A 144,179-nucleotide genomic window follows, 5' to 3' on the forward strand; every position below is an offset into this window, starting at 1 on the left:
CGCTTGAGGTGGAAAAAAATGAAACTTTGATTTTAGGTTTGGCTGATTAGGTAGATTTATAGAAACGGCTACTATATAGTATTATGTAAAAGTAAAAAGTCAAGGTTTTGTGTTATTACCTTATTCTACTGTGCCAAAAAGGAGTTGGAGGTCAACCCTTCTTTTTCCTCCTTTACCCAACCCTTTTTTTCTTTCCCCCTTTTCCTCCCCTATTTTCACATTATTTTCATTTTCTTTGTATTTCTGTATTTTATATTTTGATTAACTAATAAAATTTGCAATCCCTTTGATCTATTCATACTGCCAGGAAGGAACATTGCCTCCTCTGTATGTGATTGGTTTTTGAGGGTAGAAGTGAAGGTAAATTAAGACCCGCCGGTGAAAGTCAACTTGAGAGTTTGACATCTGTTTTTCAGAAATAACAAGAGGATGTTTACAGCTGCAATATACAGTATGCTGCTGAAATAAAGAAGGATGTGATGTTTATTCAGTTCCAGTACTCAAAATGACATTTATGGCTTCCAAATTTTCATCTACTGTGTTTCCCCGAAAATAAGACCCTGTCTTATATTTTTTGAACCCCAAAATAAGTGCTTGGCCTTATTTTCGGGGAGGTCTTATTATTTTGGGGTGCGTGGAGCAAGATGGGGCTCCTCTTGCCATCTTACCTGATTTCCAGCTCTGTGTTTAAATATTTAAATATTTTTGGGGAGGACTTATTTTCTGGGGGGAGGCTTATTTTAGCGCATGCGCTCAAAAGCCTGATTGGGCTTATTATCAGGGGATGTCTTATTTTCAGGGAAACAGGGTAGTGCTGGTACACACTAACACACAAACCCACAAAATTACAGAAGGTGCAAGTCTTTGTCCTTACTCTATTTTCTGCAGAACAATATGATTAAGCTTTCATATTAGATACATTTTGGATGGAAGTTTGCATTTTAGAAATAATGGTTTTTATTATGTTTAGAATAATAAATCCAGAACTGGTGTTAAATCTTAGTTGCTTTTTTAAATTGTCTTTCATTGTTTCTTACAATTGTTCATTCTGTTCTGTTCTGTTCTGTTCTGTTCTGTTCTGTTCTGTTCTGTTCTGTTCTGTTCTGTTCTGAAGATGAAACATGAAGATCCAGCCCAAGGACACTTTACCACCGACATAGCCTCATATAGTCCTTGACTTATGACCACAATTGAGCCCAACAGTTCTGTTGCTAAGCAAGACATTTGCTAAGTGAGTTTTGCCCCATTTTACAACCTTTCTTGCCACAGTTGTTAAGTAAATCGCTGCATCTGTTAAGTTAGTAACACAGTTGTTAAGTGAACCTGGCTTCTCCATTGAATTTGCTTATCAGAAGTCACGAAAGGTGATCACCTGACCCTGGGACACTGCAACCATCATAAATATGAGTCAGTTGCGAAGTGTATGAATTTTGATCACTTGTCCATGGAGATGCTGCAATGGTCGTAAGTATAAAAACGGTTGTAAGTTATTTTTTTCAGTGCCGTTGTAAGTTCGAACGGTCACTAAACAAACTGCTGTAAATCAAGGACTACCTGTATTCCCATCCACCATCTTTCACCTCATTCTGAGGGGCTGATGGGTTTCCTGAATGACGGTGGGAAGAACAGCTGAATTCCAGGCATCAAATGAAACCTGATCCATTGACCCTTTGTGATCACCATCTGCAAAAAGATCAGTGCTGAGATTTAAGTGTAGTAACTAATCTGAAATTGGACAGAATTTCAAACTGTCAGCTTAACTTCTAAGGTTGACTTTGAGGGACCCTTGAGATGACTTATGCTGGCTAGGTGTGCCAACATTAATCCAATGCAGAGTCAAATAATAGATGAGAGGAAGGGAAACAAAGAAGAATTTCATGTTTGGAAGACAAGATTTAATAATTAAAAAAAACTCCCTTGTGTTGAGATGCACACCTGATGACTTCACGACTGTCCCTACTGTTGGTCACATGATTCACTCACTCAGACACTCCCCTTCCCCTAAAAACTATTTAAGTATTATTTTACTTCTGTTCTGTTTACACTGCTTCCATTTTTGTTCCTTTTTATTATTATAAGATGCCTAGAGCAGCCCCACGGCGAGATGTGGCAAATAAATTTAACAAATAGCTAAAAATAAATAATCTATGGAAGTGAGTTGCTGTTGTTTTTCTCCCATAGCGCTTTTTTTTTTTTAAAACCAACTCATCTGCTTTGCAGGGCAGCGCACTGGCTCAGTGGTTAAGATGCTGAGATTGTTGGCTGGAAGGCAGACAGCCTGGGTTCGAGACCTGAGCACTGCGCAACAAGATGAGTGCCCGTCTTCACTTAGTTCCTGTCCACCTAGCAGTTCGAAAGCATGTAAATGAGAGTAGATAAATAGGTACCACTTCAGCAGGGAGGAAACAGTGCTCTGTGACGTCATGCTGGCCACAAAAACGTCTTCGGACAGGGTTGGCTCACAGCCTTGAAACAGAGCTGAGTGCCATCACCTTTAGTCAGCAATGATTAGTGGAATAAAATCTGCAGGGACTTCTTTCCTTTCCATCTGCTTTGCAGCCCTGGGATTTCTTAATGATCCCCCATTCAAATATTAACCAAGTTGTGCTTGCTTTTGGAGATCAGCAGGACTTCATTCATTTATTTATTTATTTATTTTGTCGCATTTCTATGCCGCCCAACTCCCAAGGGACTCTGGGCGGCTTACAACAATGCGAACAATCCCATAAAAAATGCTAAAAGAAAAATATTAAAACATTAAAAACTTTAAAAACATTAAGACACATGCACTCCAATTTGTGGCCGGGTCTCGCAAGATCATTATAACGAGATCAACGGCCCCAGGCCTGCTGGAAGAGCCAGGTCTTCACCGCTTTGCGGAAGGCCAATAGGGTGGGGGCGGTCCTGACCTCAGGAGGTAATTGGTTCCAGAGAGCCGGGGCAGCCACAGAGAAGGCCCTCCCCCATGGGCCCGCCATCCGACATTGTTTAGCTGACAGGACCCAGAGGAGACCGACTCTGTGGGATCTTACCGGTCGCTGGGAGCTATGTGGTAGAAGGCGGTCTTGAAGATAGCCTGGCCCTGAGCCATAGATTCAAAATATCTAAATGCCAAACTTTGGATGCGTTCAAAATTAATGTTTGAATACAAGCAAACATAAAGCCCTTCATCCTTACAGTATGTTTAACGATATGCAAAGTAAAGGAAAATTGTTAAGAAATAATATACTAATTCTTTTAAAAAAATATTATTTTAATTTTAAAAACTTACATCATTCCTCCTCATCTCTGACATCGTGGTATTTGGGCTTATAGCTTCTACCATTGTCAGCCAACATGAGCTTTGGCAAGACCAGGCTGGGGAAGAAACGATTGTAATAATTTATAGTTCATAGGAACTGTTGCGGTTGCACTGCCACTTACCAAGGATCAATAGTCAGACAATCCACACACACCTCTACATTTTCATTTTGGAATGCATTTATCTTACATAAAATTTATACCCTCTTGCACTGATGCTGAGGGTATCAAAGAGTTGTGGTCACTCATGGAGAGGAGAGATCCCCAACTGTGTTAAATTCTTAATGCCTCCCATTCCTACTGCTTCCTTTCCAGGTTCAAGACTTTTGCATCCCCCTTTCTGTGCAGACAGGAAACTGGGAAGAGGGAGCTGATGTGGACCTTCCCGTCAGGTTTGATGGCCAGGGATTCATCTTCAGATCCAACTCCCTGCTCAGTGGCCATTCCTGATACATATTTAAAAACAGGTCTGAGGCATTCACATGTGCCCTTCTTAGGTATTTTTTTTTTAATTTTTTAATTTGATTTCTATACCGCCCTACTCCCGAAGGACTCAGGGCGGTGCACAGCCAAACAATAAAATACATACATACAAAATTTAAAAGTGGAATTAAAATCAAATTAAATAGTTTTGGCCCAGACAAATTAAAACCCCAATCAATTTAAAACCAATTTTAAAATTTGAATATATAAAATACTAAAAAATATTAAAAAATTAAAAATCTTTTATAAAAGAGGGAGAGTATGTGTTAAAGATGCAATTTGTTTGTTAAACTGGCTTTGCATTACCACTCGCCTTGCTTGGTGTGAACAAGCTTGGCTGATGCTTATCTGCCAGACAGACTGCTGTAATTCCTGCATCGGTGTTTCCCAGATTCGAGGGCTGTAATGCACTTTTTATGGAGCTGCTGCTAAAGGCAGTTCAGGAACTTCATCTAGGGTAGAGCATGTCAGGCTAATGGAAGCCATTTAATGGTCTTGCCCATAATCCATTTGAGAAGTCTGCATAAATTGCTGATTAGTTTCTCAGCTCAGTTCAATATTGGATCCTCCCTCTTAACTCAGTAATTGTTAGAGTTCAAATGGTCCATGGAAAAAATTTCTTCTGCAAGAAAATAATTTCCCCTCCCACCCCAGCCTGCCTCTTCAGATCCTACAAAGTGGCTTGATTCACTTCCAGTAGAAGTAAATGTTTTTTCATTGGAAGGTCAGTTTTATGAGAAACTCTTTAGATGGCGCAACTAGATTTTCTCCCAAATACAGGTGAAACCCGAAAAATTAGAATATCGTGCAAAAGTTCATTTATTTCAGTAATGCAACTTAAAAGGTGAAACTAATATATGAGATAGACTCATTACATGCAAAGCGAGATAGTTCAAGCCTTGATTTGTCATACTTTTGATGATTATGGCTTACAGCTCATGAAAACCCCAAATTCACAATCTCAGAAAATTAGAATATTACATGAAATCAATAAAACAAGGATTGTACATAGAACAATATCGGACCTCTGAAAAGTATAAGCATGCATATGTACTCAGTACTTGGTTTGGGCCCCTTTTGCATCAATTACTGCCTCACTGCGGCGTGGCATGGATGCTATCAGCCTGTGGCACTGCTGAGGTGTTATGGAAGACCAGGATGCTTCAATAGCAGCCTTCAGCTCTTCTGCATTGTTCGGTCTCATGTCTCTCATCTTTCTCTTGGCAATGCCCCATAGATTCTCTATGGGGTTCAGGTCAGGCGAGTTTGCTGGCCAATCAAGCACAGTAATCCCATGGTCATTGATCCAGGTTTTGGTACTTTTGGCAGTGTGGGCAGGTGCCAAGTCCTGCTGGAAAATGAAGTCAGCATCCCCATTAAGCTCGTCTGCAGAAAGAAGCATGGAGTGCTCCAAAATCTCCTGGTAGACGGCTGCGTTGACCCTGGACTTAATGAAGCACAATGGACCAACACCAGCAGATGACATGGCTCCCCAAATCAACACAGACTGTGGAAACTTCACACTGGACTTCAAGCCTCTTGCAGTGTGTGCCTCTCCATTCTTCCTCCAGACTCTGGGTCCTTGGTTTCCAAATGAGATGCAAAAGTTGCTCTCATCAGAAAAGAGGACTTTGGACCACTGAGCAACAGACCAGTTCTTTTTTTCTTTAGCCCAGGTAAGACGCTTCTGACGTTGTTTGTTGTTCAGGAGTGGCTTGACGAAGAATACGACATTTGAAGCCCATGTCCAGGATCCGTCTGTGTGTGGTGGCTCTTGATGCACTGACTCCAGTCTCTGTCCACTTTTTGTGAAAGCCCCCAACACTTTTGAATGGCCTGACAATCCTCTCCAGGATGCGGTCATCCCTGCTGCTTGTGCACCTTTTTCTTCCACACTTTTCCCTTCCACATAACTTTCTATTAATGTGCTTTGATACAGCACTTTGGGAACATCCAACTTCTTTTGCAATTACCTTTTGAGGCTTTCCCTCCTTATGGAGGGTGTCAATGATGGTTTTCTGCACAACTGTCAGGTCAGCAGTCTTTCCCATGATTGTGATTCCTACTGAACCAGACTGAGAGACCATTTAAAGGCTCAGGAACCCTTTGCAGGTGTTATGGCTTAATTAGCTGATTAGAGTGGGACACTTTGAGCCTAGAATATTGAACCTTTTCACAATATTCTAATTTTCTGAGATTGTGAATTTGGGGTTTTCATGAGCTGTAAGCCATAATCATCAAAAGTATGACAAATCAAGGCTTGAACTATCTCGCTTTGCATGTAATGAGTCTATCTCATATATTAGTTTCACCTTTTAAGTTGCATTACTGAAATAAATGAACTTTTGCACGATATTCTAATTTTTCGAGTTTCACCTGTACCTTTTCAAAAGTGAGTTAAGACTTTGCACAAAAGATGCTCATTATGGCATCTTTATTTTTGTTAGCCCTATTCTTGACACGATTGACAATTTTCTATCTTTATACCTACCTGTTATTTCATTATTGGCATTTTGTTTTTAAAATAGTAAAACCATCTGAAGTTTTATAAACACTTTTAGGCAGCTATTATTAAATAAATAAATATAAACATGATGTAATTGTTGGGATATTTCTTACAAGAACTGCCAGACATCAAGCTTAAAGCACCAAAACTGATTCTTATCTGACATAAAATAGTTAACTGTAAATCAAGATTAGGAGCTATGATTCATATGTGGAAGTTCAACAATACATAATTGTTCATAAATTGTGTCTTCATTCAGTAATTCAAGATAATACTCACCCAGTCTATAAGCATATTCATAGTCTAAGGGATAAATGAGACATCAGTTCACCTTTCGGTGGAAATTTACTTTCAAACCAAAATATGAAGAAAAACTTAGTTGTTTGTAAAAATTTTGCCATTGTACAGTTTTAGAGATTATGTCAAAATGTATAAATAAAAGGAAAGAGTTCATAAAATGATACAGATGAAAATGATATAGAAAAATATATTATGCAAGAAAAGGATTCCTTAAAAAAGTATGCCTAAGGCAAAATTGTGTTCAAAAAAGTGCACATTAGAAAAAAAAGTCTATGCCTCTTCAGGTTTTTCTACATTCAAAGTGGTGTAGAAATGGGACACAAATAAAGAATTGAAAATGAGAAGCAAACAGGAATAAAAATGGATGGATGTAGCCATCCTTGCCAAATCTACTTAGCTCGAGTACTGTATAATTATTGCCTTGTAAATCTACTGCAGAACATATTAATTCAAAAGAGATGAACTCATTGAGTCAAATGACCAACAATGCAAAACATCTGGAATCTGGTACATTTTTTCTGACTAAAAATTGTATTAAGGGGTATAAGCTTCATCCAAAATTTAGAATTTTTTTTAATCCCACCTTTATTATTCTTTCTTATAAGTAACTCAAGGTGGTGAACTGTCAAGTATTTGCAAGCCATTGGCACATATATCATACAGACACTAGTGGAGGCAGAAAGTGCCCCCACCCCTATGTGGAGAGGAGGGGCTTACACTGAGTATAAAACCCCCTCTAACCTTTCCACCATGCTCTCTTTTACGTTTGTTCTCCATGAGACATGATCTTTGATAGGGGTAGTCACACACGCTGTGTGCCCCCTATCCTAATGGATATTAAGACAGCCTTTGTATATAGTTAATATGTTTTGTTATATGAATAAATACATTTATCACATTTATTCATGCATCTGCCTTTGGACTCTTCTATGCTCCTGGGTGTTTCTACGATCCCAATTTCCACAGAATGGTAGCAGAGGGAATGGTAGCAGAACTCCACTCCAGGAGCTGTTGAAAAGGCGAGATGCCCTCCAAAATAACCTGTGAGAGAAGCTCCCCTGTTGTGACCAGAGGCCTTCAACGGAGGAGAACTTCACAGCAGCCCCAGACTGAATCAACGATGGAAAACATTGAAGGGGGTTTCCATCCAGCTACACCCTGGCAGCCAGAGGCCACCCAGATGCAGCAAGAGATCCCAGGGGCTGAGCCAGGCAATGTTGGAGAAGGCTTCTTCAGCACTGACGAAGAGGGGGCAGAAGGTCCAGATGAAAGCCTGGACAGGCAAGTGGCTGAGATGTCAGAAGAGGAGTGCCGAGCAGCGCTCGCCTGCCTCCTGAAGACAAGGGCAGCAGCCAGAAAGAGGCCTGAGGAGGCAGCACCAGAGATGCCTGCCATCCCGGTAAGGACTCCCCTGCCTGATCTCTCCAAGATGGCGCCTGCCGCCAGAGAGACTCCCCCCCCATCCAGTTTCCCGCCAAACAAAATGGCCACCAGGCCACTTCCGGAGGCAACTTCCTCCAAGATGGCTGCTCCCCTGGGCACTTTGCCAGAACCACGAGCCAGGCCATCCCCAGCTCCACAGCCCAGGCCTACAACGCCAGCCAGTCAGTTCAGCATTCCAGCGGCCCAGAGGACCACTCTGAACCCACAAGCCCCTTGCCAGGCCCCGCCTGCCATGGCAAACATCAAAGAGGCCATAGAGGCCCTGGTCGCTGCCCTGCAACTTATGGAGCAACCACCCACTGGCCCCCCCGAGGCCCCAGACCCAGCTGCCCACTCAAGGAGGGCCCCAAATCCAACCTCCCACCCCCGGAGAAACCCAGATGGACCTGCAGCCTCCCACCCCCCCACTGCAGAGGCGCTCACCATTCACTGAATGCTCCAGGGAGGCCCAGGCTGAGGCCTCCGCACCTTTCCGGCCCTGCTGGGATGATCCGGAGCTGCAATCCTGCTCCTCTGATGGAGAAGAGGAGATCCAGAGACATTTCCAGGCCTACCCAGCCCATGGACCTCATCTGATGGGCCTCCAGTCTCCAGAAAGATCTCCAGGCCTTCTTCCCACTCCTCCAAGGCTTCCCCGCCACCCAGATGATGTTCGGGCCTACCCTGAAGCTCCAGCCAGACCTGACTTCAGAGCTCAGAGAGGGAGATCGGAGCTCCAACAAGAAAAGGCTTTGGAGCATGCTCCATTTCCTGCACGTGCCCAGTTGCTTCAAACTACAGAAGGACTACAAAAAGGAGCCAGACCTAAGCAATCGATCCCAGGCTTAGGGATCCCAATGCCATTCACAACAGGCTCTTTTCAGCCATTTGAACAACTCCCCATGCAGTTTAATGGCAATAATTTTGTAACTTTGCCAAATAATTTTGAAAAATTACATTTAAGTGGTCAGAATTTTAAAAAATGGTGTAAAGAGATTCAGATAATTCTCTTAAGAGAAAATACTCTGGACATAATCAAAAGACCACCCCCTTTACCTTGGAGCCCTGAAATTGAGTTCCTGCATAAAAGAGCTTACACAACCCTGTTAAGTTCTATAGACACAGCTCTGTATGCCAGTCTTTCAGACGGCCTCACAGCTCAGGAAGTTTGGACTGCCCTATATAATTTGTTCCATAGTGACAATATGGCTGCAACCAGCAGATTGTCAAGAATTTTCCATAACTATAAACTCAAACCTGGTGTCAAAATGGGGGAACATTTGGCAACGCTTAAAGCCATGAGGGATGAGCTTATACAGAGGGGGGAGCCTGTTTCTGAATCCACTTTAATTAGTGTGATGTTGAACTCCCTAGACAAATCCTGGAGTCCCTTTATTATTTCTCTAGAAGGGGTTTCTAGGGAACAAAGAAATATAGAATACTTTTCTGGCCGCTTTATTGAGGAAGATTTAAGGCGCAGAGATGAGGAACAACAAGAAATGAAGGAGGCATATCACAGACCTAGGCCTCAGAGGAGGCGCCAGGACACATGTGAAAGGATTAATACCCTTCCCACCTGCTTTGACTGTGGCATACAAGGTCACTTTAAAAGGGAGTGCCCTCGCTCTAGGGCCAACACGGCTGGACTTAAGCACAATAAAAATAAAAGAGGCCGTGGAAGAGGGGGAGGTGGTCATAAAGGATACCAATTCTGTAGTATCACTAGTGACAATCACACCTCCCAGGTAAAGGATGCTGAGGGGCTGTGGCTTCTTGATTCAGGTGCATCAACGCATATAGCCAACACGAAGCCACGATTTAAGGTTTTACACCCACTCAAGTCCTCAGTAAAAGTTGCCACTGGGGACAAGGCAGAGGTAACTGGGGAAGGCGTGATCAATGTGCCTGGTATAGGAGATGTCACAGGGGCACTGTATGTTCCCTCAATCAAGAACAACCTTTTAAGCATCTTAAAATTGACTGAGGATAAAAATGTAAAACTGGTTTTTGAGAAGGGTGGAGGTTATGTTTCCGAAAATGGGGGTGTTGTTGGCGATATTGTAAAAATCAACAATTTGCCTTATTTTTCCCCAAAATCACAGGTCAAAAGGCACAAGAAATCTAACAAGAGGGCTCAGGGAGCTAACACCCAGATAGAGCAGAAAGCTTCTGTGCCAGCCCCCAGGTTGTCCAAACTCAAGGACCCTGGACCTAAAACCAATGAAGCTTTTAAACCAGCTCCTAGGACATCCAAAGCCATTAAGGCTGAGCCCATTAAGGTCACAACTCCTCAGCCAACCCTGAGGAACTCTAAGGTGACCATTAATCCAGTGCCTACTCTCATTACTGAACAGACCAAGACTTGTAATAGTAAGATACATAAGGTTGACAAAGTATGCATGGGTAAACCTTTACATTTGGATTGTGCTCATATATTACACTGCAGGCTTGGCCATGCCAGCTTCCCGGTTATCAAGAAAATGCAAGATTTTTCTGATGGGCTTAAGATAAAGAATTGTAATACCTATTTGGAATGTGCCATCTGTAAGGCAGCAAAATCTAAAACCGCTGCTATACCTAAGGTCTCTTCCCGTCGTGCAAGGTACCCTTATCAGCTGGTACACATGGATTTGGTTGGTCCTTTTAGACCCTCCCTTGGTAGGGGGCGTTATTTTTTAACGGTAGTAGATGATTACTCTCGTTATGGCCATGTATTTATTTTAAAGGACAAAACTGAAGTCTTTACCAACTTCAAATATCTTTACAACCAGATCCAAACGCAACACAAGGTGTGCATCGCTCAGGTGCAGAGTGATAGGGGGACTGAGTTTACATCCAAGATTTTTGAAAAGTGGATGAAGGAGAGAGGTATCCTCCATTTTAAATCATCCCCTCGAACTCCGTCCGAGAATGGTATTGTAGAAAGGAGAAATGGCGTGCTGCAGAATGTCATGAACTGCCTACTTGCAGATGCTGACATGAGCCAAGTTTTTTGGGCAGAAGCGGTCAAAATGGCTAATTATCTAGTCAACAGGACGTGGAGTAGTGCCATTAACCAAACCCCATACTTCCTGGTCCATGGAAGGAAACCTAGCCTCTCACACCTGAGAATTTTTGGTTCCTATGCCTGGGTCCATATTCCCAAGCACCTCAGAAGAAAGGGGGGCAAGGCATCAAGGAGGCTCAGATTTATAGGTTATGCAACCGGCAGCAAGGCCTCCAGGTTTGTAGACAAAAATAACCTTGTCATTGTCTCTAGATCAGCTTCCTTTGAGGAGGGGTCAAATTGGTCAAAAATTCATTTCAATGAACCCGGTTATTCCCCTATTAGAAGCGACACTGAACAACCAGCACCACCTGAAGAGGATGAACCAACAAACTCCAAACAACTGGCCAGCGAAGATCCGGATGGTGATGAATCCCTACCTGACTCTGACGACTCAGACAAGGAATCCCTGGGTGACTTCACACCTCCTGCCTCACCTAAACGACCATATCTTCGCAGCGCCTGGGACAGAGGCCCGCCCCATTTTGATTGGAAAGATACTTCTGGCAGCTCCAATTCTGACACCGATGCTCCGGATGACAATGATGATGGTGAGTGGCAATTTCCCAGACGGTCAAAACGCTCCAATAAAGGGGTGCCACCCAAAAGGTTGGATATTGGCTGTGTTGCCTCGGTCAACAGCGTTACCATGGCCCCTAAAACGTACTCAGATGTCCTCCAGCTTCCCGAGGAAGAACAGCGCAGGTGGAGGGTGGCAATGGAGCGGGAAATGGACAGTCTCAAAAAAAGTCTTCATCCCCATGGAAGTCCCCAAAAAGAGGAAAGCAATTGGCACCCGTTGGGTCTACAAGGTCAAGCCAATGCCCAACAACAAACTCCTCTATAAGGCCCGGCTGGTAGCACAAGGCTACGCACAGCACTACTTGCAGGACTTTGATGAAACATACTCCCCCACCGTGAGAGCGGAAAGTGTGAGGGCTGCTTTGGTCACCGCAGCAGCACATGGGGAACACATTTTTCAATTTGATGTGCAAACTGCTTATTTACACGCACATCTAAAACAAGAAATTTACGTCAGAGGTGCCCCCGGATTTCAACGGCAGGAAGGCCACACCTGGCTTCTGAAGAAAAGTTTGTACGGCCTCAAACAATCAGGCAGACTGTGGTACAAATGCCTGACTAAAACTCTCAAATCACTGGGTTTCCATCCATCTCCAGCTGATAAATGTACCTTCACAAGGGATACCAAAGGGGGGCTGGAGAAAGTCCTAGTGTATGTCGATGACCTTTTATATATAGGGCCTGACAAGGGGGGAAGTATTATATTTGCCAGGACCCTACAAAAAAAGTTCACTCTAAAGTCTTTAGGATATGTGGACAAGTACCTAGGCGTACAAATCATCACTACACCAAAAGGTTTTGCTCTCTCCCAAAAGGAAAAGATAGAGGAACTCTTGGTGAAATGTAAAATGGAAGATAGCAAGCCAACGGCTATCCCAATGCAGACCGACTATTATGGATTGGCACACAAGGATAGCCCAGAGTTCCAAAATAATACTCTATTTAGGTCAGTGATCGGCTCATTACTATATATAAGTAACTGGAGCCGTCCAGATATTGCCCTGGCCGTAAACCTGCTATCTAGACAAGTGGAACATCCTACCCAGTTCCACTGGTTGGCCATTAAAAAGCTATTAAGGTATCTCAAGACCACAGCAGATTACGTGCTTCGCTTGGAACCTGAGAATAGAGACAAGGCCCAATTAAAATGCTTCGCGGATGCGGACTGGGCCGGAGATACCAAGACACGTAGGAGTACTTCGGGCTTCTTGGTACTATTAAATGAGGCACCCATCCATTGGCATGTGGGGCAACAGAAATTTGTTTCGTGCTCCACCGCTGAGGCCGAATATGCATGCTTATCAGAGGCAGGGAACGATCTGATATGGTTTGATGCCTTAATTTCTAGCATCTGGACACCACCGACTTTGCCCATCCAAATTATAGAAGACAACACCGGGGCCATAGGCATTGCCAAAGCCTATGCGGTGGGAAAAAGGTCCAGACATATTGATATCCGCTATCAAAATGTTAGGCAACTAGTAGAGATGGGGTTTATATCTTTATCACATTGTCAGACCAAATATCAAACAGCTGATATTTTCACAAAACCTCTATCAGCAGATAGGCACAAAGATCTGTGTAAAAAGTTATGTCTCACAGGGTAAAATCTGTTGTGCATTGCATTTGTATGTTTGCATGCCATTGGCTCACAAGGAGGGGAACTGTCAAGTATTTGCAAGCCATTGGCACATATATCATACAGACACTAGTGGAGGCAGAAAGTGCCCCCACCCCTATGTGGAGAGGAGGGGCTTACACTGAGTATAAAACCCCCTCTAACCTTTCCACCATGCTCTCTTTTTACGTTTGTTCTCCATGAGACATGATCTTTGATAGGGGTAGTCACACACGCTGTGTGCCCCCTATCCTAATGGATATTAAGACAGCCTTTGTATATAGTTAATATGTTTTGTTATATGAATAAATACATTTATCACATTTATTCATGCATCTGCCTTTGGACTCTTCTATGCTCCTGGGTGTTTCTACGATCCCAATTTCCACATGAACATATCTAATACTCCTTCCTCCTCCTACTTTCTCCACAACCACCACCCTGTGAGGTGGGTAGGGCTGAAAAAGAGTGACTGGCCCAAAGTCACCCAGCCGGCTTTCATGCCTAAGGTGGAACTAGAACTCTCAGTCTCTGGTGATTGGCCCAATGTCATCCAGTCAGCTTTTGCGCATAAGGTAGGAGTAGAACTCACTATCTCCCAGTTTCTAGCCAGGTGCCTTAACCACTAGAGCAAGCTGGCTCTTTTATTATTTATTTATTTAGCCTTTTAATATGTTTGTTAATTGAAAAAGCTACTACCGGATTCCAATTTTTTTGCCACCACAACTCTTCCTTCAAGATCCATAATAGGCAGTGTAGCAAAGATTGACTCAGATAATCAGGAATTATAAAGGGCAGTTTACATCTATCAAAACAGAGAGGGAAACCACCATGTTACAGAGCCACAGCTCGGCAAGAGATGAGCAGCACAAAATCAGATGTTGATCCAATACAGAATGCATGAACTGCAAGTTAACAGTGAATTCTGGAGTAGGCAGAAGGGTGAGGTCGTTTCAGACTGCTATTCATGTCATCCTTAAATTATCTTAAACTCAGAATCTAGTTTGTATACTAGACTGAGCTAGGTTTGGTTAACCATGGCTTATTACATTGTCTAGGTTTGCACAAGACGCTAAGTCATAAATAGTGCCTTGCAAATCACAATTGCTCATTAACAAAATACATTCCACAAAATAAAGCATTCTATGGCTTAATGCAGCATGTGACCCAAGTGATGTTTAAGCTAATGTGAGATAATTTCTAACACATCCTGTTCAATCCTTCCTGATGCCAAAAAAATTCCACCTGGAAATTCTGAATGCTGCAGCCTGAACACATCTAGAGGATGCCAAGATAGGGAAAGGGCTGTATACACACCTACCTATCTTCCAGAACTCAGTCAGGCTTATTTCTGAATTCAACATTAGAAAAATAATCTTGTCAATGAGTATGTGCTCCTGTACTTACAATGTGGTATTTTATACTTTATCTCTGTATGCATACACACATACATACACACACACACACACACACACACAGTCTTTTATAAACAGGCTAAAAAAATAACCAGTATTGCTACAAGTAATTGTACGTCTCCAGATGGCACACTCTAGCTTTTTTCTGACATGCTATATAATTATATGTATAATTAACATACAATCACCAACTTCTGATGCTGGCACATGAATGCCATAACTGATTCTCTGATGGACACAATTCTCCCTTAGAGAAAACCTTCAGATAGGGAAATCCCCTGTGCATAAAAAGGCATACGAACATACTGATCATCTTATTAGCAGTGTTGCCAGCACACACAAAACAACCCGTTATTTATTTTGTATTAATTAGTTGGCACACATTAGCGGCACATGGCCTGGTAGTACAACTGTCTCTTTTCCTTACTTACACACATTCATATAAAAGAAACACCTGACTTGTTCCTCTAAACTTTTTGACTGCTTATCGAATGGCAAAAGGGTAATCTCAAGAAAAAAACCCTTGCCAATGCCTCCATCTTTGTCTGACAACACTACCTGGGGAATTCTGGGAGTTGAAATCCACGTATCTTAAAAGTTGCTGAGGTTGAGAAGCACTACAGGATAAAAGGCATGCCCAGCCCCAGATCTTGGTATTTTCAACCATCTTCTCTCCTTTAATCAGATGCAGTTCTATATATTTTGAATCCATCTGTTTTATTCTCTGAGGCAGCCATAACTCAAGCTTGCAATGAGATTAGTAACAATAAAGCCACATTATTTCATAGAAAGGATTAAAAGTGGATGACATTTCAGCAGGTCTCTCTTGCACAAGGAATATTTATTTATTTATTTTATTTATTTATTTATTTATTTATTTAAAATTTATATACCGCCCTTCTCCCTGAGGACTCAGGGCAGTGTACAGCCAGAATTAAAAAACATAAAATACAAATATTAAAGAACAATTAAAATATATATAAATTTAATATAATATATATAATATATAATATAATATATATATATAATATATAAAATATATATAAATTTATAAATAGAAAATGTTTGAGTATTAAGTTATGCACGTTTTCTAAAACCAGATTAATTTTTATCATCTGGGATGGAGAACAGGTGCCAGAGTCATTTAGCACAGAAAAAGCACAATTCTACATTGGAACAGTTTCTCCTTATTTTAAAAAAACACCTGATGACAAAGGTAGGACTTGTGATCCTCAGTATCCTCCCCCACACCTCCCATTCTCTCTTTTGGCTGGGTTGGTTGGGGCTGGTGTGAGTCCAACCTGTGTACATGCTTTCCATCCTAAGCAGATGCCTGTTTCTCTACTTCTCCAGTGACTGGAAGCCTTCTTGTCTAAAGAAGATTGAATGGCTTGTATTGATTCCCTTCCCTTTATGGATATATTCCCTATAGCCACATCGATTTTCTCTTTCCTCTGTCCTGACCTCTGTCTTTTCTCCCAAACAGTCCCATAACCATTGCCTGGGCATCATACATATCTCAGATCGCTCAACATCATCCAAGCACCCAAATCTCTTGAACCGGCTATTTCCCTTCTCCCCCACACTCCCCGTCTACTCTTGAGGGTGAACTCACTTCCACAAACCCTTTGCTTTCACGCCTTTCTTCTCCGTCATTCAACCCTCTCCCAGATCTGGCTTCTACCATGGACAGCTCCTTAGGAGCCTCTCTTATTTTCCGCCGCCGCCGCCCCGCCCCGCTCCCTCTTCTCTCCTTTCTGATTTACCTCATGGCTACTCGCTCTCTCCACCAAGTTGATCCCTCGCTCTCTCCTCCGTTCTACAGGCCATTCACTATCCTCCCCACTTTGCTGCCTTCAGAAAAGCCCTGATGTCACCCTGCCCCGCTCTGCTTTACACACGCGACTAAGTGCGCATAGGATCCTTGCCTTACTCCGCGCCCCAACCTTTGCTTTCTCCCTTTTCAAGGTAGGGTACGTTATCTGGAAGACCCCTAACTCGGTCAAAAGCCTTCATTACCGAGCCCTCCATCTGTTTCCAACTTCCTCGCACACCATCTTCCCCAGTTCACACCCATCTTGAAGCAGAGCCACCCACCGCCCAGCCATTTCGCCGGGTGGCGCGCGCGCGCGCGCACACACACACACACACACACGCAGCCGAATCGACTCTCGTCGCCGATGTCTCCTCGCCTCCACCAACCCGCCACTTTCCTCTTTCAGCTCCTTCCTCCTCCCACGCACTCCCCCCCCCCCACCTCGCCCTTATACCTGCTGCTCAGTCTTCCTGGTCTCCAGAGGGAACCTCAGCCAAGGATGGGATCCACGCCCACCCAGCATTCCTGACTGCCCCCGCCCTCATTTCGCATCCCGACACATTCCCGCAGTCTGATGCCCCAAGGACGCCCCTGCACCTACCACCGAGCGCCACACTCCTCTCGCCCACACCCAGCTCACTTCGGTCTCCCCCGCCCGCTTGCCGCAGCAACAACCGACCTCCTGTTATAAGGATGAGAGAGGTTTGGGTCGGTGGGAAGAAAGACTGGACCCAAGCAAGGTCTCCCGTTCTCCTACCTGCGCTTCTGACTATGTCCGGTTAGAGAAGGTTTTGAGGTGGGGTGGACAGAGAGAGCTGGAAGGATGGAACCCCCACCTTTACTCACACATTACACCCCTCCCTCTTGCTGCTGTAACCCTCCTTTCTCCCCTTCCATGTACAAGAGGCTACTGTAGATGGAGAAAAAATGCAGCCTCCGCCCCCCTTCCCCACCACACCCACTCCTCTTACTTGCTCACTCACACGCAGCTTTGTCTGCAAGGACGCCCCTTCCCCTCCCTTTGCACTGATGCGTGTCAAATGGTCTCATCGACCCTGCTTCTTCAATGCAAGCTGTGGGGGGAGTAGTTGTGGTTTGAGTTTTATGAAGAATCAGCTGATCTGGCAGGGGCAAGAGATTAGCAGAGATGGTGCTGTTGCTGGAAAGTCCCATATATTCCCGGATTTTTTCCCCATCTGTCTTTCCTTGCCAATGATAAAAACTTCACATTGACAAGCTACAAGTGCAGAGAGTATTAAAGAACTAAAGAGTCCCACAACAATTGACACCATTTCCTCTGGGACTGCCCAGTGCAAATCAAAACCTGGCCAAATTAGAAAGAACTGAAAGCCCCATCAAGGGTGCAAAACTGAGATACCAGCCTAAGAAAGATGGGAGAAAACAGACTAATTATGTTTTGGATCCAAATGAGCTCAGCAAGCTGATGCGGGAATTTGATGCAGAAAATGTTTTTGGGGAATCCTGCTTCCTCAGGAGAAAATTATATAAAATCTCTCAGTTCCAGTTTTTCATCAATTATTTATAAGATGCCCAGGCTGCTGCAGGCGGGAGGACAAAGAGCACCCACAAATTAACTCTAACCACAGCAGAGCTCCAGTGCAGCATTTAATAGCTTGCCAGGGCACAGCAACTGCATCACACCATGATTTTTGGCTCCAAAACATTCAGAATTGCTCTTTCTCCTATAAAGAAGGCTATACCCACTAAGCCATGACACAGAAAGCAGTCCCATGAGTAATTGGAAGAAGCAAGGAAGTGGTTTAGGAACTCACTTAGAATGGAAATATGCAACCTGATGTTTGATCCATTACACATTTTAAATAGATATGAAAGGTCCCAAGATAATATGATAAAAGGAGATGCAAAAGGAGCCAGGAACCGGGATACTTTTTTTCCCCACAAAGTGATACCAAAATAATTTGACAATAAATAGACACAAGTGTGGATTTTTCCCTTCAATTGTTTTACTAAAATCTTTTGCTGCTGACACACAGATCCAGAAAGGGCTCACAGAAGAGGAAAGGAGGGGCTTACGAAAGAAGGAACAGGGAGAGTGGATATAGATGGACACAGCTTCATTACATTTGTGTTAACAACAAAAAAACCACAAAGGAGGGTTATTTTAAATGTCAGGGGATTTTTTTAATATATATAATACAAAAAAGCAAGAGGCTCTAACCCCGAAATGTGGGGGTTGCATGCAACAAGGGAGGTGTTCAGCAGGTGGGGCATCAATGCTTGGTGCAAAGGGCTGATGCGCTTGGAACATGAAGCATGAGAGAAGCTGAGGAAATGGAGCATTAAAAGACACCATGGAAGAATGAGGTGCTGAGCAAGGAGGGGAATTCAGAGCAGATTCTCAGCACGGAAATGGAGAACACTCCACACTGAAGCCATGGAGAAAGAAATACAGCCCTTCTCCATCTCATCTCACTGCAGCCCCCACCACCTCAGCACCAGGCACCCAATGATGCCGCAAAATCCTAACCTGTACCCCCTTATAACTTCTATGTAGGTTCCCCAAGTTTTGTCAACCCCTCAACCAACCCATTATTTCTAACTCTGTACTCCTTCTCCTGCAACATTGCTTATACTACGTCCCACAACTATTCCAGTCTTCAATCCCCCTTGGTCTGTGAGCTGAGCTTACTAAGTCATTCTGTCTCATTATCTCTTTTAGTGAAGTTCATTTGGGGGCAACAGGGGGCACTGCTGGAATAAGCAAGATCTACTGTGATAAAAGATTATCGTTATTTGGCTTAGACCATGGACTACAGAAATGAATGTATTTCCAGGACTGTTCTGAGGGCCACAAGTTAATAGTAAGGGAGTCAATAAAATGAGGGTGCTCTCAAAATGCACAAAGTCTTTTTGTGGCCCTCTGAACAAGAGTTGCTTCATTGGCTGAGCAGATGCTTTCCCAGCTCCACTATTTTATGAGCACAGGCAGGGGGAGAGAATGAATGAAACTGCCATTACATTAGAAAACCATATATGGCCACTGAATATCCATCTGGGCTTGAAGGCTCCAGCTGCCAGTGAGGGAGAGGGATGGGAATGGAAGGATTGGCTTCTGTCTCCCCACTCCCAGAAATCACCAGGGCTGTGTGGGGAGGGCTTGGCTCACAACTGAAGCTCCCTCCATGGGCAGCACCGTGACGGCGGCTGGAGGTGGAGCTGAGACGGTTGCAGCGAGGGGGCAGACCTCACCCGTACCTGTGGAGGAAGAGAAATAGAAAGTCAGAATGTTCATACCCCAAACCAGTGGTGAAATCCAAAATTTTTTTACTACCGGTTCTGTGGGCATGGCTTGGTGGGCATGGTGTGGCTTGGTGGGCATGGCAGGGGAAGGATACTGCAAAATCTCCATTCCCACCCCACTCCAGGGGAAGGATACTGCAAAATCCCCATTCCCACCCCACTCTGGGGCCAGCCAAAGGTGGTATTTGCCGGTTCTCTGAGCTACTCAAAATTTCCACTACCAGTTCTCCAGAACCTGCTGGATTTCACCCCTGCCCCAAACTCTTACTGTTATTAGCCCAAGTGTTCAACTGGCTTCCTACATCCTCTTATTACCTTACACTAGTTCAGGTTTAATAATCTGGTTTAATGAGGTAAAGAAGAGATGCAGCTATCTCTTCTCCAAAATACCGTATTTATCCACAGCCTGGTAGAATTTCTCTCTAAAAAGCTGAACAGATTAAGTATGTTAAGTCTGCATATGCTAATTAAATAAGGTCAGGCTGGCACTGTTAATTCTCCTCCTGAAGACAATACGGAAACTCAGTTTATCACTTAAATGCCTGGATTAGGAAACTGTAGAGTACAATGTAAAATAAAATGGATCTGTCCAGGATGCATAATGCAAGCAACCATCTGTAAAGGCAAAAAGAAACTAAAACACTTACCAATGGATTTGTATCTGTTGATAACATAAAGGTATTTGTTGATATCCCCAACCCTCCTGGTTTTAACATTAAAAACACACCATAAACCCGTAGAAAAATATTCAGATAAATACAACACTCAATGGATTGTGTATGGCTTTTTAAAAATTACAGCTCAAATCCTGAAGTTGAACCTGCAGGAAGATCAGTCAAATCAAACTAGTCAGATACTGCTATACGCAGCACTTTAAACTGGCAAAAAGATGCTAAGTTAGGATGCAGCTGCCCCAGGGAGCTGGGATTCTCCCTTTTCTCACTGAAAATATAAGGGTGCCTAAAAAACCCTAGGGGAAAAATGGGCCTCCCCTCCCCCTTCCCAGGACAGAAGGAAGCAGCTCTTGCCTGGTGGCCCGGCCAGTGTTTCACCGCAGCGGTTGGCCCTCAGTGGCCGCAGCCCCTTTTCCTGCGTGCGTCTGCAGATGCCCGTTGAGCTGAGCTGGGGTCTTGCAGTGCACACCACACAGCTTGCAAAGGAAACGCTCCAGCCGTGGGGCGGCTAGTCCATGGTCCTTGACCGCGTGGACCCTGAGGTAGGCCGCTGTGGTGAACCCTACGGGAGGGGGAGAAGGACAAAAACCAGCCAGGTCAGTGTCCGGCTTAATGAAAGCGTTAACCCCGTGTCCTGCAATGCTTGGCTGTGCTTCATCTTAGAGGTGGCTGTGTCTTGAAATTTAGTGAAGGATCTGTTGCAGCAAGCTTCTCTAATTTCAGAGACAGCATCTCAGCCCAAAGATAGCTGTTTCTTGCCACCAAGCAAGTTATCACTGTACAAACAGCACATCCCACCCTACGGGCAGCTGCATCTTGTTACTAAGGAAATCAATATAGTACAAATAACCTAAATCTCTTAACATAAAATCACCAAACCTTCAACAGAAACATTTTGGTAAGAGAATGTCAGTAGAATCCCCCTACAAGAGATTTATAACGTTATATTTCTATTATTTAATTCGCTACAAACTTCACAGTCAAAATTGAACAAAAATAAACAAATGGCTATTTTATGTTTCCAGAGATATATGAGCATGTATTATTAATATATGGATAACACACATTAATCAAAAATGTAGTCCAGGAGATATACTGTATTAAAAGCACTGTTAAAATTTAAAAATTCCACCAATTTTTAATTTACATGTCTAATAATTTTAATTAATTTATTAAGGCTGTTGCATTGTCAAGATCATGTGGAATACTGAGCTATCAGATGGATAGGGTTGGAACAGACATATCCACTGCAGATATTAGGGAATCGCCTTTCAACCATTCTTAAAATTATTTCTTGTACACATCTATTAATTCATTGGACTATATCCATAGAAATAAGAAGCATTATCTTTCACTTATACTACATAATATAAATCTCTTCAGTGTCTTACAAAATGAAACTAAGGAAATGCTTTGACATATAAATGGGAGAAAGAAATATTGGGAACTACTTGTATTGCCAAGCAGTTTGCTTATTGCAAACAAATATAAATTGGCAGCCTGATTAACACTTGCGTATCAGTTTCAGTAATTCACACTGTATTTCCAAGATATATTATGTATAATCTTAACAGGCCTCATCTGCATTTTTGCAGAATTGCTCATAGACAGCAAATTTGGTTCCATGTTTAAAGGTTTTTAATTGTATTTAAATCCAGCTTTTTTCCACACAGCATTTGCCAGAACTCACCCCTTCCATAAGGCCTCAGTCATTATACAAGGCTATTTAGCTGTGTTCTAGTTGATGGAAATTATGCAGCTTACTTTAATTTTTAGGGAAAAGTAGTAATATTCAAATAGGTTAGAAACGGGGAAACTATTAGGTGACTTAGGCCAGCCATTCTCCCTCAGCTCTAGGAAGAAGACAACGGCAACCCACTAACTGAAATGACTTGTTCAGGCAGTTGCCAGAGTTTGAAACTGACTTGAAGATACCCCCCTCCCCCCCAAAAAGGAAAAGTAATATCTAGAACAGATAGGGGGCTAAGGCTAGGAATAGTACCTAGAAACCAAGATTTGCAACAAGTTAAAAATTATAGACCAATTTCATTGCTGAACGCAGACTGTAAAATATTTGCTTCAATAATGGCGAATAGATTAAAAAGGTTGTTAAATGAATTTATACATATGGATCAAAATGGTTTTTTTACCCAAAAGACAAATTAGAGACAATATGAGGATAATTCTGAACACTTTGGAATACTATGAAGCTCATTCAGAAAAACAAATGGCAATGATATTCTTGGATGCACAGAAAGCGTTTGATAATGTGAATTGGCAATTTATGATAAAGCAACTACAGGTTATGGACTTTGGGGGGAGATTTATAAATATGATAAAAACGATCTATAATAAACAATCAGCATGGAGACATGACAGAAAAGGTCAATATAATGAAAGGAACAAGGCAAGGATGCCCTTTATCTCCATTATTATTTGTGTTGACATTAGAGGTATTAAACAGAAACATAAGACAAAATGAAGAAATAAAGGGAATGAAAATTAAAAAAGAAGAATACAAACTCCAAACCTTTGCAGATGACTTAGTGTTTATCTTGGAGGATCCCCAATTAACAGGACCCAAATTAATAGAACAAATAGAATATGGAGAGGTGGCAGGATTGAAAATAAAGAAAAGACAAAAATATTGGTGAAAAACATTACAGAAAAGCGACTTAATGGGACTTAAGATATGCAGATTGTGAAGAAAGTAAAGTACTTAGGAATCCAATTAACTTCAAGATGTGTAACGATTAAAGAGGACAACTACTACAAATTGAAAAAACAAATTGAGGAGGACTTGGAGAAATGGAAAAATTTACAGCTATCACTAATGGGAAGGATTGCGATAATCAAGATGAATATATTACCGAGATTGCTATTTTTATTTCAGACAATACTGATAAAAGTGGAAAAGAAATATTTTGAACATTTTAATAAAATAGTAATGAAATTTATATGGCAAGGAGAAAAAGCGAGAATTAATATAAGAATGTTACAAGATGCGAGAATTCGAGGAGGATTTGGACTACCCAACTGGGAACTATATTATCAGGCAGCAGTGTTGACATGGATGAGAGAATGGATTGAATTAAGAAATACAAGATTATTAACTTTGGAGGGATATGATTTACAATTGGGATGGCATGCCTTTTTTTTTGCAATTTTTTTTATTTTTAAACAAACAAAACATAAAAAAATCCTTCATCCATTACAATTTCAAGCAGTGTGTCAATCGGTTAAAAATCCCTTGTGCTTCTTCCCCATAATTATATTTTACTAATTATCTAATTTCTCATATTATCAACCTGATATATATCTTTATATCATTATTCTCATTTGTCATTTATTTAACAATGGCATTATCATTCCAAAAAAAATTTATTTTCACATATTATATTCTAACATTCATTTTATATTTCATATTTCATTTCTATGTTTTATTATCTAGCCATTGGTAAAATAAATCCCATATCTTATAATATTGTTTATCTTCTTGTTCTCTAATTTCAAATGTCAATTTACTCATTTCAGCACATTCCATGATTTTCCTAATAACTTCATCTTGCATTGGCATTTTCTCATTTTTCCAGTTTTTAGCAAACACAATTCTAGCCGCAGTCAATACATTCACAATCAAATATCTCAATTCTCTATTGTATGTTTCTGGTATAATTCCTAATAAAAAAATCTCTGGTTCAAAGTCTATGTTTTTTTATCATTTTTTCCAACCATGTGTGGATTTTAGTCCAGTATCTTTTAGCTTTTACGCATGTCCACCACATATGGTAATATGAGCCCGGTATCTGATGACATTTCCAACACTTTTCAGATTTGTTCTTGAACATTCTGGCTATTCTCGTCAGGGGTAAATGCCACCTGTAAAACATCTTATACAAGTTTTCCTTATATGCTGTTGACATTGTCATTTTATAATTTTGCAACCACAACTTTTGCCATTTCTCTAAATCAATTCCAAAACCAAAATTTTTCCCCCATGCAATCATTGTTTCTTTAACTTGTTCTTCTTTCAATTTTACCTCTAATAAATAACCATACAATTTTTTAATTACATAGTCATCAGAGCCTATTAAGATTTTATCTAAATTAGTCAAAGTGTTGTAAAGACCTTCTGTCTTACAATCTTCATCATATCTAGAACATATTTGCAGATAAGAAAACCAATTCATCTTTAAACCTTGTTCTTCCAGTTCTTGCTTCAATTTAAGTTCACCCTTTTCATCCAATAATTCACTATATCTAACAATTTGTTCCCTTCTAAATGTTGTTAAATGTGAAAATGCTTCAGTCGTTGATACCCAGACTGGAATTTTCAAATAATGTTGTTTTTTAATCTTCTCCCAATTTAATAACAAAGCCTCTCGTATGTAGTGTCTTCTAAAGTACCCCTGTGCTTTTGTTCCCTTAAAGGCATGCCACCCCAACAACAAATCATGTCCTTCTAAAGTCAATAATCTGGTATTCCTTAACATTATCCATTCTTTAATCCACATCAAACTTGTCGCTTGATAATAAAGTTCCCAATTAGGTAAACCAAAACCCTCTCTCATTTTAGCATCTTGTAACAACTTTATTTATTTATTATTTATTTATTTTGTCGCATTTCTATGCCGCCCAACTCCCAAGGGACTCTGGGCGGTTTACAACTTTAATTTTATCCTTGCCTTTTTTTCCCTGCCAAATATATTTTAACACTATTTTGTTCAATTCTTCAAAATAATTTTTTCCCAATCTAATTGGAATCATCTGGAACAAATATAAAATTCTAGGCAATATATTCATCTTAATAGTTGATATCCTCCCTATCAGTGATAATTGTAAATTTTCCCATTTCGCCAAGTCTGTTTCAATCTGTTGCTTGAGTTTATTATAGTTATACTCTTTAAGTGTGCTACATCTTGCTGTCAAGTATATCCCCAAGTACTTAACCTTATTTGTGACCTGCACAATGGATGGCATGCCTTTTTATGGTATGGCAAAAATAAGATGCATAGCTATTTTCAACGACATTATGTAAGAAATGCATTACTTTTAGTATGGGAGAAGGTTAGAGATAAATACTATTTGAAAATACCAACATGGTTATCAACAATGGAAGTGTTAATACATCCAAATATTATTAATATGGGAAATATTGTTAGATATAAAGATATATTATCAGATAAGGGGGAATTGAAAACGAAACAAGAAATAGAAGAACAAGGGATTGAAATGGATTGGTACACACAATTGCAAATACAAACAAGATATGAAAAAGATGCTAAATTATATGGTTTTTATTTGGAAATGACAGAACTGGATGAGATACTCACAGGAACAGATGAAAAAATGATTAAAAAATGATATAATTATTTACTCAGTATTAAGTTAGAAGAAGACCAGGTAAAAGAAACAATGATAGCTTGGGCTAAAATTTTTAAATATACAATTGAGTTAGATAAATGGCAACAATTATGGGAAAGAAACTATAAATTAACAACGTCTACAGCATATAAGGAGAATCAATATAAAATGTTTTACAGATGGCATATGGCACCTGAAAAATTGGCAAAAATGTTTAAAGATAAATCAGCTAAATGTTGGAAATGCCATCAGATACCAGGATCGTACTATCATATGTGGTGGACATGCCCAGAAGTGAGAAATTATTGGGTTAAAATTTGAACATGGTTAAGAGGAAATGATACAACAGCATATTGACTTAAAACCTGAACTGTTCCTATTGGGTATCTTACCAGAGAAATATGAAAATATATACTTGATTATACATGTTGTAACTGCAGCAAGGATTGTATTTGCACAAAACTGGAAAGCAGAGAAAATCCCTATAGAGGGAGAAGTAATTAAGAAAATATTGGAATGTGCAGAAATGAATAAATTAACATTGGCAATTAAAGAAAAGGAAGAATCGAAGTATTTCAAGGTATGGGGCAATTTTATCAATGGTTAGAGAAGAGATATATATGAAAATTAATATAATTAAAAATTTTGGGGGAAAATGTAGACATAAAATGAATTAACATAAAAGTAAGAACTTGGAAAGAATATTGTAACAAATTAAATGAAAATATAAAGATATGAAGAGAATGATGGAGGCGGAAGTAGAGGACACAAAACATGTACTCTGATGAAACACTGAATGATTAATGATGCATGTTTGTTTAAAAAAATAAAAAACTTTTTACAAAAAAAAAAGAAAAAGAAACCAAGTTGAATTTAATTTTACCTTCAAACAGGTTAGTCAAGAATGAAGAGATTTATGACTGAGAGATTCCTGAAGGAAAGAGTGTAAGAGAAAAACTTGAAAAACTAAATTAATTTATTGGAATTAAATTCCAGTGAAACTGAATGAAACCTAGGAAAACCTGCACACATTTGCATACAGGGCTTCTTAGCACATTTTAAAAGCAAGAGTTATATTTATATTTACAGTTAAATTCAAATGTTACCCGTCTAAGCCCTATTCTCTTACCTTTGTTGCACAGTTCACAGACATGATTCGGCCCTTGACTGTGTACTTTCATGTGGTCTGTGATATAGGCAGCACTCAGCATCTTTCCACACACGTGACATGGCACCTTTTCCTCATGACGGACTGTGTGAGCACGTAGTCGATCCTTAGTGGCAAAAGCTGCTTCACAAGTCTGCAAAAGAATCATACAGGTGAAACTCGAAAAATTAGAATATCATGCAAAAGTTCATTTATTTCAGTAATGCAACTTAAAAGGTGAAACTAATATATGAGATAGACTCATTACATGCAAAGCGAGATAGTTCAAGCCTTGATTTGTCATACTTTTGATGATTATGGCTTACAGCTCATGAAAACCCCAAATTCAGCTGAGGAATCAGCTGACGTCGGGGCAACACGTTCGGGGATTTCTGAGCTCCAGAAACCCCCGCCAATAGCCCCGATCCTAGACGGTTCCTTTGGGACCCCCGCAGTCTAGTTTTGACTGCGGTAGTGTAGAGCACATCCCTGTGATCTCAGGGGTACCGCAAATCCACTGATTGATCCAGGGAAAGCTCTTTTTCTGGTGTCGGGGTAGCAGCCATTAATGGCTGCCAAGGCTGGGGCAGCTTGACAAAAGAGCGAGAGAAAGTGACAGCGTATTGGATCGGTGAGAGCTTTCTATTACTAAATGATACAGAGAACACCCTGAGGGTAAATGGTTTTGAAGATTGCATCTAAAATGAGATAAGCGGCGAAGTTAAAGAAAGGGGAAAAAAAATATTTTTACCCTATTCGGCTACTTAGCTAAAGGACTTAATTGTTTAATTGCTCCACTTTTACTATTGACTGAGACCGGGACTGGATTGAAAGAGAGAAGTTTAGCAGGATTGGTAATCTTTTCCTGTTTTTTTTTTCTTTAAGAGAAGTACTGGTGAATATTGGCTGGAGTATTTAATTGGATTTGAAGATTTTCTTTTCTTTTTCTATTCCTTTTAAAACTTTTAAAATTTTTTCCTTTTTTTAGGTAATTTTTGTAGTAGAAAGACAGGAGAGTGTACTGCCATCTGCTGGAGAAACTTATTTTTATGTTTATTCAAATTGATAGCTAAGAGCTACAGTGCACACAAAACAAAGAGTCTGCATGTGAAGTTGATAAGACCAGTGAATAGTTGGAGAATGTGGTTTATTTGCACTGTTTAAACAGGTGCTTTGGCTGGTTCTTATGGAAACAGAAGCCTTGAAATAAGATACAAGATCACTGTGCTCTGTAGAGCTGTTACTTGTTATTTTTTTTTTTCTCTGAACTATTGCTCTTAATATTGTGGCTTGACTAAGGTATCACTCTCTGAATGCTTTCTCTTTTTTCCCTTTGATTCTCATATTTTTGAGCTTTCTCTCTTTTTTCTTTTTTTTTCCGCCCCTTCTCACATTTTTTTTTTTTTTGCTTTAATTTATATGCCGCCCTTCTCCGGAGACTCAGGGCGGCTTACAATGCATTAAGCAATAGCCTTCTGTTGTGGCTCCGTTACCTGAGCCTGTGTCATCGGCAGGAGAGGACTCCGAGAGTGAAGGAGAGGAGTTGGCAAGGCCTCCCTCTCCAGGACCCTCCTCTCTGGCAATGCCTTCGGTGTCCGCCGAAGGTCAAGAGATAGGCCCGGGGCCAAGCACGTCCACGCAGCCACAGGTGGACAGTAATGAGGGAGATGAGTCTTGGCTGGATCCTCGGTAGCATCGCAGAGATAAGCACGCGCAACAGAAGAAGAGGCGTGCCAGAGATTAAGCTGAGTCACTGGACCACACCCCACAGGGTATAAAAGGGGGTGAGGTGGCCATTCAGACTCTGTGACGGACAAAACTAACTACTATCGAGTCACATTGCATCTTTGGAAACATCATTATCTGCCTTGGATTTAATTACGGACTGGACTTGACAATTCTTGAACTGTGTATATTTTGTTTATGAGTAAAGTCTTGGCAAGCAGCTACTGGGTTGCTACCAATCCTCTTATCGAAAGAATTGGTTGTCTGCCAGTTTATTTAACTCCCAGCTGTCTGTCTGTGTGCGTGTGTGAGATGGGGACAGAACACCTTCATACTTTTGTATATTTATACAAAGTCATCTTATTGCCCCCACAATCTGGGTCCTCATTTCACCTACCTTTGAAAGGATGGAAGGCTGAGTCAACCTTGAGCCTGGTGAGATTTGAACTTGCAGTAATTGCAAGCAGCAGTTGTTAATAACAGTGCTTTAGTCCACTGTACTACAGGCTCATATTCATACAGGCTCAATTTGGATAGAACTGTATTGGATTAAGGTAATCAAGTGCCTGAAGAACTCCTGGTTTTTATTTTTGGTTTTGGTAATTGATACCCTATTTTTACTTTTTATTTTTTTATTTTTTTGGCTTTTTATGGTTTATTTTTCTTTTTTACCTCTTTTTGCTGGATCCCTTTTTTTTTTTTTTGCTTTTTCTATTTTTCTCTTTTTCTCTTTTCCTTTTTAATATTGAAAGGATTACGGTTTGGAAGAACCAGAAGAGTTTGATTTGACCAATTTTTTGTTTTTCTTTTTTTGTCGATTTTTACTCCTTTATTTTTTCTCCCCCTTTTGGGGATTTTTTTTATTCCTTTTGTTTTTTTTTTCTTGTTCTTTTTCTTCCCTTGATTGGATTACAAAATGAGCAGAAAAGTAGCAACAGTGGGATCTGCTGCAACTACGACTGCATCATCACCATCCGGTGGGCAAAGATCTATCCAGACAATGTTGCAACAAGAAAAAGATAAAGATAAAGAATCGCCAATACAAACAATTTTACAAACAGTACAAAGAATGGAACAACAACTGACTAAAGTGGAACAACAACTATCCAAGACAGATGAAAAAGTTCAAAGGACAGAACAACAGCTACTTAAGATAGATGAAAAAGTTCAAAGGATGGAACAACAGCTACTTAAGACAGATGAAAAAGTGGATAATATTCAGCAAACAATGGTGAATTATGAAGAGACTGACAAAATTAGAGAAGAGGGAAGACCAAAAGGAAGAGAAAATAAAAGAAATTGAGAATAGACTGGGAGACGTGGAACTAGAAGCAAGTGGATTAATCGGATGGGAAATAGAAAAAGCAGAATTTTATGTAAGATTCCAAAATGTGGAAGAAGAAAAGGGAGAAAACCTCCCAGATGTGATGATTGGGTTGCTGTCTGAAGCCTTAGAAACTACTAAAGAGAAGGTGATGGAAGGAGTTGACGAGATTTACCGAGTATACACCAGATATGCAATACGTAATAAACTCCCAAGAGAGATACATATAAGATTTACTAGGAAATCGATTAAAGCACAAATTCTTCAAGCAGCAAGAGAAAAAACCTTGAAATACAAAGAAAAAGAAGTGGTGGTCTTGAGACAAATACCAAGGAAAGTAAGAGAGTTGAGAAGAGAGTACCAGTTTTTGTCGAAAATATTGATGCAAAAGGGAATTAACTACAGATGGTTGACCCCAGAAGGATTAACTTTTGTATGGCAACTTCAAAGATACCGGCTGAATACAATTGATAAAGCAAGAGCTTTCTATGACCAATTTCTTAGAGAAAAAGAAAAGGAAATGCAATTTGAAATTCAACCTGTAGTCCCAATAAAACTTACAGAGGAAGAATTGGCAATACTCGAGTCGACAGAGGGAGCAGTTGGGGGAGCTATTCAACAAAAGGAACAATGTGAAGTAAGATCTACTAGAGCAATAAAACCCACATATAAAGTATGAATATGGAAGAAAGGAAATTAATTTCAATAAATATAAATGGACTTAATTCGGCTATTAAAAGAAAGTATTCCACAAATTAGAGAAATTAAAAGCTGATATAATTTGCTTACAAGAAGTACATATTAAAAAACAACACAAATACTTATTGACACAACCAAAACTTGGGAAAACCTTTTCATCCCTATCGCAAAGCAAAAAAAGAGGAGTAGTATTATATATTAAAAATGCAATAGTGGCGGAACAAAAATATTCAGATTTAGAAGGTAGAATTTTGATGGTTGAAATAATTGATAATAATATGAAAATTCTTTTAATAGCAATATATGCTCCAAATGAAAATAAAAATGACTTTTATAGAAGATTACATAATAAAATAATTGAAATGGAATACGATAATATATGTATGATGGGGGACTTCAATGGAATTGTGGATGAAAATTTGGATTACAAAACGAATAAGGCAACAAAACATACTAGAAAGTTACTACCAAGATCCTTCTTTAAGATGATGGAGGAAATAAATATGAAAGATACATGGAGAGAAAGAAACAGAGAAAATAAACAATATACTTTCTACTCTGACAGACATTCATCTTGGTCTAGATTAGATATGACCATAATCCGGTGATAATAACTTGGAAAGGACGAACAAGAAGATCTAGATGGACTTTAAATAATACAATATTAAAAGAGCAAGATTTTGTGCAGAAAATGGAAAGAGGCTTGGCTTTCTTTTTTAAAGAAAATAAGAAAGAAGAGACATTGATACAAAACCGATGGGATACAATGAAGGCATATGCTAGAGGAATAATTATAGATTACACAAGGAAAAGGAATGCAAAAAAAAAGGCTAACGGCGAAATTATTAACCAATTACAAAAGGTTTGAAAAGGAATTCCAGAAAGATCCACACAAGAAGGATATTAAAATCAAAATGGATACAATAAAGCATAAATGGATCTACTGGAGAAAGAAGAATTAGCCCAAAAAATAAGAAGTGCCAAACAAAACTACTTTGAAAATGCGAATAAACCAGGCAGATGGTTATAAATTGAAAAAGGAAAGAGAATCGAGGAAAATAACACATCAAGTCGATCCACAAGGGCAAAGTAAATTTGGAAATAAAGAGATGGGGAAGATAATACAAGAGTTTTATAGACAACTATATAAAAGAGAGACAATAGAGGAGGAAAAAGTGCTAAAGTATCTACAAGTAGCAAAACTACCTCGGATTTGTAAAGATGTGGAGGAGACGTTGGAAAGAAACATAACGATGATGGAGTTAACAGAAGCAATTAAGAAACAAAAGAATGGGAAGGCACCAGGGCCTGATGGTCTACCAGTTGAATATTACAGGACACTACAAGAATCCTTGACCTTTCCACTATTGGAGGTGATGAATGAAGTGATGACAAAGAAGCAAATACCTAAATCATGGACTGAGGCGTATATTACATTGATTCACAAAGAAGACACAGACCCACAACAAATCAAAAATTACAGGCCTATATCCTTGCTAAATTCGGACTATAAAATTTTTGCTTCAATATTGGCGGAGAGACTTAAGAGATATTTGAACAATTTTATACATGCGGATCAAAATGGATTCCTACCAAAAAGACAAATTAGAGATAATATAAGAATAATTTTGGATACTTTAGAGTATTATGAAGCACATCCTGAAAAACAGATGGCTTTGGTATTTTTAGATGCACAAAAAGCTTTTGACAATGTTAATTGGCGATTTATGATACTCCAAATGGAAAAGATGGGCTTTGGTAGGAAATTTATACAGGCAATTGAAGCTATTTATTTTAAACAGACGGCAAAAGTGACGATAAATGGAGAACTGACCGATCCCATTGAAATAGAAAAAGGCACTAGACAAGGATGCCCGCTGTCCCCATTGTTGTTTATATTGACTTTAGAAGTTTTAAATAGACGCATCAGAGAAGAAAAAGAGATAAAAGGCATGAAAATTCGAAAAGAAGAATATAAATGTCAAGCCTTTGCAGATGATTTGGTCTTTATATTGAAGAACCATTAATAACAATAATAATTGGACTTCCGGTTTGCCTCCCGACGCCGAAAGACGGTCCCGTTTTTGGACCGCCAGCCCCGCTGCCTGTTAGAGCCGCTTCAATCAAGAGAAGCGGCTCGGAAGTTCCAGAATCCTGCAGGAATCTTGGAAGAGAGTGGGTGAGAAGCAGGTTGAGCCCCTGTGAGCTCCCAGATAGCTATCGTTTGCTTCTGGGGAGGAAACAGGCGCGGCTCCCTTCCAGCTTGCCGAGACTCCGGACAGCGTGGGATGAGTCTGCCTAGCGCAGAACAAGGCGTCAGGAGCAACCTTTCTTTACTGAAAATAAAGCAATTCAAATCGCCAGGGTGGTAGAACAACCTGAACCTTAAAAACTGCAAGTATTAACAGCCCTGTGACTTATTTTAAAAACGGAAGAGTGAGTGAGTGAAAGTCCCTTGAAAATGGCGCCTGGCTTCAGCGTTAACGAGCTGAAAGCGAGAGTGGATTTCAACTAGTTACAAAGTTGCATTGTCTGTAACAAGTGGAGGAAGAGAAAAGAAAACTCTCTTTAAAATAAGTCTGATTTTGCTTCAACTTCACCCTTACTCTGATTAAACCTGGGGGAATTTTTAGAGGACTTTGTGGTGGAGGAAAGGGAAAAAGAATTTCTTTTTTTGGAAAAGCCAGCTTACGTGGCAGGATGGCTTCTAAGCAGACCAAACAGGAAGGAAAGGCGGCGGGGGGGGGGATCCCCCACACGTAAGCCTGAACAGCAGCCTCCCAGCCAGCAGAGCCAGAAAAAAGAGTTTGATTTTGAAAGCTTAAAGGATTTTATTACCCAGGTTTTGGATGAAAAATTTAAAGAATCACAACAGGGAATTAAACAGGAGATTAAAGAAATTAAAGAGGTGGTGCAAGAAAAGTATGATAAGGTGACTAACAAATTAATGACAGTGGTGACTGGATTATCAGAAGCAATTATTAAAACGGATGCTAAGGTGGAAGAATTTAAATCAGAAATGGATGTCAAAATGAAGGAGACTGATTATAAAATTTATGATGTTGACAATAAAATGCAGAGATTTGAAAATGAAATTACAATGATGCAGTTTAGGTCAATGGAATTTGCTATAAGGCTGAGAGGCATAAAAGAGAATGATAGACAAGATTTGAGACAGATTTGTTCTGATGCTCTTGCTGTGTTTTTAAAGATTAGCCCTGAAGAGATTTTTTGCAAAATTGATAAAATTTACAGAGTGAATTCGTGGGTGGCCAGACAAAGACAATTGCCTAGAGATGTGGTAATATATTTTACAGACAGAAGAATGAGAAATGATATTTTGCAAAAGTCTTTTCTCTCTACTGTCCAAGTGGAGGGAAGAGAGATAGGAGTTTATAAAGAACTACCACCTAAGATGTTAAAAGATAGAAAGGACTTTGGATTTTTGGTGAATGAACTAAAAAAACAACAAATTCCATTTCGGTGGGATGCTCCAACTGGTATAATCCTGAGGTATAATGGAGAAAGATATCGATTAAACACTGTTGAAAAGGCGGAAGAATTTTACTCTAATGTTTTTAAAAGGAGCTCGCCATCCCCACGTACATCTACTGTGTTGGAGATAAAGGAGAGTGATAAGGAGAAACAACTCCAGCAAGAGATGGAAGAGCAGCTTAAACAGGTGGAACCAGAGGTAATGGAAATGCAGGGAGCTACAGGAGGTTTTCTGGAGGAGCCCCTGCTAGACCTTCCTTCGAAAATTGTGATTGAACCACCTAAGACTACAAGACATGTGGCTTTGGACCTAGCCCGGATGGCTGAAGCTAAAGATCAGCGTGTAACTCGAGCAATCTCTAAGCAACTTAAAGAAAAACAACAACAGGAAAGGCCCAAGCCACAACAATATAAGAAAGGAGCCAAGAGCAACATACAAGAATGTGAAGCCATGGGGGGAGCAAAGCCGAAGACTACCGATTCGGAAGATCTTCGGCAATTTTGCTCATCGCTTCAAAAAAGTGTACATGACGATTAAGATTTTATCTTGGAATGTGAATGGACTGAACTCACCACAGAAAAGGAAGAAATTATTTACATATCTGAGACAATTTAATAATGATATAATTTGTTTACAAGAAACTCATGTTAGAACAAAAGATCAAAAATATCTGATAAATTCAAGATTAGGAATACATTTTATAGCCTCAAGTGTGGAAAAAAAGAATGGTGTGGCTATTTATATAAATAAAAGATTGTCAGCTAAAATTATAGAAGCAGATGAAGGTGGTAGGTTTATAGCAATTGAACTATACACAGCAAGTGCTCCAATTTTAGTGATTGGAATTTATGCTCCTAACCAACAACAGGATAATTTTTACAAAACTTTGCATTCTAAAATATTGCAATGGGACTATAGATCTATTTTAATCATGGGAGATTGGAATGGAGTAATTGATTCAAAAATAGATTAAAAGAGTTTGGCGAAGTCAAGGATTAAACTGCCACAGACTTTTTTTGATATGAAAGAAGATTTGGAATTAAAAGATATTTGGAGAATACATAATCCAAAAGAATTGGACTTTACTTTCTTCTCAGATAGACAGATCTTTCTCTAGGATTGATTTTATTTTACTATCAACCGATTTACTTGTAAAAACAAAAAGAACAAAGATTTTTCCAAGGACTTTAACTGACCATAGCCCGGTATGGATAGAAATTGAGCTGGAAAAGAGTGAGAGAAGATCATGGAGACTAAATGAAAATTTGTTTAGATATGAAAAAAATATAATAGAACTCAAAAAGCAGATGAAAGAATTTTTTGAAATGAATTTGAATAAGGGTACCCCTATTGAAATCGTGTGGGATGCGAGTAAAGCGTATATGAGAGGGGTACTCATTCATATGAACTCTAAACACAAACTGAATAGACAAAAGAAAAGATCTGAAATGGAAGTAGAAATAAAGAATAAAGAACAGCTACTTATAAAAAATCCAACAGATGAAAGAATACGAGGAGCTATAAAACTTCTGAAAGATCAATTTCAAATGCTTATGGCGGAACAAACAGCAACAAATTTACAATTTGCGAAACATAACACATTTTGTAACGCTAACAAACCGGGCAGATGGTTGGCTTATACACTAAGGAAGAAGCAGAGTACACGGATTATTGATAGTATTGATATTGGAGGGAAGGAAATTTCTCAACAAAAATTAATTAAAGAAGTTTTTGTAGATTATTATACTAAATTATATGCCAAAGATGACACACAGAATGGACTTATAGAAGAATATTTAGAAAATAAAAGAGTTACAAAAATTACCAATCAACAAAAGGAGAGAATGAATTATCCTATAACAGCCGAGGAGATTACTGCCGCAATTAAACAATTGAAAACAGCTAAAGCTCCTGGGACGGATGGTTTAACTGCGGTGTACTATAAAACTTTACAAGCAGAAATGATTGAGCATCTTAAAGATTTATTTTGTAGTATACAACAAGGGGGTAAAATACCCCCATCATGGAAAACAGCTTATATTTCATTGATACCGAAAGAGCAAACAGGTCCTAAAAAACCTGAGAATTTTAGACCAATATCTCTTCTGAATAATGACTATAAAATATTTGCAAAAGTATTAACCAACAGGTTGATGCCAGTTATTCAAGAGGTGATTCATTGTGACCAAGCGGGATTTATAGACGGCAGATACATGAAGGACAACATAAGGCAAGTTATAGATTTATTGGAATATCTTGAGAAGAACAAACAGATCCCTGCAGTGCTGGTTTTCTTGGATGCGGAGAAGGCCTTTGATAGAGTGGATTGGAATTTTCTATTAAAGACTTTAAAAAAGATGGACTTTGGGGAGCAATTTATACAGGCGGTTTCAACAATTTATCAAGAACAAAAGGCACAGATTATTATTAATGGAAGTTTGACAACAGATTTTAATATTGAAAAAGGAACAAGACAAGGTTGTCCGTTATCCCCATTATTATTTATTTTAACATTAGAAGTCTTGTTGAATACAATACAGGACTCGAGTATCTTGAAAGGAATAGTGATAAGGCAAGAGGATTACAGAATAAGGGCATTTGCAGATGATCTGGTTGTTACCCTAACACAGCCAATGGAATCAATAATCCAGATGAAAGACATTATAAAAGATTATGGTACAGTATCAGGATTTAGATTGAACCAGAAAAAAACTAAGATGATAGTTAAAAATATGACACAAGATCGAAAACACGAACTTGAAAGCAAGGCAGGTTTTGAGATAGTACCAAAGGTTAAATATCTAGGAGTTCAGGTTGCAGAATCTAATACGAAATTGTTTCAAAATAATTATGTGTTGTGGCGAGACGTACAGAAAGATATGGAGACTTGGAAAAAACTGCAACTGTCTTTACTTGGAAGAATAGCAGCAGTTAAGATGAACATTTTGCCAAGATTTCTTTTTTTGTTTCAAATGATTCCGGTGCTTAAAAGTGATAAACAATTGAAAGAATGGCAAAGTGGATTGAATAAGTTTGTCTGGAACGGAAAAAAACCGAGAGTGAAACTGAAAATTATGCAAGATGTTCCAGAAAGGGGAGGTCTTAAACTTCCAAACCTACAATTATATTATGAAGCAGCAGCTTTGACCCAAGCAAGTGATTGGTTTGGAAGGAAAAAGACTGGAATATTGAATATAGAAAGCTTTGATCTTGAATTTGGTTGGCACGTTTACTTATTTTATGAAAACAAAGTGGATAAAGTATTTAAAAGCCATATACTTAGAGACTCTTTAATGAGAGTTTGGAAGAAGCACCGATTCAAATGGGATTACAAAATACCGCTATGGCTGGATCTTGGTCATATCATGTGGAATACAAATATAATGTCACTCGGGGGGGTTTTATATAAAGAAGTTCTTTTTGCAGATGCGGGCAGATGGCAACTGAAGACTTTAGAAACGCTGTTGGAAGAAGGGATTAATTTAACTTGGTTACAGTATAATCAACTTCAATTGAGATGGAAAGAGGACCAAAAAATTGGTATAATGATGCATGAGGAAGAATTGGTTAGACATATAAAAGAGAAAGGTCCAATGCATATTAAAAGGCTTTATAATGTTTTGTTAGAAAGGGATTCAGAAACTGAATTGGTTAAAGATTGCATGATTAAGTGGGCACAAAATTTTGCAGAACCAGTGATGTTGGAAACATGGGAAAAAATATGGGTTCAGAATGTTAAATTTACACAGTCGCAGAATTTGAGGGAAAATTTTTATAAAATGTTTTATAGATGGCATTTAGATCCTAAGAAATTGTCGTGCATGTACCCCAATGTTCAACCAAAATGCTGGAGATGTGATTGCCTAGATGCCACATATTATCATGTGTGGTGGACTTGTAAGAAAGTGAAGGCTTTTTGGATAAAAATCTGGTGAGCTATGCAGAATGTTTTGAAGAAAAAAATTCAGTTTTCTCCACAACTGTTTCTACTGGGTATAGTTAAGGGTTTTACATTGGGTGAAACAAAGTTGATATTGTATATGATAACAGCAGTGAGATTACTGATAGGTCAATATTGGAAAAATGAAGCTACGCCTACTATTGAGGAATGGACTTTGAAGATGGCCAGCTTTGCAGAGATGGTGAAGATTTCAGCATATTTAAAAGATCGCTCACAAGAGACTTATGAATGGGAGTGGAAAAAGTGGATAGATTATGTGCAGAATAAATATCACACTAGTAAATATCAGATAGCTTTTAACTGAAAGTATTATATAAAAATAGAATATTTGAATTTTGTGAAGATGTGAAAAATATGCAGGGGGTGGAGGGGTTCAAGTTTTATAACAAGGGGATTTTGATTTGGATTATATTCTGTGGAAGTCCGGGGGGGAGGGGTGGGCTAGGGGGGGCTAGGGAGGGTTAGGGAGGGGGAAATTGGGGGAAAAATGTAATTGTAAAACTTTTTCAATAAAAAAGAACCATTAATAACAATAAATAAATTGATAGAAACTGTTGAGAGAATTTGGCAAAGTAGCTGGCTTGAAAATCAATAAAGATAAAACGAAGATAATGACTAAAAATATGTTGAAAAAGCAAAAAGAATTGATGGAGGTTTCAAAAATGCAGGTTACAAACAAAGTAAAATATTTGGGGATTTACTTAACACCAAGGTGTAGTGCACTCAAAGAAAATAACTATAATAAGCTTAAACAACAGATAGGGCAAGACTTGGCGAAATGGGGTAATTTGCAGTTATCTTTGATTGGTAGGATCTCAACTATTAAGATGAATATTCTGCCTAGAATTTTGTACCTATTTCAGACAATTCCAATCAAGTTGGGTAAGGAATTTTTTGTAGATTTAAATAAAATGATATTGAAATATATTTGGCAAGGAAAAAAGGCGAGAATAAAATTAAAACTGTTACAAGATGTTAAAGCCAGGGGTGGTTTTGGTTTGCCTAATTTTGAATTGTATTATCAAGCAGCAAGTTTAATGTGGACTAAAGAATGGATAACTTTGATAACTTTCATATATGCAAATATTTTCCAGATATCGAGAAGATCTCAAACAAGAAGGTTTTTATAATGTCTTGACTAATTTAGATAAGATTTTGATGGGTTCTGATGATCATATAATTAAAAAGTTGTATGGATATTTGTTAGAAGTAAAACTGGAAGAAGAACAAGTTAAAGAAACAATGATAGCATGGGGGAAAAATTTTGGTTACGGGATTGATTTAGAGAAATGGCAAAACTTGTGGTCACATAATTATAAAATGACAATGTCTACAGCTTATAAGGAGAATTTGTATAAGATGTTTTACAGGTGGCATTTACCCCCGACGAGGATAGCCAGAATGTTCCAGAATAAATCGGAGAAGTGTTGGAAGTGTCATCAGACTCCAGGATCCTATTACCACATGTGGTGGACATGTGGAGATGCAAAGAGATATTGGACTAAGATACACACGTGGTTGGAAAAAATGACTAAGAGACATATTGATCTTAAACCAGAGATATTTTTATTAGGGATTTTACCAGAGACATATAATAAAGAATTGCAATATTTAATTGTGAACCTTTTAACAGCAGCTAGAATTGTATTTGCAAAAAAAATGGAAAGGAGAAAGGACACCTATTGATGAAGAAATTATTAAGAAAATGATGGACTGTGCTGAAATGAGTAAATTGACATTTGAAATAAGAGAGCAGGAATATAAACAATATTATTTGATATGGGATTTATTTTATCAATGGATGGACAATAAAAAATGGAGATAAACATGAAATATGTGGATGCTGAGATAAATTAAGTGAATTTCTTTTTTTTATATGAAAAAAATCTTAAAATAGTGATATGTTGAAGAGAGGAGGGAGCACAAAAGGATACAAACTGATCGATATACTGTTTGTAATTGTATGGAATGATGATGTTTTTATGTTTTATTTTGTTTAAAAATAAAAAAAAATATTTGGGAAAAAAAAAAGAAAACCCCAAATTCACAATCTCAGAAAATTAGAATATTACATGAAATCAATAAAACAAGGATTGTACATAGAACAATATTGGACCTCTGAAAAGTATAAGCATGCATATGTACTCAGTACTTGGTTTGGGCCCCTTTTGCATCAATTACTGCCTCACTGCGGCGTGGCATGGATGCTATCAGCCTGTGGCACTGCTGAGGTGTTATGGAAGACCAGGATGCTTCAATAGCGGCCTTCAGCTCTTCTGCATTGTTCGGTCTCATGTCTCTCATCTTTCTCTTGGCAATGCCCCATAGATTCTCTATGGGGTTCAGGTCAGGCGAGTTTGCTGGCCAATCAAGCACAGTAATCCCATGGTCATTGATCCAGGTTTTGGTACTTTTGGCAGTGTGGGCAGGTGCCAAGTCCTGCTGGAAAATGAAGTCAGCATCCCCATAAAGCTCGTCTGTGGAAGGAAGCATGAAGTGCTCCAAAATCTCCTGGTAGACGGCTGCGTTGACCCTGGACTTAATGAAGCACAGTGGACCAACACCAGCAGATGACATGGCTCCCCAAATCAACACAGACTGTGGAAACTTCACACTGGACTTCAAGCCTCTTGCAGTGTGTGCCTCTCCATTCTTCCTCCAGACTCTGGGTCCTTGGTTTCCAAATGAGATGCAAAAGTTGCTCTCATCAGAAAAGAGGACTTTGGACCACTGAGCAACAGACCAGTTCTTTTTGTCTTTAGCCCAGGTAAAACGCTTCTGACGTTGTTTGTTGTTCAGGAGCGGCTTGAGAAGAGGAATACGACATTTGAAGCCCATGTCCAGGATCCGTCTGTGTGTGGTGGCTCTTGATGCACTGACTCCAGCCTCTGTCCACTCCTTGTGAAAGTCCCCAACACTTTTGAATGGCCTTTTCCTGACAATCCTCTCCAGGCTGCGGTCATCCCTGCTGCTTGTGCACCTTTTTCTTCCACGCTTTTCCCTTCCACATAACTTTCTATTAATGTGCTTTGATACAGCACTTTGGGAACATCCAACTTCTTTTGCAATTACCTTTTGAGGCTTTCCCTCCTTATGGAGGGTGTCAATGATGGTTTTCTGCACAACTTCCGAACACAGCTAAGAACCTATATTAGGTGTTATCTTGTGGCAATGGAAGCGGCAAAGCACCAATATTTTGCCGCTCTCATTGCATCTGCAGAAAATCGCCCAGCCGCTCTGTTTAGAGTGACCCGCTCTCTTCTCAATCATGGAGCGAGGGAGGACCCCTTGCAGGGTACAGCTGAGGATTTTGTACAGTTTCTGGAAGATAAAATCACTCAGATTCGGACTGGGTTGGACTCCGACTGGGCAGAGTCTGACGAGCTGACAGGGGCCTGTCCTGAACAAAACATCTGGGTTGAGTTTGAGCCTGTTTCATTGGATGAAGTGGACAGGATCATGGGTCGACTGGGTGCCTCCACATCTTTATTGGACCCTTGTCCCTCCTGGCTTGTTTCTGCAGCCAGGGAGGTGACTGAAGCCTGGATTCAAGCGGTAGTTAACGCTTCTCTGAGGGAGGGGGCCTTCCCCGCCACACTCAAGGAGGCGGTGGTCCATCCCCTCCTCAAGAAGCCCACCCTTGATCCAGACTCCCTTAATAACTATCGTCCAGTCTCCAACCTTCGCTTTATAGCGAAGGTTGTTGAGTCTGTGGTGGCACAGCAGCTCCCCCAGTTCCTGGAGGAAACGGACTACCTAGACCCGTACCAATCGGGTTTCAGGCGTGGTTATAGCACAGAAACGGCATTGATCACCCTAGTAAATGATCTCTGGCGGGCCAGGGATGGGGGCTGTTCCTCCATCCTGGTCCTTCTTGACCTCTCAGCAGCTTTCAATACCATCGACCATGGTATCTTACTGCAGCAACTCGGGGGGTTGGGGGTGGGAGGCACCGTTTTATGGTGGTTCTCCTCCTACCTCTCGGGCCGCTCGCGGTTTGTGTGGACAGGGGGAGAGAGATCCACCCCGAGGCCCCTCACTTGTGGGGTGCCTCAGGGGTCGGTTCTCTCCCCTCTGCTCTTTAACATCTACATCAGTGGTTCTCAACCTTCCTAATGTCGCGACCCTTTAATACAGTCCCTCATGTTGTGGTGAACCCCAACCAGGGGTGGGTTCTAAATTTTTTTTACTACCGGTTCTGTGGGCGTGGCTTATTTTGTGGGCGTGGCTTGGAGGTCATGTGACTGGGTGGGCGTGGCTAGTTGGTCATGTGACCAGGTGGCCATGGCTATGTGTGTAGGGACTACTCAGGGGACTGAAAAAAGTCATTTCTGACAGGTCCTCGCACTTTTGACTGGTCCTCACACTTATGACCATCCTCACATTTATGCCCGTGCAGCATTCTTAACAACCATGTTACTCATTTCACAACTGCTTCTTTTCACCATGGTGACAAGATAGGGCAAAAAACGTAAAATGTTGAGGACAGTCGTAAATTGGAGAACTGGTCAAAAGTGCGAGGACCAGTCAAAAATAACTTTTTCAGCCCTCTGAGTAGTCCATATGCATAAAAGGATACAGCAATAGAGAGGGATGAAGGAAGGGAAGGGAAATTAGAGTAGGAGTGAGGGTAAGAGAGGGAGGAAGACAGGAGGAGGAGAAAGGAAGAGGAAGTAGGGAGGAGAAGAGGGGGGAAAGAGAAAGTAAGAAGGAAAGAAAATAGAGAGGTGGTAGGTTTGAGGAGAAAGATTGCTGTACAATAAAAAAGATGAAATGGAAGAAAGGCAACCCCAAACAAATATGAAGATATTAAGATAAAGAATGAATTGTTAAACTTTAAAAGAATAAAAGAGAACAAATATGAATAAATAACAATAATTAGAAACACACATACAAACATACAATGTATTTTCTTTGAACAGAGTATTTGGCCGGTTCACAAATTTAAACAGTGTTTAGTCATTTCAATTAAATTTACAATTTATATATTTCCTTTTTGCCATATTTATTCATCTATTTTTGTAAAAAACCAATATTACCCTTCATCCTCATCTCTAATCTAATCTCTAATCGGTGCCTGGAGGCCGTACGGATCTGGATGGGGAGGAACAGGCTCAGGCTCAACCCATCCAAGACTGAGTGGCTGTGGTTTCCGACGTCCCGATATAGTCAGTTGACGCCATCACTGACTATTGGGGGTGAATCATTGGCCCCCACGGAGAGGGCTCGCAACTTGGGCGTCCTCCTGGATTCACGGCTGTCTTTAGAAGAGCACTTGACAGCCGTGACCGGGAGGATTTTTCATCAGGTTCGCCTGATTCGCCAGTTGCGTCCCTTTCTGGATCGGGACTCTTTACGCACGGTCACTCATGCCCTTGTCACCTCCCGCCTGGACTATTGCAACGCTCTCTACATGGGGCTCCCCTTGAGGAGCACCCGGAGGCTCCAACTGGCGCAGAGTGCGGCCGCGCGGGTGGTAATGGGAGCGACATGGCGTTCCCATGTAACACCTCTCCTGCGCGAGCTGCACTGGCTCCCGGTGGTCTTCCGGGTGCGCTTCAAGGTTTTGGTTACCACCTTTAAAGCGCTCCATGGCTTAGGACCCGGGTACTTGCGGGACCGCCTACTACCACCAATAGCCTCCCACCGGCCGGTACGCTCCCATAGAGAGGGGCTCCTCCGGGTGCCGTCAGCCAAACAATGCCGACTGGCGGCCCCCAGGGGGAGAGCCTTCTCTGTGGGGGCACCTACTATCTGGAACGAGCTCCCCCCAGAGATACGGAGGATCCCGGATCTGCGCACCTTCCGCCGCGCCTTAAAGACCTTACTATTTCACCAGGCCGGCCTGGCCTAATTTTCCCCCTCTTTTATAAAAGATTTTTAAAATTTTAAATATCTTTTAGTATTTATATATTCAATTTTAAATTGGTTTTAAAAGTTTGGGGTTTTAAATTTGTCGGGGCCAAAATTATTTAATTTGATTTTATTCTATTTTTTAAATTTTGTATTGTATGTGTTTTTATTGTCTGGCTGTGCACCGCCCTGAGTCCTTCGGGAGTAGGGCGGTATAGAAATCTAATAAATAAATAAATAAATAAATAAATAATCTTAATCAAATTCAATTTTCCCCTTCTATTCTATATTATACCCCTTCCCATTGTCATCTATTTTTATATCCATCCTCACATTGGTTAATTATGTAATATTACAGTTGTTTAATATAAATTCAACATTTTAATATAAATCAATTAGTTATATTACTACCTTTTTTGTATATTAATCAATATGAACATGAATATTCCAATTATTTCGATGCAATCCAATTTCTTACAAATCAATTAATTATATTTACCAATAATAATAAACCAAATAATTTCCCCCATATATTCCTCCAAACCACAACTTAACCATTTCTGCTTTCAACACAATATACAATTAATAGTATCTCAATTATTACAATTCCCTAGTTAAATAGAGCTTTTTTTCTTTTGTGTTTTAAAATCTTGGACCTCCTTTTTTGCCCTAAATTTCCCATTGTTTGCAGTTTTGCACCTACCTTTTTTTGGTGAGGAAAAAGAAAAAGTAATCTCTCTCTTCCTCATTTTGTCACGTTGCTGCAAAGACCCTGCTTTACTTTCATTTTTGTTTTTTCAGCATAGGTAGGGGGAAAAAAATCTGCTCCAGATTTTTTTGCATCAGCAACAGAGCCCTCCGCAAAACAGCTGAGGGCAAATCAGCTGAGAGTGGAGGCTGATCTAATCAACTTGTGCTAATTAACGTATCCTGAAGCTGAAAGGGGCTGTTTTTTCTATTTTTGCAGGCACCGTCTACTCATTTGTTTTCTTTTAACACTGATCAGCTGTAGGACGGCCCTTTGAAGCCCCACGGCAAGAATTTAAAGCAGTGGTTCTCAACCTGTGGGTCGGGACCCCTTTGGGGGTCGAATGACCCTTTCACAGGGGTCGCCTAAGACCATCGGAAAACAAATATTTTCAATGGTCTTAGGAATAATTTTATTGTTGGTCACCACAACATGAGGAACTGTATTAAAGGGACACAGCATTAGGAAGGTTGAGAACCACTGATTTAAAGAGTTTTTTTTCCCTCTAGCCATCAGAGGGACTCAGGACGCAGTAATAGATTGGGAGTGGGCGGGGTAAGCGAACGGCCGGCGATCCAACAGAGCAGAGAGTGAGGGTGAGTGAAGGCGTGGGGGGGGGGCGAGAGAGGGCTTTGGCGACCCCTGTGAAATGGCCGTTCGACCCCCAAAGGGGTTGCGACCCCCAGGTTGAGAACCGCTGATCTACATGAAGCCACTGGGTGAGATCATTCGTGGTTTTGGGGTGAGCTATCATCAATATGCTGATGATACTCAGCTTTACATCTCCACCCCGGACCAACCTGGGGATGCCCTTTCTGTGATGTCCCGCTGCCTGGAAGCGGTTCGGGCCTGGATGGGAAGAAACAGACTCAGACTCAACCCATCCAAGACTGAGTGGCTGTGGATACCGGCATCCTTGGATCTAGTGGCCCCGTCACTTGTGATGGGAGGGGAGGTCCTTACTCCCTCAGAAAGGGTCCGCAATCTGGGGGTCCTCCTGGACTCACGGCTATCCTTAGAAGATCATCTGATGGCTGTGACCAGGGGGGCCTTCGCACAGGTACGTCTTGTGTGCCAGTTGCGCCCTTTCCTAGACCGGGATGTCCTTGCCACGGTCACTCATGCTCTTGTCACATCTCGGCTAGACTACTGCAATGCCCTCTACATGGGGCTGCCCTTGAGATGCACCCGGAGACTACAGTTAGTACAGAATGTGGCCGCGCGGGTTGTTACGGGGGCTTCTCGATACTCCCGTGTGACACCTCTCCTGCGCGAGCTGCACTGGCTGCCTGTGGCTCTCCGGGTTCGTTTCAAGGTGCTGGTGCTAACCTATAAAGCCCTACATGGCTTAGGCCCAGGGTATTTGCAGGATCATCTCCTGCCTTCCTCCCACCGTCCGGTGCGCTCGCACAGAGCGGGCCTCCTCAGGGTGCTGTCAGCCAGATAGTGTCGGCTGGTGGCCCGCAGGGGGAGGGCATTCTCTGTTGGAGCGCCAACCCTCTGGAATGAGCTGCCCACCGGCCTCAGGATAGCCCCGGACCTCTCCTTCCGCCGCGAATTAAAGACGTGGCTTTTTCGCCATATGGGCTGAATCCGTAGGGGGATTCTAAATATTTCATAATTTTAATTTGATTTTAATTAATGTTAAATTGATTTTAACTGCTTATGTAATTCTCTGTCATTTTTGTAAGCTGCCCTGAGTCCTACGGGAGAAGGGCGGCATATAAATTACATAAATAAATAAATAAAATAAATAAAACTGTCAGTTCAGCAGTCTTTCCCATGATCGTGATTCCTACTGAACCAGACTGAGAGGCCATTTAAAGGCTCAGGAACCCTTTGCAGGTGTTATGGCTTAATTAGCTGATTAGAGTGGGACACTTTGAGCCTGATCTGTCCCCGTCTACACACACACACAAACACAGCCAGCCGAGGGTTAAGAAAGTACTTGGCACGCACACAGGTCGTTATCTCAAACTTGGCAACAATATAAGCACCGTCTGCCAAGAGCTTTACTGCAACAGATAACATGAAATTACATACGCATTGCAAATAGTCCAGCAAAACAATATCCCTTCGGCAGCTTCAGATGTTGTTCAAGTGACTAGCCAGAGTTAGTTTTTGTTCGTCACAGAGTTTTACCAGCCACCACCCTCTCTTATATAGTCTCTGGGGTGTGGTCCAGTGACTCAGTTCTAATCCCTAGCACGCCTCCTTAACTGCTGCAACCGTTTATCACGCCTTCGTTGGCGTGCATCCAGGAACGACGGCTCTCCTTCCTCGCTCTCATCCGAGACATCTGGCTCCTCGCTAATCTCCTCTCCCTCGGCCGGCACCTGAGACAGTGCCAGAGGGGAGGGGCCTGGAGAGGGAGGCCTGGCTGACTCCTCTCCCTCATGTTCGGAGCCTTCTTCCTCCGATGAGATAGGCTCAGAGGGCGGGGCCACAACAGAGCCTAGAATATTGAACCTTTTCACAATATTCTAATTTTCTGAGATTGTGAATTTGGGGTTTTCATGAGCTGTAAGCCATAATCATCAAAAGTATGACAAATCAAGGCTTGAACTATCTTGCTTTGCATGTAATGAGTCTATCTCATATATTAGTTTCACCTTTTAAGTTGCATTACTGAAATAAATGAACTTTTGCACGATATTCTAATTTTTCGAGTTTCACCTGTAAATGAATGTTATATCCATTGGTCCATTGCCCAATGCATTTAACAGCTAAAGACTAAAGTGTGCATAAGATTCCCTTAATGTACAGGTCATCTTTGTTCCCTCTTGCATCAGGAAGACTGCCCAGAACACTTGAGTATAAATAAGTACAACAATGTTATCAATGGGAAAAAATACCTCACATTTGAAGGGTCTCTCTGTTGAGTGGACTTGTCGAACATGGCTGTTCAAATGGTCTGGCCTGTGAAAGGAAAGCAAAAAAGATGAAATGTGGTTTTCTTATTCTCTAAATGGGGTTGGGGTGATTCTACTTATCCACCAAAAAAAACCCTTGCATTGAGGAATCTGACATCTTATATTTGGGGGAAGACTAGAATAACAGAGTGATAAATTTCTTTCACAGGATTATATTTTTTAAAACTGGGAAGAATCATGTATACTCAAGAGCTGCAAAAGCAGCAGATATATAATAGGAACAGCCTTCAGAACTTTAGTTCCACTCTGGAAATTCTCATATGCACAATACATACTACTAGTGATGGAAAATATATATTTGACACTTTAAAAAATTAACTAATGAGAATTTAGATGATTATATGCTGAACAATTCATAAGGAATCAATCCATTAAATGATTAATCTGTAATGGATGTGTGGCAAATAGATATTAAATAAGTCTCATAAGACAACAGAGCAGAATAAATCTGTTGGATTTATGGAGGACGCATATGGAGCAAGCTAAATCTGGAAATTATAATCCTGGAAGTGAGAGACATTATGGTTTTCATGTGTCAGAACATTTACTATTAAAAAAGAGACTGTTTAACTACACCTAGTTAAATTTGAACTAATTTCTATAAGGCAATTTTGCTTTTAGCATTCATAATAATGGGAACAATTTGTAAATAGATTCAAGTGGTGTCTACTATAAGTATTAAATAAAAATAGACAAAAGGGATTCATTGCAGACAGTGGTACATCCTCTGTGTCTTATGCAATTCCTTTTGCTTCAGACTATACTTATATTTTGAATTCCATGACTGTCTTATTTAGCGACCATTTGCAATTATCACAGTAATGAAAAAATACTTTTACAACCAGTTCTCACATTTATAGCCTTCACAGGTTTGTGAAGCAAAGGAAAACTGAAATAAGATCATAGGCACAGTTGCAGTTTCATAGTGACTCCTTCAAGTACCAAACGTATCAGACTTTTTCTAATAAAAGTTTTTTATTATAAATTGGATGTTTAAAAATAGTGAAGATCTAATGTATTTTTGAATCCAGAAGAACCAATTCCTTTTATAAAACAAACTATAGGTACGTTAATTATTCTTTTTGTAAGGAGCTTTTCTTAGGGATTTCAAAGTAAAATGTAATAATTGACCACCCAGGCAATTTATTTGGGATGCAAAATTACAAATGCTTGGCATTTGCAGAATAGGAATATACTGTAAACATTAACTTATATTTAAAAAGCGAGGACATGGCTTCCATGGGGGGGGGGGGGGGAATGGAGAGTGAGGGTAGCAAATAAAAACCAAGGGAGTTTCTTGAGTACCAGAGCAAACTTTTTGATTGCTATTATCCATTTTTCCCTTGCCTTCCACATAACAAGGTGCAACTTTTATTCAGAATTCTTTTTCCAAAACAGCCAGAGAAATTTAATATCCCTATCATTATGCAAATAAAAGCAACACAACTCTTAATTTTATTTGCTAATATTTGTATCAGCTGGAACAAATTTGTAGGAATGTCTGAAAAACAGCAACCTGGCTAAGATTTTTGCATTTCTAAAGCAAAACACAAATCCTTATTCTTTGGAACTTGCCTTTAGGGCAAGTATGTAAAAAAGTGTAGTTCATGAGCCAGATGCATCTCATCTGTATCTGTTTGGTATGCAGGATCAAAACTGACTTCTTTGGTATATTTTAGAGTGATTTTAACAACCAAACACTTTAGAAGCAAAATCTTAGACCTGTTCAAAATCCCAATTTCCCTTTCCCTGCTTGTGTCCGTTTTGAATCCTGGGTCTTTCCTGCTTTTTCAGTTCAAATTTTGAACTGAAGAAATTGTGCACTGACTCTCGGTCTAACTACTATTTGAGATTTGTTTCTCACTTCTGTTCATGCCAGTGTTAAATAATTTATTTTTCTTATACTCTTATGTCCTAAATTAAGCAGTTTCAGTATTTTAGTCCACGGTATTCCAGACTCTTGCTATTTTATGGTTCTATTTCTTCTGTGCAGGTATTTGTTGAAATAGCCTGGAGTGCCAAAGTGTTTTGCAGTAATTAAAACTTTTAACCATAGTACATTGACAAATTTATAAGCTTGTTCCCAAAACAGTACCACAATGTCATTACTTGATATCCTTGCAAGGTTTTTTAGTTCTGAAAATATGCTATTTCCTTTTCCCACAAGCTGACCTCATGGTTTGCTGCTTGATCCAAGAATATTTTCTAATATGTAAAAATCACAGCCTGGAATCTTTTCAGACTCTCATTTTGAGGAAAATGTAAAACATTCCATGTTAACATGGAATTCAGAGCTAAAAACAAAGGTCTCCCAAATGTAGTATGCTAGCAATGACAAATTTTAAATTGTCGTCTCCCCTCCCTGCCCCCACTAATATTGTCTTAGTGTAGGCTTCTTCTTTATATGGAGAAATTCTAAGTCATCTACTCTTTTTTTTTTTAAATTTGATTTATATGCCGCCCTTCTCCGGAGACTCAGGGCGGCTTACAATGCGTTAAGCAATAGCCTTCATACTTTTGTATATTTATACAAAGTCAGCTTATTGCCCCCACAAACTGGGTCCTCAATTTACCTACCTTAGAAAGGATGGAAGGCTGAGTCAACCTTGAGCCTGGGGAGATTCGAACTTACAGTAATTGCAGACAGCTGGTGTTAATAACAGTGCTATCAGTCTGCTGAGCCACCAGGCCCTTAAGTAGTAGCCCTACTACTTAAAGGGCATCTTTTTTTAGAATGTCTTTGAAGAATTGTTTCAAATGATCAATCTGATGAGGTAATTTCACAGGTAATATCAAAATGAGTGTGCAATGGAATGGGTTTTAAATGGTTTTCCCATTTATTTTTCAATTCAATAGATCTTTTTATGTTTTCTGAGGTTCCAAACTTAATTCTTAGTCTGCCAAGATATCTCAATTCATTTTTGGTGCCTGGTGCACATAATGATCAGAAAACTGCCTCATAGATTCAATTTTAGAATCCACCAGAACTATGGCAATAATTGGGAAGCTTTCAAGGTTGCACTATCATTTGATAGCCACACCAAGGAGAAATGTGTTCTCACATTTGTTCACTATTCTTCTCTCAGCTGGAATTTATGTAGAATAAGGAAATTGTTGCTAAGGTTAATAATGAAAAGAAACCATAGATTTCCTAAGGAGTTGACTATTATGGGGACCCATAGAACTAAGTGTCTACCAGTGTCTCTTAGAATGTTATGTCAACGTATTAGAGAGATCTGGGGAAGTTAATAGAGGAAGGCTTGATCTGGCCCACAAACTTTCCTAGATGATTTGGGAATTTGCAGTCTTATATTATTATACCTTCCTAAGTCAGTTTGGCATGTATGTGTATCTTAGTCTTTACCAAAAAGGGGAAATATTTTTCTCAAATTTCTCATGCAACCACTTCAAAAATTCCTGTATGAAGTGCATCCTCCCTGAACCCTCAACTCCCTCATACCGAGAGAAACTCTTCCCACAGTGGCTGCAGATGTACGGCTTGTGCACAGCACCGTCATGTGAACGGACATGATAGCTCATGCGGTCCTTCCGTTTGAACCGTTGCTGGCAGACAGGACATTGGTAGGGCTTCTCATCTGAATGTGACAACTTATGCCGATTGAGATGGTACACATCCCGGAAGGCTTTCCCACACATCTCACAAGCATGGTTCTTCCGGATACGTTTGCCTGATGCTGTTGTGGTCACTAGGCCTGCACCTGACCCTGCAGTGTTTCCAGTACCCTCAGCAGGGGCAGGTGTTGCTGGGGCTGTACCACCGATGGCAGAAACGCTAAGCAAGCTGAGGGGAACCATAGTGGGCATCTTCATGGTTGTGGGTCCAGCGCGAGAAGCTTTTGCTCCTGTGTGTATAGCTTCATGGCGCCGCAGGTTGTAGCCATTCTTGAATTCTTTAGCACACAGGGAGCAGATGTAGGGCCCTTTACTCTTCGGTTTCTTCTGGGCCTCAGCTGCCTGGAGGTTGGCAGAAGCTGCCTGTGCTGTAGGAGCTTGCGTGGTCTGAGTGGGTGGCACTACCTGCCCACTCCCACCTTCAGAGGCAGAAGGCTGCTGCTGTTTCAAGGCAGCTGTATCTACTGTGGAAGCAGCTGGTGCAGAAGCAGTGGCAGCAGCAACCACAGCTGCTGCAGCTGCTGTTTCTTGTGCTGCAGCCAAAACAGGCAGGAGGTCCACTTGGAGGGACTCAGCAGGGGTAGCTGTCTGTTGGGGAGGAGCAGTTGTGGTGGCAGTCTGAAGAAAGAGAGATTGTATAATTGAGTAACATAGTGATGAACAATCAAGACTGAAACCCTACAGTAATCTAGCAACTTAAATACAAAGGTAAGTAAATTCTTACTTCAAAAGTAACCATAGTTTTTACTAGCAGAAAGAGCTGGATTAATCAATATGCATCATATGTTACTAAACAGAATAAAAGCAAATTCTTTGTTTTTAATATACTAATATTTGAGGGTATGTGGAGAATTTCCCTTTTCCACTCCCAGAATGTATTACATTGTCCCACTACTGAGACTAAAATAGTTTCCTTATTGCATAACAGGTAAGTGACACGGTATGTGTATTTAAAATTGATTGTTTATAAATACAAGGAACAAAATCAGGATGTGTGCAATATCCTTGGAATAAGAGTGGAAGAAAAGTAGCGGGCTTTTGTCTATGACAGCACAGAAGAGGAAGTAATTCCACAGTTCAGCAGAAAGATATTGTAGTATGTTGAGTACTATCCTGTTTGTTTTCCAGAGAATGTCTTTCTCTACACTAAACTGAGGCAATCAGTTTTAAAGTGTGTACAAACAGGAAATAAGTAGGAAAATTATCTCTACATTATTGATTCTGCTCTAGGTTCAGCTAGAGAAATAATCCATATGTGCCACAAGGCCTTAACTGTCATCTAGACTTAAGGGTATGTAGCTGTGCAGATGCCCAAATGATGCATTTATGCTTTAATACCTGCAAGGCAGAACAATCTTATTTTTCTTATGGTTTTCTCCACCAGGAGGAGCGATTCAGACACTATGTATTAGAGATTAAGTTCATGTAGTAGTACTCTCTAGATCAGGGGTGTCAAACTCAATTTCATTGAGGGCCGCATCAGGGTTGTTTGATCTTGGGGGGTGCCGGGGGTGGGGAGGGCATGGCCAGTGTGGGTATGGCCAGGTTGACGTCACTTGTGTCGGGGGCACCTGTGGCCCAAGCTCTCTGCCAGCGAAAATGGGCTCCCCCCCGAGCTGCTTTCGCTGGCAGAGGGCTGGAGGCCATTGTGGCTGAAAACAGAGCTCACGAGGGCCGTGCGCAGCCCTCCCGAGCTTCATTTTTGCTGGCAGAGGCACTGCGGGCCGGGCTTTCGCTGTTTTCAAGGTGGCCCCATGGCCCAGATCTAAGCACCCTTGAGTTTGACATCCCTTCTCTAGTTAATTAATGCTTTTTGACTAGGTTGAACTTACCTATTATACTTTTTACCAAATGGTTGGGAATTTCTATGTACTGCACTGCAAAGTGAAAATGCAGGCATCCTGCATTATGAAAAAAAACCACTGTAGTTTATAATTATTTTTCTATTTAAATAATGCCTACTAGTTTTAGTTCAGCATTCAATACCATCATTCCAGACACTCTTCTAACTAAGCTAAACCAGCTAGAGGTACCTGAACACACTTGTAAGTGGATCATAAGCTTCCTAACAAACAGGAAGCAGCAGGTGAAGCTAAGCAGAATCACATCAGATACCTGTACAATTAGCACAGGGGCCCCCCAAGGCTGTGTGCTCTCCCCACTTCTCTCTGTATACCAATGACTGCATCTCTAATGATCCATCTGTTAAACTACTGAAGTTCGCAGATGACACAACAGTGATCAGTCTCATTCGAGACAACGATGAATCCGCATACAGACGGGAGGTTGAACAACTAGCCTCGTGGTGCGACCGGAACAATCTGGAACTGAACACACTCAAAACCGTAGAAATGGTGGTAGACTTTAGGAGAAACCCTTCCATACTTCCACCTCTCACAATACTAGACAACACAGTATCAACAGCAGAGACCTTCAAATTTCTAGGTTCTACCATATCGCAAGATCTAAAATGGACAGCTAACATCAAAAACGTCATCAAAAAAGCACAACAAAGAATGTTCTTTCTGCACCAACTCAAAAAGCTCAAACTGCCCAAGGAGCTGCTGATCTAGTTCTACAGAGGAATTATTGAGTCTGTCATCTGCACTTCTATAATGCCTGGTTTGGTTCTGCAACCCAACAAGACAAGACACCGACTTCAGAGGATAATTAGAACTGCAGAAAAAACAATTACTACCAACCTGCCTTCCATTGAGGACCTGTATACTGCATGAGTCAAAAAGAGGGTTGTGAAAATATTTACAGACCCCTCCCATCCTGGACATAACACCTCTCCTGCGCGAGCTGCATTGGCTCCCGGTGGTCTTCCGGGTGCGCTTTAAGGTGTTGGTTCTCATCTTTAAAGCGCTCCATGGCTTAGGGCCAGGGTATTTGCGAGACCGCCTGCTGCTACCGATAACCTCCCACCGGCCAATACGCTCTCACAGACAGGGCCTCCTCGGGGTGCCGTCGGTCAGGCAATGTCGGCTGGCGGCCCCCAGGGGGCGAGCCTTCTCTGTGGGGGCACCCGCCCTGTGGAATGAGCTGCCTCCTGGAATACGATTGATCCCGGACCTCCGGACCTTCCGTAAAGCCCTGAAGACGTTTTTATTTCATCAAGCCGGCCTAGCCTAAATGGTTTTTTAATTGGGATTTAAATTTTTTGGATTTGGGGTTTTAAATTTGGGTAGCCAATGATTTAATTCTTTTAATTATCTTAACTTTTGCATTTGTATGTTTTTTAATTTTGGCTGTTCACCGCCCTGAGTCCCTTCTGGGAGAAGGGCGGTATACAAATTAAATAAATAAATAAATAAATAAATAAATAAACTGTTTCAACTCCTACCCTTAAAACAACGCTATAGAGCACTGCACACCAGAACAACTAGACACAAGAACAGTTTTTTCCCGAATGCCATCACTCTGTTAAAGAAATAATTCCCTCAACACTGTCAAACTATTTAATAAGTCTGCACTACTATTAATCTTCTCATCGTTCCCACCACCCATCTCCTCCCACTTATGACTGTATGACTCTAACTTTGTTGCTTGTATCCTTACGACTTATATTGTTTCCTGATTGCTTATTTGTACCCTATGACTATCATTAAGTGTTGTACCTTATAGATTCTTGATGAATGTATCTTTTCTTTTATGTACACTGAGGTCATATGCACCAAGGCAAATTCTTTGTGTGTCCAATCACACTTCGCCAATAAACTATTCTATTCTATTATTCTATTCTATTCTATTCTATTCTATTCTATTCTATTCTATTCTATTCTATTCTATTCTATTCTATTCTATTCTATTCTATTCTATTCTATTCTATTCTATTCTATTCTATTCTATTCTATTCTATTCTATTCTATTCTATTCTATTCTATTCTATAATAGGGGGTGGCGGTTATTATAAAGGAAGGTCTGGATCCAAGGTAGACCACTGTTCCACAGATAGCCGGATGTGAGTCCCTTTTTGTGAAGTGGGGTCGTGGAGTACAGATGGGCTTGTTGATCACATACCTGGCTCCCTGCCACGTGGCAACGGCCCTGCCCGAGCTGCTCAACGTCATAGCCGAGGTGGCGGTTGATACCCCCCGACTTGCAGTCATGGGGGATTTCAACCTGCCATCTATCGATGAAACGTCTGAGGTGGCTCGAGAGTTCATGGCTTCCATGACGGCCATGGACCTTACTCAGTTAATTCATGACCCCACTCACACAGGTAGACACACTCTGGACTTAGTTTTTGTCTCTGGTCAGTGGTTGAGTGGCCTTAATATAGGGGATATAGCCATCGAACCCTTGTCATGGTCTGACCACTTGTTCCTTCGACTGGACTTTCTAACCGCTGCACCCCGCTGCAGGGAGGCGGGACCGACCAGGTGGTTCCGCCCCAGGCGCCTGATGGATCCTGATAGGTTCCAGATGGAGCTTGGGCCATTCCCTGAGACTCTGGCTCATGACTCGGCTGAAGACCTGGTGGCCGCCTGGGATAGTGCGGCCGCCGGGGCCTTGGACCGTGTCGTGCCTTTGTGGCCTCTGACCCGGCACCGAACTCACCTAGCTCCTTGGTTCTCCGAGGAGCTGAGGGAGATGAAGCGCCGGAAAAGACGCCTGGAGAGTAGTTGGAGGACCAGCCGCTCCAAATCCGACCAAACACTGGTGAGGTCTCATATTAAGACCTACCTAGTGGCGATAAAAGCAGCGAAATCTAGCCATTTTGCCGCTCTTATTGCATCATCAGATAATCGCCGAGCCCCCCTGTTTAGGGTGACCCGCTCCCTCCTCCATCTGGAAGCGCGGGATGACCCCTTGCAGGGTCGAGCTGAGGATTTTGTGCAGTATCTGTATGACAAGATCGCTCAGATTTGGGAAGGGCTGGCCTCTGACTGGGTATGTCCGGACGGGATGACTGAGGCAGGTCTTGAGAGCGTTATCTGGGAGGAGTTCGATCCTGTGGCTCCCGAGGACATGGACAGGATCCTGGGACGGCTGAACGCGACCACATGTTTATTGGACCCGTGTCCCTCCTAGTTGGTACTGGCTTCCCGGGAGGTTACACGAGGCTGGCTCCAGAGGATTGTTAACGCTTCTCTGAGTGAGGGGGTCCTGCCGACCGCTTTGAAAGAAGCGGTGGTGAGGCCCCTCCTCAAGAAGCCCTCTCTGGATCCGGCTGTTTTGGCTAACTATCGTCCAGTCTCCAACCTTCGCTTTGTTGCGAAGGTTGTTGAGAGTGTGGTGGCGCAGCAGCTTCCCCGGTACCTGGATGAAGCTGTCTATCTAGACCCGCTCCAGTCCGGCTTCCGGCCTGGGCACAGCACGGAAACGGCATTGGTCGTGTTGGTGGATGATCTCTGGAGGGCTCGGGATAGGGGTTGCTCCTCTATCCTGGTCCTGTTAGATCTCTCAGCGGCTTTTGTTACCATCGACCATGGTATCATGTTGCACCGGTTGGAGGGGCTGGGGGGCACCGTTCTGCGGTGGTTCTCCTCCTACCTCTCTGACCGGTCGCAATCTGTGTTGACAGGGGGGCAGCGGTCGACCCCGAGGCACCTTGCTTGTGGGGTGCCACAAGGGTCGGTCCTCTCGCCCCTTCTGTTCAACATTTATGTAAAGCCGCTGGGTGAGATCATCCGTGGCTTCGGGGTGGAGTTCCATCAGTATGCTGACGACACTCAGCTGTACATCTCCACCCCAGGCCACCCCAACGATGCCCTTGAAGTGATGTCCCAGTGCCTGGAGGCCGTGCGGGCCTGGATGGGGAGAAACAGGCTCCGACTCAACCCTTCCAAGACCGAGTGGCTGTGGCTTCCGGCGTCCCAATATAGCCAGCTGGTGCCATCGCTGGCTATTGGGGGCGAATCACTCACCCCCACGGAGAGGGCTCGCAACTTGGGAGTCCTCCTGGATGCATGGCTGTCTTTAGAAGACCATTTGACGGCCGTGGCCAGGGGGGCTTTTTATCAGGTTCGCCTGATACGCCAGTTGCGCCCCTTTCTAGATTGGGACTCCCTACGCACGGTCACTCAGGCACTCGTCACCTCCCGCCTGGACTATTGCAACGCTCTCTACATGGGGCTCCCCCTGGGGTGCACCTGGAGGCTCCAGCTGGTCCAGAATGCAGCCGCGCGGGGGATTATGGGAGCGACGGGGCGCTCCCATGTGACACCTCTCCTGCGCGAGCTGCACTGGCTCCCGGTGGTCTTCTGGGTGCGCTTCAAGGTGTTGGTGACCACCTTTAAAGCGCTCCATGGCTTAGGGCCGGGGTATTTACGAGACCGCCTTCTGCCACCAATAGCCTCCCACCGGCCAGTACGCTCGCACAGAGTGGGCCTCCTCAGGGTGCCGTCCGCCAGACAGTATCGGCTGGCGACCCCCAGGGGGAGAGCCTTCTCTGTGGCGGCGCCCGCCCTCTGGAACAACCTCCCCCCAGAGATACGTATAATATCAGACCTCCGGATTTTTCGTCGGGCCCTGAAAACTTATTTATTTCAACTATCCGGGCTGGCTTGATCCCACAGTTTTGGGTTAAATTTTAATTGATTTTAAATTGGGTTTGTTTTAAATTGCGGCCAAAAATATTTAATTATTTTAAACTGTTTTTAAATTTTGTATGTTTTGTTTTTATTTTGGCTGTTCACCGCCCTGAGTCCTATTGGAGAAGGGCGGTATACAAATTGAAATAAATAAATAAATAAATAAATAAATAAATAAATAAATAAATAAATAAATAAATAAATTCTATTCTTCTGTTCTGTTCTGTTCTGTTCTGTTTTAGTTTCCTGGAGAAACACTTTTAATTCTACCTTGACGTTCTCAGTGCTGCAGAACTGATAGGGAGCTTATTTTCAATCTTCTAAGATAGATCTGTTTATAATTTATCCTGAAGAATTTTAGTAATAAAAATTTAACTTAAAAATATTTATTTTTACCAGGCACCGCTCATCACCTGCCCAATTTCATCCCAAAAGTGAAGCACGGTGGTGGCAGCATCATGCTGTAGGGGTGTTTTTCAGCAGCAGGGACTGGGAGACTGGTCAGGGTTGAGGGAAAGCTGAATGGAGCAAAGTACAGGGATATCCTCCATGAAAACCTGCTCCACAGTGCTTAGGACCTCAGACTGGGCCTAAGGTTCATTTCCAACATGACAACGATCCTAAGAACACAGCCAAGACAACACAGGAGTGGCTTACAGACAACCCTGTGAATGTCCTAAAGTGGTCCAGCCAGAGCCCTGACTTGAACCCTATTGACCATCTCTGGAGGGACTTGAAAAATGGCTGTCCGCTGACCGTCGCCATTCAACCTGACTGAGCTTGAGAGGATTTGCAAGGAAGAATGGCAGAAAATTTCCCAATCCAGGTGTGCAAAACTTGTCGTGTCATACCCCAAAAGACTTGAGGCTGTAATTGCTGCCAAAGCTGCTTCAACAAAGTACTGAGTGAAGGGTATGAATACTTATGCCAATGTGATATTTCATTTTTTCCTTTTAATAAATTTACAGACATTTCTAAAATTCTGTTTTCACTTTCATTATGGGATACTGAGTATAGATTAATGAGAAAAAATGAATTTCAACAACTGTAGAATCAGGCTGCAGCATAACAAAATTGATAAAAGTGAAAGGGTCTGAATACTTTCTGAATGCAATGTAAGTGTCCAGATCAGACATTTGTTCGTAACTTTGAACAAATCCTCTAACTTTAATTGGAAATAAATCCCAGTGAGTTCAAGAAGATATAGTCAAAAAACGGACTTCCGGTTGGCATCGCAGGCTTCGTGGACGGTCTCCTTAGACCACCAGCCCCGTGACTTTGTAAAAGCCGCTTTGACAGCGCAAATCGGCTGTCTGGCGGCTGAAAAACCTCCCCTTCGGGAAAAGAAGAAGAGGAGAGCCAGTGGGTGAGAGTAGAGCTCCCCGAAAGTCCTCTGGAATAATTCCAGAGGCTTGGAGGGTGAGAGCTCCCCAGTCAGCCCGCCAAGAAGCTCCGAATCTGGGACGACTCTGTGTAAGCAAAGCTAGAAGCCGCGTCCGATCCTGCTGTCAAAAAGTAAGTTTGATTGATTACAAGTGCAGGCAGAGCGGAAACAGGAGAACAAGCCTTAAAAGTAACAGAGCTTAACTCCGGACTTACTTCGTTTCAAACTGAATTTCTTTGAGCTGGAGGCTGAAGATGGCGTCTTTGTTATGGTTTTGAAAGTGGAAGTCAGAAACGAAAGTGCTTATTGAGAACTTTGTACTGGGAGAGTGGATTAAAGCTGCTGGGAAGTGAGAGCTTGTGGAGAAAAGACTATTTTGCCTGATAAATTAGAGACTATAAATTACAAGCATTTTAAAGTTGCTCAAGGGACTTTGTGGCTTTGAAAAAAAGATCTTTTTAAAAGAAAAAAAAAGATGGCTTCTAAACAAGTTAAGCCAGGAGTTGTTAAAGGAGGGGGAGGTTCTCCAGTTGTGTCAGTGGTGACACAGAAAGCACAACTTCCGGCTGATTCACAGAGTCAGGAGGCTGCTCTTAATGTCTTCAAAGAATTTATGAAAGAAGCCATGAATAATCAAGCAACAGCAATGAAAGAAGCTATGAATAATCAAGCCACAGCAATGAATAACCTAACAGTACTTGTGGAAGGGAAATTAAAGAAAGTTGAGGAGGATATAAAGTCAATTAAAGAAGTGGTTGCAATAAAGCACGATGAAATAAGAGATGATATTGTTTATGCTGGAATATTTGGAATATTTGGAAAAAAACAACCAGGTCCCTGCAGCGTTCATATTTTTGGATGCAGAGAAAGCATTTGATCGATTGAATTGGCAATTTCTGTTTAAGATAATAGAAAAAATGCATTTTGGGGAGTATTTTATACACTCAATTAGAGCAATATATCAGGAACAAACAGCACAAATAATAATTAATGGAGGTCTAACAGATGTTTTCAAAATTGAGAAAGGTACAAGGCAGGGTTGTCCTTTGTTGCCATTGTTGTTTATTTTAACTTTAGAAGTTTTGTTGAATAAGTTACGTGACTCTGATAAAATAAAAGGAATTGTAATTAGACAGCAGGATTATAGATTAAGAGCGTTTGCAGATGACCTGGTTGTTACTTTATCTCAACCTATAGAAGTGGCTCCCTATATGTTGGACATAATAGGTCAATATGGTAAAGTATCTGGATTTAAAGTAAATCAACATAAGACAAAGATGATAATTAAAAATATGTCCATATCTCAAAGAGAAGACTTAGGGAGAATAACGGGGTTTGAAATAGTTAAAAAGGTTAAGTATCTAGGAGTATATATTGCAGCCTCAAACACGAAATTGTTTAAAAACAATTATGAAGTTCTTTGGCAAAAAGTACAGAAAGAAATGGAAAATTGGAAAAAGCTACAACTATCATTACTGGGAAGGATAACAAAAATGAATGTATTACCTAGGTTTTTATTTTTGTTTCAAATGATACCAGTGCTTAAGAAAGATGAAAATTTGATGGAATGGAAGAAAGGGGTTAATACTTTCATCTGGGGTGGGAAGAAATCAAGAGTGAAACTGAAAATTATACAGAATATACGTGAGAGAGGAGGTCTTAAAATGCCTAACTTAAGATTGTACTATGAAGCAGCTGCTTTATCACAAATTAGCGACTGGTTTAACTTAACTGAAGAAAGAATGTTAAACATAGAAGGTTATGATTTGTTATATGGATGGCATGCTTATCTGTTGTATGAAAAAAAAGTGGATAAAGTGTTTAAGGGTCATATACTTAGAAATGCGTTGTTGAGGGTTTGGAAAAAGTATCAATATAAGCTAAATTATAAGATACCCATATGGGCAAATCCCAGACATGCAATAGAAAATATAAGTATAGAGCAAAAAACAGAGGTGATTACTTATAAAGAGCTTCTTCTTTTGGAAAGGGGTAAGCTGCAACTGAAATCTTTAGATGTATTAAAAGAAGAAGGCATAATTTATACTTGGTTTCAGTACAGTCAGCTTCAAGCTAGATGGAGGGAAGATCAAAAAATTGGTGTTATGCAAAATGAGGAAAATCTGGTGAAACAGATTAGAGATCAAAGTCAGATGCATATTAAAAGGTTGTATAATGCTTTATTGGAAATAGATTCAGAAACAGAATTGGTTAAGGATTGTATGATAAAATGGGCACAAAACTTTCAGGAACCAGTGATGATGGAAACGTGGGAAAAGATTTGGGTCAGAAATGTTAAATTTACGCAAGCACAAAATTTGAGAGAGAATTTTTATAAAATGTTTTATAGATGGCACTTAGATCCTAAAAAATTATCATGTATGTACTCGAATTTGCAAGCTAAATGTTGGAGATGTGAATGTGATGATGCAACCTATTATCATATATGGTGGACCTGTAAGAAAATCAAGGCATTTTGGATAAAAATTTGGTGGGTGATGCAGAATATTCTGAAAAAAAGGTTGAAATTTACTCCTCAATTGTTTCTACTGGGTATAACGACGGATTGTACAGTATTAGAGACTAAATTGATTTTGAACTTAATATCAGCAGCTAGGCTGTTGGTAGCGCAATATTGGAAGAAGGACTCTTTGCCTACTATTGAAGAGTGGATACTGAAAGTAACGAACTTAGCAGAAATGGCAAAAATCTCAGTGTATTTGTAGGACTATACACAAGAAAGATACGTATCGGAATGGAGAAGATGGATTGATTATATTCAAAATAAGTATCAGACAAGAAAATATCAAATAGCTTATGAATGAACGTTAAGTATTAGAAGTATTATGTTATCTATAGTGGAGTTAAGGTTTCAGGGGGGGAGTTAGTAGTCTGAGGATAGGTAGGTTAATTTAGCTTATGATTGTTAACTGAAATACCTTGTATTTTGCTCTGGGAAGTCTGGGGGGGAGGGTGGGATGAGGGGAGGGAAAGGGTGGGGGGAATATTGGGGGGGAAAATTCTTTTTTTCTGTAAAAATTTTCAATAAAAAAAAAGAAGATATAGTCAAAAAACATGGAATTATTATGTGTCACTAAAATGATGTAAATAACATGCCTTAGAAAAAAATGACCATAAAACACTACATAATCTTTGACCTACAATTTCAGAAGATGATGTGTTATCTATATTATTAACAAGCAGGCTTTAGTGCTTTTTAAATAAATAGTATTTAGATACAATCTTTAAAAAGCAACAAAACAATTTCTTGACTTAGATTATGACAATCTTACTTGCTTCTCTGTCCATGACAAAAGGTTGCCAAAATGGTAAAATAAACAAACCTAAGTCTTCCAAGATTACAGCTGTAACAGGGGAAAAAAACTCTTTCACTTGTTGCAAACATGGGTGAAAACTGCTACTTGTTCTTGTGGGGTACAAATAAAAATCCAAAGCAATCAAGCCACAAAATGAAGAGTAAAGGTGGGTAGACTTTGACTTATCCCTGAAAAAAATTGCTATTTTAGCTACAAGGTCAAAGACAGCTCCTGTTTTGCATACTATTTATCTACTTTAAGCAGAAAAGTTATGGATATGTTTATTCCTGCTTGGTAAATGAAGTGCCAATTGACTGACTTATGTGATGCAGCTATTACAGATGTATTGTGTTTTTGGATACTTCACCTCAAACCAAGTTTGGATAGTAAGTACATGGAGGCAGTTTTTCCTAGGGCTGAGCAACACTCATCTGTCAAGTATTTTGTCAGTATCAAACTTTTTTGCATTTTCCAGAAACACATTAACATTTTTGTTCAGATTGGCTTTATTCTTATATAATCATGAGGAAATTTTTAGGCTGCAGTTCTATTGGGAATTAAACCCCATTGAATATTTTATTTATTTATTTATTTATTAAGTTTTTATTAGTTAAAAATAACGAACAAACATAAATACAACAGTATAAGATACAAAACAAGTCATTACGACTTTCTTTTTAAAGTTATCACATCGGTAGACTATTTTTATATTCTTATCTATATATTTACATATATTTACATATAAAACAGTATGATAGATTCCATATTTAATTCGTTATGTTCCTTATTTGGTACTCAATTTTTGTCTCTAATTTGACCCCTCTTTTGTGTCTCTATGTTTATATTGCTTTCTTTTTCTCCAACCAGTTATACCATTTTTGCCATACTAAATAATAGTCTGCATTGTCTTTTTCTTGTAATTCTTTTGTAAGTCTATCCATTTCTGCACATTCCGTAATTTTGGTGATTATTTTGTTTTCCGTTGGTATGTCTTCATGTTTCCAGTTTTGAGCGAAGAGTATGCGAGCTGCAGTTAGTATGTGGATAATTAAATGACCCTACTCACATAGGTGGACACACTCTGGACTTGATTTTTGTCTCTGGTCAGTGGTTGAGTGGCCTTGATATAGGGGATATAGTCATCGAACCCTTGTCATGGTCTGACCACTCGCTCCTTCGACTGGACATTCTAACCGCTGCACCTCACTGCAGGGAGGCGGGACCAACCAGGTGGTTCCGCCCCAGGCGCCTGAAAGGTTCCAGACGGAGCTTGGGCCACTTCATGAGACTCTGGCTCATGACTCGGCTGAAGACCTGGTGGCTGCCTGGGATAGTGCGGCCACCGGGGCTTTGGACCGTGTCGTGCCTTTGCGGCCTCTGACCCGGCACCGAACTCACCTAGTTCCTTAGTTCTCTGAGGAGCTGAGGGAGATGAAGCGCCGGAAAAGACGCCTGGAGAGTAGTTGGAGGACCAGCCACTCCGAATCCGACCGAACACTGGTGGGGTCTCATATTAAGACCTACCTAGTGGCAATAAAAGCGGCGAAATCTAGCTATTTTGCCGCTCTTATCGCGTCATCAGATAATCGCCCAGCCGCCCTGTTTAGGGTGACCCGCTCCCTCCTCCATCTGGAAGCGCGGGATGATCCCTTGCAGGGTGGAGCTGAGGACTTTGTGCAGTATCTGTATGACAAGATCGCTCAGATTTGGGAAGGCCTGGCCTCTGACTGGGTAAGTCCGGACGGGATGACTGAGGCAGGTCTTGAGAGTGTTATCTGGGAGGAGTTTGATCCTGTTGCTCCCGAGGACATGGACAGGATCCTGGGACGGCTGAACGCAACCACATGTTTATTGGACCCGTGTCCCTCCTGGTTGGTACTGGCTTCCCGGGAGGTTACACGAGGCTGGCTCCAGGGGATTGTTAACGCTTCTCTGAGTGAGTGGGTCCTGCCGACTGCTTTGAAAGAAGCGGTGGTGAGGCCCCTCCTCAAGAAGCCCTCCCTGGATCCGGCTATTTTGGCTAACTATCGTCCAGTCTCCAACCTTTGCTTCGTTGCTAAGGTTGTTGAGAGTGTGGTGGCGCGGCAGCTTCCCCGGTACCTGGATGAAGCTGTCTATCTGGACCTGCTCCAGTCCAGTTTCCGGCCTGGGTACAGCACGGAAACGGCATTGGTCGCGTTGGTGGATGATCTCTGGAGGGCTCGGGATAGGGGTTGTTCCTCTATCCTGGTCCTGTTAGACCTCTCAGTGGCTTTTGATACCATCGACCATGGTATCATGTTGCACTGGTTGAAGGGGCTGGGGGTGGGGGGCACCGTCCTGCGGTGGTTCTCCTCCTACCTCTCTGACCGGTCGCAATCTGTGTTGACAGGGGGGCAGCGGTCGACCCCAAGGCGCCTTGTTTGTGGAGTGCCACAAGGGTCGCTCCTCTCGCCCCTTCTGTTCAACATTTATGTAAAGCCGCTGGGCGAGATCATCCGTGGCTTTGGGGTGAGTTCCATCAGTACGCTGACGACACTCAGCTGTATATCTCCACCCCAGGCCACCCCAACGATGCCCTTGAAGTGATGTCCCAGTGCCTGGAGGCCGTGCGGGCCTGGATGGGGAGAAACAGGCTCTGACTCAACCCTTCCAAGACCGAGTGGCTGTGGCTTCCGGCGTCCCGATATAGCCAGCTGGTGCCATCGCTGGCTATTGGGGGCGAATTACTGGCCCCCACGGAGAGGGCTCGCAACTTAGGCATCCTCCTGGACGCACGGCTGTCTTTAGAAGAGCATATGACGGCCGTGGCCAGGGGGGCTTTTTATCAGGTTTGCCTGATACGCCAGTTGCGTCCCTTTCTGGATCGGGACTCCCTACGCATGGTCACTCAAGCACTCGTCACTTCCCGCCTGGACTACTGCAATGCTCTCTACATGGGGCTCCCCTTGGGGTGCACCCGGAGGCTGCAGTTGGTCCAGAACGCGGCCGCGCGGGGGATTATGGGAGCAACAGGGCGCTCCCATGTGACACCTCTCCTGTGCGAGCTGCACTGGCTCCCGGTGGTCTTCCGGGTGCGCTTCAAGGTGTTGGTGACCACCTTTAAAGCGCTCCATGGCTTAGGGCCGGGGTATTTGCGAGACCGCCTTCTGCCACCGATAGCCTCCCACCGACCGGTTCGCTCACACAGAGGGCCTCCTCAGGGTGCCGTCGGCCAGGCAGTGCCGGCTGGCGACCCCCAGGGGGAGAGCCTTCTCTGTGGCAGCACCTGCCCTCTGGAATGACCTGCCCCCTGAGATACGCACGATATCAGACCTCCGGACTTTTCGTCGGGCCCTGAAGACACACTTGTTCCATCTAGCTGGGCTGGCTTGATCCCATCCTCTTAGTTTTTTAATCGAAATTCGGTTTTAATTGGGTTATTTTAAATTCGGGCCAAAATTATTTAATTGTTTTTTAAAATGTTTTTAAATTTTATATGCTATGTTTTATCCTGGCTGTACACCGCCCTGAGTCCCGCAGGAGAAGGGCGGTATAGAAATATAATAAAATAAATAAATAAATAAATAAATAAATAAATATTTTATTTCCTTCTCATAAAAAATTTCCGGTTTCATTTCCAATTTCTGATTTGTAATTTCTTCTATTTGTATCTTTATTTCCTTCCAATATTGTTTCGCATTTCGACATGACCACCACATATGGTAGTAAGTTCCTTTTTGTGATTTACACTTCCAACACGTTGGGGAGGTATTCGGAAACATTTTTGCTAGGCGCGCCGGGGGGAGGTACCACCGGTAGAACATTTTATACAAGTTTTCTCTGTAGGGTATAGACATTGTTAATTTATAATTTACATTCCATAATTTTTCCCATTTGTCCAATTCAATGCTATACCCAAAATTTTTCGCCCAAATTATCATATTTTCTTTTACCACTTCTTCTTCTAATTTATATCCTAAGTAATTATATATTTTGGTTATCATTTTCTCATCCGTTCCTTGTAAAATTTTGTCTAATTCATGTGGCTCTTTTTGAAATCCGAATTGTGCCAGGTCTGTCTTGTACCTGGATTCTATCTGTAGGTATGGCCACCAGCCAATGTCTATACCCTGTTCTTTCAATTCTTGTCTTGATTGTAACTCTCCTCTGCTGTTCAATAGTTCTTTGTAAGTTCTCATTTTCTCCATATCCATGGCGAAATATATGATATATCAGTGCCTCCATGGTCGATAACCATCCTGGAATTTTATTATAATGTATTTTTCTAATCTCTTGCCATGTTTTATATAGTGCTTCTCTAATGATGTGTTGTTGAAAATATCCGTGATGTTTATCTCTTCCCTCCCACAAAAATACATGCCAGCCTCTTTGCAAATCAAAACCTTCTAAAGTTAACATTCTTTTATTTTTAAGGTCTATCCAATCTCTTATCCAAATCAATGATGTCGCCTTATAGTACAATTCCCAATCTGGTAGTCCTAATCCTCCTTTCTCTCGTATATCTTGAAGATTTTTTATTTTAATTCTCGCCTTCTTCCCCTGCCAAATATAATTTGCGATCATTTTATTAAAATCTTTAAAAAAAATCTTTTCCTGGCCGAATCAGAATTACTTCGAAGAGATATAGTATTCTGGGTAATATGTTCATTTTGATAGATGCAATTTTCCCTAAAAATGATAGTTGTAGTTTGCTCCATGTTTCCAAATCTTTTTTTATCTGTTTTGTCAATTTGCTATAATTATCTTCTTTAATTGATGTTACTTTGTTGGTGAGCCAGATTCCTAAGTATTTTACTTTCTTTGCCATTTGTATTCCTAATTTATCTTCTAATTCTTTTTCCTGTGTATTTGTCAGGTTCTTCATTAATGCTTTTGTTTATTAATTTTAAGACCGGCCACTCTTCCATAGTCCTCTATTTTTGCTAACAATTTGGTTCCTGTTACTGCTGGTTGTTCCAAGATGAACACCACATCGTCGGCAAAGGCTTGTAATTTGTACTCCTCTTTTTTAATTCTCTGTCCCTTTATTTCTTTATCTTTCCTGATTTCATTTAATAAGATTTCTAAAGATATTATAAACAGTAGGGGGGATAGAGGACATCCTTGCCTCACTCCTTTTGATATCTCAAATTGTTCTGTCATATCCCCATTTATCATATTTTTTGCAGTTTGAGCGGAGTACATTTTCCTAATCATTTTTAAAAATTTATCGCCAAATTTTATTTTATTTTATTTTATTTTGAATTTGTATACCGCCCTTCTCCCTGAGGACTCAGGGCGGTGAACAGCCAAGTAAAAACATCAAGTACAAATATTAAAATACAGTTAAAATATACATATATAAATTTGGCCCCATTAATTAAAAACAATAAACAAAACACTTAAAAACACTTAAAAAATTAGGCCAGCCCGGCTTGCTGGAAAAGGAAGGTTTTAAGGGCACGGCGGAAGGCACTGAGGTCTTGGATTCTCCTTATCTCTGGAGGCAATTGATTCCAGAGGGTAGGTGCCCCCACAGAGAAGGCCCTCCCCCTGGGGGTCACCAGCCTGCACTGTTTGGCTGATGGCACCCCGAGGAGGCCCTCTCTGTGGGAGCGCACGGGTCGATGGGAGATCGTCGGTGGCAGCAGGCGGTCTCGAAGATAGCTAGGCCCTATGCCATGGAGCGCTTTAAAGGTGATAACCAACACCTTGAAGCGCACCCGGAAGACCACTGGGAGCCAGTGCAGCTCGCGCAGGAGCGGTGTTACATGGGAGCGCCAGGTTGCTCCCGTCACTACCCGCGCTGCTGCATTCTGGACCAGTTGGAGCCTCCGGGTGCTCCTCAAGGGGAGCCCCATGTAGAGAGTGTTGCAGTAGTCAAGGCGAGAGGTGACGAGGGCATGAGTGACTGTGCACAGGGAATCCCGATCAAGAAAGGGCCGCAACTGGCGGATCAGGCGAACCTGACAAAAGATCCCCCTGGTTACAGCCGTCAGATGTTCCTCCAAGGACAGCTGCCTATCCAGGAGGACTCCCAGATTGCGAGCCCTCTCTGTGGGGGCCAACGACTCGCCCCCAATAGTCAGTGATGGAGTCAACTGACTATATCGGGATGCCGGGAGCCACAGCCACTCAGTCTTGGAAGGGTTGAGCCTGAGCCTGTTCCTCCCCATCCAGATCCGCACAGCCTCCAGGCACTGGGACATCACTTCAAGGGCATCGTTGGGGTGGCCTGGGGTGGAGATGTACAGCTGGGTGTCATCAGCGTACTGGTGGTATCTCACCCCAAAGCCACGGATGATCTCGCCCAGCGGCTTCACATAAATGTTGAACAGGAGGGGCAAGAGGACCGACCCCTGAGGCACTCCACATATAAGAGGCCTTGAGGTCGACCTCTGCCCCCCTGCCAACACAAACTGCGACCGGTCGGAGAGAAAGGAGGAGAACCACCGTAATACGGTGCCCCCCATCCCCAACTCTTCCAACCGGTGCAGCATGATACCATGGTCGATGGTATCAAAAGCCGCTGAGAGGTCTAACAGGACCAGAACAGAGGAACAACCCCTGTCCCAAGCCCTCCAGAGATCATCAACCAACGCGACCAATGCCGTTTCCGTGCTGTGTCCAGGCCTGAAACCCGACTGGAACGGATCTAGATAGGATGTTTCCTCCAAGAATTGTGGAAACTGTCGCGCGACCACACTCTCAACAACCTTCGCCAGGAAGCGAAGGTTGGAGACAGGACGATAGTTGGCCAATATTGCCGGATCCAGGGACGGCTTCTTGAGGAGGGGCCTCACCACCGCTTCTTTCAAAGCAGTCGGCAGGACCCACTCACTCAGAGAAGCGTTAACAATCCCCTGGAGCCAGCCTCGTGTAACCTCCCGGGAGGCCAGTACCAACCAGGAGGGACACGGGTCCAGTAAACATGTGGCCGCACTAAGTCTCCCCAAAATCCTGTCCACATCATCCGGAGTCACAGCATCAAACTCCTCCCAGGTAACATTCTCAAGACTATTCCTCGTCACCCTGCCCTGATCTACCCAGTCAGAGTCCAAATCCCCCCGGATCTGAGCGATTTTGTCATACAGGTATTGTCCGAAATCCTCCGCCCTGCCTTCCAAGGGATCCTCCCGCGCTCCCGGATAGAGCAGGGAGCGGATTACCCTGAACAGGGCGGCCGGACGATTCCCTGATGACGCAATAGAGGTGGAAAAGTAGTTAAACTTTGCCGTCTTTATCGCCACTAGGTAGGTCTTAATATGCGACCTTACCAGTGTTCGGTCAGATTCAGCGAGACTGGCCCTCCAACCGCTCTCTAGGCGTCTTTTCCGGCATTTCATCTCCCTCAGCTCCTCGGTGAACCAAGGAGCCGCGATGGATCGACACCGGGTCAGAGGCCGCAAAGGCACGACTCGATCCAAGGCCCCACCAGCCGCCCGATCCCAGGCAGCTACCAGGTCCTCGGCCGAGTCGTGTGCCAGATCTTCAGGAATTGGCCCAAGCTCCGTCTGGAACCTATCAGGATCCATCAGGCGCCTGGGGCGGATCCATCTAATTGGGTCCGCCTCCCTGCGGCGGGGTGTAGCGGTTCGAAGGTCCAGACGAAGGAGTGAGTGATCTGACCATGACAAGGATTTCATGTCTATATCCCCTATAATAAGACCACTCAACCACTGGCCAGAGACAAAAATCAGGTCCAGCGTGTGTCCCCACCCGTGAGTGGGGCCATGAACTAACTGGGTCAGGTCCATGGCCGTCATGGAAGCCATGAACTCCCGAGCCATCTCTGACGTTTCACCAACGGACGGCAGATTGAAATCACCCATGACCATAAGCCTGGGTGTATCAACTGCCACCGTGGCTATCACGTCGAGTAGCTCGGGCAGGGCCGTTGCCACGCGGCAGGGAGCCAGGTACGTAAGCAGCAAGCCCATCTGAACCCCATGACCCCATCTCACAAAGAGGGACTCACATCCGGCAATCTGAGGCACAGTGGTCTCCCTCGGACCCAGACCTTCGTTAATAATAACCGCCACCCCCCCCCCGCCCCTCCCCTGGGCCCTCGGCTGATGGAATGCTCTGAAGCCTGGTGGACACATCTCAACCAGAGGGACCCCTCCCTCTGGGCCCAACCAGGTCTCCGTAATACCCGCCAGGTCCGCTCCCCCCTCTTGAATAAGATCGTAAATGAGGGGGGCCTTATCTACCACGGACCTGGCGTTGCACAGCATCAGCCGGAGGCCCAGGTCCTGAGTATCTGAGCCACCTAGTATCTGAGGGGAGCCTTGAGGACCGGGGCATGCAATCGCTCTCAAGTAGCGAGTGCGCACCCCCGGCAGAAGATAAGGTCCTCTGCTCCCGCCATATCTGCCCCTCCCATCCACCGTGCTGATGACATCCCCAATCCCTCGTCCTGCGCCCTCCAAACCGTTACCCTGTGCCAGGCTGGGCCCTGACCTAGGTGGATTACCCCCCCCATCACCTTTGGTCGCCCTCCCAGTTCCCCTTAAAAGATTATTAAAAACCCTAATTAAAAAACCCCTCAATCCCCGCTTTAAAACATGCCACCTCTCGGGGCTCCAAAGCCCGTCCTTAAGGTAGGCCTTCGATAGAGTGGAAGGCCATCGCCGCGAGAGGGGGGCATCTCGCAGCGCAAGCAAATCTGCCGAGGTATAAGCATACTCTCCAATTGCAATATAAGAAATTTCCAATTTAGATTATCAAAAGCCTTTTGTGTGTCTAAGAAGATTAAAGCCAATTGTTTATCCAAATTTTTCTCATAATATTCAAGAACGTTAATGATTAATCTCATATTATTTTTTGTCTTCTTGGAACAAAACCATTTTGATCTGAATGGATATATTCGTGGATAATTGTTTTCAGTCTCTGTGTAATAATCAGCATGAACAATTTATAATCCACATTTAACAATGATATTGGCCTGTAGTTTTTGATTTGTGTGAGGTCTGTTTCTTCTTTTGGAATGAGTGTAATGATAGTTTCAGTCCAGGATTTGGGAATTTGTGCTTCTAAAAGTGCATCGTTAAAGACTTGGAGTAAAATCTCGTCCACTGGATGTTGGCATGTTTTATAAAATTCTGTTGGTATACCATCCGGTCCTGGGGTTTTATTGTTTTTTTTTGCTTTTTCCTTGCCTCTATCAATTTGATCATAGTTATAGGTCTGTTCAATAACTCTCTCTTTGTCTCTTCCAACTTTTGAACACTTGTTTTGTCTAAATATTCTTTAATATCTTCTTCTCGAATTTCCTCTTGTTTGTAAAGGTTCTAAAAGAAATTTTTTACTATTCGTTTTTTGTCTTGATTTAAATGTACTTCTCCTACTTCATCTTGCAGCTGGTATATTGTTCTCTTCTCTTTTTCTTTTTTCAATTTGTATGCTAACCAGCGACCTGTTTTATTCGCGTGTTCGAAATGATTTTGTTTTACTGACTTGATTTTCCTTGCAATTTCTGTTTGTGTGATTAAATTTATTTTATGTTTGACAAGATTTAGCTTTCCTTTAATTATTTTATTGTGGGGTTCTTTCTGCAACTCTAATTCATATGCTGTAAGTTCTGTTAATAAATTATTTCTTTTCTGTTGTTTGTCTTTGTTTTTCTTTGCCATATACGCGATAGTAAGGCCTCTTATATAGCCTTTGGCTGTGTCTCATAGGTTTTGAAGTGAGGTTTGCTCTTTCGTGTTTATCTGGAAAAAAGTAATCATTTCTTTCTCGATCATTTGTGAGTATTCCTTATCTTTTATTATTTCATTATTCATCATCCACCTTCTTTGTTTTCGATATCCTCTCCATATCACTGTTATTGGACTATGATCTGCCCAAGTATTTGGTGATATTTCAATGTCTTTTATCTCTTTCCTAAGTTCTGAGGTCATCCAGGCCATATCTATTCTAGACCATGATTGATGTGGGCTAGAATAGAATGTATATTGTTTTACTTGTTTGTTCATCTCTCTCCATACATCATATAATTGTAATTCATCTGCCATGTCTTTGAATGTATCAGGAAGTGTTTTTTTCCTAGTTTTGTTCTTTTTATTGCTCTGGTAATCTTTTTCGGTATCCATAATCGCATTAAAATCTCCTATAATACAGATATTTTCATATTCCAAATCCTTGACTATTTTATGTATTTTTTTTGAAAAATTCACTTTGATTTCCGTTAGGTGCATATATCGATATTAATAATATTGTTTTTGATTCTATTTGTATTTCTATCATCAAAATCCTTCCATCTTCATCTGTATATATTTGCTTTGTTTTCAAATGTTTCTTAATGTATACTGTGATTCCTTTCTTTTTCTGATCAGCTAGTGAAGTGTATAGTGTTCCTAATCTTTCATTTTCTAGTAGTTTTTGATGTTGTTTCTTAATATGAACTTGTTGCAAAATTATAATGTCCATCTCCAGTTTTTGCAGTTTTGTAAATGTGTGTGTCCTTTTGTTTGGTGCATTTAGTCCATTTATATTGATCGAGGTCAGTTTTAATTCACGTTCCATCCTTGTCTTCTATCTGTTCGTTGTTCTCAGTCTTCTTGTGTTTCTTGTAATTACTTGTTTTTTCCCCTCGCTCCCTCTCTTTCAATTCTTTCTCTCTCCAATCTTCTTTTTTCCTCTTGCTCTCTTTCTACTTCTTCTGTTCGATGTTCCTCCTGGCTCTTATTTTCTAATTCTTCTCTGGTCTCCTGTTCCTCTTCTAACACAAAATGCTGGTCGAAAAAATCTTGCACTTTTTCCAGACTGTCAATCTTGTACTTCTTTTCTTCCCAGGAAATCAGTAGCCTTTCCGGTATCAGCCAGTGGAACATTATTTTATATTTGTTTAGCTGTGACGTTAAGAAGTTGTAGTTTTTCCTTTGATCTCTTATCCTTCTTGGGATTTGCTTGAGAGTCATTACTTCCTTTCCCTTATATACGATTGCCCCTTCTCTCATCTTCCTATAAACATCTTTTATGGCTTTTTTTGTAAATCTAATATGTATCTCTTTAGGCAGCTTGTGCCTGGGCGCATAGTTTGTGTGGACTCTGTAGATTTCATCAATGTCTCTTAGAATGTCTTCTTTATTTCTCTGGGTTGTTTCTGCTAATATATCTGTCATTAATTCTCCTAGATCTTCATCTTTTTGTTCCTCTACATTCTGGAACCAGAGGTAAAAAGACGCTTTCTCCATCTCTAAATATTCCGGCGGTGACATCATTGTGCCAGGAACGAAAAGAACGGAGCTCCGTTCTTGAAGTTCCAAGATTTCCGATTAGGAAGCCGATCCAGGCGCTATTGATCCCAGAGGGATCAATAGAAAAAAGAGGAACTCTCGAGGACCTCGGAGAGAAAAGCAATCTCTCCGAAGGTTCAGGGGAAACCTCTTAATTCCAATCGGAAAAAAACCAGCCATTTTGGCTGGCCTGAAACGCTGACAACCGAATAGTGGGAAGTGAAAATCAAACAAGAGAAAACATCGGTAGGAGAACAGAAGGGAGAAAGAGAAAATCGAAGGTGGTACAGTCATAAGAGTGCGAACAGAAACGGGAGAGAGTGAGACTCCAAGTAAGCAGCGAAACGGCAGCCTGATAAGCGGCGACGAAACAGTGAGTGGAGCGGAAAAGCTAACCTGACAGTGACAGCGCAGAAAGTGATAGGGCGGCGGAAGCGGAGAGACTCCAGAAGAAATACCATTAAAAGACTTGTGGATTATAAAACAAACTGATTTCATAGCAGAAAGTGTTCGGGACCAGAACTGTGAGTGTGAGAGAGAGATCAGAGAAGGTGAAGATTAGAAGCAGCAGCGAGGGGCAAGAGGTGATTTTGAAAGCGGGAGAGTCGAACGAACGGCCGATACAGGAACTTATAATACTTGCTACTGGAAAGTGGACTTGGAAGACGGTGAGACTGACGGATTTCTTTATAACCGGAGACAGTGACTAGGCGATTGAGTTGCAACGGACATCGGAACAGCAGAGTTAATAGCAGACTGATATATAGAACATATTTTGGAAGTTAATGATCTGGAAGAGCTGAATTAATTTTATTAAGGTGCTTTTCTGGGACATTTTGATTTGGACACCTTGATTGTTGGACATTTGAACACTTAAAACTTAAAACAAGGAACATTAAAACCAATTGAAAGAGAGAAGATGGAATGATGCAAGAGTGAAACAAGATAGTAAAACAGAAGGAGAATGAATAATAACCAGCGAAGTATAATACAGTTGTTTAAGTTTGTCTAGAGTTATTTATTAATTAATAATTATTAAGAATAAACTGATTAGGATATACTGTTTAATGTTATATATATTATAGCTTAGTCTTGTATTTAATCAGTGATTTATTTAATTATCCAGCTTTATATCTTACATATCTAGAATCATATAATCATTAACTTAGATTTATTATATATATTGTATTAAATATATTAAGCATAGTAGTCAATTATAGAAAGAACAAACTAATGAATTGCTGAAACTTTAAATTTTTCCCTCACCTCCCTTCTTTATGTAACCCACTTACATAAGGATACTGAAAAGTTGAAATTTAGAATATATTTAAAACTGTGAATAAGTATACGGAAACCTATATAGAAATATTGATTGTGTGATAGAGAAATAGGAATATACACTAAAGAAACTTATCTATTAAGGAGACAAGAGTATTAATATATAGTTATAATATTACCCCTATTGCTTATTATTTTAGGATTCTTATAAGTTGAATATAAACATAGATATAGAAACACAAAGATCTTAACAGTAAATTAGTATATGAAATTTTGGAAAAGAGTAATACAAAGAGTACAGATGGCAGCCACAGGTTCATCAACAATTACCAAGATAAATAAGAAAATAGCCTCAAATCAAATGACACTCTCAGCATCTCCTGCGCAGCAAAGGACAGTTGACACTATGTTAGGGGCAGAGAAAGAAAAGACAACCTCTACCTTCAATATGCAAAACATCCAATCGGTCCTAGCAATGATACAAGAAGGAATGAATAAAACTCAAGAGTCCATAGCAAATAACCATGAAGAAACAAGAAAGAATCATGAAGAATTGAGGATAGATGTGGGAGAAATAAAAGATAACATCAAGAAAATGGATGATAAGATTGGAAAAATACAGCAAAATATTGCGGAAAATCAACAAAGGATCCAGAAAGTGGAGGTGAAAATGGAACAAGCGTCAATAAATAAAGAACTGGAGGAGTCATTAAACCCCATTGAATATTTTAATCTTTACTTTAAAAAAACAGAACAAATCCCAAACAATGCTACTAACTTTTATTTATTTTTCCTTCTGTTCAATCCTGTCCAATACTCAGAGACTGTCTGAATTAGTCCCTGCAGTTTTTTTGGCAAGGTTTTTTAGAAGTGGTCTGTCATTGCCTCTTTCCTAGGGCTGAGAGAAATGACTAGCCCAAGGATCATTCAGCTAGCTTTGTGCTTAAGGAGGGACTAGAATTCACAGCTCCTAGTTTCTAGCCTGATGCTTTAACCACTACAATAAACTGGCTCTCACAAATTTTATTAGTCTTGGCCTAATCATTATTTCAGAGCCAATAGTATAAAAATGAAAGTGACTTCAAATAATAACTAAATTATAAAACTTATTTATAGCAACAGCAACAACTTTCAATAAAAGTTGTGCAAAGGGTACTTTTAATATTAAAAAAAACCTAACCTGCAATAGTGAGACACAGTTGTTTCTAGCAATTGTTTCCCCGAAGACTCACTTGATTTTCTTTTATTGCCTAAATAGCTTACCTGGAAGGGACTTTGACTACATCCCTGAGCAGCAAAAAATCTTGACTGGATTTCAGTCCCAACCTGTAGAGTATTCTGGGTATGACTCTGCTAAAAAAACAAAATAAAGGACATCAGGGAATTTTAATTTTTTAAAAAAAGGATTCTTATGACAGGCAACTGCAAAAACCAATATAGAGAGAAATAATTTAGTGATTCCACAGGAAAACTGATTTAAACTGGAAGAGGAGCTCATTACAAAAGATAAAATACCTTAAACCAGATAGCAGCATGACCCTTAAACAGGATAAAAAATAAATACAATTATAACTTCTGTAAAGATCAGAACCATTTTTATAACCTTTTCTTTATTTTTTCTTTGCTACTTATCACTTTTCTTTTCCCTTAATTTCTCTTTAAATTTGTATTGTTTTTATCTTATAAAAGCTTCAATTACAAATTTTTTTTTTAAATGTCAGCCATATTGAATGTTTGGATTGGGAGTGTAGAAAGTTAGCACCCACCCCTCTCCTAGAAGAATGAAATATTTTGAGAAATATTAAAAAGGCAGAATATTATATTTCCCTGGATGAGAAATGGAGAAAGATGCTCTTGGAAAACAGCCCCCACCTTCCTTAATAGCCCTCAGCAGATGTCAGCACTTAAGAGATAAAGAGATAAAGAGATAGCTAGCTTTATTCATAAGCAAATTCCCTGCAGCAAGGTCTGAACAAAGGTAGGATTATCCCTCAGCCACAATAGGAATTGCCCAACAAGCCCCTTCATTGCATCAGCCAAACTTCAACCAAAGCTCCCAGGAGCTCAAACAACCTCAGCTATGACCCCTACATAACCCCTACATGGCCCCATGGGAGTCTGACAACAGCCAATAGAATACATGTTCTTGCACAGGAAGCTCTCTTTCACAGGAACAGAAAGCTCAAGTGCAAAGTCCAACAGAAGGTATAAAACCCCCCACTCTCAACTCCATGTGGTCACCTGCCCAGGACCTCAAACTCATGTGGTTCTGCTTCATCGTTAAACCATCTTTCCAATCAGCCTCCATGTTTCCAGTGTCTTTCTCCTGGCTTGGAACTGAACCAGATGGATATTTCTTCCAACAGGAGAAAGCTCAAACTTTTCTTCATCTGAGCTAAGTAATTTTAAGCACTGTATGCAAGTATGGACAAATTATGAATACATTGGGCAACTGAGTTGGAAATTAAAAAATAGCATAAGAAAAAAAGAATTTATAACATTAAGTACATCAATTAGCATTCAAATCCAAATCACATGAAACAGCATATCGAAACAGATAGTTGATTATGCTTGCAGCCAAAATGAATTGAGATCCTATGTAGAATACGAGATAGAAAGAGTTGTATGAATTTTTTCTATAAGAAGAGAACAGAAAAGATAACAAGTAGCAACAGATACAGGCAGTCGCTGTGTGAAATGTGCCTTACATTTCTAAAGGTTAGAATAAGGCTATGATGGGGGGGGGGGAGGATAAAGAGAAAACTGCAGATGAAGTTAAGGTGTCTGAAACTTAAGAAGAGTTAATTTAAAGGAGAATCATTTAGAAGTGGTTTGAAATCTGAGTGGTGGCACATTCTAATATTTTTCTAATCACATTCTCATCAGTAGGGATCTCTTCACTTTTCCAATTTTGTGCAAATACAATTCTAGCTGCAGTTAATACATGGATAATTAAATATGCGTTCTCTTTACTATAAGTTTCAGGTAAAATCCCCAACAAAAATATTTCTGGTTTTAAATCAATGTGCTACTTTATCATCTTTTCCAGCCATGTATGTATTTTTGTCCAGTATTTTTTTGCTTCTACACATGTCCACCACATATGATTGTAGGAAGTTAGCACCCACCCCTTTCCTGGAAGAGTGAAATATTTTAGGAAATATGAAAAAGGCAGAATATTATATTTCCCTGGATGAGAAATGGAGAAGCATATTTTACAGACAAAGCAGCTCCCACCTTCCTGCCCCCCACCCTTTGTCAATGGGCCATTAAGGCCTGGGCCAGTCTATTCTACATAACAAAGATCTGCCTCCTTCAGGCAGAGCCATAGTAGGAATTGCCAAAGATCCAACAAAGATAGGATTAACCCTCTACACAATAGCAGCAGAAACTCACATGTGACCTGGGAAGCACATGTGACCATCAGACAGCAAGGCTAGCTAAGACCCCAACCCCCTGGGAGTCTGACAACCAATCAGGATACTCTTTTGGGGCCCCAAGAAATGCAGAGCCAGAGAGAGCATAAAAACCCGAGGATTTACTGTATCTGCCCCTTTTCTTTTCAGGAACTCAAGCCATGTGATCCTGTCCACCATTAAACCATCTTTCCAAGCAATCTCCATGTTTCCAGTGTCTGTTTCCCCACTTGGAGTAGAACCTAGAAGGAGATTTCTTCCAACATGATAATAGGACCCAGGTAACTGGTGGCACATCCAACATTTGGCTGCCTTATCTTTGAACATCTTTGCCAACCTTGGCCGGTGCAAAGTGCCATCTATAAAACATCTTATACAGATTTTCTTTATATGCAGTTGACATTGTTCATTTGTAGTTCCTGTCCCACAATTTCTGCCATTTATCTAATTCTATTGTGTGACCAAATTTTTTTGCCCATGCTATCATTGTCTCCTTCACTTGTTCATCTTCCAGTTTTATGCCCAATAAGTAGCTGTACAATTTCTTTACCAATCTTTCTTCTGTCCCTGTTAATATCTTATCTAATTCTGTTAATTCTTTATAGAAACCATATAATTTAGCATATCTAGAATGTATCTGCACTTGTGAATACCATGCCATATCGATCCCTTGCTCACTCAGTTCTTGTTTAGTTTTGAGTTCCCCCTTTTCATTCAAAGTATCTTTATATCTAATTATATTTCCCATGTTAATAACATTTTTTTTTATTTTGATTTATATGCCGCCCTTCTTCGGAGACTCAGGGCGGCTTACAATGCGCTAAGCAATAGCCTTCATACTTTTGTATATTTATACAAAGTCAGCTTATTGCCCCCACAAACTGGGTCCTCAATTTACCTACCTTAGAAAGGATGGAAGGCTGAGTCAACCTTGAGCCTGGGGAGATTCGAACTTACAGTAATTGCAGACAGCTGGTGTTAATCACAATGCTATCAGTCTGCTGAGCCACCAGGTCCTTCCTGGTGACAACAATTTGGGTGAATTGTTGGAAGCCAAACTGGTATCCTCAAATAATGTTGCTAATTTTCTCCCATACTGACGTTAATGCATTTCTTTTATGTAATGTCTTTGAAAGTAACCATGTATCTTATTTTTCCCATACTACAAGAAAGCAGGGTGGATTTGATTTAAATCGACTTGATTTAAATCACAATTTAAATCGTGATTTAAATCACTAGTAAAAAGGCTTGATTTAAATCAACTCGATTTAAATCATAATTTTTAAAGAGCAACTGTCATCTCTGCTACTCCTTTTTTCCCATTTTTTTATTTATTTTTATTTATTTATTCTTTGTTGCCAAATTCTGTCCCAACTCTGTTGCCCTATTTGTATCTTCAAATCAGTTTCCCATACCATCTTTCCTAAATTTCCCCTCTCCTCTTCCTCCAACAATATTTTATAGATTCTGCTCATTAAGCCTTTTATCCCTTTATTTTCTTCCTTTACAGTTTGATTTTTTCAATTAATTCCTCAAACCTCGTTAACTCTCTACACTCTCCATTTTCTCTTATCCAATTTTTAGTCCATTGTTCCACTTGGCTATAATTTAACCAAGACAACCGTTTTCCTCCTAGAACCTCTTCCAATTCCCCACATGTCCTCATTCCTCCTAACCATTCCCTTAATTTCATTTTATTTTTCTCTTTTAAAATTTCATTCACTTTATTCTTCAAATTCCCTGGGAACTTTTCCAAAATTACTACCGGTGATAATGGAGAGTTCTTCGGAAGCAACCTCCCTTTATATTTACTCCAAATTTCCCAATGAAACTTCAGGAGAGGATTGCTTATGCTCTCAGCCCATTTCTTTCCACCTTCCATAAAAAATATATTTTCCAACTTCCATTCTAATTTGGTTTTAATTTTAGATTTATCTTCCAACCATTCCAATTCCCCTATTCCTAAAATTGCCTCTATAACATGTTGGAAGAAACATCCTTCTAGGTTCTGCTCCAAGTGGGGAAAAAGACACTGGAGACATGGAGATTGCTTGGAAAGATGGTTTAATGGTGGACAGGATCACATGGCTTGAGTTCCTGAACAGAAAAGGGGCAGATACAGAAAATCCTCGGGTTTTTATGCTCTCTCTGGCTCTGCATTTCTTGGGGCCCCAAAAGAGTATCCTGATTGGTTGTCAGACTCCCAGGGGGTGGGGGTTTTAGCTAGCCTTGCTGGCTGATGGTCACATGTGCTTCCCAGGTCACATGTGGTGAGTTTCTGCTGCTATTGTGTAGAGGGCTAATCCTATCTTTGTTGGATCTTTGGCAATTCCTACTATGGCTCTGCCTGAAGGAGGCAGATCTTTGTTATGTAGAATATGATTATAGATACATAGATTATGTAGAATAGACTGGCCCATTGACAAAGGGTGGGGGGCAGGAAGGTGGGAGCCACTTCAAAACATGCTTATCCCAGGTAAATATAATATTCTGCCTTTTTCATATTTCCTAAAATATTTCACTCTTCCAGGAAAGGGGTGGGTGCTAACTTCCTACAAACATGTCTAAGCCTGTTAGCGACATAATATAATATTTTGGAGTCCTAAACCCTCTTTTTTTTGGCTTAGATACCACTTATTTTTATTTATCCTCGCTTTCTTATTCCCGTTATAATAGTTGTTCAGTATATTCTGCCAACTCTTTAACTCTAATTCTGATATTTTTATTGGTAGCATCCTAAAAGCAAAATTGATCTTTGCTAAAATCTTCATTTTTACTAAGGCAATTCTTCCAAACCATGATAAATTCAACCTTTTATATTTATTCAAACTTTCCAAAATCTCCTTCTTTAAGCTGCCTAGATTTTCCTTTTCTAACTTCTCCAAATTTTTTGTAATTCTAACTCCCAGGTATTTATTTATTTATTTTTTTTAAGTGTTTTATTGTAAGAAGTTATAATAATACAATTTTTTCTCCATCCGGTTACATAGTATGGAAAAAGAAATAAATGCAAATTACATATTGAACATAAGTGAGGGATTTTTCCAGCCCAGATACATAGTAGTGCATAGCAGTAAATAAAGAAAAAGTGGAGAATTGTGTTCTCATATCATTTAGGTCGTATATTATGTATCTATAATAATCTTCTACTATACATTAATGAATACATAGATTTTTGTCTCCTACTTATCCGAGTATCCTCTCCTTGCCATCTTATCTTTCCTACCATCCTCTCTACATCTTCTCTTACTATTTCGTTTTACTATTTCTTGTTCTGGTCTCTTCCCTTTTTATTTCAATTTCCTCTTCTCTAGCCACCCGTACCACTTGTCCCATACGCTGTAATAATCCGAATCATCTCTGTCATTGATTTCTAATGTTAATTTGTTCATCTCGGCACACTCCATTATTTTGCCGATTACTTGTTCCTCATTCGGGATTTTTTTCTCTTTCCATTGTTGGGCGAAGGCAATTCTTGCTGCTGTTATTATATGCAATGCCAAATATTTCTTCTTTTTTGTCATTTCCTTCTGAAGAATTCCCAGGAGAAGTATTTTAGGATCTAATTCGAAAGTTTCACCTATTATTTCTGAGAGCCAATTACAAATCGTCTTCCAGTACTTTTTTGCTTGGGAGCACGTCCACCAGCAATGGTAAAAGGAACCTTGCTGGTGTGCACACTTCCAACACCTTGGGTTAGAGTTAGGGAAGATCTTAGCAATTCTAGCCGGTGCTAGATGCCACCTATAAATCATCTTGTACTGGTTTTCCTTATAAGTGGTTGCCTTGGTGAGTTTTATGTTAATATTCCATAATTGATCCCATTCTTCCAAATTTATATTTTTCCCAATATTTTTTGCCCATGCTAACATTGGGCCTTTAACTACTTCTTCCATCAGATCATATTCTACTAAGTAGTTATATATTTTAGCTAATAATTTATTGTCTGTACCCATCCAGATTTTGTCAAAATCTTTGCTCCCCATTTCTATGCCATATTGTACTTTATCTTTTTTGTGTCTTGATTTTATCTGCGCATATGTCCACCATTCAATACAAATGCCTTGTTCTTTTAATTGTTCTAATGTTTTGAGGTTCCCTGCCTCATCTAGAATTTCTTTGTATTTTACAGTTTTACCATAGTCCAGAACGTTTGGGTAGATTATCGCCTCCATGGTTGAGAGCCAGCTGGGAATTTTAGTGTAATGTTTCCGTCTTATTTCGTCCCACGTAGATTTTAGTATGTCCCTCAGTTTATGTTTATTGAAATATGTTTTGGTTTTTTTCCCGGTTTCCCATAGATAGGCATGCCATCCCATCTGAAGCTCATGCCCTTCTAATATTAGAATTCTTTTGTTCGCTAACGTCGCCCATTCTTTTAACCATACAAGGATTGCTGCCTTGTGATAAGTTTCCCAAATAGGTAATCCCAGGTATTTAATATGATCTTTAATTCTCATTTCGCTTTGCTTCCCTTCCTGCTACTCCTTTGACCCACTGTTGACTCACCGATAGTCCCAGTGTTGCAGAATATACAGCCTCATGCTACATAACTAAGCTCCATTTCATGCTGAATAAACTAAATTATTTATGTATCTTAAATAGAAAACTATCTTACGATAGATTTTTACCCCAAAAGTTTTTTATTAAAATAAATTCGATAAAAATCAAAAAAATCTGATTTAAATAAAAAAAATCGATTTAAATCAAAAAAATCTGATTTTTTTTTATTTTTTTAAAAAAATCATTGATTTTTATCCACCCTGCAAGAAAGCATGCCAACTCAGTTGCAAGTCATTTCCCTCCAAAGTCAATAATCTTGTATGCCTCAATACAATCCATTCTTTCATCCATGTTAATACTGTGGCCTGGTAATACAATTCCCAATTTGGTAATCCAAAACCTCCTCTACTTCTTGAATCCTGCAACATTTTTAAGCTAATTGCTTTTTTCCCTTGCCAGATATATTTTAATATTGTTTTGTTAAGTGCCTCAAAGGTTTTTTTTTCAATTTTATCGGAATTGTTTGAAATAAGTACAATACTCTCGGCAATATATTCATTTTAATTGTAGCTATTCTTCCTATCAACAATAATTGCAGTGTTTTCCATTTTTCCAAATCTATTTTAATTTGTTGCATCAGTTTGTAATAATTATCTTCCTTAATCGTTACACATCTTCATTAACTCTTTTTTCTGTTTATCTGTAAGGTTTTTCACTAAAATCTTAGTTTTCTCTTTATTTTCAGACCTGCCACTTCGCCATATTCTTCTATTTTTTTTATTAGTTTAAGCCCCGTTTCTTGTGGCTCTTCCAAGATAAAAACTAAATCGCCTGCAAACGCCTGTAGTTTATACTTTTCCTTTATTTCCATGCCTTTTATCTCTGTATCTTGTCTAAGATTTCTATTTAATACTTCCAATGTAAATACAAATAATAGGGGAGACAAGGGGCATCCTTGTCTTGTACCTTTCTTAATGCTAACCTTCTCAGTCATATCTCCATTTACCATCACCTTTGCAGGAAAATATTAGAATGTGCAGAAATGAACAGATTAACGCTTGCAGTTAAGGAGAAAGAACAAATTAAATATTATATGATATGGGAATTATTTTATTGATGGTTAGATAATAAAAATGGTATATATATATGTATATATATATAAAAGAAAACTGAGTGGTGGCCTATCTGAAAAACGGAAGGCCTAGGTTGTTTTCTGCTGAGGAATTTCTGATCAGAAAGAACAGGTACTGGGGAAAAATACAGCACTCCTACTAAGTGAAAGAATAAGGGGAGCATACAACAGGAAGGGGCTAGTCTTTGGATAAACACTGAACACTGAGGTTCGAAGAATTAAAAGTGGTAGCAAATTAAGACAAATGGTTAAAGAGGGTGGGAAAAAAGACATGTTTAAGCAAATACAATCAACTGACTTGAGGCAGGGCTTAGGCAGCCACATACACATTTTCTCCCAAAACACTGGGAAGTAATTGAATGGAAGAGATGCGCCTCTTATTAGGCATATCTACACCTATTTATATAATCTTAACTCTTTGTTGGCGAAATGGAAGAATCTGGGATTTACATGTACAGGTGAAACTCGAAAAATTAGAATATCGTGCAAAAGTTTATTTACTTCAGTAATGCAACTTAAAAGGTGAAACTAATATATGAGATAGACTCATTACATGCAAAGCGAGATAGTTCAAGCCTTGATTTGTCATAGTTTTGATGATTATGGCTTGCAACTCATGAAAACCCCAAATTCACAATCTCAGAAAATTAGAATATTACATGAAATCAATAAAACAAGGATTGTACATAGAACAATATTGGACCTCTGAAAAGTATAAGCATGCATATGTACTCAGTACTTGGTTTGGGCCCCTTTTGCATCAATTACTGCCTCACTGCGGCGTGGCATGGATGCTATCAGCCTGTGGCACTGCTGAGGTGTTATGGAAGACCAGGATGCTTCAATAGCGGCCTTCAGCTCTTCTGCATTGTTCGGTCTCATGTCTCTCATCTTTCTCTTGGCAATGCCCCATAGATTCTCTATGGGGTTCAGCTCAGGCGAGTTTGCTGGCCAATCAAGCACAGTAATCCCATGGTCATTGAACCAGGTTTTGGTACTTTTGGCAGTGTGGGCAGGTGCCAAGTCCTGTTGGAAAATGAAGTCAGCATCCCCATAAAGCTCGTCTGAGGAATGAAGCATGAAGTGCTCCAAAATCTCCTGGTAGACGGCTGCACTGACCCTGGACTTAATGAAGCACAGTGGACCAACACCAGCAGATGACATGGCTCCCCAAATCAACACAGACTGTGGAAACTTCACACTGGACTTCAAGCCTCTTGCAGTGTGTGCCTCTCCATTCTTCCTCCAGACTCTGGGTCCTTGGTTTCCAAATGAGATGCAAAAGTTGCTCTCATCAGAAAAGAGGACTTTGGACCACTGAGCAACAGACCAGTTCTTTTTGTCTTTAGCCCAGGTAAAACGCTTCTGACATTGTTTGTTGTTCAGGAGCGGCTTGAGAAGAGGAATACGACATTTGAAGCCCATGTCCAGGATCCGTCTGTGTGTGGTGGCTCTTGATGCACTGACTCCAGCCTCAGTCCACTCCTTGTGAAAGTCCCCAACACTTTTGAATGGCCTTTTCCTGACAATCCTCTCCAGGCTGCGGTCATCCCTGCTGTTTGTGCACCTTTTTCTTCCACACTTTTCCCTTCCACATAACTTTCTATTAATGTGCTTTGATACAGCACTTTGGGAACATCTGTTCTGCCCCAGCTTCGGACTCCCAGAGAATGTGACACACACCAAGCTTCGCAAACACTGTGTCAGCCTCCGACTTTACTGCTTTGGCTGCCATAAGAAACAGGTGGGAGAGAATTGGAGAGCGTGGGGGGGGGGAAGTGTGCTGGAGGATTTTGAAGAAACGAAACCTAATCTCCGAAGTGGCTATCAGGTCAACCGTCATCGCGTTCCTGATTGATAACGATGCCAGACGTGCTTCCACCTGACCTCTGGGAGACCTTTGGATTGGGTGATTGATGATGGACAGTGGGAGGGGATGCTTTCTATATGCAACTTTCGCGCCTATTGCTTTAGTTTCAGCTTTTCCTTGGTAGCGTTCATTTCATTTTCCAGTAAAAGTACATTACTCTATAAATAATGGGAGTTTGGCTCATTCTTTCCTGGACTTTGAAGGAAGCACACCTGACACACTGTTTAATTCCAAACAAACCCCTTTCAAGAATGCAGGCTTCCCGTGCAAAGGGTCCTTATCAAAGTTATTAAGAACAAAGTCCGACAAAGGTTGGCAACCAGCCCAGAAAACCAGATATGAGAAGTCGCTCGCTCTCCAAGATGCTCTGTAGTAATGAGATGTTGTTTCTAGCAAAAAAGCACTAGCTGTGAGCAACTTAAATAGGCTAAGGGAGTGGCCAATTATCCTCAAGCCCTACTCTCAAGTAGACCTCCTCCTCCTGAGTTGCCACTCCTGCCTTTTGGCAGCCCTGCGTGCCCGAGCATTGAGGAGAGGCTCCTCCACTTCGCTCTCTCCACTGGAAGGAGCCTCTGGAGGTTCTGAAGGCCCTGGCTGAGTCTCTGCCTCTGGCATCACATCCTCTTCGGCCTCCTCGCTGTCTGACGCGAGCGCCGGCTGTGCCGGCTACTGGTGCAACACACCAGCCTCGTTGTCGGGATCAGCCACGATCCGCGCAGGGCCGCTGGCGGGCCACAACATCCAACTTCTTTTGCAATTACCTTTTGAGGCTTTCCCTCCTTATGGAGGGTGTCAATGATGGTTTTCTGCACAACTGTCAGTTCAGCAGTCTTTCCCATGATTGTGATTCCTACTGAACCAGACTGAGAGACCATTTAAAGGCTCAGAAACCCTTTGCAGGTGTTATGGCTTAATTAGCTGATTAGAGTGGGACCCTTTGAGCCTAGAATATTGAACCTTTTCACAATATTCTAATTTTCTGAAATTGTGAATTTGGGGTTTTCATGAGCTGTAAGCCATAATCATCAAAAGTATGACAAATCAAGGCTTGAACTATCTCACTTTGCATGGAATGAGTCTATCTCATATATTAGTTTCACCTTTTAAGTTGCATTACTGAAATAAATGAACTTTTGCACAATATTCTAATTTTTCAAGTTTCACCTGTTTGTTTGAAAACAGTTGGGGAATGGATTGCAGGTTTAGATAATTAAAAGGGGGAGCAAATTAAGACAAGTAACTCAATGGGGTGAGGAAAGAACAGCATGTTAAGGCAAGTCCGAGGCAACTCACATGGGGTGGGGTTTGGCCACCAATTCACCCAAAATGTTGGAAAGTAAATAAATGGAGTCATTATACCTCTTACTAGTTATGTCTACAGCTGTCTATTACTAGGTCAGATGGAAGAATTGGGGATTTTTCTGCATTATCCTATGGCAGGAGACCATCTACCCTTGAGCGTTCATACAAAAAAACGTGAGGAAACAGGTGGAAAATTCACACTACACCTGTTGGCACCAGAAGGTAGTCCATAGCCACCTCCTACTGTAAGTGCATGCGCTTGAGGGTAAGGAAATACAGGGGACGGGAAAATGGGAAGGAAGCACCTTTTGAGCATGGGTGGCCAAGTTCAAACTAATTTTTTTTTTTAAATTTGATTTATATGCCGCCCTTCTCCGGAGACTCAGGGCAGCTTACAATGCGTTAAGCAATAGCCTTCATACTTTTGTATATTTATACAAAGTCAGCTTATTGCCCCCACAAACTGGATACTCATTTCACCTACCTTAGAAAGGATGGAAGGCTGAGTCAACCTTGAGCCTTGGAGATTCGAACCAGCAGTAAATTGCAGGCAGCTGTGTTAATAACAGGGTGCGTAGACCACTGTACTATCAAGGCTCTTGATAGTATGCGGGGTGGAAACCCCTGGGATACTGTCCTGACAAGCAGGGAGCCAACATGGATAAGGGACATTATATTGGCCGAGGGTGGTGGGAGTGTGGAGGTAGCAGGAAAGGGGAGGATTATGTATGTGTGGCAGGGCGAGCCGACTGAGGCGTGCGTATCTTAGCGGGCATTTTGGAAAGGAAGCTCCCTTGGAGTGGGGCTGAGGAGGCACCGAGGTAGCAACTGGCAGAGAAAAAGGTGGGGAACCAGCGCGAGGGGCTGGGCACAGCGAGCGTAGAGAACGAGGGGATAGAGGCAGCGCAAGGCAACGCTGGGCGGAAGGAGGTGACCGTTCGGGCAGCGCGAGGCGGACGGTGCGGGGTGGGGGAGCGCGTGTTGAGTGCGCCCTGCTGGCCCACGCGCGCAAGGGCCCCCGCCCGCTGGGATTCCCGAGGGGAGGGACAGGGCAGGGAGGATGTGAGTAGGGAGCCTAGAGCTCCAGCTTGCGCTATCTTGTCCTTCCCTCCTCGCGCTTCCCCCCCTTTTTTTTGTGGAGAAGGGAGGGGGAAGGTGGAGGAAAAAGTGTGGGGGGGTTACCTGGAAGATGAAGCTGCTCCAGTTGCTCGGGTCCATGGCGGCGGTAACGAGCGGGGAAGGGAGTTCAGCTCGGCGAGGGGGGGGTCAAGAAGGGAGGGGGGAGCCAGTGGGGAGCAGCAGCAATGTCGCGCGGGGGGGAGTGAGGTGGGAGGGGGGATAGAGCGAGGAGGCAGCGGCACGAGGATTCCTCGGCGCGCACGCTGATTGGCCCCTTCTGCGCGCGCGCGCGCTCCCCCCTCCCGCACCACAGCCTTTCTGAGCCGGAGGGGGAAAAGGGGTGTGGAGAAGGCGGCAGGTAGTGATTGGGTGGGGCTGTAGTCTTCGCTCCCGACGTGCGCGGGACCGTACGAGGGACCCCACGTGTGGTGCCTGCTGATTGGGCGGACTGGAGAGCGCTGTGACCGTAGGGCGCATTCTTTTAAAGACTAAAGTTGATTGGCCAACGCCAAGGCGGCCGCGCGCGAGTAACGGTTGTCTTTCTCCTCCCCGTTATTTTTTTTTTTAATCTAAGTGACATGGTCCTGTTTTACAAAATGGCCGCCACCCTTGATGTTTTCAGCTTCTAATGTGGTTACATCTTTGCTGCCAGCCGTCCATATTTATATTCTACTTTACATCGATTTAATCTTTACTGGTAAAAAGTGCAAGAAGGATTAACGAAGTTCATATATTAACCTGTTAAGTTTTCATTATTATATTGACCAGTAAAGAGCTCCATTGCAGAGGACAAGTAAAGCCCCTTATAATGTAAAGTATACATGCACCTTGCGTTCGTGAGATGCTGTAACACAGGGAAGAGATTTTTTTTCTTCCAGCAAAACTATTCAAGAAGTATAGTGCCTTACTCTCTTGTAATTTAGGCAGAATACAAACGAATAAATAAAAGTATCAATGTTTAAATAAATTGGTTTAACATTCTTTTTTTTTCCAAAAAGTTTTTTATTTTTTAAACAAAAACAACATAAAAACATCAACTTTCCAAATGCTTACAGACAGTATTTCGATCGGTGAAAATCATTTCGTGCTCTCAAAATTTTCAAACTCTCATTATATGACAGATATTCTTACCTCTATCAGAAAAAAACAAGTGCTTAAACATTTTATCCAAATTTAATTTCATACATAATATTTCATCTCCATGCTTTATTATCTATCCATTGATAAAATAGTTCCCATATCAAATAATATTGTTTATCTTCCTGTTCTCTTATTTCAAATGTCAATCTACTCATTTCGGCACAGTCCAACATTTTCCTAATAATTTCTTCATCGGTAATCATCTTCTCTCCTTTCCAGTTTTTTGCAAATACAATTCTAGCCGCTGTTAATATATTCACAATCAAATATTGTAGTTCTTTGTTAAATGTCTCTGGTAAGATCCCTAATAAAAATATCTCTGGTTTAAGGTAAGGTGACCAGACGTCCCGCTTTTGGCGGGACAGTCCCGCTTTTGAGCAATTTGTCCCGCGTCCCGCGGCGTTTCAAAAAAGTCCCGATTTTTCTTGAGCCCCAGCTGATGGCTAGAAGAAAAAAAAACTGTTTAAACTCTTGCCCGGGGCTTCAAAGGGCCGCCCTACAGGCAATCAGTGTAAAGCAGTTTTTTTTTCCCCTAGCTAAGCTTCAGAAACGAAACCGAAACCAAGAAACCAGGGTCTTTGGTGCAGCGTGACAAAATGAGGCAGAGAGAGATTTATTTTTATTTTTATTTTTATTTTTCCTCCCCAAAAAAGGTAGGTGAAAAACTGCAAACAATGGGAAATTTAGGAGGAGAGTTCAAGATTTTAAAACACAAAGGAAAAAAAGCTGTATTTAACTAGGGAATTGTAATAATTGAGATACTATTAATTGTATATTGTGTTGAAAGCAGAAATGGTTAAGTTGTGGTTCGGAGGAATATATGGGAGAAATTATTTGGTTTATTATTATTGGTAAATATAATTAATTGATTTGTAAGAAATTGGATTGCATGGAAATAATTGGAATATTCATGTTCATATTGATTAATATACAAAAAAGATAGTTTTATAACTAATTGATTTATATTAAAATGTTGAATTTGTATTAAACAACTGTATTACATAATTACATAATTAAACAATGTGAGGATGGATATAAAAATAGATGACAATGGGAAGGGGTATAATATAGAATAGAAGGGAAAAATTGAATTTGATTAAGATTAGAGATGAGGATGAAGGGTAATATTGGTTTTTTAAAAAAAATAGATGAGGAATAAATATGGCAAAAAGGAAATATAGAAATTGTAAATTTAATTGAAATGACTAAACGCTGTTTAAATTTGTGAACCAGCCAAATATTCTGTTCAAAGAAAATACATTGTATGTTTGTATGTGTGTTTCTAATTATTGCTATTTATTCATATTTGTTCTCTTTTATTCTTTAAAGTTTAACAATTCATTCTTTATCTTAATATCTTTATATTTGCTTGGGGTTGGCTTTCTTCCCTTTCATCTTTTTTATTGTACAGCAATCTTTCTCCTCAAACCTACCACCTCTCTCTTTTCTTTCCTTCTTACTTTCTCTTCCCCCCACCCTCTTTTTCTCCTCCCTACTTCCTCTTTCTTTCTCCTTCTCCTCCTCTCTTCCTCCCTCTCTTACCCTCACTCCTACTCTAATTTCCATTCCTTCATCCCTCTCTATTGCTGTAATCCTTTAATGCATATGGACTACTCAGAGGGCTGAAAAAGTTATTTTTGACTGGTCCTCACACTTTTGACCAGTCCTCGAACTTACGACTGTCCTCACATTTTACATTTTTGCCCTATCTTGTCACCATGTTGAAGAGAAGCAGTTGTGAAATGAGTGACATGGTTGTTAAGAATGCTGCACGGGCATAAATGTGAGGATGGTCATAAGTGTGAGGACCAGTCAAAAGTGTGAGGACCTGTCAGAAATGACTTTTCAGCCCTCTGAGTAGTCCCTATACACATAGCCATGGCCACCCGGTCACATGACCAGGTAGCCACGCCCACCCAGTCACATGGCCTCCAAGCCACGCCCACACAATAAGCCACGCCCACAATGGTGTCCTTCTTACCAATGTTAAAATCTGTTCACCTTACCCTATAGACATAGCCATGGCCACCCGGTCACATGACCAGCTAGCCACGCCCACCCAGTCACATGACCAGCTAGCCACGCCCACAAAATAAGCCACGCCCACAATGTCCCTCTTTACCAATGTTAAAATCTGGTCACCTTAGTTTAAGGTCAATATGTCTCTTTGTCATTTTTTGCAACCATGTGTGTATCTTAGTCCAAAATCTCCTTGCTTCTACGCATGTCCACCACATATGGTAATAGGATCCTGGGGTCTGATGGCACTTCCAGCACTTCTCCGATTTGTTCTTGAACATTCTGGCTATCCTCGTCGGGGGTAAATGCCACCTGTAAAACATCTTATACAAATTCTTATATGCTGTAGACATTGTCGTTTTATAATTATGTGACCACAATTTTTGCCATTTCTCTAAATCAATACTATAACCAAAATTTTTCCCCCATGCTATCATTGTCTCTTTAACTTGTTCTTCTTCCAATTTTGCCTCTAGTAAGTGTCCATATAACTTTTTAATTACATGGTCATCAGAACCCATCAGTATCTTATCTAAGGTAGTCAAAGCATTATAAAAACCTTGTTTGAGATCTTCTCGATATCTAGAAAATATTTGCATATATGAAAACCAATCCATCTTAAATCCCTGATCTTCTAAGTCTTGCTTTAATTTAAGTTCACCCTTTTCATCCAATAATTCACTGTATCTAACAATTTGTTCCCTTTTGAATATCACTGGATATGAAAAAGCTTCAATTGTAGATACCCAGACTGGAATCTTCAAATAATGGTATTTTTTAATCTTCTCCCAATTCAAAAGCAACGCTTAACGTATCTGATGTCTTCTAAAATACCCCCGTATTTTAGTTCCTTTGTACCATAAAAAGGCATGCCACCCCATCAACAAATCATGTCCCTCCAAATTCAAAAGTCTAGTATTTTTCAGTGTTACCCATTCTTTGATCCACATTAAACTAGCTGCTTGATAATATAATTCAAAGTTAGGTAAACCAAAGCCACCCCTCACTTTAGCATCTTGTAACAACTTAATTTTTATTCTTGCCTTTTCCTCTTGCCAAATGTATTTCAATATCATTTTATTCAAATCTGTAAAAAAATCCTTATCCAACTTTATCGGTATTGTCTGAAACAAATACAACATTCTAGGCAAAATATTCATCTTAATAGTTGCAATTCTCCCAATTAAAGATAGTTGCAGGTTTTGCCATTTTTCCAAATCTTGTCCTATCTGTTGTTTAACCTTATTATAATTATTTTCCTTAAGAGAACTACACCTTGCTGTCAATTGTATCCCCAAATATTTTACCTTATTCGTAACCTGTATATTTGAAATCTCCATCAATTCTTCTCTTTGCTTTTTCAACATATTTTTAGTCATTATCTTTGTCTTTTCTTTATTAATTTTTAGACCAGCCACTTCTCCGAACTCTCCAATTTTTTCTAGCAATTTATTTATAGATGTTAAGGGTTCTTCCATGATAAAAACCAAATCATCTGCAAAAGCTTGTAATTTATATTCCTCTTTCCGGATTTTCATACCTTTTATCTCCTTTTCTTCTCTAATATTTCTGTTTAGCACTTCCAATGTCAATATAAACAATAATGGGGACAGTGGGCATCCTTGTCTAGTGCCTTTCTCTATTTCAATATATTCAGACAATTCTCCATTTATCATTACCTTAGCCTTTTGTTTTGAGTATATAGCTTCAATTGCCTGAAGAATTTTTTTCCCAAAGCCCATCTCCTCCATCTGTAACACCATAAACCGCCAATTGACATTGTCGAAGGCTTTTTGTGCATCTAAGAATATCAAGGCCATCTGCTTTTCAGGGTGCGGTTCGTAGTATTCTAAAGTGTCCAAGATTATTCTTATATTGTCTCGGATTTGTCTTTTAGGTAAGAATCCATTTTGATCGGAGTGTATAAAATTATTCAAGTATCTCTTAAGTCTTTCTGCCAATATTATAGCAAAGATTTTATAATCTGCGTTTAGCAGGGATATCAGCCTATAGTTTTTGATTTGTTGTGGGTCTGTCTCTTCCTTATGAATCAAAGTGATGTATGCCTCAGTCCATGTCTTGAAGATGACGAATGAGACTTCATCGAAATGTCGCCAAGACACTTCCAATTTTACGCGGGAGAAAACCCGAATAACCAAAGACCTACATACAAATACCCATGAAAACCTCAGAAAACACACACACACACACACACACACACACACACACACACACACACACATATCTATTTTCTTACTTCTTCGTAGGGTTTATGTGTGTTTTTCCTCTAGCCAGGTTTTCCCTACGTAACCAAGGTTTTTCTGCAGCCCCAGCTCAGTAGAATCACATCCACTCGATTCTGGGCTTTTTTCTTTTCTAGCAGCCAGCAAGATTCTACTGAGCTGGGGCTGCAGAAAAACCTTGGTTACGTAGGGAAAACCTGGCTAGAGGAAAAACACACATAAACCCTACGAAGAAGTAAGAAAATAGATACTATACCTTTACAGGGAGGATACATAAGATGTGGGTGTGGCCTACTGATGAAAGCAAACGAGCTGGAAATAGATCTATATAGGTCTCCCACCTAGCAGGAAGAGCTTGCTGGCTTCTAGAAAAGAAAAAAGCCCAGAATTGAGTGGATGTGATTCTACTGAGCTGGGGCTGCAGAAAAACCTTGGTTACGTAGGGAAAACCTGGCTAGAGGAAATATATATATTTCCGCAGCGCGGGTAGTGACGGGAGCAGCATGGCGCTCCCATGTAACACCGCTTCTGCGCGAGCTGCACTGGCTCCCAGTGGTCTTCTGGGTGCGCTTCAAGGTGCTGGTTATCACCTTTAAAGCGCTCCATGGCATCGGGCCTAGCTATCTTTGAGACCGCCTGCTGCTACCGACGACCTCCCATTGTCCCGTGCGCTCCCACAGAGAGGGCCTCCTCAGGGTGCCATCAGCCAATCAATGTAGGCTGGTGACCCCCAGGGGGAGGGCCTTCTCTGTGGGGGCACCTACCCTCTGGAATCAGTTGCCCCCAGAGATAAGGAGAATCCAAGACCTTAGTGCCTTCCGCCGTACCCTTAAAACCCACTTTTTCCAGCAAGCCGGGCTGGCTTAAGAAGAAATTTTAAATGTTTTAATTGGTTTGTATTTTTAATTTTGGGCCAAATTTATATATATTTTAATTGTTTTTTAATTCTGGCTGTACACCGCCCTGAGTCCTCAGGGAGAAGGGCGGTATATAAATTTAAAATAAATAAATAAATAAATAAATAATAAATAAATAAATAAATAAATAAATAAATAAATATGTATATGTATATGTATATGTATATGTATATGTATATGTATATGTATATGTATAGGAAGAGACAAAAAATTGAAATGCTCCTCCAAATAAAAAGCCAAAAAAATAAAAAATTAAAAAAAAATAAAATCAAAATTAAAATTAAAAATTAACAATAATTCTTCAGGCTCTTGAGTGCCTTAATCCAATATTTGTATATAAATCAAGAAAAAGGGAAAAATGAAAAAAAAAAACAATAGCAACAAAGAGAAAAAAAAATTCGTTCTTCAAATCCTTTGTGTCCAGAGAATCTACAGGGAGTGATTTTCCCTTTTGCCTCTTTCCAAGCCACACATCTCACTGGAGTTAAGATAGTTACTCAACAAAGAAGTAAAAAGAAAATATAAAACAAATTCAGGGCCTTCCAGTATATTCCCAGGCTTTAACAACTTAAATAGAAGAGCACCTGTGTAAACAGCGTTCGGTAACTCTTCCATCTCTGTATTTGTTTTGACTACAATATATCCTTTCTTCTGCAACAAAATTTCTCTTCCAGTGGGTGGCAGCACTACACACTCCCCTAATTCTCCTATCCTTATAAGGGAAGGAAAAGAAAAGAAAAAGAGAGAGAAAAAAAACTTTCTTTTAAATAGCCCAAAAATAAAAGAAATGGTCACAGTCCAAATGCATCAACTCAAGAAATATTATAAACCAAGATCCACAAATTCCAAAAATTTCAAAAGTGTCTCAATTCTGCTTTCCTGCTTTCAATCCAGTCCAGTTATCCAAAACGGAAATAAGACAATTAAGTAATTTCAAGTCTTTTAAAATATGTACTTGGGAAAAATAAAATCAATCCAAAATAGGTTCGCCGCTCCTCTTCATTTACTGCCCATCATAGTCCCATGCATTAATAAGGGTGTTCTTAGTAGAAAAGAAAGTAAGTTTCTCACCGATCTAATTACTGTCATTCCGATCTTCCTGAAGTTGCCCCAGCCTCCGCAGCCTAATGGCTGCTGCTCCGCTGCTGGAAAACGTGCTTTCCCGGCTCAACCAGGGACTTAGCGATATCCCTGGGAGCCTCGGGACGTGCCCCCCACTGTCACAGTCAAAACAAGACTGTGTGGTCCAGTTCGGACCGTCCAGCAGCGGAGTTTCTCGGCAGAGCCCTAGAAACCCCGCGCATCTCGCCGCGGCACCAACTTCCGTCAACAACATTCTTAATTGGGAAGCAAGTCAAGTAAACTAAGAAGTGATCTTGATTCTAGCATAATTTCCCCATAAATGCTGGGGTGAAAAGACATATCTTGAGTAGGCAAAGATGGCTTTAGGCAAGCCTATACCTCCAAAAACATAAAATTCCACTGCTGGATAACTGTTGGGGAGATCACTTCCGGTTTCCTTGTCTTCGGCGACGGCGGTGCCTTTTGAAGCTCCGCCAGCCCCGCCGCCTGTAGAGCCGCTTCGAGACGAAGAAGCGGCTCGAAAACTTCTGAATCCACAGGATTGAAGAAGGAGAGATCGCAGGGCACAGGTCGAGCCCCTGTAACCCCCCAGGGAAGTTTCTGGGGAGAGAACAGGCGTGGCTCCCTTCCAACCTGCTGAAACTCCGGGCGACGTGGGACGATTCTGCCTTTGCAGAACAAGCCGGCTGCAGGAAACTTAAAGCGAAAGAACCAGCTTTAATCAACAGTGAAACTACCTGAATTTTGAATCTTGGAAACGCAAGTATTAGCGCTTTGTTGACTTTTCAATCTGAGAAAACGTGAATGAGTGAAAGTGCTTTGAAAAAACATGGCGCTTAGCCTCAGAGTTAACGAGCCAGCGAGTGTGGATTGGTGAAGTTATTTCGTTTTGTTACAAAGTTTCCAAGTTGCTACAAAGTTGCCTTGCTTGTTATAAGAGAAACAATTGGAAAATTTCTCCCTTTCAATATTTGACTTTGACTTTGCTTTACTTCAATCTTTATTTGATTAAATCTGGGGGACTTTTTTAGAAGTCTTTGTGCAGGAGGGAAAGGAAAAGGAACTTCCCTCTTTAGAAAAACTAGATCACGTGGCAGGATGGCTTCAAAGAAGCAGGAAGGGAAGGCAACGGGGGGATCCCCCACACATAAACACGAAACGCAACTTCCCCCTGCTCAACAGTTACAGACTCAGAAAAAAGAATTTGATGTGGGAGATTTAAAAGAATTTATTTCTAAAACTTTGGATGATAAATTTCAAAAATCTCAACAGGAGATAGATGATAAACTTCAAAAATCACATCAGGGGATAGATGATAAACTTCAAAAATCACACCAGGAATTTATGCAGGAAATTAATGAAGTCAAAGATATGGTGAAACAGAATCAAAATAAGGTGACCAAAAAAATATCAGAAGTGGCATCTGGCCTGGCAGAATTTATTGGGAAAGTTGATTTTAAAGTTGAAGAACTTAAATCAGAAGTTAATGTTAAGATGAAAGACAATGATTATAAAATTGCTGATGTTGATAATAAAATGCAGAGAGTTGAAGACGAGATTGTTATGATACAATTCAGGGCAATGGAGTTCGCTATACGGCTTCGGGGAATTCGAGAGGAGGAAAGACAGGATTTGAGACAAGTTTGTTCTGAGGCCTTGGCCAAGATTCTACAAGTTAATCCTGATGTGGTTTTTCATAAAATAGACAAAATTTACAGAGTGAACTCTTGGGTGGCCAGACAAAGACAATTACCTAGAGATGTGGTCATATATTTTACAGATAGAGAAATAAGAAATGATATCCTGCAAAAATCCTTTTACACTTCTGTACAAGTGGGGGGCTCACGAATTGGAATTTACAAAGAATTGCCTCCTAAAATGCTGAAAGCTAGAAAAGAATTTGGCTTTCTTGTCAAGGAATTGCAAAATTTACAGATACCCTTCCGGTGGGACGCACCAGCTGGGATAATTTTCAGATATAAGGGAGAAAGATGCCGTTTGAATACCGTGGAGAAGGCACAACATTTTTATACTACTATTCTTAAGGAAAGAACACCATCTCCACGTACATCTACAGTTTTGGAGATTAAAGAGAGTGAAGAGAAGCAACCTCAACGAGAATTGCAAGAACAGTCCAAGCAGGAATTAAAAGAAGTGCAAGGTGCAGAAGGAGGTTTTCTGGAGGAGCCCTTGCTGGAATCTTCTCCAATTTTGGACTCGGTTCGGATGATTGAAATTAAGGATCAACGTATAACTAGAGCTCAATCTAAGTTACTTAAACAAAAGCAACAACAACAACAGGAAAGACAAGACAAGGAGGCAGTTAAGAGTACTGCACAAGAGATTGGAGCTATGGGAGGAGCGAGATCGAAGCTTTCGGATGACCTTCAAGTATTTTGCTCTGTGCTCCAGAAAGAGGCTGATGACCTTTAAGTGTTTATCTTGGAATGTTAATGGGCTGAACTCAGCACAGAAAAGGAAGAAATTATTTACATATTTGAAACAATTTAATAATGATATAATTTGTTTACAAGAAACGCATATCACAACTCAAGATCAAAAATATCTGATAAACTCCAAACTAGGAACACATTTTATATCTTCAACTTCGCAAAAAAAGAACGGTGTGGTTATTTATGTAAATAAAAAGTTAACAGCTAAAGTTATAGAAGCAGATGAAGATGGTAGGTTTGTAGCAATTGAATTGCTTACAGCAAATGGCCAAATTCTTTTGATTGGAATTTATGCTCCCAATCAACAACAGGACTATTTCTATAAGATGTTACATACTAAAATACTGCAATGGGATTACAGATCTATTTTAATTATGGGAGACTGGAATGGAGTAATTGATTCTAAATTAGATAAAAAGAGTTTGGCAAAGGCTAGAATCAGACTACCACAGACTTTTTTTGATATGAAAGAAGATATGGAACTAAAAGATGTTTGGAGAATACATAATCCAAAAGAACTGGACTACACTTTCTTTTCTGATAGACATAGATCCTTTTCTAGGATTGATTTTATCTTGTTGTCAGATGATTTACTTGTCAAGACAAAAAGAACAAAGATTTTTCCAAGAACTTTGACTGACCATAGCCCAGTATGGATAGAAATTGAGATGGATAAGGTTGAGAGACGTTCTTGGAGATTAAATGAGAACTTGTTTAGATATGAAAAAAATACAACAGAACTTAAAAAGCATTTGAAAGAATTTTTTGAAATAAATTCGAGTAAAGGTACCCCAATTGAAATTGTCTGGGACGCAAGTAAAGCTTATATGAGAGGGGTACTTATCTACATGAACTCTAAACATAGACTGTTTCGACAAAAGAAAAGATCTGAATTGGAAATAGAAATAAAGAATAAAGAACAGTTACTTATTAAAAATCCAACAGATGAAAGAATAAGCAGTGCTATAAAACTTTTGAAAGACCAATTTCAAATGCTTATGGCGGAACAAGTTGCAACAAATTTACAATATGCGAAGCATAATACATTTTGTAACGCTAATAAACCGGGCAGATGGTTGGCTTACACATTGAGGAAAAAACAAAGTATACGGACTATAGATTGTATTGATATTGGAGGGAAAGAAATTTTTCAACAAAAATTAATTAAAGAAGCTTTTGTGGACTATTATACCAAACTATATGCCAAAGAGGAGGTGCAGAATGGACTTATAGAAAAATATTTAAACGATAAAAGAGTTACAAAAATTACTGATCAACAAAAGGAAAGAATGAATTATCCTATAACAGAAGAGGAGATAATAATAGCAATTAAACAGTTAAAAACAGCCAAAGCTCCTGGTACCGATGGTTTGACCGCGGTGTATTACAAAACTTTGCAAGCTGAAATGGTGGAACAACTTAGAGATTTATTTTGCAATATTCAGCAAGGGGGTAAAATACCCCCATCATGGACAACAGCTTACATATCCTTGATACCAAAAGAACAAGTCGGTCCTAAAAAACCAGAGAATTATAGACCAATATCTCTTTTGAATACAGATTATAAAATCTATGCTAAAGTATTAGCCAACAGGTTGATGCCAGTAATCCAAAAGGTGATTCATGAGGATCAAGCGGGATTTATCGAGGGCAGACACATGAAGGACAATGTAAGGCAAGTAATAGATTTATTGGAATATCTTGAGAAGAATAAACAGATTCCTGCAGTGCTGGTCTTTTTGGATGCAGAGAAGGCCTTTGATAGAGTGGATTGGAATTTTCTACTAAAGACTTTAAAAAAGATGGACTTTGGGGATCAATTTATACAGGCGATTTCAGCAATTTATCAAGAGCAAAAGGCACAGATCATTATTAATGGAAGCTTGACAACAGAGTTTAAAATTGAAAAAGGAACAAGACAGGGATGTCCGTTGTCCCCACTTTTATTTATTTTAACACTAGAAGTCTTGTTAAATACAATAAGGGACTCTAATATCTTGAAAGGCATAAAGATTAGGCAAGAGGATTACAGAATAAAGGCATTTGCAGATGATCTGGTTGTTACCCTATCACAACCAATGGAATCAATAATCCTGATGAAGGACATTATACAAGACTATGGTAGAGTTTCAGGTTTTAGACTGAATCCAAAAAAGACTAAAATGATAGTTAAAAACATGACACAAGATCGTAAACATGAGCTTGAAAGGAGGGCAGGTTTTGAGACTGTACCTAAGGTAAAATATCTAGGAGTTCAGGTTGCAGAATCAAATATGAAATTGTTTCAAAATAACTATGAGGTGTTGTGGCGAGAGGTGCAGAAAGATATGGAGACTTGGAAAAAACTGCAGCTGTCTTTACTTGGAAGAATAGCAGCAGTTAAGATGAACATTTTGCCAAGATTTCTCTTTTTGTTTCAAATGATTCCGGTGCTTAAAAGTGATAAACAATTGAAAGTTTGGCAATCTGGAGTGAATAAGTTTGTCTGGAACGAGAAGAAGCCGAGAGTGAAACTGAAAATTATGCAAGATGTTCCAGAAAGAGGAGGTCTTAAACTTCCAAACCTACAGCTATATTATGATGCAGCAGCTTTAACTTTAACAAGTGACTGGTTTGGAAGGAAAAAGACTGGAATATTGAATGCAGAAAGTTTTGATCTTGAATTTGGATGGCATGCTTACTTATTTTACGACGACAAAGTAGATAAAGTATTTAAAAGTCATATACTTAGAGATTCCTTGATGAGAGTTTGGAAGAAGCACCGACTCAAATGGGATTATAAAATACCGCTATGGCTGGATCTTGGTCATACTTTGTGGAATACAAATATAATGTCACTCGGGGGGTTTTTATATAAAGAGGTTCTTTTTACAGATGCGGGCAGATGGCAGCTGAAGACATTGCAGACACTGTTGGATGAAGGGATTAATTTAACTTGGTTACAATATAATCAATTACAACTGAGATGGAAAGAGGACCAAAAAACTGGTATTATGTTGCATGAGGAAGAATTGGTTAGACATATAAGAGAGAAAGGTCCAATGCATATCAAAAGGCTTTATAATGTTTTGCTAGAAAGAGATTCAGAAACTGAATTAGTTAAAGACTGTATGATTAAGTGGGCACAGAACTTTGAAGAACCAGTGATGTTGGAAACATGGGAAAAAATTTGGGTTCAGAATGTTAAATTTACACAGTCGCAGAACCTGAGGGAAAATTTCTACAAAATGTTTTATAGATGGCATTTAGATCCCAAAAAGTTGTCATGTATGTACCCTAATGTTCAGCCAAAATGTTGGAGATGTGAATGTTTGGATGCTACGTATTATCATGTTTGGTGGACCTGTAGGAAAGTTAAGGCTTTTTGGATAAAAATTTGGTGGGTCATGCAGAATGTTTTGAAGAAAAAAATTCAATTTTCTCCACAACTGTTTTTATTGGGTATAGTTAAGGGTTTTACATTGGGTGAAACAAAATTGATATTGTATATGATAACAGCAGCAAGATTGTTGATAGGTAAATATTGGAAGAATGAAGCTTTGTCCACTATTGAGGAATGGACTTTGAAGATGGCCAGTTTTGCAGAGATGGCGAAGATTTCAGCATATTTAAAAGACTGTTCACAAGAGACTTATGAGTGGGAATGGAAAAGGTGGATAGAATATGTTCAAAACAAATATCAAACTAGAAAGTATCAAATAGCCTTTATTTGAAAATAATGTACTAGAAATTTTTTAATGTAATGAGATAAAGAGAAAAATTATACAGGGGAGGGAGGGGTTCAAGTTTATATATAAGTGTTATATTAGGGTTCTTTATGAGTATGAGTATATTATAGGGAAGTCTGGGGGGAGGGGAGGGTTAGGGAGGGTTAGGGAGGTTGGGAAGTTTGGGGGGGGTGGGGGGGGGAAAAAGGGGTGAAAATGTAATTGTAAAACTTTTGCAATAAAAAAAAAAAAACTGTTGGGCCACAATACAAGGAAGTGCATTTTTAAATAAGTTTTTGTTTTAACTGTATTTTACCTGCTCCCTGGATAGAAAAATGGGATATAAATCAATGTGAAAGACAATAAGAGCAATAGATTGATCCAATGGTTTTAACTGATTTTTTTTTCTTTTTGTATACTATTAGATGCTCCTTTGATGAAGTGAAGAGGAATCAGGCTAGAAACTGGGAGCTCTAGTGCCATTTTATGCACAAACCCAGCTGGGTGACCTTGGGCCAGTCCTTCTCTTTCAGCCCTAGGAAGAAGGCATTACCAAGCCACTTCTGAAAAACCTAGTCAAGAAAATTGCAGGTACTTGTCTAGGCAGTTCCAAGACATGGACACAATTCAACAGAAGAAAAAGGGAAATTCTTCAAAAAAACTGTAGTATAAATTTGTATTAAGTATTAATAAACTGTAGGAAGAAATATCCTTCTGGGTTCTGCTCCAAGTGGGGAAAAAGACACTGGAAACATGGAGACTGCTTGGAAAGATGGTTTAATGGTGGACAGGATCACATGGCTTGAGTTCCTGAACAGAAAAAAGGGGCGAGATACAGCGAGTCCCCGGGTTTTATGATCTCTCTGGCTTTGAACTTCCTGGGGCCCAGAAAGAGTATCCTGATTGGTTGTCAGACTCCCAGGGGGTGGGGGTCTTAGCTAGCCTTGCTGGCTGATGTAATCTTCCCAGGTGCCATGTGGTGAGTTTCTGTCCTAGATGGGTCCTATTGTGTTGCAGATTATGGCCCATTAACAAAGGTGTGTGGGGGGGAGGCAGGAAGCTGCTTTGTCTTTAAAACATGTTTCTCCATTTCTCATTCAGGGAAACATAATATTCTGCCTTTTTAATCTTTCCTAAAATATTTCATTCTTCCAGGAAAGGGGTGGGTGCTAACTTCCCACAAAACAATAGTAGATATGCTACTGCAGAGCTATGAGAGCTGCACAACTGACCTTATAGCTAGTCAGAGCTCTGAACAGCTCTTTGTAATTTGCCAAAACTTGCTGAAAAGTTGTCATTTTTAACTTTGAAAGATACTCAATTTATTTCTGGTGAACAATAACCTAAAATAAAATAACATTTATTTATACTGGAAAAAATTATGCAATTCTGATTTTCACTTACATTTGTCTGCTTTCTTCTAAGGAAATCTAGTGATATATAGTCCCTGAATTGATACCTGCATGCTGAAATTCAATAGGATTGCCATGTTGGGAAAATATATATGGCTACTGATCACAACAAAAGGATCCAAATATACTGCTCTGTAAGGTCCCAAAATACACTTGAGTCACCAGAATGCCAAAGAGAGAGACTCAAGACGAGGCTTGCAAAAAAAACAGATTTTATTTATGGCCAAAAACAAAATACTGGGTGGAACTATATCCAGAACATACAGATACAATGCATGCGAGGAGATAGCCACACCTTGGGGAAGGTATGGCGTCCTTTTATACCCTCAGAGATGTCAGCTTAGTACCCAATTCTGGCCTCCTAATTTAGGTTTGTGTATTCCTTGTTGCCCTGCAAGGGGGAATAGAAACTTCCCAATTAGTCATCCTTGAGCATTTCTTTGTTTACTCAATTGGCCACTTTGGCCCCCTGGCTCTGGAAAGCAGGAGTTTATCCAGATGAAACATAAATTAGGGCTGAGGTGTAAATTATCCCTTTGTTGATGGCTGTAGTTTCAACTGAGATACGTACCATGCTTTTAGATAGATTGATATGAGTTCAGGTCAAATGGCATGTCACTGCGTTCTTGTATTTGTCAGCTGGGCTCCCATTCTGAGACTTACGGTAGACTGATCTGAGTCTTATCTCTGAACCACTGCGCATGTCCACATTCTTTTCACTCTTCTTTCTTCTTCTTTTGTTCGTTTGCCAGAACTTCTGCCGGCAAAGCAGGGAAGTTTGCCAAGATGTAATTAATAGCTAGCAAGATTGTTTTTTATTTATAATAAAATGTGTTTCTTAGAATATATCCTGGCTTATTTTCTCTTAAAGTATGCTGCAAAGGAAAGCCACGGTCCGTCTCTAATTAAGTGCAATTACCCCCCCAGGGGAGGAACGGGATTTATACACCCTGACACGTGGTAGCAGAGGATGGTTGGAATTATGTCTTTTTCCTTTGCTAGTTACTTTAACTGATAAGCGTCTAGGCTGATTAGACAGATGATTAATTTAGCAACTGCAGAATGCTGATTAATTGACTGCTAAAATGCCAAAAAAGAAGAAAAAAGGGAAAATGAAACTTAGAGCATTCTCTACAAGTGATTTGCTTCTCTCCGACAAAGAAAAGGCAGAAAGAAGGTTTTGAAATTTCCAGCCGCTCGTTTCAGCCACCCGGCTAGAAGAAGGAGCCATGGGAGGAGTAGAAGAAATGGACGAAATGCTGTTACAGAGGCTTCAGGAAGAAGAAAATAGAAAAGCTGCTTTGAAAGGTGAAGTGCTAAGGTTAGTGACTTCCCCTTCTGATTATGCATGCTCTCAAACAATTCCTGCAGAAACCCAAAGTTTTGAAAGGCTTGGTGCAAAGCCAGAAATTCTACAAACGGCTCAACGTTCCTCCCACACCGAGAGAGAAGTAATTTGTTATTCTCCTCGAAGCCCTGAGCTCACCCTGAATGAGAAAACTATAAAAAGCTATCATGACCACATAAAATTTTTTGAACGTGAGCTATGCCAGGCAAAAGCGATTTTATCTATGCTCGAGCCAGATAAGACAGAGTCTCGTGTTTTTAAAATTCCTGAAACCTCCATCTTGCCTTCTTCTTCGAAGCCTAAGACACGCCCACAAGAGAGTGTCGTATCAGGCCAATCAGAACAGAAAGCTGTACTGGACTTCCGGTGGCTCCGCGGACCGACGAGGACGGTCTTTATAGACCGCCAGCCACCCGATCTGTTAAAACCGCCCTGACAGCGTTAAACAGCTGTCCGGCGGTTTGAAAAAACTCTCCTTCGGGCAAAGAAGGAGAGGAGAGTCGGAGGGGGTGGGTAGAGCTCCCCGTAAGTCACTGGATTAATTCCAGGGACTCGGAGGGTGAGAGCTCCCCAGTTCACCCCTCCCAGTGCTCTGGATCGCTGGTGCCTCTGTTTATCAGAGCAAGTCGTCTGCGTCCAATTCTGCCGGCAAACAGTGAGTTCTAATGATTTCTATCAAGGCAGACAGAGCGGAAGCAAGAGTGCAAGCTTTTTAAAAGAAACAGAACTTAACTCCGTGATTACATTGTTGCAAACGGAGCTCTCCTGAGCTGGAGGCTGGAGAGGAAGCCTTTGTGATGGGCGGAAGGGAAAGTGAAAGTTAAAGTGAAATTGTTTGTTAAGAGCCCTCTGTCTGAAGAGTAAACTGCTGGGGATTGAGCATAGCTTGAAGAGTGGATTGGTTTTTTTTGGAAAAACTTTGAAATATACTTTCTAAGACTGTTTATAAGATTCTGTGGCTGCAAAAGGGAAAAAACTATTTTTAAAATAAAATGGCTGCTAAACAACTAAAGCCACCAACTTCTAAAGGGGGAGGAGGTTCCCCTGTAGTGACTCAAAAACAACTTCCGGCTGATACACAGTCACAAGACCTTAAAGAATTTATAATGGGTGCCCTGAATAATCAGACAGAAATGATGAAAGAATTTTCAGAGGAGTTAAAGAAACTTACAAGTGTGGTGGAGGAAAAACATAATGAAATAAGAGATGATATTGTTTTTGCAGTTTCAGGACTGGCTACTCATATGTTAAAGATTGAGGAGAGAGTACAGGAAATTGATGATGCTAACTTGGAGATTGCAACTAAATTAGGAGAGGTTATGATACAAACAGAGAAAGTGGATGATGAAATGGTTATGTTACAATACAGAACAATGGAATTTGCCCTGAGGCTGAGAGGTTTGAAAGAAAAGAGTGGTGAAAATTTAAAAGATGTTTGCTCCAATGCTTTAGCAGAGCTGATCTCAGAAAGGCCAGAAGATGTGGCAATTCAAATGGACAAAATTTACAGGGATAATTCCTGGCTGGCAAAACAAAAGCAGCTACCAAGAGATGTGGTGATTTACTTTACAACAAGGAGAATCAGAAATGATATTTTGCAAGCTTCTTACAGAAACAAGATTAAAGTGGAGGGACAAGAGCTGGTGGTTCTGAAAGAGCTTCCTTCTAAAATGTTAAGAGACAGAAAGCAGTTTGGCTTTTTGGTGAATGAATTAAGAAACCAGCAGCTCCAGTACAGATGGGATGTCCCATTTGGGATAATAGTGACATACGCTGGGCAAAGATATCGTCTAAACACAGTTGGAAAGGCAAAAGATTTTTATGCTAATGTTTTAAAGGCTGGAAGGCCACCCTCACCAGGGGGTGCTAGTAAGCAATTGGAAATTATACAACAAGAGAAAGATGGAGGCCAACCACAAACTTATGCCCAAGCACTAACTGGAGGAGCCAAGTTGGATGAAGATCCACTATTGAGTGGAGGTCCACCACCAACTCTTGAGTCATTAACGATGGTACAGCTGCCAAAAGATCAACGATTGACAAGAGCTACTTACAAACAACATCTGGCACAACAGCCTCAAGATTCAACCCAACAAGCCCAAAAAACACAAGCAGTGGGAGGAGCTAGGCCGAAGTCTAAAATGGCGGAGGAGGTTCAGCTGATGCTCTCAAAGCTTGGAACGCCTAGAGATGGCAAATAAATTTTTATCTTGGAATGTTAACGGTTTAAATTCTCCACAAAAAAGAAAGAAAATATTTCACTACTTGAAGCAATTTCAGAACGATGTTATTTGTTTGCAAGAAACGCATATTAAATCTTCAGATCAAAAGTACTTGATAAATTCGAAATTAGGTACACATTTTGTGGCATCAGCACCAGAAAAGAAAAATGGCCTAGTTATATATGTTAAAAGAGGCTTAGTGGCCAATTTAATTGAGGCTGACACTCAAGGTAGATATATTGCAATTGAATTTTAGAGATCAAAAACAAATGCATATTAAAAGGTTGTATAATGCTTTATTGGAAATAGATTCTGAGACGGAATTGGTTAAAGACTGTATGATTAAATGGGCACAAAACTTTCAAGAGCCAGTAATGATGGAAACTTGGGAAAAGATTTGGATTAGAAATGTGAAATTTACACAAGCACAAAATTTAAGAGAAAATTTTTATAAAATGTTTTATAGATGGCATTTAGATCCTAAAAAATTATCATGTATGTATTCTAATGTGCAAGCTAAATGTTGGAGATGTGACTGTGATGATGCAACTTATTATCATATATGGTGGACTTGTAGAAAAATCAAAGCATTTTGGATAAAGATTTGGTGGGTGATGCAGAATATTCTTAAAAAGAGACTGAAATTTACTCCACAGTTGTTCTTACTGGGTATAACTACGGACTGTACAGTTGCAGAGACTAAATTGATTTTGAACTTGATAACAGCAGCAAGATTGTTGGTAGCACAATACTGGAAGAAGGACTTTTTGCCTACTATTGATGACTGGATATTGAAAGTAACTAATTTAGCTGAAATGGCTAAAATTTCAGCATATCTGAAGGATCACACACAAGAAAGGTACATACAGGACTGGAGAAGATGGATTGATTATATACAAAATAAGTATCAGACCAAAAAATATCAAATAGCTTATGAATGATTTCTTTTATTTGTATAAGCGTTATATAAGTGATATTAGAAGTATTATGTTTAAGAAATAGGATTTTATATATGGGGGGTTAAGAATTTTTTTTATAGGGATGTTAGTTTAATGATTGGTTATGCAATTTAGATTATTGTTAAAGATTAATAGAAATACCTTGTGTTCTGCTCTGGGAAGTCGGGGAGGGGGAGGGGGGGTTGGGAGGGGGGGTTGTGGGGAAAATGTGTTTGTTTTAAAACTTTTTCAATAAAAAAAAAAAAAGAACAGAAAGCTGTACTCATGTCACATTTGTCTCGTGATCTGGTGTCTCCTCAAATTACACATCATGCCACGAAAACAGAAAGGTTATCTGAGCTGCCTGAAACTAAAGGTGCAGCACCATCTGCTGGCGAAAGTAATTTACTAGAGAAAGCCGACATGCATTGCAGATTGCAAGAACAATTACAAGTATTGCATCAGACTTTATCAAACATGTCCTTAACTCACTCAGATATTCAGGCGGCAATGCAACAAGTGTCTCCACAGGCCCAATCTTCAGCACCCCCTGGTGGTGCTGGTGTCTTTTTAGATGGAGCACAACAACGCTTAATGCAGCAAAGGCAAATGACTGCGTCTCCAGCAGGCCATGTTAATATTGCAGCTCAAATGCAACAGCTCCAAGCTCAAACACAAGTGGCAGCTGGAGCACAGCAAATTCCAATACAGCAGCCACATTTTCAAGTGCATGCACAAGTGCCTCCAGCTGTACAACCAGGACCAACTCCTGGTCCACCTCCAGCGGCACAACCAGGGCCATTTTTTGGTCCACAACAAGCACAACAAGTATTTTTAGCGGCACAGCCAGCATACCAAATGCATATTCCTCAACTAGCATCTTCTGTTGCTCCACTGGCTGGTGAGTCAAAAGTAAAGATGTCAGGACAGAATTATAAGGCCTGGGTCAGTGAGGTTGGACTATTGCTCCGCAGAGAAGGTACTCACTGTATGGTTTTTAATCCTCCTGCCCAGCCATGGACTCCTGCAATAAGAGACTTAGAGACTAAAGCTTGCACAACATTATTGATGTCCATGGATACTGAACTTCAGGTTACCTTTCCGCCTGATGCAACAGCCCAACAAATTTGGAAAATTGCTACAGGCCTGTTTCAATTGAATCTTCATGTTTGCTCATGTCTGAGTTCCATGGTTCCAGATTGAAACCTGGTGAACAAATTGGAGGACATTTAACCAAACTGAAAGGAATGAGAAAAGAATTGAGAGAAAGAGGCTATCTTATTGATGATATTCAAATGATCAGCATTATTATTAACTCATTGAATTATGAATGGAAAGATGCCATTACAAAGATTAATCAAGTGCCTATTGCTCAACGCACAGTGGACCATGAATGCAGACTTTTAACTGAAGAAGAAGCACTCATGTTAGCCACACCACATTTGCGAGGACCATTCGCATCAAGAGCTCCAGCGACGCATCCCTTCCGAGGAAGAGCCTACGTTCCAAGGATGCCAAGATGCTACATCTGTAATCGTGTGGGACATGCCACCCAGGATTGTCCCCAACGAGTTCCAGCTCCCGTCTCGTACCAGCCCCGAGGATCAGATTCCAGAGGAGGCAGAGGCAGAGGCGGAAGACAAGGTCGTCATGGTCCCAGGCGTGATCCGCAACCTCCACTCGCCACATTGGCTTTAACCAATGATCCACAACCTCAACCAGAGTACGACAGACGACTTGTGTGGACTTTGGACAGTGGTGCAGCGTTGCATGTTATCTACAGAAAGGAACTTTTCACAGAGATGCACGAGCCTGAACCAGAACTACGTGAACTTTATTCTTTTTCCAATCATCCTTGTCAGGTCAAAGGAAAAGGAACTGTTTATGTTAAAGAGTTCGATGCATTCATTCCTGATGTTTATTATATACCAACAGCAAATAGTAATTTGCTTAGTCAGGGTCACTTGTCTAGAGTGTTAAAGTTCCAGGTTCACCACCTCGAAAAAGCAAGTTATATAGTTAAAAATGGAGATATTGTTGCTGAAACCATGTTAATTGGTGGTGTTTATTACTTAAAGCCAAAGCCTAAATCACAAGCACAGGAAAGTATGCAAGCTCCAAAAGAGGAGAGCACAGGCCCAGAGAGAGATGTTCCAGAGAGAGATCCTGTTGCTACTCCAAAGGCTCCTAAAGCCAACAAAAGGAAAATTAGGAAACAGGTTGCTCAGAGCAAGCCTGGGGTTCCTAATAAAACTGTTAATGTTGAGAATTCACTAACTGGTAAACCTTTGCATTCCAGGTGTATCCATAAGTGGCATAGGAGATTGGGGCATGCCAGTTTCCGTGTTCTTAGGAAGATGCCGGAGTTCGCAAAAGGTTTGGATCTAAAGGGGTGTAAGGTGTTTTTGAATTGTGCTGTCTGCAAGAAAGCCAAATCCAAAGCAGCAGCTATTCCCAAACGTGCTACACGCCTGTCAACACGCATTTTTGATTTGGTTCACACTGACATAGTTGGTCCTTTTATGCCAACACTTGGTGGTAAAAAATATTTTCTAACAATTGTTGATAATTAATCTAAGTATATAGATATGTATATCCTATGAAAGAAAAATCTGAGACTTTTCAGATCTTTAAAGACTTTGCTGCTCTTGTTTTACCCAACACCGAGTTCGCATCGCCAGAATCCAGAGTGATCGTGGTGCTGAATTCATGTCTCAGCGTTTCCAGGACTGGATGCGTAAGAATGGAATTCTTCATCAGACCTCGGCCCCTTACACGCCGGCTCAAAATGGAGTCGTAGAAAGACGACAAGGGATACTGCAAACCATGATGCGTTGTCTCCTAGAAGACGCCAACCTTAGTATGCCATACTGGGGTGAAGCTATCAAATATGCAAATTACATTGTCAACCGTACTTGGAGCAGTGTAATAAATCAGACTCCTTTCTTCATGTTGTATGGCTACAAGCCCGATCTCAAAAACCTCCATATTTTTGGTTCATACGCTATGGTGAACATTCCCTTAGCTCAAAGAAGAAAAGGAGGTCCAGCAGCAAAGAGACTGAGATTTATGGGCATTGATGACAACTCAAAATGGAGCAAATTCATTGACTCCAAACATGTAATTGTGATTTCCCAATCTGCTAATTTTGAGGAAGATGTGGACAGGTCCAGGATTCATTCCAATGATCCTGGAGTTTATTTTCCTAGTGATGATGATGCTGATGCCACGCACTCTGATGACCAAGATCTACAGGCAAATGTTCCAGCCACTAGTTCTTCTCAACCTGATGTTCCATCTTCGCAAGCCGCTGACGCTAGTGACGAATGTAAGGACAAGGACGAAGCAGAAGAAGAATGGACTGTTGTTCCGAGACATTCCAAGAGGGCCACAAAGGGGATCCCTCCACAGCGATATTCGTGGCAACTGACAAAAACACCCTTGCCTTTGATTTGCAATGTTACACTTCCACCTGATACGTTCACACAAATCAAACATCTTCCTGATTCAGAGCAAGGGAAGTGGTATGAGGCAATGCAGGCTGAAATGGACAGTCTAAAGAAACTTAAGGTGTTTACACCTGCAAAACCTCCAGCAAACAAAAGGGTCATTGGCACTCGATGGGTCTACAGAATCAAAAGGAAGCCAAATGGTGAGTCACTGTACAAGGCCAGACTTGTAGCTCAGGGTTTCGCTCAATGTTATCCTGAGGACTACACAAATACCTACTCACCGACAGTCCGGACTGAGAGTGTAAAAATTGCTTTAGCAACTGCAACTGTCCTTGGTTTAGAAGCTTTCCAGTTCGATGTTGACACGGCTTATCTACATGCTGACCTAGATGAAGAGATCTACGTGAGAGGTCCTCCAGGGTTCCGACAGCAAGAAGGGGATACCTGGTTTCTACACAAAAGTCTTTATGGTCTGAAACAGTTTGGTTTAATGTGGTACTTATGTCTTACTGACAAACTAAATTCAATGGGCTTTATTAAGTCCGAAACTGATGAGTGCGTGTTCACAAAAAGATCTAACAATACATATGAGATAGTTCTTGTTTATGTTGATGATATTGTTTACATTGGTCCAAATAAGCAGATGAGTGAAATTTTTGCCAAAGCCTTGCAGAGATATTTTACATTGAAATCTTTAGGTTATGTTAACACTTATTTAGGTGTTCAGAGTGACAAAACACAAAAGGGGTTTAATCTTTCACAAGAAGATAAAATTGAACAAATTTTGCATCATTGCAACAGGAAGGATGCTAACACAACAAAGACACCCATGCAAACAGATTTTCACAACTTGACACATGAACCAAGTCCTGAGTTCGAGGATCAAACACTTTATCGTTCAGTTATTGGGTCACTGTTGTACATTAGTAGTTGGACCAGACCCGACATTGCATTTAGTGTTAATCTCTTGTCTCGACACGTAAGTAAGGCAAAACAGTTTCATTGGACATGCGTTAAGAAATTATTGAAATACCTAAAACACACTAAACATATGAAGTTATTGTTAGAACCAACACATACTGATTATGCAGAATTATGTTGTTATGCAGATTCTGATTGGGTGAGTGATAAGAAATCACGTAAAAGTACTTCAGGTTATATGTTGTTCTTAAATGGATGTCCTGTTTACTGGCAAGTGTGTAAACAGAATTTTGTTTCTTGTTCATCTACTGAAGCTGAATATGCTTGTGTTTCAGATGCATGTAATTCTCTAACATGGTTTGATGCTTTGGTCACAGATATCTGGACACGTCCGATCAGACCGATCACAGTGATGGAAGACAATGAATCGGTGGTTTATATTTCTGAATCACATTTCACAGGTTCTAGGTCCAGACACATTGACATCCGTTATCAAAACATAAAACAATTAGTGAAACAAGGTTTTGTTAAATTGCAGTATGTATCTACACATGATCAAATTGCTGATATGCTCAACAAACCGCTTCCAGCAGCTCAACACGAGTATCTGCGTAAGAAGATGTGCCTTATTTGATGATGTACCTGATGTCCGCTCAACTGAGAAAGAAGGGGATTGTCACTGCGTTTTTGTATTTGTCAGCTGGGCTCCCATTCTGAGACTTACGGTAGACTGATCTGAGTCTTATCTCTGAACCACTGCGCATGTCCACATTCTTTTCACTCTTCTTTCTTCTACTTTTGTTCGTTTGCCAGAACTTCTGCCGGCAAGGCAGGGAAGTTTGCCAAGATGTAAGATTGTTTTTTATTTCTTTATAATAAAATGTGTTTCTTAGAATATATCCCGGCTTATTTTCTCTTAAAGTATGCTGCAAAGGAAAGCCACGGTCCATCTCTAATTAAGTGCAATTACCCCCCCAGGGGGGGGAACGGGATTTATATAACCTGACATGGCAGGGACATACGTTTGACAAATACCAGATACATTACAGAGGCCTTGTTGGATGCTTATCCTACGGTTGGGTAGATAATATATAGAAAACTATGTTCTGTAACTTTAACTGCTACAAGATGACTAATTGGCTGTGCTAAGCAGACATAAAAGAAGGCAGGAAGTTCATTCACTTCTGCTCCTGCTATTAGAAGGTTGAACTGCTGAAAGGAACTGTGTCTGTGTTACTGAAGAGAACTGGAATTGTAAGCAAACTCTGTTTTTGTGTTGAACCGTGATAATTTGAAGAAGTGTTATCTTTGTTTTGAGAAGCCAAGTTTGTTTGTTTTACTACAAGTAAAGACTGTTTATTTTTCTTTAAACGTTCAGAGTCTGTGAGTATCTGTGTGTTTTGCTAAGCAACGTATCTATTCGCTGTCTGGTCCGTTGCACCACTTTGCAGAGGGCAGTTTTACCCTCAACAGGCCTAATAACAATATGTTTGTAACAGGAGATACAAATAGAAAGGAATAATATGTGTGATACAAATACAAAGGCATATATGTATTACAGGAACCTAATGGTTACAGAATCTAGTATACCAGTATATCATATTCTAGTATTATTTATTATATCCTTATTATTGTTTCCCTTTCATTCCACACTTTTTATTTAAACGATGGAATGCTTTCCATCGCGGGGATCATTTTAAGAATCATGATATTTGCAGGCATATTACGAGGAGTGGACACACAGGATGCTATGACTGCAAACCGAGAAATAGGTGATGTGACTATTCTTTGGATTAAAGGAATGAGACAAGGGAGAAGAAGGAGACCTCCAAGGGTTAACAATCATCAATTTTGCAAACAAAATTTGTGAGATTAATTTTTTCACACACACCTACTTTTGCTAACAAATAGTGTAAAGCAAGTCTATTCTGGGATATTGCTGTTTTCAACAGAGAGTGCTGTTTTAACTAAGAAATTTAGAGCACTAGCAGCTGTATTAGGTATCATTGCAATCATTGGCTGTAACCTTACAATTCTATTCAGCATATAAAGGGAGTTCTGTACCATCTTCTGCCCAGGTGGCTGGTCCATATACCTGAACTATTATTTCTGGAGGCCAGTCATCTTTCTGTGGCCTACTTCCACATAAATAGGTACACCCAGTCGTTCACCTTGTTGTATGGGCAGTAGAAAAAGGAAGAAAAATAGATTTCACAGTTCCTAGTACACATGCTTCATACCATCGGCTAGGCAATTGCACATAGGCAAATTTTCCATTTATCCAATATAAGCCATCTGGAGCATGCCAATTAAGAGTTACCACATCCGTCCATAACCCACTCAGTCTAGGTATATTTTCAAATGGAATACTAGGTTGTGTCAGGTTAATTCCAGACTGAAAAGTAACAATAAGCAAAGAAAACACCCTTACGTGTAATATGATTTTTCACGCTGATCATTGCATTATATTCTCATATTAGTATGAGGAGCATATGCATAAGAAAATTAGTCCCAAATATTGAACCATTGCATTAAATCAATCCATTCTATATCTTCAGTGATCATGATATCACTATCTCCTAAGACAGTGATGGCTAACGTTTTCGGCATTGAGTGCTGAAACTGGAGCGCGCGCATATGATGGCGTTCTAGAACCCGGAAGAGAGCAGCTGGCTGGTGCACATGTACGCGGCAGCCAGTTGCTCTTCCAGGTTCCATCGCACGCATGCACACTGGTCAGCTGCTCTGTTCTAGGTTCCAGCGCGCACATGTGCGCCGCACAACTGGTCTTCGAATACCAGCTGGCCGGCGCGCATGCATGCGCCAGAACCCAGAACAGAGCAGCTGGCTGGTGCACATGCGTGCTGAACCAGCTGGCCAGTGATGAAACCCAGAAGAGTAGCTGGTGACAGTGCGCGTGCCCACAGAGAGGGCTCTGCGTGCCACCTCTGGCACGCGTGCCGTAGGTTCGCCATCACGGTCCTAAGACTACTGTGTTCAAGTCAGGTTGATCTGATTCAACGCCTCAATTCTCCAGTGTAGGATAGATACATACATAGGAATAGAGTTTCTATGGGGAGCAATCCCTTGCACATTTACACAAGCACAGTGTCCCATTATTCCCCACAGGTGTGTATAAGTTCACAATTACAACAAGAATAACAACAACATTCAGTGATACAGTTACAATCACGGGACCAACACAATCTGGAGAGTGTGAAGTTGCACAGCTTCTGTTGGGATCTTCAGATGGAATAAGAGAGGCCACCACTCAGTCTGGAAAGACCAAAAAGTTGCTACTCCTGCAACAAGAAAAATCACAAACAAAACCCATTCATACCACAATGACCACACCAGTTTTTGGAAAAGTTTATTCTCAGCTGGTCTTCTTCAGGAATCACTTGCCACTCTTGAAGTTCTTCCACTGGTCCTTTTACACAGGTGTAGTGGTCCACCCTTTGTCTTTAGGTTGGACTGCTGTTTCAGTAGTCAGCAGGACTTCGTAGGACCTGTCCCAGGCTTGGCTAAGTTTGTCCTCACATCAGGTTTTATCAGGACCCAATCACCAGGCTGGAACTTATGAACGGTAAAATCGAGAGGTAGGGTTTGAGCTAGGAGTCCATTGTTTCTGAGGTAAGATAAAGAAGAGGAGAGGCCAAGTATACAGTTCTTTACAAACATGTCTTTAGTTTCCTAGTGTGGAATTTCCCCCATTCTGTCCAAGCGTGGTAATCCAAACATCATTTGGCAAGGCAAGGGTAAAGATTTGGTTCACAGCAGAGATGATTTTGCATTCCACGGAACATGACATTCCCACTGCCTCCATTATTAATTGAAGCACTTTTGCAGTAAAATGAGTCTCTTGGTTGCTGTCTATAGCTTCTACTATCCCATATTTAGGTATTATCTGTTAATTTTGGTGACTACTGCTGAGTGGCTCTCATAGCTGGATAAGCCTCAACCCATCCAGTCAAGTGACCCACTATCACCAATAAATATCTAAGTCTACCCACTTAAGTTAGTCTAATAAAATCAACTCAAATGCATTGAAATGGTCTCATGCTAAAGTAGCCCTCCCTTCTCTTTATGTGTAGAACTTGTTTACTAACTGTTTTACATATTATACATTTTTTACATATTTGTCACAATACACAGCATCCAGAAACTTCCAAAATAAACGGATCACATCATACCTTAGCCCCCAATGACTACCCTGATGTCTAAAATCAACATTTGCCTACCATCAGGTACTACCCACTGCCCTCCCCACTTTCTACTGCTCACATTTTCTTTAACTAGTTAAACATTCAGTTCTTTCTGCCGCTGCCATCCTGGCTTCCAAGTAGCGCCTCAAGCTTCAAAGAAATTCAAAGCTTGATTTCACAAGCCTGTGCAAACCAACTTACCTAAATGTCTTCTCTTACCTGCTACCACTTTCTCTTCCCATCTATAAACAAATTAACCCCTTCTCAGCACCAATATCTGATCGTCCTTCTAAATCTCCTCGTAAACTGAGCTGGATTCAAACAAAACCAAGCATACTCTCATCAAGATCACCCTCACTTGAGGAGGGGCACTAGGGCTCCTCCAAAAGTCAACTTTCTGATTTCCTTCACTAACACTGCCATAGCTGCCACTGCTTGAACACAAACTGGAAATCCTTAACAGGCAGGATCTAACATTTTAGACAAAAATGCCACTGACTCTCTCTTACTACATATTGTAATTTCTAACTCATCTCTGTAACAATTCCTAAAAGGGCAGCAACTTGTGCTGCTAACAAACAAGCAAACAAACAAACAAATAAATAAACAAACAAACAAACGTGCTATAGGATAGAGCACCTTGTCTGCTAAGTATGCAAAATGCACGCAGACATAAAGACATAAAAGAGTAAGAAAAAAAGCTTCAAAAATAAATCAAACAATCTAAATTTATTTTATTTTATTTTATTTTATTTCAAATTTATATACCGCCCTTCTCCCTAGGGACTCAGGGCGGTGTACAGCCAAGTAAAAACACATAAATACATAATACATAATACATAAATTAAGAACAGATTAAAAGGAAATGTCTCAATTTGGCCCAAAATTTAAAAAGACAAACAAATTTAAAATCATTTAAAAGGATTTGTTAGGCCAGCCCGGCTTGTTAAAAAAGGAAAGTTTTAAGGGCACGGCGGAAGGCACGGAGGTCTTGGATTCTCCTTATCTCTGGGGACAGTTGATTCCAGAGGGTGGGAGCCCCCACAGAGAAGGCCCTCCCCCTGGGGGTCACCAGCCTGCATTGCTTGGCTGATGGCACCCCGAGGAGGCCCTCTCTGTGGGAGCGCACGGGTCGATGGGAGGTCGTCGGTGGCAGAAGGCGGTCTCGAAGATAACTAGGTCCTATGCCATGGAGCGCTTTAAAGGTGGTAACCAACACCTTGAAGCGCACCCGGAAGACCACTGGGAGCCAGTGCAGCTCGCGCAGGAGCGGTGTTATGTGGGAGCGCCATGCAGCTCCCGTAATTACCTGCGCGGCCGCATTCTGGACGAGTTGGAGCCTCCGGGTGCTCCTCAAGGGGAGCCCCATGTAAAGAGCGTTGCAGTAGTCCAGGCGAGAGGTGACGAGGGCATGAGTGACTGTGCACACGGAATCCCAATCAAGAAAGGGGCGCAACTGGCAAAAGGTCCCCCTGGCAACAGCCGTCAGATGTTCCTCCAAGGACAGCTGCGTATCCAGGAGGACACCCAGATTGCGCGCCCTCTCCATGGGGGCCAAAGACTCGCCCCCGATAGTCAGCGATGGAGTCAGCTGACTATATCGGGATGCCGGGAACCACAGCCACTCGGTCTTGGAAGGGTTGAGCTTGAGCCTGTTCCTCCCCATCCAGATCCGTACAGCCTCCAGGCACTGGGCCATCACTTCAAGGGCATCGCTGGGGTGGCCTGGGGTGGAGATGTACAGCTGGGTGTCATCAGCATACTGGTGGTATCTCACCCCAAAGCCATGGATGATCTCGCCCAGCGGCTTCACATAAATGTTGAACAGAAGGGGCGAGAGGACCGACCCTTGCGGCACTCCACAAATGAGAGGCCTCGAGGTCGACCTCTGCCCCCCTGTCAACACAAACTGTGACCGGTCGGAGAGAAAGGAGGAGAACCACCGTAACACGGTGCACCCCATCCCCAACTCTTCCAGCCGGTGCAGCATGATACCATGGTCGATGGTATCAAAAGCCGCTGAGAGATCTAATAGGATCAGAACAGAGGAGCAACCCCTGTCCCGAGCCCTCCAGAGATCATCAACCAACGCGACCAATGTCGTTTCCGTGTTGTGCCCAGGCCTGAAACCCGACTGGAACGGATCTAGATAGTACGTTTCCTCCAGGAATTGTGGAAACTGTCGTGTGACCACACTCTCAACAACCTTCGCCACGAAGCGAAGGTTGGAGACAGGACGGTAGTTAGCCAATACTGCCGGGTCCAGGGAGGGCTTCTTGAGGAGAGGCCTCACCACCGCCTCTTTCAAGGCAGTGTGGAAGTGACCCTCACTCAACGAAGCGTTGATAATTCCCTGGAGCCAGCCTCGTGTGACCTCCCGGGAAGCCAGTACTAACCAGGAGGGACACAGGTCCAGTAAACATGTGGTCGCATGAAGTCTCCCCAAAATCCTGTCCAAATGAGGTATTTTGAGTCAATACTCTGAAATATAATTGGGTATGTAAGTATTTGAAACCTCAAAAATTTCTAGAAGGAAAAAGAAAATCAAAATTGCATTCCGAGCCAAAAACAGTGAAACTGCAAAGGCAGGTATCAGATATCATCCTTTACCCCACCTTTCTCAGGCTGGTTCAGCAGAGAGGGAAAAAAATGGTGAAAAGAACAAAAACCTGCAGCCCCCCTGTTTCTCTCTCTCCTCCAAGGGAGGGGGGGTCCTTGTGTAAAAGAATGAGGGGGGGAGGGGAAATACAGGGAGAAAAAATGTTTAAACTACATAGAATTCTCACCTCCTTTCACCTCTCAGCATCCTTTCAACAAAACAACCCTCTGCATTTCTCTCTAGCCTCAACAACTCACAGACATTTTCCAAAAATTTATCTCCCACATCCTCAACACACAGGCATTCACAGGTCTCAGGATCACTTCGCCTTATCACTCCTTATGAGCTTCGGGACATCTCACACACACACATTCACATTTGTACTGCAATCAGACTTTTTGTATAAACCAATTTCACATACAAAAATTTCATTTAATGCTTCCTCCATGCAAACCAATCATAATTATTTCAGGGAGCTTTTTCACAAGCCAATGAGCTCCATTTTCTAAATAACTTTTTTGTGTACTGTTGTTAGAGGGTCTCATCCTTCCTGCAGTTTTGGAAATGATTACATACATACACATACACACACATACCATCAAACATTTCCAGACCTGTGGAGGTTGTTTTTTGTTTTTTGTTTTAATTTTATTTCCTTGGGCAACCTATAGCTTATTCTTAAAGCAGTGGGAAAACTCAGAGAGCAGTTTAAATCCAGCATATCCAGGAATTTTGTAACAGAAATCACACCAAACTGACCAAGTCAAATTATATCAGTCTTCCCATTTAGGCAGGTTTTACATTTTTTATTACCTGCTAAAACCCAGGTAGGAAGAACAATAAACAATTTCTTCTTTATTCTTAGTTCTTTCAGACTTCTCTGGCTCTTTTGAGAATGGTAAATTATCACGATCTTTATAACACTGCAATATTTCTTTGCCACCCACAGATTGTAGGAGTTTGCATATGTGCAGGAATTTTCCTATCTCGGAAGGCAAACCTCAGATAAGGAAGGTTACATGCACGTAGGCGCCAGGAAATGGCATTAGAACATAAGACCCTAAATCTGTAAATAAGAGGAGCAAGAGAGGAGGAAATGGGATATGTTAAACTTTAACTATAGATAAATGTTATTGCTTAAGAAAGCAAGAAGTAAAGGATAACCATGAAGTTAAGGTTTAAGTTACCTGGAAGATTCTGTGAGCCAATGATATGCTGCCAAGTACTCTGTGTCTGAAAGTAACAAACTATATAATGTCTCTCTGTATAGCAATAAACACCACATATATTCTCAACCTTTCTGTGTGTGGTCATTTTCAACAAGTGGCGCTTGACCAGGGACCCCTGCTTCGTCCGGCAAGGACATTGGTGCACCGACAGCCCTCATGGTTTCTTCAACCTTTTACAAAGGTTTCTGTAAGTATGGGGTCTTCACTTTCTGAGGAACAAAGGAAGCATGCTGAAGAATTAAGCTATTTACTTAAGAAAAATCACACTGATGTATCACAACGCAGTCTCTTACGGCTGGTCCAGGAGATTGCGAATCAGTGTTTATGGTATCCTGAAAAGGGGTCTTTAAAATTATCTGATTGGGAGAAAATTGGGAAAGTTTTACATACTGAACCAAGAGCTAAGGTAGAGATTTTGCATGTATGGCATTTATGTCGCTATGCAGTGGAAAAATTTGGAAATACTGAACTGTCTCTTTTAACTCCTCCACCTCCACGTTACTCCAATGCTGTTGTCTGTCCTCCTTCCTCCCCGGACTATCTGACTCTGCCTCCTTCAGCTCCTACTGACACAGGTCAGATTACTAAACCTTCTGACTCTGCTGTTCAGTCCTCTTTTCAAAAAATGGTGGAATCCTGCAAACGGGATTCCTCCATGCCTGGGGCAGAACTTGCTGAATTATTGTCTGTATGTCCTGTACAATATCATCAGGGCCAGGGACAATTGGCAGGACAGCAGATAGCGGAATGGGAAGGGTTACCTTATCAAATTTTAAGGGAACTAAAAAAGGCTGTTACAGAGTATGGCATCAGTGGTAATTTTACTAGAGGCTTGTAGAAGGGATAAAAAATGGATATACTATGATTCCTGAGGATTGGAAGCAAGTTTTCCAAATGATTTTGACTTCAATGCAATATGTTGTTTGGGAAAGTGAATTTATGAGACATGCTCAAGCTGCTGCTCTGGGAGGTGGGGGAGCATACACGGTGGAACAACTCTTTGGCTCAGGTCAATTTGCCACAATTCCTGCCCAAATTGTGCTTCCCCCGGCCACCTTAACTATTGTTTCTGAATGTGCTTTTCGTACCTTTTTAAAGGTTCCACAGGCTGGGGAACCACGAGCAAATTTTTCCAATATTAGACAGGGGGCTAGTGAGCCCTATGCTGATGATTTTTTTTATTGAAAAAGTTTTACAAATACAAATTTTTTCCCCCTTCCCCCCCCCCGCCCTTTCCCTCCCTAACCCTTCCTTACCCTCCCCTCCCCCCATGGCTTCCCCAGGATGAAATCCAAATCCAAATCATGTTATATAATACCTTACCGCCCATCTACTCTACCCCCTGTGTGTTATACATTTCTTCCTGACATTCTAGTATACTATCCCCTGTAAACTATACATTTCTAGACAACATTCATCTAAAAATTATCTGGTACTTCCTAGTTTAGTATTTATTCTCCACATAATCTATCCATATCCTCCACTCCCTTACATAAATCTCTTGTGTCTGGTCTTTTATATATGCTGATAACTTCACCATTTCTACGAGACTAGCCAGCTTCAGAGTCCATTCTTCAATAACATCCCTTTTCCAATATAACCTAGTCTATCACCATATACCATATCAGTTTTGTTTCACCCACTTTCCCGCAGGTCCACCATATATAATTATTTATAAAATCTAAACAATCACATCAGATCCTTCTTCCAACAGAGTATTTAGTGTCTTTAGTTACCATCTGCCCCATCATTAAAGAATACTTTTATGTATAACCCCCCCCCGAGTGACTTTATATTTATATTCCATATGATATCTTCTGCAAAGTCTTCCATCTAGATTATTAATTCCATCAACCGTGTTAGGGTGACAACCAGATCAACTGCAAATGCCCTTGTTCCGTAGTCCTCTTGCCTCATAATTATTCCCTTCAACGTACACATAATCCATCTTTCTTAAAATCTATAATAGAAAGTTCCAATTCACTCAATTACAGGCCTTCTCCACCTGCTTAAACACCAGCACTGCAGGGATCTGTTTATTCTTCTCAAGATAGTCCAATAAGTCTATAATTTGCCTCACATTATCTTTCATATATCTGCCTTCTATAAGTCCTACATAAACATAAATCGATTCTTATATAACTGGCATTGATGTGTTGGATAATAGTTTTACAAAAATTTTATAATCCATATTCAAAAGAAATATTGGTCTAAAACTTTCTAGTTTTGTGGAACCTGCTTTTTTTCTTGCCTTGTACTGGCTTGAACCTCTGCTGTTGTTGTTTTTCTGGAATTTGTTTATATGCTGTTCGAGTTGTATGCTGATCTTTAACTGTGCAGGACATCAGATCAAGATCCAAAGCCGCTTCTCTTATGTTTTTAAGTGGTCCAGCTAAAACCTTTAAAGGATGATCTGAGCGCGAGTCATCCAAAGAACCCCCTGTAGTTCCTTGTATTTCCATTGGCTCCACCTCCATCTGCTTCCACTGGACTTCAGTCTTTTGTTCAATTTGCTTTTCTTTATCTCCCTCCTGTATTCCTGACACTGACAATATACATGGAGATGTCAGGCCAATTTTAAAAACATTGCGATAAAATTATTTCGCTTTTTCAACAGTATTTAATCGATATCTTTCTCCTTGATACATCAATCTTATGCCAACTGGGACATCCCATCTATATGGAATCTGTTGTTTCTTTAGTTCAGTCACTGTGACTGAACTAAAGCCCTATGCTGATTTTGTAGAGAGATTATCTAAAGCTATTCGTCAACAATTTGATCATCAGGAAGCAGCAGGAGAAAATGCTATTGAAAATGCCAATGCTGATTGTAAACAAGCTTTGCAGCTGTTAAAGGCTATGTCTCAATACACTCTGGCTGATATGTTGCGGGTTTGCCAGGATATTGGTTCTCAAACTTATAAAATGCATCTTTTGGCTGCTGCTATACAAAAAGGGCAACGTCCTGCTGGCAATTGCTTTAAATGTGGTAAACCTGGACATTTTCAAAAGGACTGTCGCTCGACTCCTGCAGCCTCTCAAAACCGCCCTTCTAAAAAATGCCCAATTTGTAAAAAAGGATTTCATTGGGCTAATCAGTGCCGTTTTCAGTCGGGAAACTTGCCAATGGGTGTGACACCCACCCAGAGCCAAAAGAGTGCCTTTTCTGTAGTCATGTCTCCCCCTCCAGCCTCTCTTCCGCAGCCACAGCCACAGCAGGTAGCGCTGGGCTCGATTTAATAACTCAGGAATCTGTGGAATTTAAATTTCCCTTGGAGGTTAAATTGATTCCTTCTCAATTTAAAGGCCCTCTTCCCTCTGGTTTAGTGGGTCTTATCTTGCCTCGATCTTCCGCTCATAAAAAGGGGTGCTTTGTGGTCCCTGGTGTTATTGATTCTGATTACACTAGAACTCTTTTTATTCAGGTGTGGGTGAACCTTCCCCAAACTCTTCCTGCTCAATGTTCTATTGCTCAATTACTTTTGCTCCCCTATCAAGTCCCGTGTCCTGGCACAGGGGCACATGGGGATGCTGGTTTTGGTTCTACCTCTCCTTCTTTGGCTTTACTTCAGTCTGTCACTTCCTTTCGCCCTTTGTTAACTCTCTATTTGAATAAGCAACCTTTTCAAGGGTTGCTTGATACTGGAGCAGATGTTACTGTTATTTCATCTTTACAGTAGCCTGTGCAATGGCCTAAGAAAGCAGTTTCTTCTTTATGGGGTATAGGTGGTTCCACTGCAGCTTGGCAAAGTGTACAAGACATTCAATTCTCTACCATGGCTGGTAAGTCCTTTGCCCTGCAACCTTATATTTTGGATATTCATACTAATATTTGGGGTAGGGATCTTCTTTCTTTTTTAAATGCTCAATTGATTTTGGATGATGGCTCTTCCCCTTAAGTGGCTCTCTACTGCCCCTGTGTGGGTGGAGCAGTGGCCCCTTTCAATGGAAAAATTATCTGCTTTACAGCAACTTGTTCAGGAACAATTAGCTGCTGGTCATATTGAACCCTCTACTAGCCCCTGGAATACTCCTGTTTTTGTTATTAAAAAGAAAAGTGGGAAATGGAGATTATTGCACGATTTGCGGAACATCAATAGGTGTATCCAGCCAATGGGTCCATTACAATGTGGTCTTCCTAATCCTAATTTAATTCCTAATTTTTATCAATTGTTGGTTGTTGATTTAAAGGATTGTTTCTTTACTATTCCGCTTCAACCACAGGATAAAGAAAAATTTGCTTTTACTGTTCCTGTATGTAATAATAGCATGCCAACTAAACAATATCATTGGCGTGTTTTACCTCAGGGTATGCTTAATTCTCCTACCTTATGTCAACATTTTGTTGACAATGCACTTCAGCCATTTCGCAAGAAATTTCCATCTTATTTGGTTTATCATTACATGGATGATATCTTAATAGCTGCTCCTCAGTTTGAATCTACAGCCCTTCTGCAGGAATTAAAAACTATTGTTGCACAGAAGGGGTTGTTTATTGCAGATGACAAAATTCAGAAAACTGAACCTTACTTATACTTGGGTCATAGATTACTGAAAGCTTCTTCCATTCCAGTATTGCCCAATTTAAAGGTACAAAAGTCTTACACTTTAGTTCAATAGCAAAAGTTGCTAGGCATTATTAACTGGGCTCGGCCTTTCTTCTGCATAACAACTGGTGATATGTTACCTCTATTCCAACCCTTAAAAGGAGCGCAATCCCCTGGTGATACAGTTCATTTGATGAATGATCAAAAAAGGTGCTTACAGCTCATCTTGGACAAAATTAAGCAACAATATGTTGACCGAATTGAGTCAGTAGACGCAGGTCTGCGCTTAGCTATTCTTCCTACTTCTCCATTACCTACTGGGTGTTTATATACCATTAAGAGCACATTAAAAATAGCTATTCATGAGTGGTTAAATTTATCTGCTACTCCACCTAGAAACATTTATCCCTACCAGTCTGCCTTAGAAGAATTGATTATAAAAGGCTGAAAGCGCGCTTTGCAACTGATTAGACAGGATTTGATAGGCATTGCCTTCACCCGTACAAAGATTGAGCATGATCATCTTATGATGATATCTGAAAGTTATCAGATTGCCTTCTCCAATTATCTTGGAGAAGTTTTATATTCATTACCAAAAGATCCTAGAATTGTGGTAACTACTACTTTAAACCTCTCTTTTTCTAATATTTTTGTACGTACACCTTTTGTTGATGCTCTGACAATTTTTACAGATGGTTCACCAAAACGAGGGGTGGTGGTCTGGCACGCTGACTCCCAATGGCATTCTAAATTCATATCACCTCAGACTTCTGCTCAGCAAGCTGAATTAGCTGCTGTGATATTAGCCTTACAACTTTTCCCAATGCAACCCATTAATCTTGTAGATGACACACAATATGTTTATTTAGCTATGCAATCTTTGCCATTTTCTTATTGTGCATTGTCATTAGATACAAATTTGCTAGCTTTGTTTTTCTCTCTTAAGCATCATTTGGAGACTCGACAATATCCCTTATATGTGGAGCATATTCGCAGTCATACTCCTTTTAACAATGCCCTTACTGAAGGTAACCGCATTGCAGATGAATCCCTTAAGGAAATTGCTTCTTTATTTTCTGATCCAGTGACCAGTCATTCATATTTTCATCAAAATGCAAAATCTTTGGCAAAACAGTCTCATATTCCTTTGGCGCAGGCTCGGGATATTGTACGAACATGTCCCTCCTGCCAGCAGTCAGCCATTCCATTTCCCAGTGGGGTCAACCCTAGGGGTACCTCTGCCAATCAAATTTGGCAAATGGATGTAACACAATTCTCCCCTTTCTGTTGTGGATTTAATAAGACAAACACAACTTTTGGGTTGATCAGAGACAGATTTTATATATATATATTGCGCAATAGGTTCAAGGCTCTGTACATGAAGCGTTGAACAAAGACAGGAATTAGGTACAATGGTTTTATACCCTTCTAGACAAAGGATTCTTTTGAAGTCAGCAGTTCATATGGTCCTATACATTTATTAATTTTAATTGACATTACAGAGTTTCTTTGCAAAACAATCATAATTCTTTTTGTAGATTACTGAAGCATCTCTTTTATCTTTTGACGATGGACAACTTTTAACTCATGTGGATCCCCTTGACCTAACCAACCCTTAAGATGTATGTCATTAGAATGTTCCTTTCTTCTGACAACTTAGAGGCCTCCTAGAGGAACCAAAAGGACCTTGGCTGAGTTTGTACTCTTTCCAACCGGATGCATTGCTTTTTAGAATAGAGTGAATAGAAAGTTATCCAGTGGTCATCCATCAGAGCCCGCTTCATTACATTATTCCCCCCTCTGAAAGTTTTTCAATGCAGAAACTTTCACTATTCTCATATAAGTTTAACTTCTGAGTATACAAGATTCCAATAAACAAATCTACCATATATAGGGTCTAACAAAAGATAATTAATAAAAGTAAAGGATAGGTAGTTCTTGATTGTTTTTCTACTCTCTTGATTCTTGGGGAGATTCTCTACCTTTTTCTACAGGTTCCATTTCCTCATATGGGTCTGCCTCAGAATCTTTATGTTCTTCCATAGGATATGGACCAAGTTGATTAAGAAAACGTTCTATCAAAGCTAGTTCCTTTTCAACTTGAATCTCCTTTACTGTTCTTATTTATAGATGTTTCAGCATAGGGATTGCACAAGGAATAAAAGCTAGGCCTGCCACAGCCATATTAATTCACCCGGATCCAGGCAACCAAGAAAACCACATGTCAGTTGTTTATAACCTCTGACCTATCTTGGAAGCCCTATCCTGCAATTCCTTGGCAATTTCTCTGACCACACCTGATTTGTTACATGTTTCTGTCCAGTTTGTTGGTAAACACAAATATGCATCCTTTCCACATAAGAAGATTTATGGAAAAGGCATGCACTCAGTAGTTCCTTGCATTAGTCCAGACCCCTAAGTCCCTGCCACAAACATTTCTGCCAGTGGTTGCAATGGGACTTCCAGTGAGAGGTCCTTCTGTTTATCTCTGAGAATTGGTCCTTCAAAAAACATATCGAGAGGTAGTATTTCCAGGTGGAAAAAGGATACACAAATCTAATTTGGACATCAAGTTGAACCAGAGTGGAAATTCTGAAGGTTGAAATGGTCTTGGACAGATTCCATCCACCCCACTTTCCCTTCTTAAAATTTATTTCTGGTAGCCTTTGTTCTAACCCAGAGTTGTGGTTTGACAGGAACAGCATGATAAGATGTAGGGCTAGCAGATAAACATAAGCAGCATTTCTGACCAAGGGTAGGGTTATACTGTTTAACAAGATCTTGACTTTATTCCAAAATCCGTGATATATAGTCTCCTCTATGCAATTGTTGTAGAGGCCCATTTTCCTTATCTATTCCCCCCTCAGCTGGGAATGTCAATAGTGCAACCTTAGGTGGTGGAGTTGACTTAGGTCTAAGGTAACGACCTCGTGCATATACAATGCGTTCTTGGCGTGAGTGAACTTGACCTAAAGTGTAGTCATCTAGGGAATCAATGTTCATCTTATGTTCACTTGAGAGTCCTAGTGCGAATAATGTCCAAAGCCATAAACAAATCATAATCAACCATGGTGTGAAGCTCACTACGTCAGGGAAAGGGTTAGTGGTGCATGTGATTTGGGAAACAGGAGTAGCAATAAAAATCCTAGGTCTACCACAAAAACGTTCCTTATATATGTAAAACAAAATTACTAGTAAGATTAGAAAAACAAATACCCACAAAATGTACTCCCAAACTTCTAATAACATTAGCATGTGTAAGAAAGTGTTATATTAAAGCTAATAATATGTATATGTACAATGTGAAGGCAGTTGTCCTCTTTACAAATCTTCCGCCGTGCGTAGAGAATCAGCTTCCGGAGTGATTCAGCAAGGCTGATGGTCACCTGGTATCAGTCTCATTCAGTGGATCCAGGATTGTCCTCCTAAGATCTTAAAAATACAATTACAAAATCAATACATCTGGGCGAGTGCGCAAAGGAATCTGAGCAGTTGTAGTCCTTTTCAGTGGGGAAACAGCATAGGCAACCACTGAATCCTAAGAAAGAAAAAAATACAAAAATAGTCCAGATGATGAAGAATGCTATTCCCACTGGTGGCTGGATCCTTTGGATCATCAACTTCACTGGATTTCCTTGATGAGATTGAGTCCGTTCACTTGGGGTCTAACTTCCGTCCAGTTTGGATTAACATCCAATCATCGTGGTGGAATTTGTGGACTGGAAACTTCAAAGGTGGTGTTTGGGCTAATAGTCCTTGTTTCCTAAAAACTTCAAAATATCTGGACAGGTTATACACATATTGTTTCAATACTTTGTCACTGGTTTCCAAGGAAGTAATGCATATGCTTCCTGTAGTGAAAACTACTCCAAACAACAGTTCATATGATGATAATCTGTCTAGGTTGGGTAAAACTCTTGACACCACTGTTGCTGTAGCATTACTGCAGATAAAAGCTGCAACCCAGCCTGTGAGGTGGTTCACTATGACTAATAAATATTTTACACTCCCCACTTTTAGTAATTCTGTAAAATCCACATGAATACATTGAAATGGTCTTAAAGCTGGTGATACATCTTACACATCTGTTGTTTTCTGACAGCATGTTCATTCACCTTTTTACAAACCAAACATTTGTTTATAATTGATGTTACTAAAGGATATATCCCAATACAATCATAGCTTAGTTTAAAAGTTCATGTACAATAGCTTGAAGTCCCCAATGACTCCACCCATATTTTGCCAAATGATGTCCAGAGACTAAGGGTTACAATGCATTAAGCAATAGCCATCATAAAGTCAGCTTATTGCCCCCCACAAACTGGGTCCTCAATTCACCTACCTTAGAAAGGATGGAAGGCTGAGTCAACCTTGAGCCTGGTGAGATTCGAATTTACAGTAATTGCAGACAGCTGGTGTTAAATTACAATGCATTTATCCACTGAGCTATCCAGGCTCCCTGTCCATAGAGCTTAATTTAATGAATACAATTCAAAGGTTTGAGCAGACCAATTTTGAGGCAATTTGTCTCCAGGGGGTGTCCCTCCAAATCAGGTCTTGTTTTTGTATGTAAGCCAATTATTTCAACACCATAATGTTCTCATCCAAGGTGATCCATTGATCTGGTGTTGGTTAAGAACTGTGCTTGATTCAAATTGAGAACTGCAGGTAAAATCAAATCTGTGTTGCATTAAAATTGTTTTATTTTTGTTTAGAATCTTGAATCAGATAACCACCACCGAAGGATAGTTCTGACTTGATGTGGGGTGTTTACAATGAGGGCTCCCTCCAAAGGTCAATTGCCTACTTTCTGAGCCAACACCCCTCGTGCAATTCAATGTGTGTGTGTGTGTGTGTGTGTGTGTGTGTGTGTGTGTGTGTGTCTACAAAGAGACCGAATGGCTTTTCCAAATTTAGCAAACCCAATACAGGAGCCCCGGTTAAAGCCTGTTTCAAATTTTCAAGGCTTCCTCTTTCATGTCCCTCCCATTTCAAACTCCAAGATCCAGATTCAATTAATTTTGCATAGGATTGTCTTAATTCTTGCTTGTTTATAGATGGAGGCGGAGACGCTACCCCTCCTTTCTATCAGGAGTGATTTTTGTTTACTACTCCTGTTGGGGGAAAAAAAGTCTTTCCCTTTAAAGATTGCTGAAAGGCAGAGCTTTCCCCATCCTGAATTCAAAACTCCTGGAATCAGTTTTATTGTTCCTAGTAAGGCAAGCAAGAAACAAACACATCTTTTATTCTTCCTTTTGTTGTGGCCCTTGTTGTGGAAATAAGGTGGCGTCTCAGTTTCTTAATGGCCCATTGGTAAAGGTGGGGGCTGAACTCTGCCGGAGTTTCTGCCTATTTTCTTTAGGGGAATTTTCTTGTGCTTTTAATATTGAGCTTCTCAAATCTTCCAACACTCCCTTCACTGATTAAGTGTATTCAAATGCTTTGTTCACTTAATCTGATCTCTGTCAACGAAAAACACCACTTCTCTTCAGATCACCACTTCTCTCCTACTTCTTAGCACTTCCACATTTCAATCTGCCAACTTCCATAACTTTCCAAAAACAAATCACATACCTTCTCCTTTCCATCAATTCTACTTTCTCTAACTCCTTCTTATTATAACATTCAATTCGTCCTACCACTGCCATCCTGATTTCCAAGCCAGCACAAGTCTGTGTAGACAAACTTAAAGGCAACTTTCTGACTTCCCTTAAAACTTCCTCTCTTCCTTCAACTACCATATATCCCTCTATAAACAAATGAGCTCCTCAGCACCAATTATCTAATCTCCCCGCAAACTGAAGTGAACAAAAACAAGCATACTCTCGAGGCAGAATCCAACATTTTAGACAAAAATGCCACTGAATCTCTCCCACCACACATCGCAATTTCCAACTCATCTCTGTGACAATTCCCAAAAAGGGCAGTAACTTGTGCTATTAGCAAACAAACAAATAAACAACAAACAAACATACAAACGAACAAACGTGCCATCTGTTAAGGATGCAGAATGCACGCAAACATAAAAAAAACATTTAAGAAAGACAGCTTCAAAAATAAAACAATAGTAAAATGCAAGTCAGATTAAAAAAATCTTTCAAAATCATTTCTTTGAGATAGAATAAAAATAAGAATAAAAATAATTTTATTTCTATACCATCCTTCTCCCGAAGGACTCAAGGCGGTGTACAGCCTATTTTGTTTAAAAAAACAAAACAACACCAATTTAAAATAATTAAAAATATTAAATGGATTCGGCTCAATTTAAAACCTCAGAAATTTAAAACATCCGATTTAAAATTATGTTGCTAACCCAGCCTGGCGAAACAACAGGATTCTGAGTACAGGTTTAATGAAGCGTTTTTAAACCTCCAAAAATTTCCAGAAAAAATAAAATCAAAATTGTATTCAGAGCAGAAAAGTTTTCATATGCAAATTAAAGAGACCTAGCAGCAACAGCATTAGCCGATCACCCACTTCCCTCTCCTTTCTCTGGCTGCTTTTCTGAGAGAAAAAAAATGGTTAAACCGTAGCCCCCCCCTCTTCTCATCTCCCAGGGGAAAAAAGGAGGGGGTGAGAGAAAGGAAAAAAGTTAAAAGGAACTGTTTCTCTCTTACAAAGGAAAAGAAGGGGGGGAAGAGGGAAAAAATGTACAGCATGCAAGGAAGCCTCGCTTTTCTCTTCCATTCAGCATTCTTACAACAAAGCAACACAGTATTATTACTATACTAACATTAGTATTTCTCTAATTTCTCACTTTATCAACACACAGGCTTTTCATATTTGTACTGCAATCAACTTCTTGTTTAAACCAATTTCACATACAAAAAATCCCACTTCATGCAAACCAATCATTACAATAATCTCAAATATCTCTTACAGCCTCAAGCACAAATCATCTCACTTTGCTGGCAGCCACACATATCACAATCAATTAAATTCCATTCAAATTTACACACTATCATTATATATATATACATATATATTTAACAGAAATCACACCAAATTGATCAAATCATATTATCTGTTTTCCCATTTAGACAGGCTCCACCTTTTTAACTGCCTGCTAAACCCCGGGAGGGAAGAACAGTAAACTTTGGCTGTTTAAGAATGTCAGTTTATCAGAAAATTTATAACACTGCAATTAGTTCTTCTCTTACCACACATAAGATTACACATAATACTTAGTTCCTTAATTCCAATTCCAGAGACTTCAGCACGCCAACTGGTCTCCTAGGAGGTTGATCAAACCCCACTCTTCCACCCCTTTAATGGGTAGGTACCTCTAAACAGAGAGACTTTAACTCTCTGATTTATACTTACCTGTTTTCTTTTCCTCTTTCTTTCTCTCTTTTTTCTTCTTATGTATTTTTGTTGAGTCTCTGTTGTCTGATCAACCTTCAAGGATTCTTGACTGGCCTGTCTTCGTCAGCGGGTTTACGGCACCTCCTCACTGAATCTCCATGGACTTCAAAGGAGTCCTAATGGCCGGCCAGTGGATTTTCCTTGGGGAGGCGTCGATTCCCGCTGAGGCAGGCTGTCTGGTAGAACAAAAGTTCTCTGCCTTGTAGTCCCATCTGCAGGGTGCCATAAATGTTGTGGATTTAATAAGACAAACACAACTTTTGGGTTGATCAGAGACAGATTTTATATATATATATTGCGCAATAGGTTCAAGGCTCTGTACATGAAGCGTTGAACAAAGACAGGAATTAGGTACAATGGTTTTATACCCTTCTAGACAAAGGATTCTTTTGAAGTCAGCAGTTCATATGGTCCTATACATTTATTAATTTTAATTGACATTACAGAGTTTCTTTGCAAAACAATCATAATTCTTTTTGTAGATTACTGAAGCATCTCTTTTATCTTTTGACGATGGACAACTTTTAACTCATGTGGATCCCCTTGACCTAACCAACCCTTAAGATGTATGTCATTAGAATGTTCCTTTCTTCTGACAACTTAGAGGCCTCCTAGAGGAACCAAAAGGACCTTGGCTGAGTTTGTACTCTTTCCAACCGGATGCATTGCTTTTTAGAATAGAGTGAATAGAAAGTTATCCAGTGGTCATCCATCAGAGCCCGCTTCATTACATTATTTCAAGCCATACGATAAATTGCATGTTATTATTGATACTCATTCTCATTTTCTTTGGGTTACTGCATCCCGTCACGAGCGGGCTCAGGATGTCACCACTCATTGTTTAGTCGCTATTTCAATCATGGGCTGCCCTGTTCAAATTAAAACTGACAATGGTCCTGCATATATCAGTAAAGATTTTAGTCTTTTCTGTCAGCAATGGGAAATAACCTTAGTCCATTGCATTCCCTATAATTCTCAAGGACAAGCTATTGTGGAACGTGCCCATCGAACCTTTAAGTCCTTTTTACAGAGACAGCTACAGCATGAGTCTGGTTCATATCATTTGCGAAAGATTCAACATTTACTATCTGTTGCTTTGTTTACCTGGAATTATTTAACTCTTGTAGATTCCTTTTCAGATGTTCCTGTTAATGTTCATTTTCGTGCAATAGAACCACTGACAAGACCGCTAGTAAAGTATCGCCTTGCTCCTAATCCTGAGTGGCAGGGACCTGCTCGTCTAATTACTTGTGGACGTGGTTACACGGCGGTTGAACTCCCCCAGACTCGCCAACCTTTGTGGATCCCTGCTCGGCACATTCGACCCTATCATGGCTTGGCATCAGGGTCTGCACAACCCAATTCCCAACTTCAATCTGAATCTCAAAACGGAGGTCCGTCTTCTGAAACATCAACGACCCCTGCCAATCACATGGGGGCAAGTGAAGGCCACAACATACCAAGTTCAACAGCAATTGGCTCAAGACGACCTACCTCAGACTCCTGAAAATCTAGTTGCTGCTGTTTTTGCTATTATTACAGCTAATTCTGTCACAATTCTTTTTTGTATTCTCTTGTCTTCTCTTGGTTCTGTTACTGCTTTAAATGACACTCAGCCTATACAATTTAACCCTAATCTCTGGGTTCGTCATGCTCAATATATGTTTTTGGTTCACGGTACTAATGTCACCCTGTACTATGAGCCTCCTATGGCTTTTGGTCAAGTTGCTTTCATACCTGATTTCCTTTATTGTTTCACAGCTGCAAAACATTCACCATTCCTGGTTGTTTTCCAAGCCCCCAGTGCAACTTAACTCGGTTCGCTGGCGTTATCTTCATACTAATCAATTTACTAAAGGTTTATGTTTTTGTTGTTATGCTCACCATACTTGGCTTAACAATTGGAATGATTATGCTAAGGCTCGACGCATTTTATCAAAAGTAGAGAATTATAGCTATTGTACTGGTTATTATTGGTTATGGGGAACCTTTAATTCTTTATTGTATGGACCTAATTTAGTTCCAGAAATGTATCCTGATAATTTTCCTATTTTTAACGCTTCTGATATGACTGATACTGGATCCATTTGTGCTGGCTGGCAACTAAAGGACCTAATATGTGGTTCTTTTTTGACAAATATGCAACCAACGTACACCCTCAGAACTATCAGTGTGCTGCTATTGGCTACTTTTCCCTACCTGTGCAGATTGGTGCTCTCTCTTCTTCCTCATGACAACGCCGTGCTCCATTAGGTCCTACATGTAATGATGAAGTCATCATTGATACACAACTTTCTTCTTTAAATACCTTTGGCCGTGCTATGGCTGGAGCTATTACTGGGGTGATCACCTTAGGGGCTTACCCTGGAATAATAGCTCAAGAAAATAGACGTTCTATCCTGGGCTTAACATGTTGCCTGGAGAAATCAATTAATGCCACTGCTGCTATTGTTCGTGATCTCCAACATGAAATTGAGGACCTGAATCAGGATGTTCTCCAGCAACGTTTTGCTATTGACTATTTGTTAGCATGACAAAGGGTTTTTTGTAAACTTGTTGGCTGTCGTGGATGTGCTGTTCATTTTCATTCCCTGAATAAGACTATTGAAGATGAACTTAATGAACTTCAATCATATTTCAGAATAATGTTCATGCTATTTCTTCTCCTTTTGACTGGTTGACCAATTGGCTTCCTGATTGGTCCTGGCTCAGACAGCTATTTCTTTATGTGGTGATTATCCTTGTCTTATTACTTCTTGTTGTATCATTCAGTGTATTCCCTCATTAATTGCTATGTTTCATCCTGCTCCCCTCTCTCTGCCTCCTCCTCAAATGCGTTATATTCAAAAATCTTTGTTCCCTCAAAATTAAATAAAAAGAGAGGGCATGTAGGAGTTTGCATATGTGCAGGAATTTTCCTATCTCAGAAGGCAAACCTCAGATAAGGAAGGTTACATGCACATAGGCGCCAGGAAATGGCATTAGAACATAAGACCCTAAATCTGTAAATAAGAGGAGCAAGAGAGGAGGAAATGGGATATGTTAAACTTTAACTATAGATAAATGTTATTGCTTAAGAAAGCAAGAAGTAAAGGATAACCATGAAGTTAAGGTTTAAGTTACCTGGAAGATTCTGTGAGCCAATGATATGCTGCCAAGTACTCTGTGTCTGAAAGTAACAAACTATATAATGTCTCTCTGTATAGCAATAAACACCACATATATTCTCAACCTCTCTGTGTGTGGTCATTTTCAACAATAGATCTCTCTTTAGGCACTAGATTGTTACTATGTGCCTCTTCCCTGGGGGTGTTCTGTGTGTTCTCATTCTAACTTGGATCTCCCAGCAATCCCTGGCCCATTTTAAAGATCAAGATGTATAAGAGGTATAGAGACCTATGTTCACACATCGTTTGCATTTAGCCAGGGCTCTCATGAGCAAGTTTGAACTCCACTTTTCTTTTTACAGACAACTTTTACTGCCACAACATTTTTCATTCATTTTTTATACTCTTTTTTTCCCGCCACAACTTGTTTGTAACTTGTTCCAGTGGGCTAACATAGCCAAATGGAGAACACGGCCCAATTCTTGTTACTAGGTTATTTGTTCCAAACAGGCTACCAGCATGGTTGCCCATTTTTCCCAGGGGATTCCTTTCTGTCAGCTCGAAGCCTGACTAGACTCTCTTTCTTCCTGAGGAGATTTCCCACACCTTTCCGTCAGTGCGAAGCCTAACCAAACCCTCTCTTTTTCCCTAAGAGATTTCCCAGACCTCCCCTGCGGGTCCAAAGTTTGGTCAGAGCCCTCTCCTGCACTATACACTTTTTAATATTCCACCAATCACACGCCTTTCAAAGCGATCGTCTCTGGCTGATCTCCTCTCAGATAATCAGAAACGCAGATTGGATCTCCGCACATCGCTTCGAAGTCAAACCTCTGAGGAATTTCCCTCGTCTCATTCACACACTCACAAAGCAACACTCCCCTTCCCAAGAGAAAAAAAATTCTACTCACCCAGAAGAGCTGAGTTCCATAACCCCCCACAGTGCAAGCCTCTTTGTTAGGCGTTCAGGGCAGGCAGAATCGGAGCCTGCCAGCAAATGACCAGATCAAAGTCACTGGATAAATTTTTCCAGGAGCGCTCTTGACTTTGGTACTGGTCCAAGCTGGTTTCTTCCATCTGCCTTTAATGAAGGCCACCAAGCCTCAAAGCAGCTCAGTTTGTGGGAAGCTGAATGCAGCCACCTTGAAGAAACTTTGCCTTCAAGTCCCACTTCGGGCGCCAGAAATGTAAGGTCCCAAAATACACTTGAGTCACCAGAATGCCAAAGAGAGAGACTCAAGACGAGGCTTGCAAAAAAAAAACAGATTTTATTTATGGCCAAAAACAAAATACTGGGTGGAACTATATCCAGAACATACAGATACAATGCATGCGAGGAGATAGCCACACCTTGGGGAAGGTATAGCGTCCTTTTATACCCTCAGAGACGTCATCTTAGTACCCAATTCTGGCCTCCTAATTTAGGTTTGTGTATTCCTTGTTGCCCTGCAAGGGGGAATAGAAACTTCCCAATTAGTCATCCTTGAGCATTTCTTTGTTTACTCAATTGGCCACTTTGGCCCCCTGGCTCTGGAAAGCAGGAGTTTATCCAGATGAAACATAAATTAGGGCTGAGGTGTAAATTATCCCTTTGTTGATGGCTGTAGTTTCAACTGAGATACGTACCATGCTTTTAGATAGATTGATATGAGTTCAGGTCAAATGGCAGGGACATACGTTTGACAAATACCAGATACATTACAGAGGCCTAATAACAATATGTTTGTAACAGGAGATACAAATAGAAAGGAATAATACGTGTGATACAAATACAAAGGCATATATGTATTACAGGAACCTAATGGTTACAGAATTTAGTATACCAGTATATCATATTCTAGTATTATTCATTATATCCTTATTATTGTTTCCCTTTCAGCTCAAAAAAATAAAGGGAACACAAGCAGAAGACATCCGAGATCTGAATGAATGAAATAGCCTTATTAAATACTTTGTTCTTTACATACAGTAGTTTATACACTGCTCAAACAACTAAAGGGAACATAAAACTACTGTATGTAACGAACAAAGTATTTAATAAGGCTATTTCATTCATTCAGATCTCGGATGTCTTCTGCTTGTATTCCCTTTAGTTTTTTGAGCAGTGTATAATGACTTGGTATGATGTGCATATTCAGTAAACTGTTATTGAAACCATGGTTAAATCCTTGAATCCTTTTAGTAGTTCTCAAGCCAATTAACATCACTGGATCAGGATATGAGCCTAATCTTTCCCCAATACTGACATTTGTATTTATTACTTTGATTTGCATACAGTACTACGTATTTAATGAAGTCTTCAAAATCCACTTTACCATAGTCCAGATAAATTCAATAAAATAAATAAATAAGCTGTTTTCACATAGCATCTTGGATCACAAATTAGCCAACTGCTTTTGTGTGTGGTCATTTTATGTCTTGGTATGTTGATCACAAAATTGCACTATATTGAATAAAACCACAAGAACCATGTCTTGTAGATGTAATCCTATTTTTCCTTGGATATCTGCACAGGAGACAAATAATATGTGCATGTTACCATGCCAATGTCCACCTAATTTACAGCTGACAGGATGCAAGAGATAATGGTGGCATTTGTGTGATCCTCTCTTCATGCATGTATCATCTTGATATCACAGTGGTTTGCTGCAAATGCCCATCCATTTTTGATACATCCATTTTCTGTGAATTGATCATCTCTTTTCCAGTTGTTGCAGAAATTTTCTTATGTGCCAGGTTTCTAAATTGCCCTGGCAGCTTCCAAGAATCTTGTTCTAAAAGCACATCAAAATACAAGACCAGCATTTCTTTGTACGTATCTGGTCTGAGCAAATTAGATTATCAAAATGAAGGGACATAATAATAATAGAATAGGTAGAATTAGTGGGACATAATAATAGAACCAGTAGAATTAGTTTAACTTGCTATTACGCTTCTGTAAGAATTGCTTTGCTACTGTAAGAATTAGAATTGCCTTTGCCATTTGCTTCTACCAGTAATCAAAAGTTACCCAGGAACATCCTGCTCCATAGATAACGGGGCCAGAGCAGGGGGCTGCCCAGGAGCACGAACACACAAAGCTATAAGGAATGCTCTGTAAGATAACAAAAGCATGGACAAAGAATGCTCCATGGATAAGGGGGGCATGGGCAAGACATTGCCCACGGTGGGTAAAAAACCTGTCTCTGATTGGCTACATGTGGGTATAAGATGTTGGGTCTTCTTGGGTGTGGCTTTTTCCTTGCATGCTTGTCTATATGCCATGGAATAAGTCCACCCAGCTCTTTCTTTCAAAGCGACCTTTTCTGGCCAATCTTGTGGAGGGACGGAACCGCAGAGCCAGTCTCCACAAGCGGACTGTGTATGCCAATTCCACGCTCGTAGATCAGAAAGACGCATGCGCTCCAGAAAGGAATGGAACCGTGCACGGAGAGATGCGGAGGCACTGCAAAAACAATATGCTCATGCTCGGCAGCCCTGGTCTCTGTCGCGCACGCCTGAACGCAAGAGAAGTAGGCGCATGCGCCTCAAGGGTGTTGTGATTCCATATGTCCGCTGCGGAGTGCCAGAAGCTCGGTTCACGCATGCGTTCTTCCACAAATGTGAGAATGCGGGAAAATATGCTGCATGCGTAATAAGAACGGCTAGTAATTCTAACTTCCGGGTGACGACTGGAGGTGGGGTTGCTATTTTATTGGCTGTTTGGGCTAGATCGGTGAACGTTTGAACGTCTCTTTAAATAATTGCAATAGATTGGTGCTCCGAATGGGTTTATTGACAAGGCTTACCTTTGCTGTGCCCTTAGGTGTATTCTATAGAATTTTCCCTCCCGCCTCTCCTTGGGAATCCAAATTGATATGTAGAAGTGAATTTTTCTATCTTTGCAAAACACATGGGAGCACTTTTGTACCCAATCTCATCACACTGTACTGCAAGATTCCTTTTGAATTCTTCACTCTACCCCAACCTTCCTGAAAGAGGATGTTAGAAGAATTGAGGGGTCCATGCTACTCTCTGAGCTTGGTTGTTTTCTTGCAGATGTTTTTTTTTTCCATTTGAGTTTTATTGGGATTAACAATTAAACAATTCTTATTCAACTCTTGTGCGTGACTGTGACCATTTACATATCACACTAATATTCTCCTATACTCTATATAATTTTACAAAATCTACTATCTGTTATTCCCCTTTTTTCTATCTTCAGTCCAATTATACCATTTCTCCCATATTATGTAAAAGTCCGAATCCATCTGTCCTTTCAGTTCCAATGTCATTTTATCCATCTTGGTGCAATCTAATATCTTTCTAATTATTAGATCTTCGGAGGGTGTGTTCGAACTTCTCCAACATTGCGCAAATGCCGATCTTGCCGTTGTCATATGTAGAATAATATATGTTGTTGTTTTTTCATATTTCGTTTTCATTATTCCTAGAAGAAACAATTCTGGTGTATATTCTATCTGGAAGACTGTTACTTCCTGTATCCAACTATGTATTTTCATCCAAAAATTTTTTGTTTCGGTGCATAACCACCATGTATGAAAGAAGGTACCTTGCTTTTGTCCACATTTCCAACAGTTGGGGTTTAAATTTGGATATATTTTTCCCAATCTAGAGGGTGCCAAGTACCAACGGTAAAACATTTTATATTGATTTTCTTTATATTTTGCCGATCTGGTTAATTTATAATTAATGTTTTTTCTTAATTTCATGCCATGTTTGCATTAGAGCTTCTCGTATTTTATGTTGAAAAAAATTGGAATGAAATTTGTTCTCTCTGTCCCATAAGAAGGCATGCCATCCTTTTTTAAAGTCATGATCTTCCAGTGTGAGTAATCTTTTATTTCTCAGGTTAATCCATTCTTTAATCCAAACTAGAGTTGCTGCCTGATAATAAAGTCGCCAGTCTGGGAGCCCTAAGCCACCTCTGCTTCTACTGTCCTGAAAGTCAGATAATTTTATTCTTGCTTTTTTCTTTGCCCATATAAATTTTTTTGTAATTTGATTCAGTTCTATAAAAAAAATCTTATCTAATTTTATGGAAATAGTTTGGAAAAAATATAACAATTTTGGAAGAATATTCATTTTAATCGTCGCAATCCGACCCAGTAAGGATATGTTTAATGCCCCCCATCTTTCCAAATCAATTTTACTTTGTTGCATAAACTTTACGTAGTTGTCTTTTTTGATTGAAGAACAACTTGCTGTCAGCCAAATTCCTAAGTATCTAACTTTTCTCACATTCTGTAATCCTAATTTCCCCTCTAATTCTCTTTCCTGTTGTATTGTTAAATTTTTGACTATCATTTTTGTTTTTGTCTTTTTAATTTTAAGGCCTGCTACTTCCCCATATTTTTCTATTTCCCATAATAATATTGGTCTTGTTTCCTTTGGGTCTACCAAATCATCGGCAAATGCCATTAATTTATATTCTTCCGTTCTAATTTTCATTCTCTTAATCTCTGGGTTTGCTCTAATTTTCATCAATAGCAATTCTAAAGTCAAAATAAAAAGCAGAGGTGACAGTGGGCATCCCTGGCAGATTCCTTTATTTCAAATGTTTTTGTAATTTCTCCGTTTATTATTACCAGTATGTTTGCTTTTTGAGACAAATAAATTGCTTCGAACATTTGTTCAAATTTGTCGCCGAATTTCATTTCTCTAATTTGACTAATCATATATTTCCAATTTAAATTATCAAATGCTTTTTGCGCATCCAGAAAAACAAGGGCAATTTGTTTCTCTGGATGCGCCTCATAATACTCTAATATGTTCAATACTATTCTTGTGTTATCTCTAATTTGTCTAGAAGGGAGAAAACCATTTTGGTCAGAGTGAATAATTTCATTCAGTATTTTTTTTCATCCTTCCTGCTATGATAGCCATAAAAATCTTGTAGTCTGCATTCAAAAGTGAAATTGGCCTGTAGTTTTGAATTTGGTTTGGTTCGGTACCTTCTTTCATAATCACTGTGATATATGCTTCTCTCCATGAAACAGGGATTTTTGCTTATAACAAGACCTCGTTATTATTTATTAAATTATTATTATTATTATTTATTAAATTTTTATACCGCCCCCTCTCCCGAAGGACTCGGGGCGGTGAACAGCCAAGATTAAAAACACACAATACAAATATTAAAATGCATTAAAACAGAATTAAATTATCTTAGGCTTCTCCAATTTTAAAACCCCGTTACCCATAAAATTCACCAATTAAAAAAAATTTTAACCCAGCCCGGCTTGCTGAAACAGAAAAGTCTTCAGGGCCCGGCGGAAGGTCCGGAGATCCGGGATTAGTCGTATCCCTGGGGGCAGCTCATTCCAGAGGGCGGGTGCCCCCACAGAGAAGGCTCTTCCCCGGGGGGTCGCCAGCCGACATTGCCTGACAGATGGCACCCTGAGGAGACCCTCTCTGTGGGAGCGTGTTGGCCGGTGGGAGGTTATCGGAGGCAGAAGGTGGTCTCGTAAATAACTGGGTCCTAAGCCATGGAGCGCTTTGAAGATGAGAACCAACACCTTGAAGCGCACTCGGAAGACCACTGGAAGCCAATGCAGCTCGCGCAGGAGAGGTGTCACGTGGGAGCGCCATGCCGCCCCCATAAGTACCCGCGCGGCTGCATTCTGCACCAGTTGGAGCCTCCGAGTGCTCCTCAAGGGGAGCCCCATGTAGAGAGCATTACAGTAGTCAAGGCGGGAAGTAACGAGGGCATGAGTGACCGTGCATAGGGAGTCCCGATCCAGAAAGGGGCGCAACTGGCGTATCAGGCGAACCTGATAGAAAGCCCCCCTGGCCACGGCCGTCAAATGCTCTTCTAAGGACAGCCGTGCGTCCAGGAGGACACCCAAGTTACGCACCCTCTCCGTGGGGGCCAATGTCTCGCCCCCAATAGTCAGCGATGGCACCAGCTGACTATATCGGGACGCCGGCAGCCACAGCCACTCAGTCTTGGAGGGATTGAGTCAGAGCCTGTTCCGCCCCATCCAGACCCGCACCGCCTCCAGGCACCGGGACATCACTTCAAGGGCATCGTTGGGGTGGTCTGGGGTGGAGATGTACAGCTGGGTGTCATCAGCGTACAGATGGCACTGCACCCCAAAACCACGGATGATCTCGCCCAGCGGCTTCACATAAATGTTGAACAGGAGAGGCGAGAGGACCGACCCTTGTGGCACCCCACAAACCAAGTGCCTTGAGGTCGACCTCTGCCCTCCAGCCAACACAGACTGCGACCTGTCGGAGAGATAGGAGGAGAACCACCGTAAAACAGTGCCTCCCACTCCCAACCCCTCCAACCGGCGCAGCATGATACCATGGTCGATGGTATCAAAAGCCGCTGAGAGGTCTAATAGGACCAGAACAGAGGAGCAACCTCTGTCCCGAGCCCTCCAGAGATCATCAACCAACGCGACCAATGCCGTTTCCGTGCTGTACCCGGGCCTGAAGCCGGACTGGAACGGATCTAGATAGACGGTTTCCTCCAGGTACTGCGGGAGCTGTCGCGCAACCACACTCTCAACAACCTTCGCCAGGAAGCGAAGGTTGGAAACTGGACGATAGTTTGCTAAAACAGCTGGGTCCAGAGAGGGCTTCTTGAGGAGGGGCCTCACCACCGCCTCTTTCAAGGCGGAAGGCAAGAACCCCTCGCTCAAGGAAGCATTTATAATCCTCTGGAGCCAGCCTCGTGTAACCTCCCGGGTAGCCAGCACCAACCAGGAGGGACACGGGTCCAATAAACATGTGGTTGCGTTCAACCTCCCCAGCATCCTGTCCACGTCCTCGGGAGTCACAGGGTCAAACTCATCCCAGATAACCGTCTCAAGACAGACCTCGGACAACCCGCCTGTACCTACCCAGTCGGAGTCCAAGCCTTCCCGAATTTGAGCGACTTTATCGTGCAGATAATGCGCAAAATCCTCAGCACGACCTTGCAAGGGGTCTTCCCGCGCTCCCAGATGGAGAAGGGAGCGAGTCACCCTAAACAAGGCAGCTGGGCGATTTTCTGCCGACGCGATAAGAGCGGAAAAGTAATTACACTTCGCCGCCTTTATCGCCACTAAGTAGGTCTTGATATAAGACCTCACTAGTGTACGGTCAGATTCGGAGCGACTGGCCCTCCAACTACTCTCTAGGCGTCTTTTCCGGCGTTTCATCCCCCTCAGCTCCTCGGAGAACCAAGGAGCTGGGCAGATTCGACGCCGGGTCAGAGGCCGCAAAGGCACGACCCGATCTAAAGCACCAGCGGCCGCCCTATCCCAGGCGGCCACCAGGTCCTCAGTCGAGTCGCGTGCCAGAGTCTCAGGAAATGGCCCAAGCTCCATTCGGAACCTATCAGGATCCATCAGGCGCCTGGGGCGGAACCACCTAATTGGTTCCGCCTCCCTGCGGTGGGGCATAGCGGTCAGGAAGTCAAGTCTAAGGAGAGAATGGTCTGACCATGACAAGGGTTCAATAACTATATCCCCTGTATCTAAGCCATTCAACCACTGACCAGAGACGAAAACCAAGTCCAGCGTGTTTCCTCCTATGTGAGTGGGGCCCTGAATTAACTGGGTCAGGTCCATGGCCGTCATGGAAGCCATGAACTCCCGAGCCACCTCAGATGCTTCACCGATGGACGGCAGGTTGAAATCCCCCATGACTAAAAGCCTGGGGGTATCAACCACCACCCCGGCTATAACATTGAGGAGCTCGGGCAGGGCCGCTGCCACGCAGCAAGGAGCCAGGTACGTAACCAGCAGGCCCATCTGCCTCCCATGGCCCCACTTCACAAGGAGAGACTCACAACCGGCTATCTGAGGTACAGTGGCCTCCCTAGGATCAAGACCTTCCTTTACAATAACCGCCACCCCCCCACCCCTACCCTGGGCCCTTGGCTGATGAA

The 144,179-nt window shown here is 40.8% G+C and overlaps 1 protein-coding gene across 3 annotated transcripts; it reads right to left on the reverse strand.

Annotated features, from left to right (window-relative positions):
* Positions 1–18,455: 18,455 nt before the first annotated feature.
* Positions 18,456–88,531, reverse strand: MAZ (MYC associated zinc finger protein). Of its 3 annotated transcripts, none has more exons than XM_070944477.1 (7): positions 88,455–88,531; positions 76,313–76,402; positions 51,155–51,945; positions 47,617–47,680; positions 26,938–27,109; positions 20,799–21,006; positions 19,643–19,725 (listed from the first exon to the last, which is right to left on the reverse strand). In XM_070944477.1, exons 1-6 carry the CDS (start codon positions 88,488–88,490, stop codon positions 20,819–20,821), a joined length of 1,341 nt encoding a protein of 446 aa, XP_070800578.1. In that variant the 5' UTR covers positions 88,491–88,531; the 3' UTR covers positions 19,643–19,725; positions 20,799–20,818. The 3 variants fall into 3 exon arrangements, with proteins under 3 accessions (XP_070800580.1, XP_070800578.1, XP_070800579.1); XM_070944478.1 differs by having other exon boundaries at positions 76,313–76,399; positions 88,455–88,530; XM_070944479.1 differs by lacking the exon at positions 20,799–21,006 and having other exon boundaries at positions 18,456–19,725.
* Positions 88,532–144,179: the final 55,648 nt, after the last annotated feature.

This window comes from Pituophis catenifer, unplaced genomic scaffold, assembly GCF_029215685.1.
Source record: "Pituophis catenifer annectens isolate HBS135680 unplaced genomic scaffold, rPitCat1.0.hap2 SCAF_5, whole genome shotgun sequence".
NCBI classification, from domain to species: Eukaryota; Metazoa; Chordata; class Lepidosauria; order Squamata; family Colubridae; genus Pituophis; species Pituophis catenifer.

Excerpts from the sequence above, each read along its gene's own strand:
- MAZ (XM_070944477.1), bottom strand. The coding sequence starts at position 88,490 with ATGGACCCGAGCAACTGGAGCAGCTTCATCTTCCAG. Across the intron at positions 47,681-51,154 it reads TGTGGGAAGAGTTTCTCTCG|GCCAGACCATTTGAACAGCC; the intron begins GTATGAGGGAGT and ends TTCCTTTCACAG. Across the intron at positions 27,110-47,616 it reads AGAGACCCTTCAAATGTGAG|ACTTGTGAAGCAGCTTTTGC; the intron begins GTATTTTTTCCC and ends ATTCTTTTGCAG.